The sequence below is a fragment of the Chiloscyllium plagiosum genome, unplaced genomic scaffold, assembly GCF_037043375.1.
Source record: "Chiloscyllium plagiosum isolate Xiang-an unplaced genomic scaffold, Cpla_swu_hap1 HiC_scaffold_4, whole genome shotgun sequence".
Taxonomy (NCBI): Eukaryota; Metazoa; Chordata; class Chondrichthyes; order Orectolobiformes; family Hemiscylliidae; genus Chiloscyllium; species Chiloscyllium plagiosum.
The window spans coordinates 95,674,079-95,818,257 of NW_028270142.1; the positions used below are offsets into that span (position 1 = coordinate 95,674,079).

Sequence of the window (144,179 nt, forward strand, 5' to 3'; positions counted from 1 at the left end):
GGCTGTGTGCATGGGAAATCATGCCTCATAAACTTGATTGAGGTTTTGAAGTAACAAAGAGGATTGATGAGGGCAGAGCAGCAGATGTGATCTATATGGACTTCAGTAAGGTGTTTGACAAGGTTCCCCATGGGAGACTGGTTAGCAAGGTTAGATCTCATGGAAAACAGGGAGAACTAGCCATTTGGATACAGAACTGGCTCAAAGGTAGAAGACAGAGGGTAGTGATGGAGGGTTGTTTCTCAGATTGGAGGCCTGTGACCAGTGGAGTGCCACAAGGATTGGTGCAGAATTCACTACTTTTCGTCTTTATACAATGATTTGGATGAGAGTTTAAGAGGTATAGTTAATAAGTTTGCAGATGACACCAAAATTGGAGGTGTAGTGGACTGCAAAGAAGGTTACCTTGGATTACAACAGGATCTTGATCAGGTGAGCCAATGGACTGAGGACTGGCAGATGCAGTTTAATTTAGATAAATACGAGGTGCTGCATTTTGAGAAAGCAAATCTGAGCAGGATTTACATACTTAGTCGTAAGGTTCTGGGGAGTTTTGCTTAATAAAGAGACCTTGGAGTGCAGGTTCATAGTACCTTGAAAGTAGAGTCGCAGGTAGATAGGATAGTGAAGAAGGCTTTTGGTATGCTTTCCTATATTGGTCAGAGTATTGAGTGCAGGTGTTGGCAGGTCATGTTGCAGCTGTATGGGACATAGGTTAGGCCGCTTTTGGAATATTGCATGCAATTCTGGTCTCCTTCCTATCAGAAGTGTGTTGTGAAACTTGAAAGGGTTCAGGAAAGATTTGCAAGGACATTGACAAAGTTGGAGGATTTGAGCCACAGGGAGAGATTGAATAGGCTGCGGCTGTTTTCCCTGGAGTATCGGAGGCTGAGGGCTGACCTTATAGAGATTTATAAAATCATGAGGAGCATGGATAGGGTAAATAGGCAAAGTCTTTTCTCTGGGGTCAGGGAGTCCAGAACAAGAGGGCATAGGTTTAGGGTGAGAGGCTGAGGGCTGACCTTATAGAGATTTATAAAATCATGAGGGGCAAGGTCAGGGTAAATAGAAAACGTCTTCTCCCTGAGGTGGGGGAGTCCAGAACTAGAGGGAAAAGATCTAAAAGAAACCTAAGGGGCAACTTTTTCATGCAGAGAGTGGTACGTGTATGAGCTGCCAGAGGAAGTGGTGGAGGCTAGTACAGTTGCAACATTTAAAAGGCATCTGGATAGGTATATGAATCGGAAGGGTTTGGAGGGATATGGGCCGGGTGCTGGCAGGTGGGAGTAGATTGGGTTGGGATATCTGGTCGGCATGGACGAGTTGGACTGAAGGGTCCGTTTCCGTGCTGTACATGTCTTTGACTCTATGTATGCCCTATGTCCACTCCATTAACCGTGACACTTCCAAAATACAAGTTGCCAAAATAAAATCTGTTTAAAATATTGAAGCCTAACTCTAATATACTCTGTTTTTAATTTAACATCAGATTAAGATTTTCTCACATTATTCCAAGGGCAGTTATATAATTTTTTACAGTGAAGAAGGGTCGCTAACTTGATTTAAGGTATTAGATTCCAGAGATCAGATAGTGAAGACATAATTTTGGAAAATTATTTTCGACTCTAAATAGGTTAAACATCATCTGCAATTACCCATCAAGCATGTAACAGTAACAGTAGACTGATTTATTCCAAATAAAATGATTTACACTTAAATAAAAGACAATAGTTTGGCAATATAAAAAAGCTGTATAATTTAGTGTTTAAAAGTCATCTCAGATATGATATCAGAACAAACTTTCTTCAGCGTACTTTCCTCTAAATGATTACATTTGTTCATTTTAATAACTGTCATTCCATGTATGAATTTGTGTTTTCTAATTTCATACAATCATTGTCTAAGTATTCAAGGATAATGGTTCCTCCATTGATTAGTGGGCTGTCATTATTTGTTAGCCATAATTCCAAAGTTTGGCCCATAGGCAATGCATTTCCTGATTCACTGTGACACAGCCTCAATTTCTGGGGAATGAAAGAAAGAGAGAATGAGAAAAAAGTTGCAGTGGCAAAAAACTATCTATCCATTAAAACATTTTCCTACGCTGCATTACCTGTCACATAATGGAAGCAATAAAACTTTAATTTTCTTTTTACTTTATTGCTTTGCTTGACGATTTCAAAAGCCATTTGAGTAGAAACGGTTTTCTTGATTGCTGTTATAAATTTATCTTTAACTAATTTCCGTATGTCCTCCAGTCCTATTCTCTTGATATAATTTAAGTACTGTTTATCATTATATGTATTCTTATTTTATGTTTTTGAATGGATATTCTCTTACAAACTTTTTACTAAACTACAGCCCTCATCTCATTAATCTTCCACTTATGTTAACTCTTTCGACTTGGCATTAGTTTTGTTCCTCTATTTAGCATCTTTTCTACTGGAAGCTTTTTTTTGTAAAGCCAGAGGATAACGTCTTTAGACTTTTATTTTCCTGTTTTGTAATACTGTGTTATAATTGCATGAAAAGTAGTGAATCGACTAGTTTCAAATTCTCTCCTTAATTATTTGCTATTCAATCCCTCCATTGCACAGCCATATCTTAGCTTACATTTATCAGTTTTAAGTTTCATTTGCCATTTATCCACCTAATGTCTATATATTTGAAAATCGCTGCAGGATCCTTTTTGTCCACTATTCATCCCATTTTTGGTGTTTTAAAATGAGACTAAAATTATATTGTTTTAGCAAATCATTTAAAACAAAAAAAATTACTTACTGTTGTACCACCCAGCATGAGAAAACAGGATTTCCAGCCAAGTTCTAAGCCACTGCCAGTACTCCTTTTACTTTGTTGTCAGAAGACAACAGAGATTTATTTTTAAAAGAAAACTACACTTCTCAGCAGTATCTCATAGATGGGAGTTCAGACATTAACTATCTAAACAGAACTATTTCAGTGCCCTCCTTAAATCCAGGTTCATTCAAAATTCTGGTGCCTGCGTGCTAATTTGCACAACTTTACATTCATCAATTATCCCTATGCTCTGACTTCCACTATTCCTGGTCTAGCAATGCCTCAAATTAAAAATTCCCATCTTTCTGTTCAAAGCTCTCCTTGGGTACACCTCTGTTTATCTCTACTTTCCTCCAATTACAGTCTATTGACTCCATGACTTCCCAAGCTCTGAAATTCCCTATCCCTCTCTCCTCCTTTCAATGCTTACTTTCTTGGCCAATCTTTAGTCATTTGACCTAATATTTCATTAACCAACGAAATTAAATGATAATTAATGCTCCTATGAAATACCTTGCAACACTTTACTATTTAAAAAGATGTTATATAATTGCTGTCAAGCTCAACATGACAGAAGACTCATTCACATTTTTCATATTGCAATATTGCAAATCTGTGCTCAAGCCACTGCATCACTTTCAATTATTAGTTTTCTATTTGCAAGTTGTTAAACCTTTGAATTATCAATTTTAAACAGATGAAACATCTCATGCTGGCTAAATAATGGACATTAACTAAGAGCGAAGGAAACAATGATACCAAGTAGTCAAAGGATGAATGCAAAATTGTATGATTTTATCAACAATTACCTTAGCTGCCAAAATATTGTTGTCATTCCTAAGGTTCAACAGTGAAGCTGCATTATCCACCATTTTTCCAATACTCCATTTGGAACAAAAGAACATTGATCTGCTTTTCTCTTTGCTTCCTTTTGGCAAAAAAACTTGAAAATATAGCCGCTCACTCTGCAAACAACAAATTAAATTTAATGATTTTTGGCCATTAGTATGTTTGAGAAAAACAGCTTTAACTTCTGTAACTTTGCATCATTATCCAATTTAGATTTTAAACTGGGAACACAAAGATCATTTTTCACTTAATTGCAACTGATTTATAAAGTTAAAACCCCATGACAGTTCCAACTCTGAGAATCAAACTGTCTGTCTCCTTCACTTCTAAAAATTTGAAAACATAGAAAATAGGAAAGTGAATAGGCCTGCTCCACCATTCAATATGACCATGGCTGATCATCCAACTCAGTACCCTGCTCCCTCTTTCTCATAATATTCTTTGATCCCTTTAGCCCTAAGAACTATACCTAACTCCTTGAAAATATTCAACCACTTTCTGCCATAAAGAATTTCACAGGCTCACAACTCTCTGGCAGAAGAAACGGCTTAGCCCAAATCCTTAGATTGTGACCCCTGGTTCTGGACATTCAGTCATCAGGAACATGCTTCCTGTGTTTACCCTGACTAGTCTTGTTAGAATTTTACAGATTTCTAAGAGCAATTGCATATTCATACCAGATGTAGACAGGTTTTTGGTAGAAGTCAATAATACTGTGTACAAAATAGGTAGGTAGGTATTTGTTTAGGTGATTAACCTGTGGTCATTGATGGATTTTTAATTATTTTACATTGCAAAGAATACCAGAGGTGCTGGAAGGCACAGCAGTAATTGTGATGCTTAGTTGCGACATGATTTCTTAAATTAATACATGGGATATGGGTGTTGTTGACAAGGCCACCTCTTTTGTAACCACCCATCTATGAGTAGGTTTAAAGATAAGAGACACCAAGAAAACAGATTTAACCTTCTTCTAATCTTAAAAAGATATGATTAAGCAATTAAAATCACAACACAGGGAAATAAATTTGAAAATTATGTATTTTTGCGTTCCAATTATTTTAAGATTTTAAAACTTTATTCTTCTGGCCATACACATGTTGCTGTCTTCACAAATGGTGCAATTCACCATATGGATTTGGGAAAATGTGTAATTTGGGCAAATCCTTGGCCTTCTTGCTAATTCTGGCAATCCATTAACAAAGTGATGAAATTCTGTACGTAAGCCAAGTTGCTGACTATTTAAATATTATGAAAATCTTATCTGTCCTGTTGCCTTTCCAATCCACAAAAAATATGACCAGTGTACAGAATGGTTAGAGACCTGCTAGAGATAACCACTGCTTATTTTTACACCTTATCTTAACCTACTTGAAGGCAAGATGACATTAAAAATCAGCTCCAAGACATATTTGAAAATTCAGAACCCCATCATATTGTGTACTATCCCCATTAAAAGAACTTCAATGAAAATTTCACCTTAAATAACATTAACCTGTGGTATGGACTTGTCTCCAACAGCATGTAACTTCATCTTCATAAGTGCTACTTTTGCAGCTGTTGCATCATTCTTTGCTCCTTTTCTACCTTTCTTCAGCGAAACAGGGACTGCATCTCGGGCTTTTGATTTTAAAAAAACTTAATTGAAACAACATAAATGCAATACTGATATTGGTTAAGCTAATTATTTTTCCTGTCCTTTCCAATCAATATGATATGTATATTTATATCACCTATCCCTGAAATAGATACATCATAAAGAGACTTGCATTTTTTTTGCATTGCTTTCCCTAACCACAAAATGGCCCAAAGTACTTTTGAGCCAATTAAGTGCTTTTGAAATGCAGTCATTGTTGCATTGCAGGGAAAATGGCAGCCAGTTTACTCAAAGTAAATTGCTACTAACAGCAGTTATATAACCAAGATAATCTTGTGACTTTGATTGAGGGGCAAATATTGGCCAGAACACAAGGGAATAACTCTCTGTCCTTCCTTAAAATAATGCTGTGATATCTTTGACATCCAGCCTTGGTTTAACATCTTATCCAAAACTTGGCATCTCTGATCGTGGAGCACTCCCTCAGTAATTGTTGTGTTTAAGTCTTGGAATGGGATTTGAACTTCCAAACTAGCTCAGTACCAAAAATGCACTCTACTGATCCACAGCAGAAGCTATCCAATACTGTGCAATAATAAAGGCGAAGAAGAGAAGCAAATAGACTATACAATGTTGGTGAGCAGTACATGAAAGATTAGCTTCAGCTATTCAGCAAATAAAGATCTCAGCAAGGAGAGATAATGTATTCCTCCAAAAAAATTGGAAAGTGTTAATCTGCACTACAGACATAAACCCACTAATATCAGATTATAGTTCCTTAAAAAAGGAGTGTCTGGCCTTATCCTTTGATTAAGTATCAGCACATAAGTAAAACAATATCCACAAAATTCTAATACTGTTCTATATAAAGAACATACAATTATATTGTAATTTTAATTTTTACTAAGCTGATTTGGGTTTTATATGCATGTGATTAGACTGTAAAGATGAATTTACTAATAACCAGGTCATAGATAATAGAAAAGATATGTTGTTTCTGAAAAGTAATTCAATACTTGCCAACAGACTCTTTAACTACTTGCCGAGAAACAGCCAAGTGTGATATAGGCAACTCTTGTTTTTCACAGTTGTGGTCTGACTGGTGTCGATGACTGAAACAGAAACATCAACATTATAAAGTATAAATCATAACCAAAACTGTAATAGGAGTTCAGCTTATATAAATACCCACCTCAGACAAAAATGTTTCTCGCAATGTGAACAAATTACTGGCAAGAGTTCTTTTGCCTTACAGCTTTTATATGTACATTTGTAAGAAGAGGTTCCTTCAGATTTCACTGGTAGTCTTAAACAAACCTGAAATTGGAATTTCAGAATATTTAACTCAATTTTTTAGCATTCTAAATTTTACTTTATATTGGATCTCCCTTTCTATTGCTCACAGCAGATAGGTGCATCTACAACATATCAGGTATAGCATTCTGACAACTGATTAAATTAATAATTTAAATTTCTGTTTCAATAAATTTGGTGCAATAATAATTCAACAATTCTTTCATTAGTTAATAAAAGTTGTAACTGGGTTTTAAAAAATGTATTGTGTAACATAATGCAACACAATACAATATTTTGTTGTAAAACAAAAACTGCACAATGCACCAAGCTTGATCAGTTCAACCTAGATAATCAATAATTAATAGTGCTAGGCAGAGGCAGAGAAGTCAGCTACATTAGGGACATCAGCCTTTAGTAGCACAGACAGGATTTGCAGGAACTGGAGGAAGTGTCAAGGACCTTCCAGTAGGTTGCTTGTGCTCATTATATTTTCAAGCCAGTATGGGGAGTGGCTTAGAGAACTTGTGGTGATCCCTCACATCTGCTGCCCTTGTCCTTGTAGATGAAAATGGTCATGCATTTTGAAAGTGCTGTTTAAGAAGCTTTACCTGTATACTAAGAGATGCTTTGAGTTTGCACCACCATGGAGCCAAGGAATTGAGGTTTGCCAGAAAGACAATCCATTATGAGATTTCACTCAGTGGTGGATTCCTGGTAACTATCTATAGTGAGGATAAGAGGTAGGGTATTCCATATTTGCTAACATTGGAGTATTAACTTCCCAAAATATCTAGACATCATCAAACTTGGGGCTTTATGACTGTAAAATTTCATGCAACAGTAATTCTGGAAATAGACAGAGACAATGTCATAGAAATCAAAAATAATATATTTGGTTTATTATTATCACATGTACCAAGATATAGTGAAAAGTATTGTTTTGTGTGCTATCCAAGCAAATTGTACTTTACATAAGTCCATCAGGGTAATAGAACAGAATGCAGAATAAATTGTTCCTGCTAAACAGAAGATGCAGAGAAATATCAACTTCAATATATGAGAAGTCCAATCAAAATTTTGATAACAGTGGGAAAAAAAGCTGTTCTTGAACTGAAGGTACTTGGTTCAAACATTTGTAATCTTTGTCCAATGCAAGAGGGTGGACATTCATATTTTCCTTTTTTTTTATTCATTCATAGGACAAGTATGTAATTGGCTAAGCAGCATTTATTGCCCATCCCTAATTGCCCAGATGGTAGTTAAGAGTCAGCCACATTGCTGTGGGTCTGGAGTCACATGTAGGCCAGACCTGGTAAGGATGGCAGTATCTTTCCCGAAAGGACATTAGTGAACCACATGGGTTTTTTCTGCCAATCGACAATGGATTTATGGTCATCATGAGATTCTTAATTACAGATATTTATCAAATTCAAATTCCACCATCTGCCACGGTGGGATTCAAACCCAGGCCCCCAGAACGTTATCCGTAGCTCTGGATTAACAGTCCAACGATAATTCCATTAAGCCATTGCCTCCCAAACCAATGTGGCTTGGGGAGGTGATGGTGATCCCTTGACATTGCTGTTATTTCTTTCCTGGACAGTTGTAGAGGTCATTGGGAAAATAGGTGTTTTTGAAGTGATACAGTAAGGGCAGAGCATTTTGTACATGACGATAGTTGTCACTATGACGTTTTCAATTCAAATTTTGATGTTTACAAGAGCAATACTTCTGTTTCTGCAACCATTAAATATACTGATTTGTCAAATAGAATTTCATGGGATATACAACACAGGAACAGATATTATCAATTCTGGTGACAGAAATTTTAATTTTCCCTTTCAAAAGATTTCCACTTTATGTTCCTCCTATTATCAGCAAGTAAGAGTAGATAACAGACTCAGATTCCTGACAAATATTTGTTGTAATATCCATTAGGTGGAAAAAGTGTTAGATTTTCTGGAACATTTCCGGGAAAGACTAGGAACACAAGTCTCATCATTATGTGCGATCAATTTAAACAGGGAAAGTGACCCACCTATAAGCCAATATTAACTCAAAAAAGGAATAACGTACTACTTGCACAGGTTTTTTTGTCCGAAAACTCACCCCAGAGCAGCCATGAGCATCTTTACCCCTATGTTCAAGGCTAAAAGAAAAGAAAAGACATACAGCTTGCAGTCATTTTTAAAATAATACAAGGGTAAGAGGACACCTATCCAATCTTATATTTGTAAAGCTTATATTCCTATTTATAAATGTAGCTGTTTATTTTGATGATGAATACTATACCAGTAAATTCCTGAACATCCATCACAAACAAAAGGCAGAAAATCTGAAAGAGGGAACAATTCTTGTTAGTTTAACAAAACTTAGCCATCTTGACAGCATTTTTGTTATTCACTTAAAATTACTTCAGAGCTTACAGGAATGGTTATTGTCAATTATTCTGATGACAGGAGAAAAGTTAGCTCTCTAAGTTCAAAGTGGACCAACAAATATTATCATAAAATGAGGTTAATTATCATTTGATTACATATACGCGTATGATTTGGCTTCAAATTTCTAGTAAATAAGTCAAGTTAACATACTTTATATTTGTCTATTAGACTAGAAATTTATTATTGTTTGGGATCATGTACAAGTGTAGTTGAAATTTAACATTTCACTCTACAATTTCACACTACAATTGTGCTGATATTTAGACAGTAATTTCTCCTCGCTACCTTTTGAATACTTTTCCCTCTTTTTTTACTGCTCATTTTAAAATCAAATGCTATCTAGCTGGTGAAATACCAGGTTAATGGAGAAGCTGGGAGAGAGAGAGTGCTTCCCTTGACTTGGTAACTGTAAGTAAATCAAAGCACAAAAAAAGGATCATATGGCATCCCTGAGGGCTCCCACGAGAAGGTTGAACAGTTCATCAACTTCAATAACACCTTCTACACTGACTACAAGTTGACTGGACCATCTCAGACACCTCCCACCCGTTCCTGGACCTCTCCATCTCCATTTCCGGCAACCAACTTAACATGGAAATCAACTCCAAATCCACTGACTCCCACAGCTACCTGGACTACAATTCCTCCCACCCTACCTCCTTATTCCCAATTCCTCCTCCACCACCGCATCTGCTCTCAGGAGGACCAATTCCATCACAGAACATCACGGATGGCTTCCTTCTTCAAAAACTGCAATTTCCAATCCCATGTGGTCGACAATGCCGTCCAGTGCATCACCCTACTTCCTGCACGACTGCCCTTGAACCTCATACCTCCAATCGCAAAAAGGACAGAACCTCCCTGGTCCTCACCATCCACCCCATCAACCTCTGGATACACTGCATCATACTCTGCAATTTCTGCCACCTACAAACAGACCTCACCACCTGGGACATATTCCCCTCCCCACCCCTATCTGCATTCCGCAGAAACTATTCCCCCCGTGACTCCCTTGTTGGTCGACATGCCCCACAACCCACCCTTCACTCCCAGTACTGGCAAGAAGTGCAAAGCCTGCACACACACCTCCCCTCTCACCTCTGTCCAAGGCCCCAAAGAATGCTTCCGCATCCAACAGATTTACCTATACCACGGCCCATGTCATCTGCTGTGTCCGTTGCTCTCGATGTGGTCTCCTCTACATCGGGGAGACAGGACGCCAACTTGCAGAACATTTCAGAGAACATCTCTGGGACACATGCACTAAACAACCCCACCACCCTGTGGCCGAACACCTTAACTCCCCCTCCAAATCTGCCAAGGACATGCTAGTCCTGGGCCACCTGCACCACCAAACTCTAGCCACTTGACGCCTGCAGGAAGAACGCGTCATTTCTGCCTTGGGATCCTCCAACCGCACGGGAATCAATGTAAATTTCACCAGTTTCCTCATTTCCCCTGCCCCTACCTTTTCCCAGATCTAACTTTCCAACTTGGCACCATCCTCTTGAACTGTCCTATCTGTCCATCTCCTTGCCCACCTATCCGCTCCACCCTCCTCTCCATTACTTTCACCCCCACCTTCATCTACCTATCGCAGTCCCAGCTACCTTCTCCCCAGCCCCGCCTCCCTTCCATTTATCTCTCAGCCCCTTGGGCCAATCCCTCTTTCCTGATGAAGAGCTTATGCTCGAAACATTGACTCTCCTGCTCCTCAGATGCTGCCTGACTGGATGTACTTTTCCAGCACCACACTAATATACAAAGGGTAAGTTTTCTTCAGTAGATACTTAAAAAGAGTTGACAAAGTGAGAAGGTAGGAGACAGAAGATGGTTGGAGAAGGTTGTTTTGTGGACTGGAGGCCACAAGGATTGGTGCTGGGTCCATTGCTTTTCATCATTCATATAAATGATTTGGATGTGAATATAGGAGGAATGGTTAGTAAGTTTGCAGATGACACCAAAATTGGTGATGTAGTGAACAGTGAAGGTTATCTCAGGATACAAAAGGGCTTTGATCAGATGGGCCAATGAGCTGAGGAGTGTCAGATGGAGTATAATTTAGATAAATATGAGGTGTGCATTTTGGTAAGGCAGATCAAGCCAGGACTTATAGTCCAAAGATGTGCAGATTATGTGAATTGGCCATGCTAAATTGCCCAGTGTTAGGTGCATTAGTCAGAGGTGAATGTAGCGGAATGGGTCTGGGTGGGTTGCTCTTCAGAGGGTCGGTGTGGACTTGTTGGGCCGAAGAGCCTGTTTCCACTCTCTAGGGAATCTAATCTAAATGGTAGGGTCCTGGGGAGTGTGGCCGAACAAACGGACTGCTGCGGGAGGATGCACAGCTCTTTGAAAGTGGAGTTGCAAGTAGACAGGGTGATGAAGAAGGCATTAGGTATGCTTGTCTCCATTGGTCAGTGCATTGAGTATAGAAGTTGGAATATCATGTTGTGGCTGTACACGACATTGGTGAGTCCACTTTCAGAATACTGCATTCAATTCTGGTCTCCCTGTTGTAGGAAAGATGTTGTTAAACTTGAAAGAGTTCAGAAAAGATTTAGAAGAATGTTGCTGGGATTGGAGGGTTTGAGCTATAAGGAGAAGTTGAATAGGCTGGGGCTATTTTGCCTGAAGAATGGGAGGCTGAGGGGTGAGAGGTTTATAAAATCATGAGGGGCACAGATACGGTGAATAGCCAAAATCTTTTTTCTAGGTTAGGGGAGTCCAGAATTAGAGGGCATAGGTTTAAGGTGAGAGGGGAGACATTTAAAAAGGACTTAAGGGGCAACATTTTCGTGCAGAGTGTGGTGTGTGTATGGAATGAGCTGCCAAACAAAGTGGTGGAGGTGCATACAATTACAACATTTAAAAGGTATATGAATGGGTACATGAACTGGAAGGGTTTAAGACAGACATGGGTCAAAAGCCGACAAATGGGACGAGACCAGTTTAGGATGTCTGGTTGGCATTGACAAGTTGGACTAAGGGTCAGTTTTTGTGCTATATAACTCTATGACTGTATGCTGGAAGTCTGTAACAACGAATGCTGGTGAAATGCAGCAGGTCTGGCAGCATCGGCGGAGAGAAATAGAGTTAACATCCCAAGTCCAGTGTCTGAGTGGGCTCAAATCTGGCAAACTGGATATTATGCGGGTAAATATGAAGTTGTCCCCTTTGGCGGAATAAAATAAAATGTACACAATCTAATGGAGTGTGTATTCCCAACACAACCAGCCACTTAAGATAATCATTGAGAGCTATTTGCACATGTGCAGTTCAATGCATGTTTGCACATCACCGCATGATGTTGATAAAGATCTGGGTTGTGCTAGTCTGCCTCTGTGCATGCAGAGGAGACTTTGGCATAGGTAAGTGTGAAATTCTGAGTCAGTTGCTGCAGCACTTCCAAACTTGTTTGTACATTTTGAAGTTCCACAGAGACCTTAAAACAGCACAAACAAGCAAAACAAAGTCTCTGAACTCCACACATATACTACACATTAAATTGTGCCAGGCAGGGTCACATCATTCCAACTTTAGGCTTTAGAAGCCAGTGACTCATTCTTACTCCAACGTTAAATTAAGGGCCCTGACAAAGCTTGTTTGAGCGATGGTGTTTCCCACTCCATCACCATCTACCAGTTGATTCTCTGCACTTGTTTCCACCTTGTGATTATAAAGGCAATGGTATCTTTATGAAAGACAATAAGACATAGGAGAATTAGAGTATCCAGCCCATTGAGTTTACTCTCATTCAATGAGATCATGGCTGATCTGAATCTTCCAATTCCATTTTCTTGTCTTTGCCTCATAACCATTATTCTCAGGGAAAGGCGAGGTTGTTTAGGGAATATTTGCTGCAAGTGCTGGATAGATTTGTCCCACTCAGGTAAGGAAGGGACAGTAGGGTGAAGGAACCTTGGATGACAAAAGATGTGAAACATCTAGGAAAGAGGAAGAAGGAAGTTAAAGTTGAGGAAGCTGCTGAAAAATGTATTGCTGGAAAAGCGCAGCAGGTCAGGCAGCATCGAAGGAGCAGGAGAATCGATGTTTCGGGCATAAGCCCTTCTTCCTGAAAAAGGGCTTAAGCCCGAAACATCGATTCTCCTGCTCCTTCGATGCTGCCTGACCTGCTGCGCTTTTCCAGCAACACATTTTTCAGCTCTGATCTCCAGCATCTGCAGTCTTCACTTTCTCCTTAAAGTTGAGGGAGCAAGGATCAGACAGGGCTTTAAAGGGTTACAAGGTAGCCAGGAAGGAATTGAAAAATGGACTTAGGAGAGCTAGAAGGGGGCATGAAAAAGCCCTGGCGGGTAGGATTAAGGAAAACCCCAAGGCATTCTACACTTATGTGAGGAACAAGAGGATGGCCAGAGTGAGGGTTGGGCTGATCAAGGATAGTGGAGGGAATTTGTGCCTAAAGTCAGAGGAGGTAGTGGAGGTTCCTAATGAATACTTTGTTTCAGTATTCACTAGTGAGAGGGATCTTGTAGATTGTGAGGCTAGCATGAAGCAGGCTGATATACTCAAACAGATTGATGCTGAGAAGGAGAATGTGTTAGAAATTTTGAAAGACATGAGGATAGCTACATATGCTGTGCCAGACAGGATATACCCAAGGTTACTATGGGAAGCGATTGCTGCACCTTTGGCGATGATCTTTGCATCCTCACTGTCCACTGAAGTAGTACCAAATGATTAGAGAGTGGCAAATTGTTATTCCCTTGTTCAAGGAAGGGAATAGGGATAGCCCTGGGAATTACACACCAGTCAGTCTTACATCGTGGTGGGCAAATTATTGGAGAGGATTCTAAGAGACAAGATTTATTATTATTTGGAAAAGCATAGTTTGGTTAGAGATGGTCAACATGGCTTTGTGAGGGGCAGGTCATGCCCCACAACCTTATTGAATTCTTTAAGGATGTGAAAAAACATATTGAAGGTTGAGCAGTGGATGTGGTGTACATGGATTTTAGCAAGGTGTTTGATAAGGTTCCCCAAGGTAGGCTCATTCAGAAAGTAAGGAGGCACGGGATACAGGGAAATTTGACTGTGTGGATAAAGACTTAGCTAGCCCATAGAACACAGAGGGAGGTAGTAGATGGAAAGTTTTCAGCCTGGAGCTCGGTGACCAGTGGTGTTCCGCAGGAATCTATTCTGGGACCTCTGCTCTTTGTGATTTTTATAAATGACTTGGATGAGGAAGTAGAAGGGTGGGTTAGTAAATTTGCTGATGACACGAAGGTTGGTAGAGTTGTGGATAGTATGGAGGGCTGTTGTAGGTTGCAATGGGATAGTGACAGGCTGCAGTGCTGGGCTGAGAAGTGGTAGATGGAGTTGAACCTGGAAAAGTGTGAAGCGATCCATTTAAGGTCAAATTTAAATGCAGATTACAGGGTTAAAGGCAGGATTCTTGACTGTGTGGAGGAACAGAAGGATCTTGGGGTCCATGTCCATACATCCCTCAAAGTTGCCACCCAAGTTGATAGGGTTGTTAAGAAAGTGTGTGGCGTATTGGCTTTCATTAGCAGGGGGATTGAGTTTAAGAGCCACGAGGTTATGCTGCAGCTCTATAAAGCCCTGGTTAGACCACACTTGGAATACTGTGTTCAGTTCTGGTCACCTCATTGTAGGAAGGATGTGGAAGCTTTCAAGAGGCTGCAGATGAGATTTACCAGGATGCTGCCTGGACTGGAGGGCATGTCTTATGAAGAAAGGTTGAGAAAGCTAGAGATTTTCTCATTGGAGCGAAGAAGGATGAGAGGTGACTTGATAGAGGTGTACAAGATGATGAGAGGCACAGATAGAGTGAATAGACAGAGACTTTTTTTCCCAGGGTGCAAATGGCTATCATGATGGGGCATAATTTTAAGGTGATTGGAAGAAGGTTTAGATAAGATTTCAGAGGTACGTTCTTTATACAGAAACTGGACTGCCAGCAGTGGTAGTAGAGTCAGATACATTAAGGACATTTAAGTCACTTTTGGATAGGCACATGGATGATAGTAAAATGAAGGGTACATAGGTTAGCTTGATCGGAGAGTAGAATAAAAGGTCAGCACAACATTGAGGACTGAAGGGCCTGTACTGTGCTGTAATGTTCTATTTTCTATTACTGGTTTAAAGTCTGCCTATCTCAGCCTTGCATACACATAATCATCCAGCCTTGATAAATTTCTGTGCTAAACAATTCCATAGATTCACAACCATCAAAATAAATTCCTCCTCAACTCTTAAATCTATAACACCTTTTTCTGTGATTATGCCCAATGGTCCTTGACTTTTCCATAAGAGGAATCAAACTTTCCACATCTTATCAACTATAGTTCAATAAGGTTGCTTCTCATTCTTCTAAATTTCAAGGAGTACAGGCTGAACTGCCTCAATGTCAGTATATCTTCCTTCAGGTATGAGGTCTAAATGGTTCACAGTATTGCAACTGTGTTCCGTCTAGTGCTTTGTACAGTTTGAGTAAAACCTTCCTACTATTAACTCCATTCTCTTTGAAATGAAGGCCAACATTCCATTTGCTTTTCCTATTATGCACTGAACTTGGACGTTGGACTTTTGTGATTCATGAACAAGAACTCTTAAAACTCTGTTGCAAGTTTTTGCAGTCTTTCTCTGTTTAAATATATTCATCTTCAGTATTCTTCCTGCCAAAGAGTAAAACCTCACATTTCCCAATGTTTCCCAACACAGTTATGTTTCAATTCGACAGCTCACTGATGAGATCATATCTGAAATACTGCGTATTGCATTGTTTTCTGTATTCAAGGGAGGGTGTACATTTACTGGAAGGAGTTCAAAAGAGGTTCACCAGACTAAAGCATGGAAAGGGGAGATTGTCTTATGAGGAAAAGTTAGACAAGCTAGGCTTGTATGAATTAATTTGGTGGCACAGTGGTTAGCCTCACAGCGTCAGAGACCTGGGTTCAATTCCCGCCTCAGGCGACTGACTGGAGTTTGCACATTCTCCCCGTGTCTGCGTTGGTTTCCTCTGGGTGCTCCGGTTTCCTCCCACAGTCCAAAAATGTGCAGGTTAGGTGAATTGGCCATGCCCATAGTGTTAGGTGAAGGGGTAAATGTAGGGGAATGAGTCTGGGTGGGTTGCACTTCGGCGGGTCGGTGTGGACTTGTTGGGCTGAAGGGCCTGTTTCCACACTGTATCTAATCTAATCATGGCTGGTCTTGACAGGACGGATGTGGAAAGGATCTTTCCTTGTTCAGGAAAATCGAGAACTAGGCTCACAGTTTAAAAATAATAGTCATAGTGACAAGGAGAACATTTTTCTTAGACATTTGGGAGCCTATGGAACTCAGCCGTCATCTTATTAAATAACAAAACAGCCTTGAGGTACCAAGTAACCTACTCCTTCCCCTAATTTATTAGCATGTTTATAAAATGTTGAAAGTTCATATAAGGTTAAAAAAATGTTTCTAAAAATCTAGCAATATTAAGAAATAAAGATGCTGGTCATACCTTGTAATAGACTAAAGGAATTGGATCAACATGTGTCATTCACAAATTTTACGAGCTTTTATTTTGGTGTTTGCAATCGCATGAGAATTAAGTTCTGGTGCTTTATCAGATCATAGTTCGAATACCACATTTAGTTAGCAGAGACGGTGCAGCAAAATGGACTTTCAGTTAAATAATGCATCTAAGAGTTGATTTTAGAGAAATTTACAAGATTGTAAACAACATGGAATGTACAAAACTGTAAAATTACTTTTAACTGTGGCCTTCTGAACCAACCTTCAAATAAAACATAAAAACCGAAACACTAGTGCTACGTACTAGTGAGGGTAGGAATAGAAAAATAGAGCAGATGAATGTGTGGATGAGAAGCTGGTGCAGGGGAGCAGGGTTCACATTTTTGGATCAATGGAATCTCTTCTGGGGTAGAAGTGACCTGTACAAGAACGATGGATTGCACCTGAATTGGAAGTGGACTAATATACTGGCAGGAAGATTTGCTAGAGCTGCTTGGGAGGATTTAAACTAGTAAGGTGGAGGGATGGGACTCAGGGAAATAGTCAGAAAAGAGATCAAGCTGAGACTGGTACAGTTGGGAAAAGGAGCGAGTCAAACAGTCAAGGTAGGCAGGATCAAAGCAGAGAACAAAGTAGGACTGAAAAAACTTAAACTGCATTTATTTCGATGCAAGAGGTCTAATAGGGTAGGCAGATGAACTCAGCATGGTTAGGAATACGGGACTGGGATATAGTAGCAATTACGGAGACATGGCTCAGGGATGGACAGGACTTGTAATTTAATGTTCCAGGATACAAATGCTATAGGAAGGATAAAAAGAGGGGGGGGGGGGAACAAGAGAAGAGGGGGAGTAGCGTTTTTGATACAGGATAGCATTACAGCTGTACTTAAGGAGGATATTCCTGGGAATACATCCAAAGAAGTTATCTGGGCGTAACTGAGAAATAGGAAAGGAATGATCACCTCATTGGGATTGTATTATAGACCCCCCCCAATAGTCAGCAGGAAATTGAGAAAAAAATTTGTTAAGAAGATCTCAGTTATCTGTAAGAATAATAAGGTGGTTATGGTAGGGGATTTTAACTTTCCAAACATCGACTGGGACTGCCATAGTGTTAAGGGTTTAGATGGAGAGCAATTTATTAAGTAGGTACTAGAAAATGTTCTGATTCAGTATATGGATCTACCAACTAGAGAAGCTGCAAAACTTGACCTACTCTTGGGAAATAAGGCAGGGCAGGTGACTGAGGTGTCAGTGGAGGTACACTTTGGGGCCAGGGACCATAATTCTATTAGTTTTAAAATAGTGATGGAAAAAGATAGACCGGATCTAAAAGTTGAAGTTCTAAATTGGAGGAAGGCCAATTTTGATGGTATTAGGCAAGAACTTTCAAAAATTGATTGGAGGCAGATATTCACAGGTAAAGAGGCAGCTAGAAAATGAGCAGCCTTCAAAAATGAGAGTCCAGAGACTGTATATTGTTGGTGAGGTGAAAGGCAAGGCTGGTAGGTGTAGGGAATGCTGGGAATACTTGACAAATTGAGGTTTTGGATAAGAAAAAGAAGAATGTATATGTCATAGAGAAGTACAGCACGGAAATAGACCCTTCGGTTCAACTCGTCCATACCCACCAGATATCCTAACCTAATATAGTGCCATTTGCCAGCACTTGGCCCATATCCCTCTAAACCCTTCCTATTCATATATCCAGCCTGATGCCTTTTAAATGTTGCAATTCTACCAGTCTCCAGCTCTTCCTCTGGCAGCTCATTCCATACAGGCACCACCCTCTGTGTGAAATGGTCGCCCTTTAGGTCTCTTTTATATATTTCCCCTCTCACTTGAAACCTATGCCCTCTAGTTCTAGACTTCCCCACCCCAGGGAAAAGATTTTACCTATTTACCCTATCCATGCCCCTTATGATTGTATAAACTTCTATAAGGTCACCTCTCAGCCTCCGCGCTCCAAGGAAATGGCTGATTCAGCCTCTCCCTTTGGCTCATATCCTCCAACCCTGGTAACATCCTTCTAAATCTTTTCTGAACCCTTTCAAGTTTCACACATCCTTCCAATAGGAGGGAGATCAGAACTGCAAGCCATATTCCAAAAGTGGCCTAACTAATGTCCTATACAGCCTCATCATGACCTCTCAACTACTATACTTAGTGCTCTGACCAATAAAGGAAAGCATACCAAACCCTTCTTCACTATCCTATCTATCTGTGACTCTACTTTCAAGGAGCTATGAACCTGCACTCCAAAGTCTTTGTTCAGCAACACTACCGAGGACCTTACCATTAAGTGTATATGTCCTGCTCTGATTTGCTTTTCCAAAATACAGCACCTCACATTTATCTAAATTAAACTCTATCTGCCACTCCTCAGCCTCAGGTACAGACAGCAAAATTGAGTCAATCCTTAGAAGATTATAAAGGCAGTAGGAGTATGCTTAAGAGGGAAATCAAGAGGGCAAAAAGGGGACATGAGATAGATTTGGCAAATAGGGTTAAGGAGAATCCAAAGGGATTTTCTAAATATATTAAGCCCAAAGTGGTAGCTAGGGAAAGAATAGGGCCCCTCAAAGATCAGCAAGTCAGCCTCTGTGAGGAACCATGGGAAATGGGAGAGATACTAAACGAATATTTTGCATCAGTGCTTACTGTGGAGAAGGACACGGAAGATATAGAATGTGGGTAAATAGATGGTGACATCTTGAAAAATGTCATTATTAGAGGTTGTGGTGCTGGATGTCTTACAATGCATAAAAGTGGATAAATCCCCAGGGCCTGATCAGGTAAACCCTCAAACTCTGTGGGAAGCTAGGGGAGTGATTGTTGAGCCCCTTGCTGAGATATTTGGATCAACGATAGTCATAGGTGAGGTGCTGGAAGCCTAGAGTTTGGTTGACGTGGTGCCACTATTTAAGAAAGGTGGTAAGGAAAAGCCAGGGAACTATAGACCAGTGAGCCTGGCGTCAATGGTGGGCAAGTTGTTGAAGGAAACCCTGAGGGACAGTATTTATATGCATTTGGAAAGGCAAGGACTGATTCGGGATAGTCAACATACTTTGTGCATGGGGAATCATGTATCATGAACTTGATTGAGTTTTTTGAAGTAATGAAGAAGTTTGATGAGTGCAGAGTGGTAGACATGATCTATATGAACTTCAGTAAGTTGTTGAAGGTAGAAACAGAGGATGGTGGTGGAAGGTTGCCTCTCAGACTGGAGGCCTGTGTCCAGTGGTGTGCCACAACGATAGGTGCTGGGTCCACTTCTTTTTTGTCATTTATATAAATGATTGGGATGTGAACATAGGAGGTATAGTTAGTAAGTTTGCAGATGATACTAAAATTGTAGGTATAGTGGACAGTGAAGAATGTTACCTAAGACTACAACGGGATCTTGATCAGATGGAGTTTAATTTAGATAAATCTGATGTGCTGCATTTTGGAAAGACAAATAGGACCAGGACTTATAAACTTAATGGTAAGGTCCTGGGGAGTGTTGCTGAACAAATTCCATCTTGGAATACATGTTCATAAATTCTTGAAAGTGGAGTCGCAGGTAGATAACATAGTGAAGGCAGCATTTGGAATGCTTTCCTTTATTGGTCAGAGGATTGAGTATAGGTGTTGGGAGGTCATGTTGTGGCTATACAGGACACTGTTCAGGCCACTTTTGGAATACAGCGTGCATCTCAGATGGCGATGTAACAGACTACAGACGGGAGGAGGAAGACCTGAAAAAATGATGCATTGAGAACAACTTAGCTCTCAATGTCATCAAAACCAAGGAACTCATTATTGACTTTCAGCGGGATCTTAGTCATGCCCCCCTACACATTAACAGCACAGAGGTGGAATGAGTGGACAGTGTCAAGCTTCTGAGAGTGGTCATCCACAACAAGCTTTCATGGACTCTTCATGTGGATGCACTGGTTACAAAGGCCCAACAACAACTGAGAAAGTCTCTTCTTCCTCAGGCAGCTGAGGAAATTAGGCATGATGGCGAATACCCTTGCCAACTTTTATAGGTCCGCCATCAAGAGCATTCTGTCTGGATGTATCACCACCTGGTACGGCAACTGTACCATTCAAGATCAGAGACAGTTACAGAGAGTGGTGAACTTGGGCCGGACAATCACAAAGGTTAACTTCCCATCTATTGAATACATCTACCAGGCCCACTGTCAAGGAAAGGCCACCAGCATTCTCAAAGATCCATCCCACCCAGGAAATGTTTTTCTACAACCTCTACCATCGGGGAGAAAGTACAGAAGCCTGAATACATGCACCAGTTGGTTTCAAAATTGCTTCTACCATACTGTTGTTAAAATATTGAATGGACTCACAAACTCTTAACATTCGCCTGTACCTGTGTTTTTGTTTTTGCCCGTTTACCTATTATTTACTTTTCTATGCTACTTAACTATGTGATCTGCCCGTATTGCTCGTAAGACAAAGCTTTTCACTGTGACACGGTACACATGAAAATAAGTTTAATTCAATTCAATGCTGGTCTCCCTTCTATCAGAAGGACGTAGTGAGACTTGAAAGGGTTCAGAAAAGATTTACAAGGATGTTGCCAGGTTTGGAGGATCTGAGCTCTTGGGAGAGGGTGAATCAGCTGGGGGTGTTTTCCATGGAACGCCGGAGGCTGAGGGGTGACCTTACAGAGGTCTATAAAATCATGGGGGGCATGTATAGGATAAATAGACAGGGTCTTTTCCCTGAGGTGGGGGAGTTGACAACTAGAGGGCACAGGTTTAGGGTGACAGTGGAAAGATATAAAAGAGACCTAAAGGGGCAACATTTTCACACAGAGGGTTACGCGTGTATGGAGTGAGCTGCCAGAGAAAGTGGTGGAGGCTGGTACAATAGCAACATTTAAACAGCATCTGGTTGGGTATATGAATAAGAAAGGTTTAAGAGGAATATGGGCCAAGTGATGGCAAATGGGACTGAATTAATTTAAGAAATCTGTTTGGCATGGACGAGTTAGACCAAAGGGCCTGTTTACATGCTCTATGAGCGGAGGATGCTGGAAATCAGAAACAAAAACAGAAATTGCTTGAAAAACTCAGCAGGTCTGGCAGCATCTGTGAAGAAAAATCCAAAGTTAACATTTTAAGACCAGTGACACTTCTTGAGAACTTTACAGATGCTGCCAGACCTGCTGAGTTTTTTAAAATGTTAACTTTGGATTTTTCTTCACAGATGCTGCCAGACCTGAACTTTTCCAAGAATTTGTGTTCAAAAAGATTTACCAGGATTTTGCCAGAGTTGGAAGATTTGAGCTATAGAGAGAGGCTGAATAGTTGGGGCTGTTTTCCTTGGAGCGTCCGAGGCTGAGTGGTGACCTTATTGAGGTTTATAAAATCATGAGGGGCAAGGAAAGGGTAAATAGACAAGGTATTTTCCCTGAGATGGGGGAGTCGACAACTAGAGGGCACAGGTTTAGGGTGATGGGGAAAGATATAAAAGAAGGACCTAAGGGTCAACTTCTTCACGCAAGAGGGTAATGTGTGCATGGAATGAGCTGCCAGCGAAAGTGATGGAGGCTAGTACAATTATAACATTTAAAACACATCTGGATGGGTATAGGAATTGGAAGGATTTAGAGGGATATGGGCCAAGTGCTGACAAATGGGACTAGATTAGGTTAGGATATCTGGTGGGCATGGACGAGTTGGACCGAAGATTATGTACATCTCTATGAGTCTATAAATAAAACATTAGAAATAAATAGAAATCGTTGGAGAAACATAGGAGAAAAAAAAGACATAACGTTTCAAGTCCAGTGACTCTTCCTCAGAAAATAAACTAGTTACTCTGTAATTCCGAAGGGTCACTGGATTCAAGACGATAGATTTGCAGAATTTCTCCAACAATTTCGGTTTTTGTTTACGATCTTCAGCATCCACAGGATCTTTGTTTTATTACAGCTAAAAGCCCTGGAATTATCTCAGGAGGAAAAACCTACGAGAGAGGAGGCACTTCCTGAAGGATGAGTTTTAATCGCCCCTCTCATCTTAAACATTCTTCCCATCGAGCAACATTCATTAGCTTCTCGAAGGAAAGACTTCCACGAAAAGAGTTAAAGAGCCACCCATCACAAACAGGGTTCGGTAGACATGTACTACTTGGCGAAATTCACCACGATTTACACCTACCTAACTGACGGCAATGCTGTACCTCACATTGTTGACCAATCTCCAACTCCGCCATTTTGACACCATGCGAATTCCCCGCCCCTTCATTGATTGACAACAGCATTACCGGAAGTGATGTTCAATGCTGTCCAACCCCCTCGGTGGATTGGCAGTTGCACTACCGGAAGTGACCTCCAGTGGGTCTCGAGCTGTGTTGTTGTGTTGGGCTCGAGGCGCCAGGCTGTCGTTATGAACAAGATTTTCAATTTCTCCAAGAGCGGCTCGAGCTCCGGGTCTGGGTCCAGCTCGTCCCGATCCCATTCGCACTCCAGGAAACAGGGCCCGAGCCCGCAGGAGGCCCTTCACCGGCTCAGGGAGACCGAGGAGATGTTGACCAAGAAACAGGAATTCCTGGAGAACAGGATCCAGAGAGAGCTGGAGACCGCCCGGAGAAGCGGCACCAAGAACAAGAGAGGTAGGAGCTCGTCCAGCTCGGTGTAACCCTGGGGGGCCAGGTGGAATATCCCCCTCGCTCACCACCTACCTCTGTCCTCCCGTAGGGTAGGATATACACCCACCCCACACTCGGGGAATGAACACGTCTACCCAACACCTACGACTAGATACAACTCTGAAGGCAGGGACATACTAACCTACATTCCAGAGCATTCACGATATGGGGTGTAGGAACACATTCACCATGATCCTGTTTGTACACTCCGTGGGGTGCAGGAACACATAATCCCCATGTTCCTGTATGTACACAATATGGGGTGCAGGAACACATAATCCCCACGTTGTACACTCTATGGGGTGCAGGAACACATAATCCCCACGTTGTACACTCTATGGGGTGCAGGAACACATAATCCCCACATTCCTGTATGTACACTCTATGGGGTGCTGGAATACATAATTCCCATGTTCCTGTATGTACACTCTATGGGGTGCAGGAACATGTATCCTCACGTTCCTCTCTGTAGACTTTATGGGTGGCAGGAACACACATCCCACATTCCTGAGTATGGGAATACAACAGGGAAGACCCATCCCCACACTGAATATATACCACAGCGGTGGAAAAAAACACATGTACCCCCCACTTTGGAGTATACTCACACTCCTGAATATACACTCCTGTGGGGTTAAATTGACACACTGCAGAACATACACAGAACTGGAGGCAGGGACATACCAATCCACCTTCAAGAGTATTCACTACACTGGGTGCAGCAACACACACACTCCACACTCCAGAGTATACTCTACAAGGGGGAGAGGCAGGAACGCAGCGACCTTACACTCATGAACACATTGCGTGAAAAGCTTAACAATGTTATTCCAGGAAATAAGCCTTTATACAAAGGACAGGAAAGGGCAGGCATGGAAAATCAGAATAACAGTCCAATGTTAGGAAATCCCTTCAAAACAGTGCAAATAATAAATTAGGTTAGAGACAGCTTCAATACCAACAGGTCAGATCACACTGTAACTATTCCTACCTCCCAAATATCAGGTTTTTCTTTTCCCTGACATGTTCATGCTGCTAAAAAATGACAACAGCAGTATCAAGATTAAAAGTTGAGAGAAATTAGAATAACCCACAGAGCAAAGGAAGTAGGAATATACTGTTAACTATCCTGTTCACTGAACAAGTGTGACAAATCGATTGACAGCAAGATTGAAATGTCAAGGCCAAGGAACATCAAAATTAGTATTGTCAAAAACATAATGATAAAGTATTTAGCAGTGCACTTTCATAAAGAATGACAGTATTGGTAATAACCTGTATTGTACCTTTAACATACCCAATGATAAGAAAAATATACATTAGGAAAAAAATAAGAAAAGCAAGCACTTTTTATTTTGCAGCCTAAGCCAGCATTTATTCTTGATTCTTAATCACCCCGAGGGCATTTTAAGACTCAATCATGTTGCTGTGGATCTGCTACCACATATGGGCCAGATGAGATAAGGATGATAGATTTCCTTCTCTAAATCATTTAAGTACATTTACTAACGGTTGATGATAGTTGACAGGGGTTATATGGTTGTCATTAAGCCAGCTTTTTAGTGAATTCAAATTTTGCCATGATGGGGTTTGAATCATATCTCCAGAACATTAGCCTGGGGCTCGAGATTACTAGTCCAGTGATATTGCCACTGTGCTACCATCTCCACCGACAGTGATAATGAAAAGGTTAGGGCCCTTTTTAACCCCAGATATGTAAATACTGTTTCTAATAGACACAATGACAAGAATAAACTCTGTTGATTAACACTATTTCTCCCTTCATCCTAAAGCCAAATGGCCCTATGCAAACATAAATTTAGCTGCAGATAGCTAATTGAAACAACTGGAAATACCAAGTTTTCTAATCCAGGGATAGTGAACCAAGAACACAACGATTGCTTAGGAAGTTGCAACATATCAGTTGGGCATATTCCAGTGTCTGGATTGACTAGAACTACAGTCTAAAGATTGATTTGAGCTAAGCAAACTTATGATATGTCAAACATACATTAAAGGCAGATTTATATATAAAATGTATTTGTATTACAAAACTGGCAATAAAAAGTGCCAGCAGGCAAAGAATAATGGCACGATAATTGTATAGCCATAAAATTAAAAATTGGTGTGTGTCCACGGAGAAGAGAAAGCTAGAACATAAAAGGGAAATTGATGTAGAATAGTGTTATGGGGCAATTTGGTTACTTCGCTGTGTGAGAAACTTCAGGCTAAATTATTGGGAGCACAAAACTGATGCAACAGTTACAGAGTTAAAAGTTGCATTGTGAAAGACCTGCCTTTACATTCCAAGTATTATGCAACACTAAAATCTGTATGGAAAGTAAAAGAAATACAAGCATTTCCTAAGTTAATGTATGTTATTTTTAATTTTTTGTAAGAGTACGTAATAGAGAATTATAAATGAGTTAATAGTGACCATGCTTTACATTTCCTAGTCATCTTGCATTACTTCTTGTCCATTGCCATTGAATTACTCCTTTTTCTGAGAAGTGAACTATAAGAACGAAATGGTTAGTTATAAAGGTGTGTACATAGTGGTCTTGCTTAAGGCAGTCAGCCACTGTTTACTGTTTCTCAAATTTCACATGGCCAATATTCCAGGGAGGGGTAACAAAGGCACTTTAAAGACAGCCTGTAACTTTCCTTGAACATAATAGCATTCACATTAATGATAGTGGAGCTTCTGCCCATCTTTCAAAATGAGGACAACTTGTCCATCAAATTGAATCATACTTTGAGTTGCAGCATCTCCATAATGAAGTAGAGTGGTGGCAGAGAAGGAAAGAATAGGAAACAAATCCCAAAGACTCACGGCAGAAACCTGCAATCTGAGTACAGGTAATCCTTGAGTCGAAGGACAGCTGACAACTCTCAATAAAGTTTTATATTTAGAATTTTCTGGCACTATTCCATGAACCTATATCTGAAAAGACCATATATTCATCTGTTGTCTCTTTCTACAATTCTAAAAAAATTGTAACTGATGAAATGATTCTCTGAACAATCTGTCCAATTCAATTTTGAAGAGATCTAAACCGAATGTCCTTTCAATCTCAAAATATACCAAAGAATTATTAATGAAAGTAGTGCTCTGTGTTCTGCTTGAACTAGCTTATACTTTTTTCTACATGTAGCAGTTCAGGTTCTCCCAACTATCCTTAATCAAAACAAGTTTTACTAAATTTTGTATTTAAATATGATTATGAAGGTGTTTGGGTGGGTGAGTAAGCTGTGAGGAGGATGCAGGGATGCTTTAAATGTGATTTAGACAAACTGAGTGGGTAACTGCAGGGCAGATGTATTATAGTTTGGATGAGTGTGATATTATCCATTTTGATAGGAAAAATAGGAAAGTAGATTATTAACTGAATGGCTTTAAATTGAAGGAGGGGAATATGTAACAAGGCCTGGGTGTGTTTGTACACCAGTCAATGAAGGTAAGTATGCAGGTACAGCAGACTGTCAAGAAGGCAAAACATATGTTGGCCTTCATAGCGAGAGGATTCATGAAAAGGAGTGAAGATGTCTTGCTGCTATTATACAGTGCAGCAGTGAGACCACATTAGTTTTGGTCTTCTCCTCGAGGAAAATTATTCTTGTTTCAAAGAGAGTGTAGTGAAGGTTTACCAGATTGATTTGTGGGATGAGAGTCAAAAAATGGTGCTGGAAAAGCACAGCCAGTCAGGCAGCATCTGACGGACGGCATGGTAGCTCAGTGGTTAGCATTGCTGCCTCACAGTGCCAGGGACCCAGGTTCGATTCTAGCCTTGAGTAACTGTCTGTGTGGAGTTTGCACATTCTCCCTGTGTCTGTGTGGGTTTGCTCCCACAGTCCAAAGATGTGCATGTCAGGTGAATTGGCCATGGGAAATTGCCCATAGTGCTAGGTGCATTAGTCAAAGGGAAATGGGTCTGCGTGGGTTACTCTTTGGAGGGTCGGTGTGGACGTGTTGGACCGACGTGAAGGACCTCTTTCCACACTGTAGGGAATCTAATCTTAGAAAAAAGCAGGAGAATCAATGTTTCGAGCAGAAACTCTTCATCAGGACTGCATCTGCAGTCCTCACTTTCTCCTGCTTCCTGGGATGACAGAACTGAATGTGTAAGGAAAGGTTGAATCGGTTGGGATTATATTTGCTGGAGGACAGAAGAATGAGGAGGCATCTCATAGAAATCCAAAAATGTTGTAACAAGCTAAGTACAGCAAGTGTGTTCTTAATGCTGCCGGAAATGCAGAGCCAGGGGTCACTGTCTAAGGGTACAAGATAAATCATTTAGGGCCAGTGGATCTGAGGACTGGCAGATGGATTTTAATTTAGATAAATGCAAGATGCTCCATTTTGGAAAAGCAAATCTTAGCAGGACTAATACACTTAATGGTAAGGTCCTGGGGGTGTTGCTGAACAGAGACCTTGGAGAGCAGGTTCATAGCTCTTTGAAAGTAGAGTAGCAGGTAGATAGGATAGTGAAGAAGGCGTTTGGTATGCTTTCCCTTATTGGTCAGAATATTGAGGACAGGAGTTGGGAGGTCAAGTTGCGGCAAGGCCACTGTTGGAATATTGCATGCAATTTTGGTGTCCCTCTTATCGGAAGGATGTTGTGAAACTTGAAAGGGTTCAGAAAAGATTTACAAGGATGTTGCAAGGGTTTGAGGATTTGATCTATAGGGAGAGGTTGAATAGGCTTGGGCTGTTTTCCCTGGAGTGTTGGAGGCTGAGGGGTGACCTTTATAGAGGTTTATAAAATCATGTGGGGTATGGATAGGCTAAATAGACTAGGTCGGGGAGTCCAGAGTTAATGGGCAAAGATTTAGGGTGAGAGGGGAAAGATATAAAAGAGACTTAAGGGGCAACCTTTTTCACGCAGAGGGTGGTGCATGTGTGGAATAGGCTGCCAGAGGAAGTGGTGGAGGCTCATACAATTGCAGCAATTAAAAGGTATATGGATGGGTATATGATTAGGAAGGGTTTAGAGGTGTATGGGCTTAATGTCTGATGAGAATTATTGATCACTGTTGGATTCCTTTCCAGATCCATCCTAATCTTACAATTGTCCTCCTCAGCACTTTATGTAGCTTATCCCCATTTTCCATATACTAAGAAGGAGTTAAAAAGGAACTTCTGTTTATAAGTTGTCTTTCACTTCCTTCGAACTCTCAAAGCATTTCAATTAAGTATTTTTGCATTAAAGTCATTACATTAATGACAAATATGGCAACCAATTTTTGCCCAGCCTAAGGTGATTTAAAAATAACTATATACCTGTTTAAAGAAGGGTGGAAATCACTGAGGGTCTATCCACAGTCTTGCAATATGGGATGTTGCAAGCAAGCTACAAGATTGCAAATCTTACATTGGTTTAAAAAAGGGAGTATGACAAACAAGACAACTGTAATTTAGTCAGCCTAATAACTAAAGCTGGAAAACTGAGGCAAGAATCCAGAGGAAAAGAATTTAGCATTTGAAGAACCATTGGCTAATGCATGGAGATAGATCTGTTATTGGCATATTGTACTGGGCTGATGTGATTTAAGTTGTAAATGATGACGTGGTTAATATTGTCTTTAAATTTCCAATAGGTTTTTGACAAAGTTTCACATAATAGATGCTATGAGAATTAATTTTGAAAATTGAGAAACCACCTGATATTGAAGCACTGGATGTGACATTGACAGTCTCCATCCTGTCAATCTTGCAGTGCCCTCATCAATATCTTGGGGCTAGTGCCAAAATTGGGAGTGCTATCTTACAGACCAATCAAACATCAATCTGACATGGAAACTCAGTGAATCATACTTTACATGCTACATACCAGGCAACACCATCACCCTGGGTATTTACTGACTAATAGTAGGACAAACACAACAGGTGACAGGTCAATGGTAGACAGTTGGGAGGGCATTGGAAGACCTCAATATTGACTGTTGACCCCATGAAGTGTGATGGTGTCAGGCCAAGCATGAATGAGGAAACATGGTTACCAAGTTCCCCCCTCCCAACATCAAACCCATCTTGGATGAGGAATCAGTATTCCTCCATATTGAATATCACTTGAAGGAACAGGATGACTTCAATGTTTATCACCAACAGTGACCCACCCGTACCACTAGTAACTGAGCTAGTTGAGTCATGAAGGACATAGCTGTTGGACTACGTCTGTGGCAGGTGGTGAAGGAGCCAGCAAGAGTGAAAAATATTTAACCTCATGCTCCCCAATCAGCCTACCACAGATGGCTCTACTTGTGACAGTATTGGTAAGAGTGACCTCTGCACAGCCCTTGTGGGTATGATATGCCACCTTTGTGTTAAGAATATCCTCCAATTTGTTAAGTGGCATTGTCATTGATGTGAAATGGGAAAGACTTTAAACTGATCTAGCAATTCAGTTGGGCATCCATTAAGGGTTGTAGGCTTTCAGCTGCAGCAGAATTATGCTTAAGCATAATGTGTAACCTCATGGCTTGTATGCTTCATCACCAGAACTTTCCAACAAACACCAAGACATTGCTTGGCTGGTAGTGAGAAGGGCAGTACCTGTGAGATCCTACATGTACACCGGGTCTGTCTGCACCATTGTACGCTGTCCCAAAGCAGCTGCTGCTGTAGATCTTCTCTACACTCTCCAATTTAATATCCTTACTATAGCAAGGTGACTAGAGCTTTACACAGTACTCCAAAGTGGTCTCACCAACATCCGTACAATTGCAACATGACATCCCAACTATAATGTTCAGTGGTATGAGCAATAAAGACAAGTCTTTACCACCCTGTCTACCTGTTACACAACTTTCAAGAAACTGTGTACCTGAACCCCTAGGTCTCTCTGTTCGACAATATTCCACAAGATCTTACCGTTGACTGTGTAAGTCCTTCCCTTGTTCGTCTTACTACAATTTATCCAAATTAAACTCCATCTGCCACTCCTCGGTCCCTTGTCTCTTTTGATCAAAATCCCTTAGTAATCTTAGATAACTGTCTTCACTGTCCATTATAGCAATTTTTGTGTCATATTCAAACTTACTCACCATGCTTCCTATATTCTTATCCACATAATTTATATAAATGACTAATTATAATGCACCCAACACTAGTCCCTGCGAAACATGCTGGTTGCAACCCTCCACCAATACCCTCTGTCTCCCTCCTTCAAGCCAATTTTCTATGCAATTGGCAAGCTCACCCTGAATACCACGTGATTTACTTACCAGTCTACCACTCAGAACCTTGTCCAAAACCGGACTAAAGTCTGTCTACCAATGTCTACCGATCTGCCCTCCTCTATCTTCTTGGTCATATCCTCAAAAAAAAATCTCCATCAAGTTTGTGAGACACAATGCTATGCTGGCTATTGCTGATCAATCCTTGCCTTTCCAAATGCATGTAAATTTTGCCTGTCAGAACACCACCAGAATCCCATCCAACATCTTACCTACCACTAATGTCAGAGTCACCGGTCTGTAGTTCCCAGGCTTCTCCTTGCAGTCTTTCTTAAATAAAGGTACAACATTTGCCACTCTTCAGTCTTCTGGCACCTCCTGTGGCTACAAAAATCTCTGCCCGCGGCTCCACAATGTCCTTTTGGCTAAGGAGCCCAGTAATGCAGATAAGTCTTCAACCAATTTGAGTGTCCTTATGTTATCAAGAAACCACAATAGGCACTGGGCATTGCAAAGACTGTTGGTCCTGACAGTGTTCATGCAATTGTACTGGGGTTATGTGCTTCAGAATGTCTGGTGCTTTTCCAGTACATCTACAATACTGTCAGCCACTCCTCAATGTGGAAAATTGGAACGTCAATACATGAGAAGCAGGACAAGTCCAACCTGGCCAATTACTGCCTTAACAGTCTACTCCTGATCACCATAAAAGTGATAGAAGTTGTTTTCAACAGTGCTATCAAACAGCGGTTTCTTAGCAATAGCCTGCTTATTGATGCTCATTGGCCATTTTGTTCAAAATGAAGGTCAAATAATTCAGCACTTTTGTTCATTTTGAACCAAGGCTGTAAAAGGGTCGTGAGTGAAGTGACCAGCAAGGTCAAATAAAAGTGACTGCATTTGCCATCAAGGCTGTGTTTCACCATGTATGACATGAGGTACTCCAGCAAAACCAGAGTCAGTAGGAATAAGGGAAAATCTCTGCTCATTGGAGTCTTATTTAGTACAAAGGAAGATAGTAGTGATTGGAGGACAGTCATATCATCTCCAGGACATCTGTAGGAGTTTGTCATGGTAACCTTTTAAAACAATCTATGACAGTTCCATGGTCTCCATTACTAAACCTTATTTTAAGTTGCAGATTTCATTAATTGAATTTAAATTCCACCTATCAATATGACATGACATTGAGCAAGCCCTAATCCTGTCAGAACTTCTAAAAACCCCTTGCTGAAAAAAAGTGCCACCATGATAGGAAACAAGCCAAAGTCAACAGCCTCTATTTGAAAATACAATGTTCCTATTTATGTAAATAACAATTAATTGCCATCAATTATTTTGTCAAATTTGTATGTTGAGATTTGCTGGTGAAATTTGGGTGTCCAATGAATTGCATGAAATTATTCAGTCAAAAATCCTTGGAACATTTCATAGTGTTTTGCAAACACTTACTTGATATAGAAGTGTAGTGAGGAACAAATCTGATTTTTGGACATTGATTGAGGAATAGATATTGACCAATACATCTTCCTGATCTTCTTTCATATCATGCAATGAGGTCTTTTAGTGCAGTAAGGGACTTGGTTTGACATCCAATTGAAAAGGCAACACTTCTTTACTATTGCACTAAAGGATCATCCTTGATTTTGTATTTGTCTGCATTTGGAGTTGACCCCATAACCTTCTGACTCTAAGGCAAGAGTGCTAAGACCTGAGTCACATCTAACACTGTTTTAAGACCTTTCTTCATATCTATTTCTTTTTGTGGCTTGGTGTGAATATTGCTTGATAACATTTACAAGGAAATGCCTTAGGATGTTTTTTATTGTGCTTATTCTGCTAAATAAATACATTAATTTCTGCAGCATGTTGTTACAGTTTTACTAATTTTTGCTAATGTATCAATTAGCAATGATGTATGTGACCACATGAAGTTTCTTATTTTGGAATTGCGAAGTTAGAACAAAGTATTTTCATTTGAAATATCAAAGCCTGAACAACCAAAATGTATAACTAATCTTCAATGCTCTTCTAATGAAAATCCTCATTTTATCTATTCTTTTAGACATAAATGAGTACTTTAGATGCACTTGAAAGTGTATGAATGCTTATGTGTTTTTCATGCTAGATGAGGACACCTATTTTTCAAGGTGCGTCCAGAGTGATTTGATAGTTAAAAATGCTGTGGACCACTTTATCACTTGTATTTTTCTTTATTTTCCTTTCTTGGGTTGTTTGCCCATCGTAGTTATATTAGAGTTAAGTGTATAATAAGTCATATGGATAAGCTTTATGGATACAATTGTTCCATATTCAAATAGTGACAATTAATAGTAGTCATCTAATCAGCTTCCATTATGGGAAATGCATCGAAACAAGTTTTAAAAATTTTAAAGGTTTTTGGTAAGATGACAGATTCTGTTTCCTACAAAAAATAACTTTTCAGCATGAAAAGTCATTTCTAAGGATTTTCTAAACCATTGTTCAAGAAAATTCTACAGGTACTTTTGGTTGTGACGTCACCTGCTGCAGAAATCTGTAGAGGCCAAATCATTCGGTGACAGGCTAGGAAAGTGGGCAAAGAACTAGCAATTGGAACACAGTGTGGGAAAGTAAGAGTTTATGTACTATGGTAGGAATAATAGACACACAGACTATTTTCTTAAAGTGAATGACTTCGGAAATCTGAAGCACAAAAGGATTCTCCTAGCGTTCATGTGCAGGTTACATGGCAGTTTGGAAGGCAAATTTAATGTTATAATTCATTTTGAGGGGGCTGGAATAGAAGAGGAGGGATGTACTGCTGAGGCTGTTTAAGGCTCTAGTCAAACCACATTTGGAACATTGTGTACAGTTTTGGGGCCCTGTTTCCAAGGAAGAAAGTGCTAGCCTTGAAGGGGATGCAGAGGAGGTTCACAAGAGTCATCCCAGGAATTAAGAGCTTGTCATATGAGGACTCTGGGTCTATACTCAATAGAGTTTTGAAGTATTAGAGCGGAGGCCTCATTGAAACTTATAGAAAATTGAGAGCTTTGGATGTCTATACTAGTATGAGACACCAGGAACTGAGGGCACAGCCTTGGAGTGAAGGGATGACCTTTTAGAACTGGGATGAAGAGGAATTCTTTCAACTGGGTGATGAATTTGCCTTAGAAGGCCGTGGAGGCAAAGTAATTGAGTATTTTTAGGGCAGAGATAGATAATTTCTTGATTAGTAAGGGGGGATCAAGGGTTACGATGGAGAGAAGGTGAGAGAATGGGGCTGAGAAACACATCAGCTATGATTGAATTGTGGAACAGACTAAATGGGCCAAATGGCCTAATTATGCTCCTATATCTTATGATCTTATGGGTAAATGCAAAAGGCTCAGGATTTTCTGATATTTGCCCTTGATGCCCACTTGCTTTAGAAGGGAGAAGTATACTTTTTCATTTGGCTGATTGCAGCAATCCTGCTTGTGGTACACTCAGGATTTCAGATCGTATCTAAATGAAGTATTTAGAGTATTAGCGCCTGATTTAGGAACTCCACAGATTTGCTTTGGTGAATGGGTAGCTGACATTCTAGTCCTGTGAACAGCCCAAAACGAACAAGTAACTCAAGAAGGAAGAGGAATTGGCGCCACTAACACCCATCATCAATGTTGGAACAGCTCAACATGAAAGTGCGAAGACAAATCTGAATGATTTGCAACTATCAGCCAGAGTGCCCAGTAAATGATCCATTTGTCACTCCTCCTGAGGTGCCTAGCACCACAAATGACAGTCTTTAATCAATTAACTTCATTGCCTGTGATGTCCAAAAATCACTGAAAGCACTTCGAGGTTCTGACTGAAAATTAGTGCTGCATCTTTGGAATGTCACTGATGGGAGGGCTGCTGATCAGTTGTTAAAAGCAAATCTTTTTGTGGCCAGATCAATGGTGTCAATAAAAACTTAATTTTAAACCATCTTGTGGAGCCCTGGAAAATCAGACCTTCATTAAGAACCCTTGTAGAACAGCTATCGCATTTAGTATTTTACAGGTAAGCTAGTATAATTGTAGAAAGGAGTGAACTTGGAATGGGTGTGGTAATTATGGTAGGTTGAAATTTCTTCAGTTGTCTGATTTATATTAAAATATGCTAAGCAGGCTCCATATTTTAAGAGTGGATCTCAGGATCAGTAGCATTGCTTTAATGTTAAGTACAGTACTTGTTTATCAATAAAAATTATTAAAAACCAATAGTAAGATTGAAATGAAACGGAACAAAATTATACATTACATTATTTTAATTCTTTCGTTTGAATAGTATTTTTTTGTTTAGGCTGTATTGAGTACATTTTCCTCCACATTATGAAAGTATAAAATTTGTACTAATTACATTCCAGAAAGCAAGCCTGTTGTGTAATGCTATATACTTGGAGAGTTAATGTTATATGTTGAGGAATATTCTAATTTGGAAACACTTTCACGCACGTGTATACACATACACACACACCACTACTTGTCCAGGGTTAATAGTTATTTGTTAATAAACTAGATTTTATAAATTAATTTGTTCATTGTTAAATATGTGAAAGAAAGGAAAGTGTGCACTTAGATGTTTTTATTTTAATGCATGAATTTCCTGATTTTATTTTGCATGTCTTAATTGGGTACCTGTGTTTCTCTTGACAGATCACTTCAAGTTAATTCACTTCCTTCATACTTGCAGAAAGAACATCTTCAAATCTTTTGTCTTCTTTGGCCTGCTCTGTGATAAAATGCTACGTAAACCTGTAATCCTCCTTTCTGTTAGATCATCTTGGCACCTGTAAGTCACATTTGACCAATGGTTTAATTTCTGGGACTATTCTTTTCTCTTTCCTAGAAGCTTCCTTTCTGTCCCTAAATATGAATTTACTGCAGAGTAACAAGTCAGCATTTTGCTTATACAGAATCTGATGCTATAATATTTTAAAGATTTTTTTTTAGAAATGATGGGTAACATTTGAATGTGATGTCAAATATAAACAAAAGTTATTGAAATCACGCATTATGAATCATTAAAGCCGTATATATTTTTGACAACATTCAAAACATTTTTCTCTGTCTTCCTAAATCATTCATCAACTGTACGTCAGGCATTCTAAGAGGTACTGCTTTTGCAGATGATATTTGACATTGGAGCAAATTACTGCACATGCTGGAATCTGTACTGAAACAAAAAAATGCTGGAGATCACAGCAGGTCAGGCAGCATCCATGGAGAGCTTTGAAGAGTCACCTAGACTTGAAATGTTAGCTTGCTTTCTGTATGGATGCTACCTGATCCACTGTGATCTCCAGCATTGTTTTGTTATTTAATATTGTTGTTGTTGTGCTAGAGGTTCAGAACAGATATACTGATGCCCAGTTTCTTGTTCTTTTAGTACCTCCACAGAAGTTAGGAGGTTTTAGATTTAAACCTTTAAGTTATAAACTTATTTTTCTGGATTGATGGGTAATAATTTACCATGTTGCAACTGTAGCAAAATTCCTAATGATTCTGCATAAAGGTATCTGGCACAGTGTTCTGAAATTAGCCAAGTAATAACTACATGTGACAAGCTACCAATTTTAGAGAAAAGGATTTCTGAAGTAATTAGTATGTCACTGTGTTGTTAGTATGTAATTAATATGTCTGCAATTAAATTAGCTATTGTTTCATCACTCTACTGCATTGGTTGGATTATCAGAATATTCAAAATTATTTCCTAATGTTTGTCAATATTGTTTCCTAACGCTCAAATTGTTCTAGTAAACCTACACTACACCTTGATTTTGATGTGTACACGAAACGCTTCATTAGAATCCACTTTTATAAGTACTAACAAGGATCCTATAATTTGCATCAGAATAGGCTGGATATGACAATAGACAATAGGTGCAGGAGTAGGCCATTCAGCCCTTTGAGCCTGCACCGCCATTCAACATGATCATGGCTGATCATTCCTAATCAGTATCCTGTTCCTGCCTTATCTCCATAACCCTTGATTCCACTATCTTTGAGAGCTCTATCCAACTCTTTCTTAAATGAATCCAGAGACTGGGGACTCCACTGTCCTCTGGGGCAGAGCATTCCACACAGCCACCACTCTCTGGGTGAAGAAGTTTCTCCTCATCTCTGTCCTAAATGGTCTACCCCGTATTTTTAAGCTGTGTCCTCTGGTTCGGCACTCACCCATCAGCGGAAACATGTTGCCAGAGTGTCCAGTCCTTTCATAATCTTATACGTCTCAATCAGATCCCCTCTCAGTCTTCTAAACTCAAGGGTATACAAGCCCAGTCGCTTCAATCTTTCAGTGTAAGGTAATCCCGCCATTCCAGGAATTGACCTCGTGAACCTATGCTGCACTCCCTCAATAGCCAGAATGTCTTTCCTCAAGTTTGGAGACCAGAACTGCACACAGTACTCCAGGTGTGGTCTCACCAGGGCCCTGTACAGCTGCAGAAGCACTTCTTTGCTTCTATACTCAATTCCTCTTGTTATGAAGGCCAGCATACTATTAGCCTTCTTCAGTACCTGCTGTACCTGCATGCTTGCCTTCATTGACTGGTGTACAAGAACACCCAGATCTCTCTGTACTGCCCCTTTACCTAAATTGATTCCATTGAGGTAGTAATCTGCCTTCCTGTTCTTGCCACCAAAGTGGATAACCATATATTTATCCACATTAAACTGCATCTGCCCACTCACCTAACTTGTCCAGGTCACCCTGTAATCTCCTAACATCCTCATCACATTTCACCCTGCCACCCAGCTTTGTATCATCAGCAAATTTGCTAATGTTATTGCTGATACCATCTTGTAAAAAGCTGCGGTCCCAGCACGGATCCCTGCGGTACCCCGCTGGTCACTGCCTGCCATTCCGAAATGGAGCCATTTATCACTACACTTTGTTTCCTATCAGCCAACCAATTTTCAATCCAATCTAGTATTTTGCCCCCAATACCATGCGCCCTAATTTTACTCACTAACTTCCTGTGTGGGACTTTATCAAAAGTTTTCTGAAAGTCCAGGTACACTACATCCACTGGATCTCCCTCGTACATCTTCAGAGTTACATCCTCAAAAAATTCCAGAAGATTAGTCAAGCATGATTTCCCCTTCATAAATCCATGCTGACTCTGTCCTATCCTATTACTATTATCCAGATGTGCCGTAATTTCATCCTTTACAATAGACTCCAGCACCTTTCCCACCACTGAGGTCAGACTAACTGGTGTATAATTTCCTGCTTTCTCTCTCCCACCTTTCTTAAAAAGTGGTATAACATTAGCCACCCTCCAATCCTCAGGAACCGACCCCGAATCTATCGAACTCTGGAAAATAATCACCAACGCATCCACGATTTCCCGAGCCACCTCCTTCAGTACCCTGGGATGCAGACCATCAGGCCCCGGAGACTTATCAACCTTCAGACCTAACAGTCTCTCCAACACCAAATCCTGACAAATATAAATTCCCTTAAGTTCAGGTCCTTCAGCCACTGTTACCTCAGGGAGATTGCTTGTGTCTTCCCCAGTGAACACAGATCTGAAGTACCCATTTAATTCCTCTGCCATTTCTTTGTTCCCCGTAATATATTCTCCTGTTTCTGTCTTCAAGGGCCAATTTTAGTCCTAACCATTTTTTTGCCTTGCACATACCTAAAAAAGCTTTTACTATCCTCCTTTATATTATTGGCCAATTTACCTTCGTACCTCATTTTTCCTCTGCGTATTTCCTTCTTAGTAATCCTCTGTTGCTCTTTAAAAGCTTCCCAGTCCTCAGTTTTCCCACTTATCTTTGCTATGTTATACTTTTTCCTCGTCAGCTACGGCTGCCCATGCCTCCTCCTGGGATCTTTCTTCCTTTTAGGAATGAACTGATCCTGCAACTTCTGCATTATACATAGAAATATCCGCCATTGTTCCTCTACGGTCATCCCTGCTAAGGTATTGCACCATTGAACTTTGGCCAGCTCCTCCCTCATAGCTCCTTAGTTCCCTTTATTCAACAGAAGTACTGTCACTTCCAACTGTACCCTCTCCCTCTCAAATTGCAGATTGAAGCTTAATGTATTATGGTCACTACTTCCCAATGGCTACTTCACTTCGAGGTCTCTGACCAATTCTGGTTCGTTACACAATACCAGATCCAGAATTGCCTTCTCCCTGGTCGGCTCCAGCACTAGCTGCTCTAAGAATCCATCTCTGAGGCACTCCACAAAGTCTCTTTCTTGAGGTCCAATACTATCCTGATTCTCCCAGTCTACCTGCATGTTAAAATCCCCCATAACAACTGTAGTGACATCTTTGCGACAGGCCAATTTCAGCTCCTGATTCAACTTACATCCGACATCCAGACTACTGTTTGGGGGCCTGTAGATGACTCCCAAGAGGGTCTTTTTACCCTTAGTATTTCGCAGCTCTATCCACACTGACTCTACATCCCCTGACCCGCGCAAGGGACTGAGTGCTCCCTTACCAACAAGGCCACCCCACCCCCTCTGCCCATCAGTCTGTCCTTACAATAGCATGTGTAGCCTTGAATATTCATTTCCCAGGTCCTTTCCACTTGAAGCCACGTCTCAGTTATCTCCACAATATCATATCTGCCAATTTCCAAAAGAGCCTCAAGCTCATCCATCTTTTGTCTAATGTTTCATGCATTCATGTGTAGTATTTTTAATTTGTTACTGCTCTCACCCTTCCCATCAACCCCTATTTCACTCAACCTTACAACATGATCCCTTTCCGAGTTTTCTGCTTCGTTGATACAGTTGTCTTTTTTGACTTCTCTTGTCTAACTTTCCCTTCAATTTCCTTTTTAAACATCCAGCTTGTCCCCTTCCCCCCGCTACTTAGTTTAAATGTAGTGGTGCTGCAGTAGAAAACTTGCCTGCCAGAATGCTGGTCCCTAACCTATTAAGGTGCAAACCGTCTCTCTTATATAATTTATGCTTACCACAAAACATACCCCAGTGATCCAAGAATTTAAATCCTTGCTTCCTGCACCAGTTCCCCAACCACACGTTCAAGTCCATTATCTCCCTGTTTCTGGCCACACCAGCATGAGGAACTGCTGGTGATAACCAACTTGGATGTCCTGCTTTTCAGCCTTCTTCCGAGTTCTCCGAAGTCCCGCTGTAGTATGTTCCTCCTCTTCTTCCCGACATCATTTGTGCCGACATGTACCACCACCTCTGGCTCTTCACCCTCGTCCTTGAGGATTTCCTGCACTCTGTCCGCGATGTCTTTCACCTTGGCACCAGGAAGGCAACACACCATCCTTAAATCCCGTCTGCTGCCACAAAAACCCTGGTCAGTTCCTCTCACGATGGAGTCCCCTATTACCACGGCTCTGTGCGATGTCCGACTCTTCCGCTCTGCATCTGCGCCAACTTTTGATTGACAGACCTGGCCGCCTTGCGAACTGGCAGTGTCATCAGTCTCTACTGTTTCCAAAAGCTTCAACTTGTTCCTGACAGGTACTTCTCCCGGGGTCTCTTGCACCTGTCTCCTCTCTGCCTTCCTCATCGTCTGCTCTCTTCTGCTCTCTTCTGGCATGATTGGTGTAATAACCTCGCTGAAGGTCTTGTCCAGAAAGATCTCGTTCTCTCGAATGAGCCTACGGTCCTCGAGTTCTTTCATCAGTGCTGCAATATGCTTGGTCAATAGCTGAATCCGCACACACTTTCCACACATTTAGATTTAGATTACATTACAGTGTGGAAACAGGCCCTTCGGCCCAACAAGTCCACACTGACCCGCCGAAGCGAAACTCACCCCTACCCCTACATTTACCCCTTACCTAACACTACAGGCAATTTAGTATGGCCAATTCACCTGACCCTGCACATCTTTGGATGGTGGGAGGAAACCGGAGCACCCGGAGGAAACCCACGCAGACACGGGGAGAACGTGCAAACTCCACACAGTCAGTCGCCTGAGGCGGGAATTGAACCCGGGTCTCTGGCGCTGTGAGGCAGCAGTGCTAACCACTGTGCCACCGTGCCGCCCACATATAGGAGCCAGACACACCAAAGTCGTTGACCTCCCACATCAAGCACGTAGCGCACTGAACCAGCTGGGCAGTCATGTCTTCACCCTCTTCAACTGTGGCGTAATCACTTCACTCAACCTCCTTGTCAAAGATTCCTGAGCTGAAGCCTCACTCTTCGATCCAAACTTCCTTAAGACCCTCTTTTTGTGGCAAGTCTGTGGACTCTTAATTTAGGTTAGAGGAGGAGGGAGGGAAGGATACCCTACTTTGTAGGACCTGGGGTTTAGAACTCACCCTCTCTAATAGCAATCACTTACCTTCCCGACCGACTTTGCGCTCCGCCTGAACTTCCGCCCAGCTCCCGCCGCTCTCTGCTGCGAAAAGACCGTTGGCATCGAGGTAAGTTCTTTATATAGCAATCACTTACCTTCCCGACCGGCTTTGTGCTCCGCCTGAACTTCCGCCCAGCTCCCGCCGCTCTCTGCTGCGAAAAAAGCTGTAGATTGGCTTAGATTGTGGAATCATTTGACCATCATTTATTTTAGGAACAAAGTCTTCATTAAAATGTATGTTAGTAATTTCTTTTACCCCAGGAAGAAATGTTTATCTTTGCATCACATATGTAAATTTGTTTCCTTTGCTGCTTTGGTGTTTTTATTTTTAGGTTGAGTTTCCTTTTCCCTGGAGATGAACAACTATTTGAGATTCTGTAGTCCTGAGTGCCCTGTTCCAATTTCTATTGGACGCTTCTGTTTTGCATCAGGACTTGATTTTTTGCTTTGCTACAAGCGTATATTTTTGTCAGTGTCTGCATCTGGAATGAGTAAATGTGTACATAAGGAATCAAGACCTGTGGCCGTGTGCAAAGCAGGGAGACACCCAAGTGGGCAAAGTGGTCTAGGATATGGAGTAACATTTTGCTATTCAGTCACAAGTAAATTGTGTTCGCAGGAGAAGTAAGGTATTGGAAAACTTAGATTACAAAATAAAAGAATAAAAATTGTCACCGATTTTTTTTTTTCTCTCAACTGATAGTTGGAAGGTTATCCACATCAGAAAAGGTTAACTGTAAGTTTTCTTTTGAATTTATTGTTTTATAGACATAAATTTTAAAATTATTATAAACATGCATGTATATCTGTATGAACATGTATTTTATGATCCCAGCTGATGGCACTACTAGTCAAATCAGATTGCAGAATTAAATTTGGTTTTGAGAGATTTTTGAAAATTATTTGTTAATGTGATGGATTTTAACTGCAATAATCACAGACGGCTGCAAAGTTTTAACTAACAATTGAAATTTTCTGCACCAAAGAAAGAAAAGTGCACAAAGCTACCTAAATGTAGAAGACAGTGTTAAAGATCTTGCAATATAGAGCAAAGCAAAGTCTAATCCCACGTTTTGGCACTCCATTTAGAGACTCATCCAAAGAAGTTAACTTTCTATACCAAATCTTTAAGTTTGACTTAACTGATTCTCTCCAGACCTTTCCTGTGAACTATAGAACCTTGTTACACGAATACTCACAAAACTGAGAACTTTGTCTTTGTTTTATAATAACCTGCTGATTTCTAACCAAACATTCTTAGTTTCAAAGTTTAACAAGCTAAACTTTTCAAATGTGGTAACTGTGCTTTCCCTGAACTGTCCTATACTTATTTCCAAGACAGATATACTATTTGCTTCAAACTCCAGTTATGTCTTCTCTGATCCGCCTGACCACTTTCACTCTGTTTGCTGAGATAACATTGATTTTGATTATTTTAATCAAAAGAAACTTATAGCCTTCAATGTTTACACTCCCTGCCATATACCAACAGAGTAAGAACAAGTTTCCATTAAACTGTAAGGGGTCTCTACTCTGACATATATGCTGGTCTCTGTTCAGGAAGGAGAAAGTGAGGTCTGCAGATGCTGGAGATCAAAGTTGAAACTTTATTGCTGGAACAGCACAGCAGGTCAGGCAGCATCCAGGGAACAGGAGATTCGACGTTTCGGGCACAGGCCCTTCTTCAGGGCCTGTGCCCGAAACGTCGAATCTCCTGTTCCCTGGATGCTGCCTGACCTGCTGTGCTGTTCCAGCAATAAAGTTTCAACTCTGTTCAGGAAGGATAGACTGGCCTTTACTATTTTTAAAAGAAAACCGTTACAAATTAACCAATCCCATGTACCACTATTTTAAAATTCAAACCAACAATGATATTATTAGATGCTCAGACACCATTCATCATTCTGGATGTAAGTTTGCTCGCTGAGCTGGAAAGTTCATTTTCAGATGTTTTGTCACCATACTAGATAGCATAATCAGTGAGCCTCCGGTGAAGCATAGGTGTTAGTGACCTGCTTTCTATTTTGATTACATTAGATTACATTACAGTGTGGAAACAGGCCCTTCGGCCCAACAAGTCCACAACGACCCACCGAAGCGCAACCCACCCATACCCCTACATTTACCCCTTACCTAACACTACGGACAATTTAGCATGGCCAATTCACCTGGCCTGCACATCTTTGGACTGTGGGAGGAAACCGGAGCACCCGGAGGAAACCCACGCAGATACGGGGAGAACATGCAAACTCCACACAGTCAGTCGCCTGAGGCGGGAATTTAGGTTTCCTTGGGTTGGGAATGTCATTTCCTGTGGTGATGTCAGTTCCTGCTCTTTCTCAGAGGGTGGTAAATGGGACCCAAGTCAATGTGTTTGTTGATAGAGTTCTTGTTGGAATGCCAAGCTTCTAGGAATTCTCACGCGTGAACAAGCCAAACAGAGACACGCACGAGAATTCCTAGAAGCACGGCACTCCAACAGGAACTCTATCAACAAACACATCAACTTGGATCCCATTTACCACCCTCTGAGAAAAAGAGCAGGAAATGACATAATCAATCTAAGGAAACCTAAACACATAAATAGAAAGCGGATCACTAATACCAGTGCTTCACCGGAGGCTCACTGATGTTACCTAGTAGGGTGATGAAACGTCTGAAAATGTACCTTCCAGCTCAGTGAGCAAACTTACATCCAGAAACTCAGCCTGAGCTACAGATCTTCTCAAAACTCGTTAATCTTTCATAATTATATATTACTGTCCATAATATGCCCTCTTAGAAAGACATACTAACACAAAGTTATAGTGGCTTCTTTCTTCAAAAAAAAACCTTGGTTGTGATATTGCCCATATTTCAAGGATTAGTATAAATCTCCAACTCCTCCCCATGACTGTGTCTGCTTGTGTCTTTCTTTCTGACTACTTTATGCATGCCACGTGATTATCATTTAAAAAAAAAAGACCTACTTCAGTGTAAGGATTTTTGAGGCCCACTCTGCAAGATATAACTTACCAGTAAGTTTACATTCTGTCATGTAAATTAGGTGTATTAATTCCTTCTAATTGAATTAGTAGCTATTTTATATTTGGACTGTGGATCAGAGTATAAATGCTTTTATAACTGTAATTTGATTCTGCCTCCACTTCACTCTGGGGCAGTGAGTTCCACAGATTCACAACCCTCTGAGAGTAGTTTCCTCTCATTTCAGTTTTGAATCTACCTCCTCTCACTCAATATCTGTGACTTGTTGTTTGAGACTGCCCCACAAGGGGGATCATCTGTTCAACATTCACTTTATCAAACCCCTTTAACACTTTATATCCCTCAGTCAGTTCCCCCTATTCTCAAATCCTGTTACCATCCATTCAGCATTTACTTCTCTCCAGGCTTCCGGTCTCCATCTCTTTTCTGTCTCTGCACTGTCTGTACTCAATTCATCCTTTTCTTCTCTGCCCGCCCTCCACCCACACTCATGTCGTCTGCGTAAATACCACCATTTCCCAGCTGCTTTCAGTTCTGATGTAGGTCACTGGACATGAAATTTTAATTATATTTTGCTCTCCACAGATGCTACCAGACTTGCTGAGTTTCTGCAGCACTCTTTTTGTTTCACTATATTCATTTCTTGTTTTTTCTATTCCCAGTTGCTCTACAAGCACTCAAACGAAAGAAGCGCCTTGAAAAGCAGTTGGCACAGATTGATGGTACACTCTCTACAATTGAATTCCAGCGAGAAGCATTAGAAAATGCAAACACAAATACAGAAGTTTTGAAATCTATGGGCTATGCTGCAAAGGCCATCAAAGCTGTTCATGAGCACATGTAAGTGTTTTATTTTTTATCAGGTACTGGGGAATTTATTTCCAAATCAATGGTCATTGCACTGGATTTTTCAGAAAATTAAGTTTTGAAGCATGCACACCATTATCAATGTGTAATAGGCCAGCAATGTCATAAAGGAGAAATAAGCCAAGAATTGGGGATGGCACAGTGGCACATTGGTGAGCACTGCTGCCTCACAGCGCCAGGGACCTGGGTTCAATTCCACCCTCGGGCGACTGTCTGTGTGGAGTTTGCACATTTTGCCTGTGTATGCATGGGTTATTGCCCACAATCCAAAGATGTGTAGGGTTAAGTGAATTGACTATGCTAAATTTCCCATAGTGTTCAGGGATGTGTAGATTTGGTGCATTAATCAGGGGTAAATATAGGACAATAGAGTAGGGGAATGGTTCTGGGTGGGTTACTCTTCAGAAGGTTGGTATGGACTTGTTGGGCTGACGGGCCTGTTTCCACACTGGAGGGATTCTCTGATTCTATTGTATTGTGATTTGCTGTAAGTCACTTGCATGTTAATTTGCCAATCAACGTTTTGGTTAGGGAGTAGAGTGGAGCCTCATTCTTTCATAATTGTGAATTGATTAAAAAAAATTGCTGGAGAAACTAAGTAGATCTGGTAGCATTTATGGAGACATAAACAAAATTAATGTTTCAAGTTTAAAGTTTACTTCCGAAGAAGAGTCACAGCGGATTCAAAAATTAACTTTGTTTCTCTGGTGTTGCCAGCCCTGCTGAGTTTCTCTAGCACTGTGTTTGTATTTTCTCTAGCTCCGCAGTACTTTGCTTTTATCTCTGAATTGTTTTAGTTGGTTTAAAATGTCTAATTTTAACTGTTTTTGTATCTTTCCCAATGCCTCTCAATCCAGTTTTTCTTTTTATTTCACGTATATAACTAATTTGACAGTGAAATTTAACCCCCTTTACAGATGAACTCTGCATTCTTTAATCACATTAGTTAATAAGATATAATGTTTATCCTGTTGGTAAGCAGGATTCCTTTGCTATGATATTATCAGCTTGCAGATTCAGTGATTTTGTGATTAAAGAATTTTAAGATTTAGAAATACCTAATCTAACTAACAGGGTTCACCACTGGATAATCCATCCCAGCAAAATCTGGTTTATTATGTTTAATATTTTGATTCCACATTATTTTCAATTTATTCTTGGTACCATTTGTGAATTGCTGTGTGGATGTACTTAAATCCTGAATTTATAATCAAGTAACACATTGAGGATAGTCTTGCTACAAATCACCTTAGGGTTGATAATTCCTTTCGAATACTTCATTGTGATATAACATTTGTTTGAAACAATGTAGTTGATGAGTGCCATGGCATTGAAACCAGCCTGTTAACTGTGAATGTTGAAGGCCAAGGATTAAACTTTAATCAACCTTAAACCTACATTAGACTAGTGAGCTACGGGCACCTGCTTGCATTGCCAGCTGTTTCATTTTTGAAGGTTTTTTTAATGCTAAATTGATTGTCATGATGCCATTGGGAAAGGAGGATGAATGAACTGGAATGTGTTGCTAGTTGAGATTTTGGGCAAGTGATATGTGGAGTGGTGATGGACCATGATTTTAGTACAGGATGTGTTTCTTTCATCTCTACATTCAGGTAAGTACCTTTCACAAACTTACCTTTTAGATGCTAACCTTCCTTTAAGGACTACTTTCAGTTCTGTAAACCTAGTGTTCTTGGTGCCAGATATGTTGAGGGGAACCTAGTTTTGTACAGGGATCTTAGTTTTGAACAGAGATCATTTTTTCCATTTTGGATGGAAACCTGGAAACCTTTTTTGCCAAGGCAAACTTTTTAGGATAAAAATGAGAAATCACACAACACCAGGATATAGTCCAACAGGTTTATTTGGTAACACTAGCTTTCAGAGCGCTGCTCCTTCATCACAACCACTTGATGAAGGAACAGCACTCCGAAAGCAAGTGGTTCCAAATAAACCTGTTGGACTAGAACTCTGGTGTTGTGTGATTTTTTTTAACATTGTGCACCCCAGTCCAACACTGGCACTTCCAAATCATTTAGGATCAACAATGCTTTATGAAATTGTGCTATCCTTTCATCCAAATATGTCATGCAACAATCACTGTCTACGTACCAAATGTGTCAGGTAACACCATCATCAGTGCCTATGTATGAACTCTCAATAGCCCTGAGGACACAAAAGAACAATTCTATAAGGATCTGGATTACTTTATTAAGTCCACGTGTCAATAATAAATCATGATCGTGGGATACTTCAGTGGCCATGTGGAGAAAGCAGGAGATGAGTTCTAGGTAAATGTGGAGTTGTAAAACTTAACAGAAATGCCAAGTTAGTCTTGAGCAAATATGGTGAGTGCAATCTTTGCATTATCAACACATTGCTCAAATAGGCCGATAAGTGCAAGACTTCTTGGATGCATACCAAACAGCAGCACATGATCAACCTCATTGTGTTAGATGGATCTTCAGGATGTACAAATCCTCCATGCAATGTAAGGTGCAGAATGTTTGTTGGTTCACAGATTAATGAGACGATGTGGAGAAGTGGAACAAATCTAAAGATATTGTCATTGAGATAGCAAAGATTGTTCCTGGACAAGTGCGCCAGGATTATTTTGATGAAAATGACAAAAACATCTCTCAAATCTTGCATATAATTAAACTATTTATGAATGGCAAATGATCTAACCTCTATTTCCAAAAGATCCAAGTTGTGAACTGAAGGACAATGTTCAGAGAGATCTGTGTGATTTAAGATGGTGTGAGGAAAGCTAAAGAAATATCTACCCTTGCACAAGTCAACAAGTTAAATGTATATGTACTGCTATGCACTGCTCTTGGCTGATGGGTCATCCTTGATTAAAGATCAGACAGAAATAAGAAACATGGGCAGGATAGTTCAGTTTGCTGAAAAGACTGACCATTGTCAACATCGCAGCCCTCAGTGATCAGTCCTTGATGAGCTTGACGTGCCTGCTTCTGTTGATGATGTCAGAAAAGCCATTTAATACATAAACTTGGGTAAAGCTTCAAAGAAAGATAAACATCTCATTAGAATCTTTTCAAGTGACCCAAGGTCTTCCATGATACCCTCTTGTGCATTTCGAATGGAAAAGAAGGTACCAAGTTACTGTTGTGATGCTATGATTCTTGGTGTCTAAAAATACAAAGGCACCAAATCAGAGTGTGGCAGTTACAGCAGTATCTCACTTCTGTCCATAGGAGGAAAGGCCTTCACTTACATCATCCTGAAGAGATTTCTCAACATTGCAGAAACAAATCCACTTGAGCTTAGTGTAGCTTTCAAAGAGGTCACAGCAATATGGACATGATGTTTAAGAGAGATGCCTCATGCAAAATATGGCTCTTTAGTTTATTTGACTTCGCAAGGTTTTGACGTAGTCAATTCTCTCTACATACGTTCGAGACACCACCCACGCCCTCCACTTCCTCCAACACTTCCATTTTTCCGGCCCCCAATGCCTCATCTTCACCATGAACATCCAATCCCTCTACACCTCCATCCGCCATGACCAGGGCCTCCAAGCCCTCCGTTTCTTCTTCTCCCGACGTCCCCAACAATACCCCTCCACTGACACACTCATTCGTTTGGCTGAACTGGTCTTCACCCTTAACAATTTCTCCTTCGAATCCTCCCACTCCCTCCAGACAAAAGGGGTAGCCATGGGCACGCCCATGGGCCCCAGCTATGCCTGTCTCTTTGTCGGCCATGTAGAACAGTCGATCTTCCGTAATTACACCGGCACTACTCCCCACCTCTTCCTCCACTACATTGATGACTGCATCGCCGCCACCTCGTGCTCCCGTGAGGTGGTCGAGCAGTTCATCAACTTCACCAACACATTTCACCCCGACCTTAAATTCACCTGGACCATCTCTGACACCTCCCTCCCCTTCCTGGACCTCACCATCTCCATCAATGACGACCAACTTGACACCAACATTTTTTACAAACCCACCAACTCCCACAGCTACCTGGATTACACCTCTTCCCACCCTACCTCCTGCAAAAATGCTATCCCGTATTCCCAATTCCTCAGCCTCCGCCATATCTGCTCCCAGGAGGACCAGTTCCACCACAGAACACACCAGATGGCCTCCTTTTAAGACTATAATTTCCCTTCCCACGTGGTTGAAGATCCCTCCAACGCATCTCATCCACGTCCCGCACCTCTGTCCTCAGACCCCACCCCTCCAACTGTAACAAGGACAGAACCCTTCTGGTCTTCACCTTCCACCCCACCAACCTCCGCATAAATCGAATCATCTGCCAACATTTCCGCCACCTACAAACGGACCCCACCACCAAGGATATATTTCCCTCCCCACCTCTTTCCGCAAAGACCATTCCCTCTGTGGCTACCTGGTCAGATCCACGTCCTCCCCAACAACCCACCCTCCCCTCCTAGCATCTTCCCCTGCCACCGCAGGAATTACAAAACCTGCACTCACACCTTCCCCCTCGCCTCCATCCAAGGGGCCCCAAAGGAGCCTTCCACATCCATCAAAGTTTCACCTGTACATCCACCAATGTCATTTATTGTATCCGTTGCTCCTGATGCGGTCTCCTTTACATTGGGGAGACTGGACGCTTTCTCGCAGAGCGCTTTAGGGAACATCTCCAAGACACCCGCACTAATCAACCCCATCACCCTGTGGCCCAACATTTCAACTCCCCCTCCCACTCTGCTGAGGACGTGCAGGTCCTGGGCCTCCTTCACCACCACTCCCTCACCACCCGACGCCTGGTGGAAGAATGCCTCATCTTCCACTTCAGAACATTTCAACCCCAGGGCATCAATATGGACTTCACCAGTTTCATCATTTTCCCCTCCCTCCACCTTACCCTAGCTTCAGCTCAGCACTGTCCTCATGACCTGTCCTACCTGCCAATCTTCTTTTCCACCTATCCACTCCACCCTCCTCTCTGACCTATCACCTTCATCCCCATCCCCAGCCACCTGTTGTACTCTTGGCTACCTTCTCCCCAGCCCCATCCCCCCTTTCAGTTATCTCTCCACCCCGGAGGCTCCCTGCCTTCATTCCTGATGAAGGGCTTTTGCCCGAAACGTCGATTTTCCTGCTCCTCGGATGCTGCCTGACCTGCTGTCCTTTTCTAGCACCACTCTAATCTAGACTCTGATCTCCAGCATCTGCAGTCCTTACGTATGCATAGTCAATTGGGTAGCCCACTGGACAATCTTAGAACAGTGTGTTTATCAAAAAAAAGATTGACATGCTAATACAGCTTTTCCATGATGAAATGACAAACAAGGTCCCTTTAAAGATGAATCATCAGTTCTCTTTGTTATCACACAGTTAAGCAGGGTTGCATTATAGCATCAGTGCTCTGTATCCTGTTCTTAACCTGATACCTTGGTCATGCTGTCAAGGATCTTGAAGAGGAAATGATCTTCAGTATCATCTTGGTCATTCAGTCTTTGACCTGTGATGTTTCTGTGCAAAAGAACATCCATTAATTCATTTTTGTCAGTTTGTTGTTGTATTTGTCCAACGAATAAAGTTATCACTGGCTAGGATAGCATTTATTACCGATCCCTGATTGCTGAGAGGACACTTGAGTGTCAACTGCATTTATCAGAAGTTACATGTAGACCGCTCCAGGTAAGGATAACAGTTTTCTTACCTGAAGGACACTAGTTAACCAGATGGGCTTTATGGCAATTGACAGTGATTCGATCATTGCCACTGAGCCAGCTTCTTATTTCATTGGATTTAAACTTCACCACCTGCCATGGAGAGATTTGGAAGTAATAAACTGTTTCAGTTAGAAGTATCCTTTAGTGAAATAAATATATAAGCAGTGGGAGAGCTAAACAGATGATTAGCAGACAAATAAAAGCAAAATACTGTGGATGCTGGAGATCAGAAACAAACACAGAGAATGCTGGAGAAATTCCAGTCTGGTAACGTGTGGAGCGAGAAATAGAGTTAACATTTTGAGACTGGTATTACTCTTTAGGACTGAATGGGTGCCGATGGCCATGTTTGACAGGGAGAAAATGAGGTGAGTTCAAGGAAACGTTGTTCAAAGTGAGAACAAACTCGAGGTGAAGGATGGAGATTCTGCAGATCTTGTTTCAAGGAAGAAGTCCCAAAAACTACACAGACTAAAATAAGTACAACCAACAACTCTACAAAACTTACAAAGACTATATACAGCAAAAACAGAAAAAAAAAAATCGGCAAAGGCACTGATTGGAGGAATTTACTTCCCATTCAAAGGGGTACTTACACATCCTACAATCCTACTAACTATCCTAACCAGCTTCTCAACCCCTGCCAGCTAGGGTCGCGCCACATATACTGACCACCCGATAAAGAAAATAAAAAGCCAAGAGCAAGGGTAGTACTATAGATAAGTAAACTAAAAATAAATATGTCACCCATCCCTTAACATAACTTAGAAATTAAAGACAAATACTCCATCCATCCTGGATACCATTTCACGCAATTTATTACCAGAAAGGAGACTCCACCAGGTCCTTTTTAAAGAAGAACAAAACTGAACAGCTCTGTCCCCTACGCCTATTCGGCCATTCAAGTTAAGTCAACATGTCCTCAAATTTCTTTGCTTTCTGCGGCGAGTCAAAGAAATGTATGGATCGATGATGATTGATCTGAAGCACCGCTGGATATCTTAAAGAATACTGGATCCCAAGCTCTCTCAATCTCCTCTTGACGCCATTGTACGACTTCCTTTTCTGGACCACTGCTGCCAAGAAATAAAAATGACCCTGGAGCCACAACATACCAATGCCCTCGGGTCCTTCGGAGGCATGGATAGAGCAGGGACAGGAATAGTTGTTGCAGGTTCCAGGATTTAGATGTTTCAGTAAGAACAGAGAAGATGGTAAAAGAGGGGGAGATGTGGCATTGTTGGTCAAGGACAGTATTACAGTTGCAGAAAGAATGTTTGGGGACTCGTCAACTGATGTAGTATGGGCTGAGGTTAGAAACAGGAAAGGAGAGGTCACCCTGTTGGGAGTTTTCTATAGGCCTCCGAATAGTTCCAGAGATGTAGAGAAAAGGATAGCAAAAATGATTCTCGATAGGAGTGAGAGAGACAGGGTAGTTGTCATGGGGGACTTCACTTTCTAAATATTGACTGGGAACACTATAGTACGAGTACTATAGATGGGTCAGGTTTTGTCCAGTGTGTGCAGGAGGGTTTCCTGACATAGTATGTAGACAGGCCAACAAGGGGCGAAACCACATTAGATTTGGTACTGGGTAATGAGCCCGGCCAGGTTTTAGACTTGGAAGTAGGTGAGCACTTTGATGATAGCGATCACAATTCTGTTATGTCTACTTTAGTGATAGAAAGGGATAGGTGTATACCACTGGGCAAGAGTTACAGCTGGGGGAAAGGCAATTACGATGCGATTAGGAAGCATAGGATGGAGAAGGAAACTGCACGGGATGGGCACATTAGAAATGGGGAGCTTGTTCAAGGAAAAGCTCCTGTGTGTCCTAGATAAGTATGTACCTGTCAGGCAGGGAGGAAGCTGTAGAGCGTGGAAGCCGTGGTTTACGAAGAAAGTGGAATCTCTGGTCAAGAAGAAGAAGGCGGCTTCTATTAGGATGAGATGTGAAGGCTCATTTAGGGCACTTGAGGGTTACAAGATAGCCAAGAAAGACCTAAAGAGAGAGCTCAGAAGAGCCAGGAGGAGACATGAGAAGTTGTTGGCAGATAGGATCAGGGTAAACCCTAAGGCTTTATATAGGTATTTAAGGAATAAAAGAATGACAAGAGTAAGATTAGGGCCAATCAAGGATAGTAGTGGGAAGTTGTGTGTGGAGACAGAGGAGATAGGGGAAGTACGTATGAATATTTTTCGACAGTATTCACTCTAGAAAACAGCAATGTTGTCAAGGAGAGTACTGAGATACAGGCTACTAAAGTGATTGAGGTTCACAAGGAAGAAATATTAGAAATCCTGCAGAGTGTGAAAATAGATAAGTCCCCTGGGCCGGATGGGATTTATCCTAGAAATCTCTGGAAAGCCAGGGAGGAGATTGCCGAGTCTTTGGCATTGATCTTTAAATCGTTATTGTCTACAGGAATAGTGCCAGAAGACTGGAGGATAGCAAATGTGGTTCCCCTGTTCAAGAAGGGGAGTAGAGACAACCCAGGTTATTATAGACCAGTGAGCCTTACTTCAGTTGTTGGTAAAGTGTTGGAAAAGATTATAAGAGATGGGATTTATAATTATCTAGAAGAGAATAATTTGATTAGGGATAGTCAGCACGGTTTTGTGAAGGGTAGGTCGTGCCTCACAAACCTTTTATTGAGTTCTTTGAGAAGGTGACCAAACAGGTAAATGAGAGTAAACCAGTTGATGTGGTGTACATGGATTTCAGCAAAGCATTCAATAAGGTTCCCCACAGTAGGCTATTGTACAAAATGCAGAAGAATGGGATTGTGGGCGATATAGGAGTTTGGATCAGTAATTGGCTCGCTGAAAGAAGACAGAGGGTGATGGTTGATGGGAAATGTTCAACCTGGAGTCCAGTTACTAGTGGTGTACCGCAAGGGTTGGTGTTGGGTCCACTGCTGTTCGTCATTTTTAATAAACGACGGGGATGAGTGCGTAGAAGGGTGGGTCAGTAAATTTGCAGACAACACTAAGGTTGGTGGAGTTGTGGATAGTGATGAAGGATGTTGTAGGTTACAGAGAGACATAGATAAGCTGCAGAGCGGGGCTGAGAGGTGGCAAATGGCGTTTAATGCAGACAAGTGTGAGGTGATTCACTTTGGTTGGAGTAACCGGAATGCAAAGTACTGGGCTAATGTTAAGATTCTTGGTAGTGTAGATGAGCAGAGAAATCTCGGAGTCCAGGTACACAGATCCTTGAAAGTTGCCATCCAGGTTGACAGGGTTGTTAAGAAGGCATACATTGTTTTAGCTTTTATTAATGGAGGGATCAAGTTCCGGAACCATGAGGTTATGCTACAGCTGTACAATACTCTGCACTTGGAGTATTGTGTCTAGTTCTGGTCACTGCATTATAAGAAGGATGTGGAAGCTTTGGAAAGGGTGCAGAAGAGATTTACTAGGATGTTACCTGGTATGGAGGGAAGGTCTTACGAGGAAAAGCTGAGGGACTTGAGGCTGTTTTTGTTAGAGAGAAGAAGGTTGAGAGGTGACTTAATAGAGACATTTAAGCTAATCAGAGGGTTAGATAGTGTGGACAGGGAGAGCCTTTTTCCAAGTATGGTGACGGTGAGCACGAAGGGACATAGCTTTAAATTGAGGGGTGATAGATATAGGACAGATGTCGAGGTAGTTTCTTTACTCAGAGAGTAGTAAGGGTATGGGATGCTTTGCCTGCAACGATAGTAGATTCGCCAACTTTAAGTACATTTAAGTCATCATTGGACAAGCATATGGACATACATGGAATAGTGTAGGTTAGATGGGCTTCAGATTGTTATGACAGGTCGGCGCAACATTGAGGGCCGAAGGGCCTGTACTGCACTGTAATGTTCTATGTTCTATAAGTGGAGACTCGTCAGATCATTCTGATGCAGAATCAACATGTAAAGGGATTGCACATTCGTGAATATGCAGCAACTGGGGCCAGAAAACTGGATATTGTGGAAGCAACATAAAGTTCCGAAGAACAATCCTCATTCACCCATGACTTCTATCCATCCAATGCTTGTTCATTCATCTCCTCTCTTCTGTGTCCAAGACCCCAAACACACCTTTCAGGTGAAGCAGAATGTTCTTTTCTATTGCATTCACTGCTAATATTGGCGAGACCTAAGTGCAGGCTGGGTAACTGCTTTGCAGAACATCTTTGCTCTCTCCGTAGGTATGACCCTAATCTTGCAGTTGCTTGCCTTTTCAATGAACTACCTTGCTCACGTGCTAACATTCTATCCTTGGCCTGCTTCAATAATCCAGCAAAGCACAACTCAAACTTATTGGACAGCACTTCATTTTCCATTTGGCACTTTACACCCTCATGGTCTCACTGTTGAATTTTATAACTTCAAATATACTGCCATTTTTCTCAACTATAGTCTGATCTTGTTTGCATCTTGTTTACTTTACTCTTAATAGAGAGAGCCCATTCTTTCCCTTTCAAACTTTAATTTCACCCATTTGGCATCTCTTTTTCTCTTTCACCAGAGTGGACCTTTGTTTTTCGCACTGGACCGCTACACCATCTATCCCCTTGCACTTCTTCTGCTTGTGTTGAAAGTATTAAAAAAGAAAGTAATTTTTAAACAGTTTTCAATTCTGAAGAAGAGTCAGGTTGGACTTGAAATGTAAACTCTTTCTCCTGTCACAGGTATTGTCCGATCTGGTGTGTTTCTCCAGTATTCTCTGTTTAAGATGATTAACAGATGTACTGGAGACAGGACAAGGAATGAGACTAGGGCAAAGGGGCAGACCTGGAATAGGTAATGGAAACAAGAGGCAACCCAGACTGCGCTATCAGCAAGATATAGGAAGTGTTGGATGGATAAGAATAAAAGGAGAAAGTGAGGACTGCAGATGCTGGAGATCAGAGCTGAAAATATGTTGCTGGAAAAGCGCAGCAGGTCAGGCAGCATCCAAGGAGCAGGAGAATCAACGTTTCGGGCATGAGCCCTTCTTCAGGAATCTAAGAATAATGCCTGATGTATGTATCGTAGGAATTGGGTAAATTGACACCAGGACATCCGTTTCGCATATGATTGAAATTTGACAGGATTACAATCGAATAATTGTAAATGTGTGTGAATTAAAGTTTGTAAAAAGAAGAATGACTTGTGGCTTTTCTGAGTACTGTCTTAAATTGCTTAAGGCTGATTTTCTCTGTATATCCTTGAACAATCAAACTTGACTTTCCTTGCTGTTTGTCAAGTAGCACTTCAAGATGATTTGAACCTAAGTCCCTAAAACATTAGCCTGAAATTCTCTATTACTGATCTAGTAACATACCACTTTGCCACCATCTCCAATCCTAGTGGTTCTGAAAATAAGAGATTTTAAAAGGTTTTAAAGCTGTTTGGATTGACCATCAGTACTATGCCAAATTCCTGCCTGCTCAACCAGACATTTCCACTTAGAATATGCATAACAAAATAAAGTTATGGAATACTAGTTATGAACAGAATTTCTGGCATCCTTTCAGGTATCCTTTCTTAACAAGCAGTTGTTTAAAACAGCTTTGTCTCACTAGCCAATATTGTTTTAATCAGTACAAAATAGAACAAAGAACAACACAGCACAGGAAGGGGCCCTCCAAGCCTGTGCTACCACATTTTGCCTTTCCATGCTAAAACTGTCTTAAAGGATCCGTGTCGCTTTATTCGCTTCTTATTCATGTATTCGTTCATGTGTTTCTTGAATGTTGCTACTGGGTCTTCTTCCACCACTTCCTCTGGCAACGTATTCCAGGCACTCACCTCTCTTTGTGTGAAAAACTTGGCTCACCCATCTCTTTTAAACTTCCCTCCTCGCACCTTGAACCTGTTTCCCTTAGTAAATGACCACTCTATCCTTATGCTTTCCACTCTATGCATGTCATTCGCAATCTTATAAATTTCTAATAGGTCACCCCTCAAACTTCTTAGTTCCAGTAAAAATAAACCCAGTCTATCCAACCTTTCTTCATAGCTAAAATCCTCCATACAGGCAACATCTTGGTGTAAATCTTTTGTGTACTCTCTCCAAAGCATCCACATGTTTCTGGTAGTGTGGTGACCGGAACTGCCTGCAATATTCCAAGAGTGGCCTAACTGAAGTTCTAATAAGCTGCAGCATCACTTGTCTATCCTTATACTCCCTGTCCCTTACAATGAAGACAAACATGCCCTCAGCCTTTTTTACTACCTTATCTACCTGCGCTCCCACCTTCAATGATCTGTGTACCTGCACATTATATTTCAAGCTACTACCCATCTCCTGTTTCTTTGATTTAATGTATTATTCACAAAACTTTAATGTAATTGTGATTCTTTGTAGTCAAATTGAAATGTTTATAGAGTCTAGAAATTGAATCAATCTGACTGATATTTCCTGGATTTAAAACAACCGTGTACCAGGTTCACAGTTCAAAATTACATGGAGAAAATTAGCATTACTATTCTGGAAATAAATAAGAATTATTAGTTTGTAAATAAACAAACTGCCTAAAAACCTTCTGTTATGGCATTCAGTATTGGAAATGGTTGGAAAGAAATTGAGTTTGTAAAAGTGAGTTGAAAGTTTAGAGATGTGAATTGAAGGTTTAGAGACATTAATTTATTTTTTTTTCAGAGATTTAGATAAAATTGATATGATGATGCAAGACATCACAGAGCAGCAAGAAATAGCACAAGAAATCTCTGATGCAATTTCCCATCCAGCAGCATTTGGCTCAGAATTTGATGAGGTATGTAAAATATTTAATAAATCTTGATGACATACCTGGAGCTAAGCTGGGAAGGGTTTTTTTAAAAATTGATGGAATCATTCATCTTATATGTCTCTGATTAGCAGCAGTCAAGAAAAGAATTTTATTAAGCTTGTTGATTTGTTGTCTGAGGCTAGCTGTGATAAATAAATTTGATGTCTTTTTATTACTGTTTACTTTTAGATATCAGCTCTCTGGTCTGCAACTTCTTTCTATTCTTAAGCTACACAATTCCTCATTGGAGAATCTGTGTGCTGTTTCTGAAAAGTGACAGACTGGTAATAATTTGGGGAATCTACTTCAGACAGCTTAGGCTGTGTTCCCTAATTCTCTTGTCCTTTTTGTACTTTGTGTCATTTTTTCCCTTCCGCCACCTCCCACCCAGGTAAAAGGTGTAGATTTGATATTGATAAGTTCACTTGAGCTTATGAGCTTTGGTCTACTTCAATTGAGTCAGTCTTTTAAATTAGTTGATGCAGTGTCCTATTAGTGGAAAATATCAATCATGTCATTTCTGTATTGGAGCAATGTGAAACTGCTTATCAAGTGTGAAATTGGAGATCTTGGGCCCACTTGTAACTATATGCTATAGACAGTGAGTAGTGGTCTGACTGGAATAGCTGTTTCTCCCACAGGATAGCTTTGTGCCCTATTTCGGCATCAAGCCTGTACAGCGAGCAAGTGGCTCCTGCTCTGTTTGAGAGATTGCAAAAAAATGAATTGTTGGAAACTACAAGACATGGTTGATATTTGACAAATTTGAGAGGATGAATAATCAGTCTATGGGAGAATATATTGTGGAGATTGAGAGGCTATATAACAGACTAAATAAATTCCATTTAGAAATTCATGGTTTTATGCTTGCATTCGGACTATTAGATTGTGTACACATGGATAACTGTTAGTTCTGAAAGATTTCAATTTTGTGGTAATAACTCTCTTTTTGAACAAATGACTGCTGCTCTAAAACATGTTTGAGGAGACCATTCACCTGCCTTCACAGGATATGTTGGGAGTAATGCATACAGAGAATGGAAGACTCCATCTGTACCAATTCAGAAAGTCAAGGGTGACCGAGTTGCAGGCACTTGTGTAAGGACAGAATAAATTGGTGAAAGAAGTGTTAAGAGGGCATCATATATTTAATAGAGTTTTGAATCAAAAGAGAAAACACGAATCAGGTGCTAGCCGACAAATCCACAGACAATATTTAATAATGGTTTCAATGTGGCATTAAATTTTATTGTCAGAATTGTCTGAAAATTTTATTGTCTGAAAATCAAGAGTTTAATGTTTGAGGTGCTCCTGAAACAGGCGATTCTGATGTTGAATATGATAAGGATGAACAGCAAAGAAACATCATATTAATAGCCAATGATTTAAGTCGTCCCCTAAGTATCGCATTCAATGGTGTTGTACTAGATAATGGCTAGTACAACATCTTTCCTGATGAAGGGCTTATGCCTTAAACATCGATTCTCCTGCTCCTCGGATGCTGCCTGACCGGCTGTGCTTTTCCAGCACCATGTTCTTCGACTGTATCTCATCAGTATGGGGTTGATTGGCTGAACTGTTCTTTGGAAAGTAGGGACAAAGCATATTCAAATAGAATTAATAAATATGATAACACAGGAATGATTGCCCGCTATCTTCTTTAAAGAGCCTGGTTTTCCAGTGTGAAACTGTAGAACTGTGCCATTCCAATAGCGCACTCATCATTCTGAATGAGGCACAAGTATTGCTGAATAGGTTTTCGATTTTAAAAAGAAGTGAAAGTACATAAGAAGTGATAAAGCAGTTGTGTGTAGTAAAGTGGCAAACCTGCAATTAGAGTCGAAGAGTCATAGAGATGTACAGCGCGGAAACAGACCCTTTGGTTCAACATGCCAACCAGATATCTGGTTGGCCAACATGCCAACCCAACCTAGTCCCACCTGCCAGCACCCAGCCCATATCCCTCCGAACCCTTCCTATTCATCCAAATGCCTTTTAAATGTTGCAATCGTAGTGCCTCCACCACTTCCTCTGGCAGCTCATTCCATACATGCACCATCCTCTGCGTGAAAACGTTGCCCCTTGGGTTTCTTTTATATCTTTCCCCTCTCAACCTAAACCTATGTCCTCTAGTTCTGGATTCCCGCACCCCAGAGAAAAGACTTCTTCTATTTATCCTATCTATGCCCTTCATGATTTTATAAACCTCTATAAGGTCACCCCTTAACCTCTGATGCTCCAGGGAAAACAGCCCTAGCCTATTCAACCTCTCCCAATAGCTCAAATCCTCCAACCCTGGCAACATTCTTGTAAATCTTTTCTGAACCCTTTCAAGTTTCACAACATCTTTCCAATTGGAAGGAGACCAGAATTGCACGCAATATTCCTAACCAATGTCCTGTACAGCCACAACATAACCTCCCAATTCCTGTACTCAAATACTTTGATCAATAAAGGAAAGCATACCAAATACCTTCTTCACTATCCTATCTACCTGTGACTCCACTTTCAAGGAGCTATGAACCTGCACTCCAGGGTCTCTTTGTTCAGCAATACTCCCTAGGACCTTACCATTAAGTGTATAAGTCCTGCTAAGATTTGTTTTCCCAAAATGCAGCACCTCACATTTATCTAAATTAAACTCCATTTGCCACTTCTCAACCCATTTGATCAAGATCCCGTTGTAACCTGAGGCAACCTTCTTCACTGTCCACTACACCTCCAATTTTGGTGTCATCTGCAAACTTACTAACTATACCTCTTATGTTGACATCCAAATCATTTATATAAATGATGAAAAGTAGTGGACCCAGCACCAATCCTTGCGGCACTCCACTGGTCACAAGGCCTCCAATCTGAAAAACAACCCTCCACCACCACCCTCTGTCTTCTACCTTTGAGCAAGTTCAGTATCCAAATGGCGAGTTCTCCCTGTATTCCATGAGGTCTAACCTTGCTCACCAGTCTCCCATGGGGAATCTTGTCCACATAGACAACATCTACCGCTCTGCCCTCATCAATCCTCTTTGTTACTTCTTCAAAAAACTCAATCAAGTTTGTGAGACATGATTTCCCACACATAAAGCTATGTTGACTATCACTAGTCAGTCCTTGCCTTTCCAAATACATGTACATCCTGTCCCTCAGGATTCCCTTCAACAACTGCCCACCACTGATGTCAGGCTCACTGGTCTATAATTCCCTAGCTTGTCCTTACCACATTTCTTAAACAGTGGCACTACCTTAGCCAACCTCCAGTCTTCTGGCACCCCACCTGTGACTATCGATGATACAAATATCTCAGCAAGAGGCCCAGCAATTACTTCCCTAGCTTCCACAGAGTTCCAGGATACTCCTGATCAGGTCCTGGGGATTTATCTACTTTTTTGTGTTTCAAGACATCCAGCACTACTTCCTCTGTAATATGGACATTTTTCAAGAAGTCACCATCTACTTCCCTACATTCAGTATCTTCCATGTGCTTTTCCACAGTAAATACTGAATCCTCGTTTAGTATCTTCCCCCATCTCCTGCGGCTCCACACAAAGGTCACCTTGCTGATCTTTGAAGGACCCTATTCTCTCCCTAGTTATCCTTTTGTCCTTAATGTATTTGTAAAAATCCTTTTGATTCTCCTTAATTCTATTTGCCAAAGCTATGTCATATCCCCTTTTTGCCCTCCTGATTTCCCTCTTAAGTATACTACTTCCTTTATACTCTTCTAAGGATTCACTTGATCTATCCTGTCTATACCTGACATATGTTTTCTTCTTTTTCTTAACCAAACCCTCAATTTCTTTAGTCATCCAGCATTCCCTATACCTTTCAGCCTAACAGGAATATACTTTCTCTGGACTCGTTATCTCATTTCTGAAGGCTTCCCATTTTCCAGCCGTCCCTTTCCCTGTGAACATCTGCCCTCAATCAATTTTTGAAAGTTCTTGCCTAATACCGTCCAGATTGGCTTTTCTCCAATTTAGAACTTCAACTTTTAGATCTGGTCTATCCTTTTCCATCACTATTTTAAAACTAATAGAGTTATGGTCACTCCCCCATTGACACCTCAGTCACCTGCCCTGCCTTTTTTCACAAGAGTAGGTCAAGTCTTTGCACCTTTTCCAGGAGGCACATCCATAAACTGAATCAGAAAGTTTTCTTGTACACACTTAACAAGTTCCTCTCCATCTAAACCCTTAACATTATGGAATTAATGGGGTGTTGACATTATCATATTCAGTTAAGGAAAGTGAAGGTTTCCGTGTGCATAAATTTACTAAGGCTTGAGACAGCAGTTTCCAAACCCACTACCACTATCTTCCAGAAGGACATGTGCATCAAATAGATGGGAAAATCACCACCTGCAAGTTCCCCTCCGAACCACTCACAGTCCGAACTTGGAAATGTATTGCTATTCCTATTGCTATCCCAGAGCTTCCGTTACAGTAGTATTGAAGGTATACTTACTTCAAATGGATTGCAGCAGTTCAAGAAGGCAACTCACCACCACCTTCTGGACATCCACTTGGAATGGGCAATAGTCATGCCCATGTTCCATGAGTGAATGAAAAGATTGCTGAGACCTTATATCTGAAAGGGGATAAAGGAATATAGCCATCTATTGTGTCTCTTTTGATTTTGAAAAACAAACTGTTTTTGGAAAAACAAACAATTTTCTTTTGTATCATCCATGGCAAATCACCAATCTTTTCTTATTCAGTGGAAGTTATTGCTCTTCTTTGAGGTTTGGTATTCTTGTATCTGTTCCAATAAATGCAAGACAAAAAAACTCTGATAGAATGCCTTTTTTAAAAATTGTAATAATCATATGAGTTAATGTTGTTGACATGTGAAAGCTGTTCAGGTCAGCCACTCATGGGAATGGATTTTGCCCCATTCTGCCTCTCAGCAATAGCTCTGATGGGTTAGTCATGTAGAGATTTGTCACATAGAAATCATACAGCATGGAAACAGACCCTTTGCTCCAACCAGTCCATGCCAAACATTAATCTAAACTAAACTAGTCTCACTTGCCTGCTCCTGGCCCATATCCCTCCAAACTTTTCCTATCCATGTCTCCATCCAAACGTCTTTTAAATGTTGTTAAGATATTTGCTTCAGTATTCTTTATTTGATTGTTTGGCTCCATAGGCATTGAGCATCATTTAGGAGAAAGTGAGGTCTGCAGATGCTGGAATTCCTGATGATGGGCTTTTGCCTGAAATTCAATTCTCCTGCTCCTTGGATGCTGCCTGACCTGCTGTGCTTTTCCAGCACCACACTTTCGACATTGAGCATCATTTATCTAGTGTTTTTCAAACTTTAGTGTTCCCCATGTTCTTCATAGTCAATGAGATACTATTGATATGCAATCACTGTTTTTAAATGAATATACATTGAATGCATTAATTATTTCATTCCGAATTGCTTTTAATTCCTTAAACGGCACTCTTCACAACACCCTTAACTCTCATTATTGCGAACATGCTGGAGGACGCTGAATTAGATTTGATTCAGGATTATTCCCTTTCCTTTTAAGTTATAGAGAGTAAATAATCAATGAAAAGAAACAAGTTTGCGTAGTAGGGTATAGAAATCAAAGCAGATTAAATCTCAAAGCCAGGCAACATGAAATATTAAACAAATAAAAATGACAAAACTACTTAAAGCAGGAAAGCTGTGTCTAAATCAATGTGGATAGTGATTGACCGCGAAATGTTCACTCTGTTTCTGTCTACATATGCTGCCTGACTTGCTGAGCATTTGTAGCATTTTCTGTTTAGAACAATCCATGTTTGTTTTACTAAGATATGTAATTCTGTTTGACCAGATAGAAGGTTCTGCATCTGATTATGATGTTATAAATTATTTAAATTTCTTCCTTGAGATTTTTCCAATTATTAATTTTTTTTTCTTTAATCAGATGGTATTTGTTAGTTGCTGTGGGTAAATATTTGAAGCTGTTCCTTGCTACCATGAGTTAATTGAATAATTTGTTTCCAGGATGAATTGCTGGCAGAATTAGAAGAACTGGAAGAAGAAGAATTAAGTAAGAAGATGACTAAAGTAATGCCGAAAGTTCCAACTACTTCTCTCCCATCCAGACAAGGTGAGCTAACGGAACCTGGTGTTGGAATTATTTGAAATACATGGGATATTCTTGTTTATACTGATATACTGTAGAATTAGTGAACATTTGAAGGAGGATGGAGGTGAATTATACAAGTATTCTTATATACTTACGTAAATTTACTTTTCTTAAAATCAATAAAGCTAGTGTTCACCTTGGCCATTGAAAGTGAGCAGCTATAAGTGTTTTTCCTGTTTGGGTATCTGTCAATGATATAGCTCAATAAGTCAAGGGCAGATTTCAATTGAACCTAGTGCATAGCATATGGCCCAATGAAGAACTGGTTAGTTTTTGTTAAAAAGGTAGATCTGGATCTGGAAATTTTTAAAGGAAACTTTTAGGGCAAATTTACACTGTGTTTAGCAATGTTGTTGATGGTTTTAGAATGTTATAGATTGTCTCTGTCTCTGCTGCTGTGGTGCTATTTATCACATATGTCAAAATGTGAGCAGTGTCCAGAGAAGATTTTTAGATGTAGAATTACACTCACTCCATCCTGACTGAGATGGAAGCTCTTAAAAGATTTTTTTTTTCCGTTCTGTAGTTACTTAGAATAAACCAAACAGGAATATCCCAAGGAAATTCTACATAATTGTAATTATATTTCTGCAGCATTGAGGAGTATGCACTTTAGGAGTGCCCTGCTCTTCTATTAAGTAACAAATTCATGAATCATGCTAATCACAATGGTTTATCCATATTGTTTAACAATTAAGTATTGTTGTATACTTCAAAATTAAGGAGAGTTTAATTTTATCTTTGAGTCGTCATCTCTGGAGAAGGGAAAATTAGATTGCAGTGTAAGCTGCATTTCATGATTGCATTTCATAGTTAAGCATGAGATCTGAGTGCCAGTCCACTCCCATGAGTAGATTAGTGTGGATGGGAAAGTTAAAAGGAAAGATGAACATATATCAAATATTTGGATGTTCTTTGGAGGTTGGTAATATACTGGGAATTAATTCTCGTATCAGTGCTAGTTGAAATTGCCAGGGCAATTTGTTGTTCACAGAAGCTCTGTGATAATCCACAAAAGTATGTTTCCAGTGTCACTAATATGTTTTGACTGGTGGTATTTCATATATTTTTCTTTGCAATACTAGGGAATCATTTCAAAAATATCAACTTCCCATCTTCAGCAATATGGGTAATTGGAGTCAAGGAAATATCCTTTTTTACCATTTTCTGAAGTATTAGGTGTGGTTTGGTCTTCTCCAATAGTCATCCTTCTGGTTCTGCCAAGGAAGGTTGCCAGTTTAATGTCAATTTCTGTTTTAATTTTCCTTTCGTTTTATATTTAGAATTATCTTTCAGTGGGATCTGGACTGTGACTATTCCATTCATGTGGATCCTTAGTGATGGTAGAATGTAAGGAAGTTGTCATCGTATAGTTGTCATGATTTGGAGATGCTGGTGTTGGACTGGGGTGTACAAAGTTAAAGATCACACAACACCGGGTTGAGCACAACCACCTGATCAAGGAGCAGCGCTCCGAAAGCTAGTGTGCTTCCCTTAAAACTGTTGGACTTATAACCTGGTGTTGTGTGATTTTTAACATCGTATAGTTGGCTCACCTTCGAGCTTGGAGCTGGTAGAAGTTTTTACTTTCCAGCATCAATCCATTTTCAAGTTGGTAATGGGTTCATGAATTATTTATACTCACAAATGTGCTTGAACATTGGATGTTTTATTTTGTTCATTATCTTGTTCCATGTCACCGTGATCATTAAAATTACAAAACTTTCGCATTGTATGACTGTTGAACTTTGTAGGCTGGTCATCATATCTGATTATATCTGTTTCTTCATTTCATCCAGAATCATAGGAATTGTGTTTATAAATTACCATTGTTGACTGGTGTATTTGGCTTGTTTTTGTGAAAAGTATGTAGTCAATTATTTATAGAAGGACACTCATTTAATTAAATCTATGTTGTGGTTCTGTTCGCCGAGCTGGGAATTTGTGTTGCTGGGAATTCCTAGAGGCATAGCACTCATCCACAGATTCAATCAATAAGCACACCGACCTGGACCCAATATACCGACCATTGCAGCAGACAGATGGAACTGACAACCGGAAACGGCAGATTCAAACTACCAAAAATGCCGGAGGAAAGATCACAGAAGCGCTTCACAGGAGGCTCCCAAACATTGAGGATGTCACCCAGACAGGGGACGAAACGTCTGCAACACAAATTCCCAGCTCGGCGAACAGAACCACAACAACGAGCAATTTCTCAAATATACTGAAAGATTTATTTCTTCCTCCATTCTAGTTAAATCTAAGAAGACGACCAGGGAAGAAGATGCTGGTATGAAGCATTTAAAAGCGTGGGCATTGTAGAATCATCCAAAAGAACCAGGAATGATTATTCTGGGGACATGAAGATGTTCTGCAATTATCTGAAGTTCACTTCTGCAGTGGTAAACTCTGATATTTGTATGGAATATTTTTTAAAATAAATATTGGTACATCGTCCACTTTTCATGTATTAGCAAAACCAAAATCTCTATGCAGTTTGGATCAGATCAAATTTGGAAAATGCCTACATTCAAATGTCATACTTTGGGGCTGAAATATGCAGAACACATTGAGCAAAGAGCTGATGAAAGCCTGCTATTTTCAAGTGATTGTCTCGTAGTACATAGACATTTTTAAAAAACATACAATTAAGATTTGATCTGATTCAAGATAAGTACTTCTGACCTTATATTTTTTGCCATCTGTTTTGTTGTCGATCAAAAGTGTGTATATTAGTCAAATCGGATTCCTCGAGTAATTTTTGTAACTAAGCAGATGTTTTATAATTAGAAATCTATGTACCATGCACACATTTGCTTCTAACTCTAAATTTAAAACTTCAGCTATTGAAGCTTACAGCTGAAATATTAACCACAATAACCAATAAAATACTCCAAAAGTGGAGTCAGACAGCCATATTCAATCAGAAGAAAATTGAAGGTGTAAAGTGAAGTAGCCTGGAAGCAAATAGTACTGTACAATATTTGCAGTATATTCAGTCAGCACTAAACACTTCCAATAGTTTTGCATTAAATATTGATTTTCTGCTGAATAGATTTTGCACCATTTAGACCAAGATGAGAGGTTCAAAATGAAACCAAAAGATTAATGATGACCCAGCTAGCTTTGGCTCAAAAACTAGTAAACACACTTGTTAAGGGAAATAACATTGAGTTAACAAACAATAAACCTAAATAGGTGAATATGACAGCAATGTTTCTGTTTCCAGAAATTGGTTTTAGATCTGTCCACTTCAATGGCCTAGTAAATGTGTTCTGCCATGTCTTTGTTTCTGCTTGAACTTCTCCACTTAGTCATTACTCCCTCAGCTTTAAATGGAATAGGTCAACAATAGTGGTAGATCTTACCAAACCTCTACATAAATGTTCACGAATTTATTCCTAGGATTGAAATGTTTCCTAGGAAGAAAAATTGAGTAGGATGTGTCTGTACACTCTCGCGATTTTAGAATGAGGTGATCTCATTGAAATATTTAATGTTCTGAAAAAACTGAACCAGGTAGATGCTGAGAGATTGTTTCCTCTGGTTGAAGAGTCTGGAATAGTCTCAGGATAAGGGATTGGATATCTAGGACTGAGATACATAATTTCTTTTATTTAAGAGTTGATGTTATTAAGTTGCAGCAGGTTCAGAAAGGATTTACCAGGATTTTGCTGGGAATGGAGTTATAAAAATGGGCTGGGTAGGCTGGGACATTTGTTTTTTTTACTGGAGTGTAGGAAGTTGGGAGGGTGACCTTTATCAAGGTTTGTAATATTATGAGGGGCATCGATAAGGTGATTAGCCACGGTCTTTTCCCTAAGATGGGGGAGATCAAAACTAGGGGGTGTATATTTGTAAGGTGAGAAGAGAAAGATTTTAAAAAAACATGGGCAATTTCTTTCACATTGAATGTTTTGTGTGTGGAATGAACTGCCAGAGGAAATCGTGGATGCAGGTCCGGTTACAATATTTAGAAGACATTTGGATAAGTTCATGAACTGGAAAGGTTTGGGAGGACATAAAGCATGGGCAAGTGGGACTAATTTAGTTTGAGAACACTGTCAGCATGAACTAGTTGGACCAAAGGACTGTTTGTATGCTGTACGACTATGGTTTTATCTTTGGACACTACTTTGCTATATTCACGTCTGAGATCATACATTTTAATTAGCTTCAACTCCTAAAAATCTATGGGGTAAGGTGGGAAAATGGAGTTGAGGTCAAAGATCATTACATTAGGTATGCAACACAAACAGGCTACTTGACCCAACCAGTCTCTTCGCTTTACTTTAGCCGTAAGGTATAGACAGAGCAGAAAGAAGCCATTCTATTAGACCATAAGATACAGAAGCAGAAGTAGGCTATTCAGCCATTCAAGTCTACTCTGCCATTCAATAAATTGATTAAATCTGATCAGCTTCAACCCTATTTTCCTCATAACCCTAGATTCCCTCATTGATTAAAATTCTGTCCATCTCAGCCTTGAATATTCTTGACAACCTAGCCTTGACAGCTCTCTGTTGTAAGGAATTTTACATATTCATTATCTTCTGAGAAGAAATTCTTCTTCATCTCGGTCTTAAATGTGTGATGTCTTATTTTGAGATTTTTCCCTCTGGTCACAGATTCTCCCACAAGGGGGAAAAAATCTTTCAGCATCCACCTGACCAGCCCCCTAAGAAGCTAAAATGTCAAATTTATGTTTCTACAACTAAGTTCTGACTTGTTTTTTTCTTACCTACCGTACTTGTATTTCTAGGATGTGAATTAAGATGCTTTTTTCAATTTTAACGGTGCTGCAGAAATGCAAAATAATGTTGATTTGAGCATATAGTACCATGATACATTAGTGACTGTCATTCAAATGAGATGTGACAGAAACATAGTTGGAGCAATGCAAACGCAAAACCATATAAAACAGAAGTCTTGTCAAAAAAAGCCATCCAACTATCTACACCACAATTAAAAAAAAACTTGTCTGTACACCTTTTCTGCTAACTTGTATTGTGAAAGTTCATAAGTCCACATTCTTAATATAGATTTCTTCTCTAAGATAAAAACATTTGAGTTTCCACAGAAAGACTTCTCATCCATCAAAACCTCAGGAAAGAACCACAGCAATCCTGGGTGGCAGAACCCCTGCAGCTCTTGGGAGATATTACCCATAATACAAGGGTAACATGCAAGAGAAACTAAACATGTCCACACTACAAATCATGCAGCTTTCTAAATTCATCGAGTGTGCCTTTTGGAGATTTACCAAATGAACTGCCTCACTTCATGTACCATAACAATTTACTGGTTTTGGCCGGTTTGTAATATGGAAATTACTTAACTTCTAGGCTAGTACACTACCGTATTTTTAAAATGCAATTAAAGTAGACACTAGCTTGTTGGCATACCAAGAAACGTTAAATGAAGCCTTTCCTTGCACTTTTATTTCTTCTTGCACTGCAAGCATTCGAATGACCATAACTTTGAGAAGATGATGAAGTCGACAAGTGACTTGATTTACTGTATTTAGATTTTTTGTTAAGCGACTTGATTTTCCTGTTGGGCAAAATAACATGTGATTTAAAATGGGGGACAAAATAAAATTTACATAGATCTAAAATTTTGCTTTCATTGGAAAATCTGATTAAACACAGTTTCATGTTATGGTTGAGATGTATTCAAGCAATTAAGTCTTATTTAAAAAATCCAATATTATTTTATCTGATGACATATTTAAGTTTATTAGTACAATTGACACTAAGTAACCATAAAGGTTAATTTTTAATGAAACCTGTGGGGATTTTATATATTTTGGTTTGCTTCATTATTGTTCATTGAAGATAAATGCACCTATTCAAGATCAACCAATAGAAAGTGATGTACAAAACATTTTGTAAATAAAAGTACATAACTTCTGTATCATCTAATGTCTTTGTGTTTTATGTTACAAAAACAAAAGTTTGGAATGAAAGTTTTCACATAGTGATGTTTTGAGTTCTGTTGATTGTCTCTTCCAGCAATTTTCTGTGTCTTTGGTTTTGAAATGTCCATGCATTTTCAATGTGTAGGATTTAAATGTCTAACTGGCTTACTTTCCATTTTCTACGGCGTTACTGGCAGTCAGTATCTGCTGATATAGTACGGATCCGGGTCCATGTGGCATATTTGTAGCCTATGTAGTTGAGGTAATTTTGTGGTTTCTTTTGTTCCTGGTATGTGGGCATAGCTGATGAGGCTAACATTTATTGATCATCCCTAATACAGTCAGTTCTTCTGTAAAGCAATGGTTGTGTTCTTTTGCAATCCTGTGTTATAGAAAAATCGCACTTCAGAAACAGTGCTTAAAGTGTTGGTGCTGTAATCGCAATACACGTTTTAAAAGTTTGTGCTGTAGAAACTGCGTCCCCAATTTATCAATTGCATTACAGTGAATTCATGTTGATAAGACACTTTATAACAGAATGGAACTGTACTGCAATTAGTGTTCTGATCGTTTACTATTTTCCCCTAAAAACATTTATAATTTAAAAATACCAGCACAAAAAATCTTGAAGGAATTTGTAAATTAAAGAGTGATACCAGAATATAGAAAGTAGTGGAAAAACATTTATAATTTAAATGTTTTTTCCACTACTTTCTATATTCTGGTATCACTCTTTAATTTACAATTTCCTTCAAGATTTTTTGTGCTGGTAAAAATTATTTTTCTTTCAAGAATTATATGATATGAAATTCTCACATTGAACTAACAACCTTCAACTAGTTAAAATTGTTTTGTTAAATAGGGGCTGCTTCATGATGGCAGTTTTCTGTCAATATTTTAATAAGAACTGATGAATCAACAATGATGTTGATTCCCTGGTGTCTCAGTCAAGGGTATCACTGAGGGGCTGAAGAGCACCCTAAGATTTGCGGGTTTCAGGGTTGTGAGGGAGGGAGAGGACAACTTTTAGCTGTAGTCTACATTAGAACCAACAAAAGCAGTAACAGGTCTGATCCTGCAGTCAGCATGTGTGAAGCTAGGTAGAAAATCAAGCAGGATTTCAAAGCTGTTCTCTCCACATTATTCCCAATACCACACATAAGCAAGCATGGATATATAACAGTAAGGGAGTCGAATGCATAGCTGGAAATTTGGTGTGGGAGGTAGGACTTTAGATTCTTGTGACATTGTGATTGGCTTTGGGCAAGAAGGGACCTGTATATGCTGGATGGTTTGCACCTGAACAGAGTTGCAGAATTGGGAAGGTTTAAACTAATTCAGCAGGTGCATGGGAGCCGAAGAAAGAAAGAATCTCCGAGGGGAATAACCAAGTGCACCAAAAACTGGGAGGAATAGAGAATTGTAAGTGAATGAGTGGGGCTACAGAAAAGAAGGGGTGAAGACCATGTCAGGGTTATCATGCAAAATTTACTTGCACAGTATTTGTATGAGCAGTTGAAGAGAGACCACATCCTGAGTGATGCACAGCCAGAGTTTGTGTTTCTGGAAATTTAGAGCACAGTGGGAATTAAAGCAGTAATTTATTTTGAAGTTCAATAATCTAGTTAAAAGATTGTTTACGTCGCTGACTCTGCTATCTGGGGGATATTTAACTGTTAATCATCTAAAGCTGAAATAGGACCAATAGTTGATTACTATTGAAGCCTAACAATTTACCTCAGCTTTGTTGAAGAAAGGAACTGTTGAAAGCACATTTTCATTATGGGCAATTAGGACTCGGATTTCACCAGTTTCCTCATTTCCCCTCCCCCCACCCTGTCTCAGTCAAATCCATCAAATTCAGCACCGCCTTCCTAACCTGAGATCTTCTTCCCGACCTCTCCGCCCCCACCCCAGTCTGACCTATCACCCTCACCTTGACCTCTTTCCACCCATCACATTTCCGACGCCCCTCCCCCAAGTCCCTCCTCCCTACCTTTTATCTTAGCCTGCTGGACAAACTTTCCCCATTCCTGAAGAAGGGCTTATGCCCGAAACGTCGATTCTCCTGTTCCCTGGATGCTGCCTGACCTGCTGCGCTTTTCCAGCAACACATTTCCAGCTCTGATCTCCAGCATCTGCAGACCTCACTTTCTCCTCCAATTAGGACAGAACACATCCTGAGCGAGGTTTCTGGGGATTTGGAGCTCATTGGGAATTTGTTGGAGAGGTGTTTTTTGCTTTGTCAATACGGATATCCTCATAACAAAAGGGGTCAAAATTATGATAAAGGTATGCCTATAAATAGATGCAACGTAGAAAAATCAATCAAGACACAAACTAAATATAGAGGGTTGAGGAGAAGTCGTGAAAACACATAAGAACAACAAACAGTAGAATTGTTTGTTACTGTTCTTAACATGAAGCCTGACAAAATGGAGTTTTTGAGATCTTCTTTAGGCAGACTTGTAAGCACAGCTAAAGCTCAGAATTAAAAAAAAAAGTAGGAACGTGGATACGAAATTGGCCAAGTGATAAAAAACAGAAAATGCTGGAGATTGTCAAGTCTGGCAGCATCTGTGGCGAGACAAGCTGAAATAACATTAGGTCCAGAATGATTTGTCTCACTGATTTCTGCTGAGTTTTTCCAGCATTTTGTTTCAGATTTCCAAACTCTGCAGTATTTTGCTTTTATTTGATCAAATTCAGTCATGTTTCATGGATATTTTTCAGGCTGGGTAAAGGTTTGTAGTAGAGCTCCCCCTGGGGATAGTGTTGGGACCCTTGATTTTCATGATGCATATTGATGATTTAGACTTTGGGTAGGGGACACAATTTCAAAATCTAGGTGACATTTGGAAGCATTTTAAACTAGGAAAAGGACAGTATAGAATGTGAAGGAATACAGACTTGGAGACACAACATAAGAGAGACAGATCTAAAGGGTGTGCAAGAGCAGAGAAACCTGGGTGTGCAGTGGCACAATCAATAACAGTGGCAGGGTGGGTTAAGAGTAGTTAATAAATCATACAGTATTTTGCACTTTATTCATAGTAGCATATAGTTTAAAAGCAAAGAGATTTTGTTAAACTAGAAGGCATTTGATACTTTAGCTGGATCATTGCATTTCATTCTGGTCATATTGCACTTTAAGACTGACATGAGACATTGGAAAGATTGCAGGAGAGTTTATGAGAATGGTTCCAAAGTTGAGGAATTTTGGTTATGGAGATGGCTGTGAGAACTTTGATTCAAGTTTTCAAAATCATGATAAGCCTAGACAGTAAATCTGCTCACAATTACAGTCCATTTCCTTAATTAATAATCTAAGCAGCTCAAAGTTGTCACTGTAAATGTATACAATGTCCCAATGGAAGATGGAAAAATCCAGGTTGTCATTGGAAAGGAATCAATTCCCTTGTGCTCTCATTTTGGCCATGTTTCAAACATTTTCTTATTGGTTGGATCTCAGAATATTAAGCTATAGCAATGGCTCTTAGCAACAGCCAACCTCTTGACCTTCCAATCTCACCATTATCAGATCTTCACCTACTGCATAAGCACAGCTTCAAATGCAGGGCAGAGATTGGTACTCTGGAGGAGGATTCATCACAGTCTCAGTCTCACTGTACTGCCGCTTGGATATTTCTCAGCAAACATCTTGTCATTTACTCAGTTTTGTGTCTGCCTCTAAAATGGAGATCTGCAAAGGAAGTATGCTGTTAAATTATTAGAGAGTTGATATGGCTGCTTTGCACTTAAAAATATTTCACTGCAGCTTTTGGTAATTGCATGATTTGAATAAGGACCGAGTATGCCAGTTCATTTTACTTTCAGTTTCTAACCAAACAACTCCATCATTAAAGAACCAGAAACTTGATGCATGTGAGGAAAATTGAATTGTCATAATACAAAGGACAGCAAAAGGATTTTAAATTGGTCATTTGACTAGTTAATGGTAGGTTTTAAGATTTTTACAATTTTGGACAGTTGAGCTCACTGATCTTTAAATCACAAATGACATCCTTGGACTTGGAACTGCAGGTTACACCAAAATTCAGGCTCAAAAACATTGGCTGTTGCAGCATGGAATAGACTGTTCCGAACCAGGACTTTATTTTGGTGGTTTGCCGTTTTTGTTTTATTCCTCGTTTTGCTTTTCTAGAATGAGTGTTTTGAACTTGGTTACAAACAGTAAATGTCCAAAAAAAGTTTAATGATTCCTGAAAATGAGTTGTAAAATTTCTTTGAAAATATTCTCCTTGTTTGCATAGGTACTAAATCCAACAGGACACAACATAATAAAAAGTATACTGATCAATACAATGTTTCACAAAATAGAAAAGAACTGACTCCATCACAATTACTAATGTCAAGTAATATTAAGTGGCAATTACAAAACAAACTCCTCCAAACTACACTTGGGGTAAATTGTTGAATGGTAGCAAAAATAGCTGTGGTGAATGATTTCTTTTAAAAACTTCATTAAGCACTGCTTTTGTTGCCCTATTAAAGACAAACATGTATAATTTAATTTTGAAAAATGCATATGAACCAGAACTTGTAGAGATCGACTCCAAAAGGACATAGGCTAGTAAAATTGGGTGATATGATATTGAATTTACAAACTGTAAATTCAAAGCCTGTACAGAATGTACAGTGATACTTTTTGCTAGAAGAATGACTAACAATACAAACTAAACAATCCAATTTTAAAGGGAGATGACGGAAGTGCACAAATTATTTAAAGTGGTTAATAAGGCACTTGCAATACTGGACTTTAGGAAGAGCCACAGTCTAAGAAGATTATGGTGAACCTTTTACATTCTACTGGTTTGGTATCAACTGGAGTATTGTATACAATTCTGGCCACCACACTGAGAACATTGAGGGCATTGGAAAAAGTGCTAAAAACCTATGCAATAGCTTCAGGAATAAGGAACTTCAATTCACAGATCGATTGGAAAGGCCGGGGCTTTCTCTTTAGAGAAATTAAAAGAGGATTCAATACAAGTGTTTAAAATCATAAGGGGTTGAGATGAAACAGATTACAAGTAATGGTTTTCACTGGCAGAAGAATCTAAATGAGTAAAGGTTTAAAAATGCACAGCAAAATTGTGATTGAAGGCCAGGCATTTCCACTTAGAGTTAATTTACTAAACCTCCGCATGTTAGAGATTAGGCTCCTTTCAAGTTTGACTAGCTAAAGTCTTACTTGAAGTCTTCAGTTAACCGCAGCTCTACAAACTACATTTTGATCAGTAGTTTGCAGCTCTACATTTGGGATTTACGTAGTTCCTGCCAGATGCTTGAAATTTCTGTGCAGCCTAGCTTAAACATTAATAGCTGAGTTACAAGCACAGTTCACAATAGCAGAAGAGTCTATTTAGGTTAAGTGATTTTCTATAAATGGCAACTGGTTGGAGCGCTGTCACCTGAATAATCAATTCAAGAAGAAAATACAGGTTACACTAATCAATCACATACTAAGGTGTATAAAAATAAAAGATGTCAAACTGTTCAGAGTACTGAATGACAAATGGAAAAAACTTTTTAAAAAAACAAGTTTATTTAAAAACCATTTATCCACCAAATCACCCATGCAAATTAAAACCAATTAAATTTTTTCCCATTTCAGAATGTTTTTATGCAAACGTACTTAGTGTGATGGGTCATCTCATGGTAATAAGCTATATTTTATATCATGCATAAAACCTCCAGAAACATGGCACATCATACAGAAAAATGTATACCCAGACCTGACAAAACAAACTTCCAGTGAAAGATTAGAGCATCCAATCTGTTAAAAGTTCATCTTTAGGGTCTACAAAACACAATGTAAGTTACTAGCATAAATTAAAATATTCTTGATAGGAAATCAGGCAGTTCCAGTATAAATTCTCAAAAAATGTATCATACAAACTTCATGTCTCTCACTTGTCACACAAGCTCATAACAAATATGTGAATTAAAAATCATTGCATATTTTTTAAGTTCTAGAAAAACAAGGCACTTGAAGCAACTAAGACATGCAAGATTGAGAAACCAACATTAATCAAAGTCAATTTGATTGTAACAATAAAAAGCAATTCAAACTAAAACAACTTTTGCCAATGAAACTTGACAAATTTAAATACACAGTCTGCACCATTAGTCAGTGTGTTTTGTCTAGTCACAACTTGGTAATAAATTGTAAATTACTGCAGAACAGCTATTAAAAAAAATCAATTTAAAGAACAACCCACTAAGATCATGACTTTAGCTTGTTTGTAAAACTGACAAAATTAACAGGTTTATTTTGTTTTTGATCTAAACAAAATCTGTTTAACAGACAAATTTGAGGAACAAAACCAAATGAGATCAAGAGCTGATTTGTGCCCAGATAAAACAATTTATCCTGCTTAAACAAAGCTCAATCACACTAAGTGGAAGTGTGCTGATGCCCATTCAAACCACAGTTTCTCCAAAACAAAGTATACTTTCAATGTAATATTTAAATGGTACAGTTAGCTCAAACAAAGATAGTTACATTTGATTAATGAAATGGCTACATCATGTTTGAATTTAGCTGTAAAACATTTTAGCCAAACTATTCGTGTATATATTTCAATTTAGAAGTTGAAAGCAGCTTGCAAAAAAATTGTACAATCAAAATTGAATGGCTCTGAAGAATTAATAGCCCAACTTATCTAATATTTTTGACCTCTACTTAAGCACAAAATTCAGAGCCTAGTAAAGCTGATTTGCTAATAAAATCTACTTTATTGCATCAAGCAAAAATATATTGAAATATTTATTCATAGAAAGGGCAATTTCCTTGGCTACTTCACATACTAATTTTAGAAACCATATTGATTCATAGCTTTGAGCTGTATTCCAGCTACAGCTATTGTTGCGATATATTGCCAAGAATTATATATCAACATTAACAAATGCTAATACTAAATGTTCTATCAGTTTTCTTCCGCAGCTTCTGCTTCTTCTACTGGTGAAGACGTTTCATTTACAGGGCTATTCCAAGAGGCTCCAGAGTGTTCTTTATCAGACTCCATTCCGGAGCTTGAAAATATTAAAATTAAATAAAATTGAAAGGGTTGCATTTATATTTTGTCTTCATTAAAATAAAATTGAAATCAAAAGCAACACAATTAAGCAAGAGAATTCTTTAAAAATTGGGGAAACCTGGTGAATTGAAAGTGTCGATAATAGGAGTTAGAGCACTTAAATTCAATACAACTGTTTCTCATATATACAGCCCTTACATCTGCAGCTGTATCTTTTCATTGATTTGCTTCAGGTTATATGTCAAGAACTTAAATGAGACTTGAATTAGTCCTAGTCTTAATACTTTTTAGAAATTAAGTCAAAGAAGAAAAACTGTTTATGACAGGTGTCAAATCGTAAGACAACTTTAGAGCAAAGAAGAAAAGCGAGGTATCAAAGGGAAGGTGAAGAAGCATATTAGAGGAACAATGAGGATTACGACAAAAAACTGGCACCTGCAAAAAGGGAAATCCCAAAGCCTTCGACAGACACTAAAAGAAGTAGAGGTACCAAAAAGAGGGAAATTACACATGGAGGTAAATGGCATGGCTGAGGCATTAGGAGAAAGTGAGGACTAGAGATGCTGGAGATCAGAGTTGATAAGTGTAGTGCTGGAAAAGCACAGCCAGTCAGGCTGCAGCGGAGGAGCAGGAGAGTTGATATTTCGAGCAATAGGTAAACGAAGATGGAGGGTAATGATGCTAGGTCGGAGAGGAGGGTGAAATGGATAGATGGGAAGGGAAATGGACAGATAGGACAGTTCAAGAAAGCGGTACTGAGTTAGATGTTTGGATCTTGGATAAGGTGGGGCAAGGGAAATGAGGAAACTGGTGAAATCAACATTGATCTTGTGTGGTTAGAGGGTCCCAAGGCGGAAGATGAAGTGTTCTTCCTCCAGGCGTCGGGTGGGTGGAGTCTGGCAGTGGAGGCAGCCCAGGACTTGCATGTCCTTGGAGCAGTGGAAGGAGGAGTTGAAGTGGTTGGCCACAGGGCAGTGGGGTTGATTGGTGCGTGTCGCAGAGATGTTCTCTGAAACGTTCCACAAGTTGGTGTTCTGTCTCCCCATTGTAGAGGAGACCACATCGAGATCCAATGGACACAGTAGATGACGTGTTTGGAAGTACAGGTAAATCTCTGATGTGGAAAATTCCTTTGGGGCCTTGGACGGAGGTGAGGGGAAATGTGTGGGTGCAGGTTTTGCACTTCTTGGGGTGGCAAGGTAAGGTGCCAGCAGTGGAGGGTAGGTTGGTGAGGTGTTTGGATCTAACAAGGTGTTCGCGGAGGAAATTTTCTCTGCAGAACGCAGATAGGGTGGGGAGAGAAATATATCTCCAGTAGTGGGGTCAATTTATATGTGGCGGAGGATAATGCGCTGTATCTGGATGCTGGAGGGGTGGAAGATGAGGATCAGGGACATTCTGTCCTTGTTGTGATTGGAGGAATAGGGTTCAAGGGCGGAGCTGCAGAAGTGGAGGAGATGCGCTGGAGGGCATCACTGACCACTGGGAGGGGAAATTGCAGTCCCTGCAGGAGGCCATCTGGATGGAACCCCTCCAATCGCAGCAAGGACAGAACCCTTAACATTCAAAGACATTACCACTGTTGAAACCCCCTAAAATCTTTGAGGTTACCATTGACTGGAAGCTAGATTGGACTAGCCCCACATAAATTGTGGCAACAAGAGCAGGTCAAGATTTGGAAACAGAGATTGAGTAATTCATCTTTCATCACCCCGGAGTCTGTATGAGTGCAGTCCCAGCAACTCAAGAAGCTTGACACAAACCTGAACAAAGAAACTCACTTGATTGATAGGATGTCCACAAACATTCACTCCCTCCACCACCAATTAACTATAGTAGCAGTGGGTAGCATTCATGAGGAACATTGTCCTTAGCACTTTTCAAACCTGTGGCCACTGCCATCTAACAGGACAGGACAGCAGGTGCAGGGAAACATCAACACCTGCTAGCTCCTTTCCAAGCCACTCACTGTCCTGACTTGGAAATATATTGTAGTTCTTTTCACACTAATGGATGAAAATGCTTCAACTCTCTCTCTAACAGTTTTAGAAGTGTACCTAGACCAGGTAGAACACAGCAGTTCCAGAAAGCAGCTCATCACTACCTTCTCAAGGGCAAGTAGTAATAGGCAATAAATGCTGACCCAGCCAACAAAACCCATATGCCTGAATGAACCGACGAAACACAAAGTTTCAACCCACAAAAAGGGGGCGAAAATACTTTTAGTCTTAGGATAAGAAGCAAGAAATAAAACGGGCACAGTATGTTAAAATAAAGTTAAGCTTGAAGTGGTAAAAACTTAAAGCCAACATTGTAGGTTTAAAAAGCCTAACATCTAAATGATGGGGATGCCTGGAAATTAACATCTGAGAACTCAGTTGGTAAACAACAATCTATTCAAATATTCAAGTCAAAGAGGGTACTTCCATCTTGATATACAATGGCCTACAAAAGCAACTGGAACCATTATTAAACCCAGGAAGAGTACAAATAAAAGGGAGAAGTGAAGGAAGCAGGACTGGCGAGATTAGAAAAGCATACAAAAGGCACCAAGAAAAAGACAAACAGCAAATAGGGAGCATTATTAAAAGTTGAAACAAAGTAAAAGAGAGAGATGGGCAAAGAAAGTGAAGTGCTTTAAAAAAAACTGATAAGCAGATGATAACGTATTAAAAAATTAAATTAAAAATTAAGTGAAAAATGTACATTGCTACAAGTGCATAAAATTAGAAATTACTGAAAGAAGAAACAACTTATCGGCATTTGATCAGCAGTAAGCCATTTAACATCTCAAGCCTTTCTTCTATTCAGATACATGTACAAAAAGCAAATGTATAAAGTAACTGATACTGAACAGATCCAGTTTCTAGAATATATAAAAAAAAGTGAAGAAACTGGAGATGCACTTATTATAACCTTTAAAAACGGAGCTTTCTTTTCCATGGTTTGATCTACATGGCTTCAAATCTACCTGTTATCCTCTATTACAGCTTGATCAGCTTCTACTGCAGAGGACTCAACTTCACCACTACATTCACTCTCCTGCCCAGAGGGTCTGCGTGTTTTCTCTTGTTCCAAGGACATTTCCCTACAAGATAATCAAGAATACAAAACAACATTTTAATAATCATGAGACAGGGGAAAAATTAGAATACATAATCAGGTTTGAAATGTCCTGCCATTACTTATTACAACCTTCAAACTCATAATAAAAGCTGACATAATGGTCTTAAAAATTCTATCATAGCAGTTTTCTCTGATATGACCAGACTGGACAAGGGCAGATTCAGCAGTGGTGAGATTTATGGTTGAACGACCTACCTAACATTCAACAACCAGACCAGAAAAGTTGCAGTTAGGCAGTTTAGGGCATCAATAATCCTTAAACATTACATATGTGAGTTTGAAATAAAGCTCTCAATATGCAATGCCAGAAAAACATTTTTGCTGGACTACTGGAATATAAAATTCTACAATTCCTCACCGACCAGTATAATTCATATTTCACGAATGAACAATCTGAGACTTCAGTGCACAAATCTATATTGTAATGTCCAAGGCAATGCTCATGAAATAACTCCAGGATGTTGGTAAACTATGTCCACACATCACCTATTGTTAGCTTTGTTAATGTCTGAATTGCAGCATTTAAAAGTACCCCAGGTTCTATTTTGTAAAATTATTTTAAAAAAAACCATTTTGTTTAATGTTTTCTTCCAACAGCCCAAGTGAATCATGTTCTAAAACTACCACCAAAGCTCCTTCTAAAACATTGCTGGAAAATATCAAGAACCACAAAACTATTTTCCACTAAGTTTCCTTCCAACCTTGCCGGACAGACTTCTACCCATTGACTAACGGAACATGCATTAAATATCACATCCCCGCTGCAATTATGAAACTGCACAGACATCTAAGAATTTCAAATAAAGGACAACATTTGCATATTTAATTGCATAGGTAAAAGTAACCACCAATTTTAGGTAAAAATAACTGACTTGATAAATCAGTCACCAAGTAGAGAGAAGTATTTAGATATTGACTTTAGATGTTGAAATAATTTTCACAAGTAGATCTCATTAAATACCTTATTCTACTTTCTAAAACTTCTATATGAAGACATTTTTCTTCCAGTAATTTCTTCAAAGCCTCAACTTCCTTTTGTTTTTCAGCAAGTTCCTTTTGTAGTCTGTAATTAGTTTCTTCCAATGTTTCACAGAAAGCCTGTGGTGGAAAACCATTAATATATTTAACACACTTGTCTTTCATTGAGCTAAACTGTTCCATAGTACATCTATAAGACTATGCCTTAAAGATTTATAAATTGTGAAACAAAACGTATTATAATTTCCATTGCACAACAAGGCAATATTATACATGAAAATACAACATGTTGGAAATACGCAACTGATCAACCAGCTTTCAAACTTACAGCACTGAGGAACTTCATTATACCATTACTGGTTAAACAATGTGATGATATCAAGGCTTTAAGAGGTATATTTTGGGTTTTTTTTTGATGAAGAAGGGTTGAGACAGAGATGCTGAGCCTGCACAAAGCCTTGGGGCTTTTTATTTTAAAAACAAAGGTTGGAACAGTAGAAGCAGCCTGAATGGGTGAGGTCAAGCTCCCACAGGACCCAGGATTTTTGGTTTTAGCATTCTGCAGTTGCTGAGGTCTTGAAATGGATATGGAAACTCTTATTCCTCTCTCTCTGTTACAGCTAAAAGCTGGAATTTTCTTCCTGCTGCTAGATTTGCATGTGAGGCAATCTATTTAATGAATATGTCTTTGCTAAGGGTATGTTTATGGGAGGTTACTATATTGGAACAGTTGTGGTTAATATATATCTTATTTTGTTAAGAATTTCAATAGAGTTACAGTTAAGCCAATTTTTTTTATTTTGCCTGTATCTTAATTATAGTGTATGAATAAAATGTGCTTTGTTTCAAGCTAGTAGTTTGACCTTGTTCATAACAATAAAAATTAAATAGAAGGAATAAAAATTATAATTTGAGGTTAAATTAATCTAAATTAGCCAATCAGTGTAGGAGAACAGCCTTACCTTGTAGCTTCTAAGTGTACTTATTGTTTATTCATACATTTATTCATGGGATGTGAATGTTACTGGCTGGGCCAGTATTTATTGCTTATTTCTAGTTGCCCTTGAAAAAGGTGATGGTGATTCTGCCTCTTGAACTCCTGTAATCTATCTGGTGTAAGTACTCCCACAATATGGTTAAGGAGGGAAAGAGTTCCAGGATTTTGACTCTGACATCAAAGAAAAAGTGATACATTTCTAAGTCAGGATAGTGAGTGGCTTGGAAATGGTGATTGCTCACATGTATCTGCTGTTCTTGTCCTTCTAGATGATAGTGGTCATGGGATTAGAAGGTGATGAATTTCTGCAGTACATATTGTTTGTAGTAAATATTGCAGCTACAGAGCATCTTTGACCTGAATGGTGTCAAGCTTCATGTTATGAGGGCTGCAAGTAGGGAGTATTCCATCACACACTTGGGCTTATGTCTTCCAGATTGTGGAAAGGCCTTGGAGATTGAGGAGTCAAATTACTACTCCAAGATTCTGAGCCTCTGACTTGCTTTAGTCAGAGTATTTATGTGATTAGTTCTGGTTCAGCTTCTGGTCAACAGTAATCTCCAGGATGTTAATAATGGGAGATGCGGTGATGGTGATATCATTGAATATCAAGGAGTGATGATTAGATTTGTTTTTATTGGAAATGGTCATTACCTGGCATTTGTGTGGTGTGAATATTACTTGTTATTTGTCATTCTAAGCCTGGATATTGTCCAGCTCTTGTTGCATCTGGGCACAGATTGCTTCAGTGTGAAAATAATCAAAATATTGTTGTGATTTTGCAATTAGATATTGCGCATCATTTCTTACTCCCCCACTGTATAAAAACTCAAGAAACTGCAACAGTTTGTTTTGAGTTGAACCTATAATTGAGTAGTCGCTTGATAGGAACTGGATAATCTTAAAACAACATTATCTTGCAAAAGTAGAACCAAAATGTATGCAGAGTACATATCAATAGCTGAGGGAAACTCTACGAGTAACTTAACCTATTTTATTCCCTATTCTTTGATATAGAGATTTGTTGAAACAAAATTGGAAGGGAAGGGGAGCTCCTTGCATTACAGTCCTAACACCAAGCTCAATGCAAGTCAATTAAATTCAGAATGAACAGTGACATTTAGCAAAAGTGGATCTACCTAAGAAGACAATTTATACATTAAACGGTACAGAATATGTAACCTGTAGCAATCACCAATTATAAATAAAAGTGGAATCATTGAATTGTTCAAATCTGGCATCAATTGGAGAACAGTACTTAGGATACTTAGGTTACAAGACAAAAAAAATGCACAAGCAAATCTCATTAAATGCCTTCCTCTTACTTACAAAAGTTTCTAAATTAAGACATTTTTCTTAATCCATTTTAAAAGGTAAACCTTCCATCTTAAGGAGGTTCCAAAGGAGGGTTACTGGACCTGAAACATTAACTCGGATTTCTCTCTACAGAAGCTGCCAGACCTGCTGAGCTTTTCCAGCAATTTCTGTTTTGGTTTCAGATTTCCAGCATCTGCATTTCTTCCAGTTTTTTAGACCTTCTATCCTAAAAGGCAGACCTTATTCTTAAACTAGGAGACAGAGATTAAAAATAGGGTCCTCCCATAAGACCAAGATAAAAAGCATTTTCTTCCTCCAAGGGTCGTGTCTTTCAAATTGTCTTCTGTATGTAGTGGTGGAAGCAGAGTAATTGACTATTAATGAGAAGGTAGACTAATTCTTGACTAACAAGGGAGTCAAAAAGGGTATAATGCGTGGGCAGGAATATGGAATTGAGATCAATCACATTAGCCATGATCTGATAGTGCAGAACTGAGGCTTTAAATGCCCGCTCCTCTTAATTCATATGTTCGTGGACCCCATTGGAGGGACCATCCTCCAGGCAATCACCCAATTAATTCCTCTCAGGATTTTATCTTTTTGAGATCGAGTATCATTCTTCTAAACTTCAAGGTTTATATGCTCAAAGTGTTCAACACTTCTTGAGAAAAGCATTCACATTTATTTATAAATAAGGGGACAGTATTCCCCACGAAGTCCCACTAATTTTATATTGTGTTCACATTGCAATGAACCCTAACATTTCATGTACTTTCCGAATAGCTTGTTGTTCCTACATACCAACCTTGTCACTCATACCATGATACCCAGATTTCCTCATCCCATTGAATATTGCAATCGGACACCAAATTTGGTGGTCCAATGGACAGTGAAGGTTATCTAAGAGTACATTGGAATCTTGATCAACTCGGTGGCTGAGGAATGGCAGATGGAATTTAATTGAGATAAATGAGAGGTGTTTCGTTTTGGTAAGACAAACCAGGGCAGGACTTACACAGTTAGCATAGGGCCCGATGGAATATTGTTGAACAAAGAGACCTCAGGATGCAGGTACACAGTTCCTTGAAAGCAGCTTCACAGGTAGACAGTGTCATGAAGGTGGCGTTTGGCATGCTTACCTTCATTGGTCAGTACATTGAGTATAGGAGTTGGGACGTCATCCTCTTAAGGCTGTACAAAGCATTGGTAAGACCACATTTGGAGTACTGTTTACAATTCTGGTCGCCCTACTATAGGGAGGATATTATAAAACTGGAAAGGGTCAAAAATGATTTGCAAGTATGTTACTGGGACTGGAGGGCTTGAGTTACATGGAGGTGCTGGGTAGGCTTGGACTTTTCCCCCCGGAACATAGGAAGCTGAGGGGGGTGACCTTATAGAGGTTTATAAAATCTTAAATAAGGGACATAAATAAAGTGAATAGCCAAGATCTTTCCCCCCAAGGTAGCAGAGTCCAAAACCAGGAGGGCATAGGTTTAAAATGAGAAGGGAAAGATTTAAAAGGGACCTGAGGGACAACTTTTCAGAGGGTGGCATGGATACGGAACGAGCTGCCAGAGGAAGACGTAGGGATGAATACAATTACAACATTTAAAAGACGTTTGGACAGGTACATAGAAAGGAAAGGTTTAGAGGGATATTATCCAAATGCAGGCAAATGGGACTAGTTCATTTTAGAAAACCAGGTCAGTATGGACAAGTTGGGTTGAAGGGGCTGCTTCCAGGCTCTATCACTCTACTTCCATTAAATATCATACAGTTATGCTACGTTTATGCACTTGTATCAAAGTGGACAAGTTCAAATTTTCCTACATTATACCCCAGCTACCAAAATTTTTGATTACTCATTTAAGCTGTTTACATCCTTTTGCAGACTCTCTACCTCCCTTGCTCTCATTGGAAAATTTAGCCATTCTACATTTGATACCTTCATCCAAGTTATTGGATTAATTTGTAAATAGTTGAGAGTCCAGCAATGATATCTACGGCATTCCATTAGTTACAACTTATCCAAAATAAACCCATTTTCTGTTTCCTGTTAGTCAACAAATCTTTTATTATGCTGATGCATTAACCCCTACACCATGTGCTTTATTTTTGTATCACAATCTCATTTGAGGCACTTTATCAAACTGGAATTAATGTACTTCCACAATTGCAAGTACACTACTATATTGACTAATTCCCCCTTTATACACCTCACTAGTTACTTCCTTAAAGAACAATAGAATAAGTTAGAAACACAATTCCCTTTCAAAAAACCTTATTGACCTGCTAGATTGCATCAAGATATTCCAAGTATCCTGCTACAACCGCTTAATAATGGATCATCCCAAATGGCCTGGAGAAGTTGGTGGTGAGCTGCTTTCTTGGAACCATTGTAGTCTTTGGAGTATAGGGACATCCACAGTATTATCAGGAACGAAAGAAGGAAGACAGTTCCAACACTTTGACATAGCAACAGTGAATGAATGTCAAGATAATTCCAAGTAAAAATGGTGAGAGACTTGGAAGGAAAGTTGCAGACTGAACAGTTTGTCTAGGTGGTGGAGGCCACAGATTTTAAAGATGCTGTTGAAGAAGTCTTTGTGAATTGCTGCAGTGTATCTTATAGATGGCCCATAATGCCATCATTGTACATCTTTGGTGAAAGGAATGAAAGTTGAACATGGCAGATGGGATACAAACGAGCATACTGTTTTGCTTTTGATGGTATCAGGTTTCTTCAATGTTGCTGGAGCTGCACATGCCAGGCAAAAGAACAGTATTCCATCACCCTCCTGAACTTTGCTCTTCCATCACTTTGCTGACGATTGAGAATAGACTGATAGGATAGTAAGTGGATGGGATGGTCATGGATTAATTGGACTTCGCCTGCTACTTGTGAGGGGCACAGTGCCTTGATGGTTAGCACTGTTGCCTCATAGTGCCAAGGTCCTGGGTTCAATTCCACATCAGAGGAGGGGTTTGGGCACTAGTAGTGCACTAAATGGGACAGACCGAGAACAGATCGAGCAACTCAAAAGAGCAACTCAGAATTGGGCATTATTGAGACCTGTGAGCAATTCTTTTCAACAGAATTGTATTCAATCACAATTTGTAACCAGAGGGTCGGAAAACACTAGGTAGGCCAAATAGCCGCTTTCCACATTGTAGGGATTCTATGATTCTTTGACAAAAAAATTTACAAAGATGTTGTCAGGGTTGGAGGATTTGAGCTATAGTGAGAGGCTGAACAGGCTGGGGCTGTTTTCCCTGGAGCATCCGAGGTTGAGGGGTGACCTTATAGAGGTATACAAAGTCATGAGGGGCATGGATAGGGTAAATAGACAACGTCTTTTTCCTGGGGTGGGGGAGTCCAGAACTAGAGGGCATAGGTTTAGGGTGAAAGGGGAAAGATATAAAAGAGACCTAAGGGGCAACTTTTTTCACACAGAGGGTGGTAAGTGTATGGAATGAGCTGCCACAGGAAGTGGTGGAAGCTGGTACAATTGCGACATTTAAAAGACATTTGGATGGGTATATGAATAGGAAGGGTTTGGCGGGATATGGGCCGGGTGCTGGCAGGTGGGACTAGATTGGGTTGGGATATCTGGTCGGCATGGACGGGTTGGACCGAAGGGTCTGTTTCCATGCTGTACATCTCTGACTACAACAAGGCAATTTTCCATTGTTGGGTAGATGTTAGTATTCTAACTGCACTGGAAGAGCTTGATTAGGGGCGTGGTTGGTCTGAAGCACAAGCTGTCAGGGCAGTATCTACTTTTGTCAGCTGTTGTTTCTACGTGGAGTGAATCAAATTATTTGCAGACTGACATCAGTGATGGTGGTGACTTCAGAAGGCTTAGATAGAAAATCCACTTAGCACTTCTGGTTGCAAACAGATGAAAATGTTTCAGTCTTCACTTTTGCTCTTATGTCCTGGGCTCCCCAGCATAAAGAACAGGGATACCCTGTGGAGCTTCCAATTCTTTATTTGTTTAGTTGTCCACTAATATTCATGATTATATGTTTCAGAACTTCAAACTGATCAGTTGGAAGTGGAAATTGCTTTGTCTTGCATATTGCATGCTGATATGTAAATAGTTCTGTGTTGTAGTTTTACCAGGTTGACACCTTGTTTTTATATATGCCCGGTGCTGCTTCTGGCAGGCCCCTCTCACTGAACCAAGACTGATCACCCAGCTTGATGGCAATGCTAGTGGGGGATATGCCAGGCCATTGGTTAAAAATTGTGATTGAATATAATTCTGCTGAAAAGAATTGCTCACATAATGGCCAATTTTGAGTTGTCCTTTTGAGTTGCTAGATCTGTTCTCAGTCTGTCCTATTTAGTGCAGTACTAGTGCCACACAACATGATACAGTGTTTCCTCAATGTAAAGATGGGACTTTGTCTCCTACCCTATTTCTCATATTTCCTACCCTGGCTTCCTGTACCTCAATATCATGTCAGTTCACTCATCCACCATGCAGCTCCCAATCCATATGAGCTCAAAAGAACTCAAACTGCAATGACTGAGGCTCTTGAACACCTGCTTTCTTGATTTTATTACATGTCTGACTTCTAGTCACAACCTCCTGACTCAACCAGTGGGCAAATCAGCAGGCCTAATTTAACAAGGGACTGTCTTCGGAAACAAAACATCCAGATAGCTTCAATGTATATGGCTTCACCTTCAGCACACTTTTTTCTTGTTTAGTCTGTTATCATGTTATAAAATTATTAAAAAAATGTTTTTAAGTCAATGTGTTCCGACATGTTAAAACACACCTCTGGAACAGTTGGGACTTGAATCCAGGTCCCCCGACACTACTACTACTACAAGATACAGGACCCTTGCATCCAGCTCACAGCTTTGATGTTGTTTCAGACACAAACTAGACATATTTACTGTGGATCTTACTGATCCACAAGCAGTCACATACTACAGGTGCAACACATCATCTGTCGTCCCACTCTTGCGTTTTAATGAAGCAATTATTTTCCTAAATTTGAAATAGTTTAAGCCTTTTTTCATTTCCATTTACTGTGCTAATTAAACCTTAGTAATGCCCTTTCCATTTAAAGTAGAACAGTAGATTCATAAGTAAATTACTTTCTTTCTATTCTCTCAAATTAATTATAAAAAGACAACTATTTAAGTATTACTTTTAAATTCTAATTTTGCTCATTTCCAGCTATTTACAAAACTGCTGAAGTGCAATTCTGCACAAACCAATCAGGCATATCAGCAAGAGCAATTTTGTCTCAGAGCTAGAAGGCTGCGTGCATTCAAGTTTCATGCCAGGGAACCAAGCATGTAATTCAGGCTGACCTTTCAATATACAATATTGTGGAATGAGTGCAACAACAATTAGCACTTACACAGCAAAATGTTCCAAGCAATTTTACACAAATATTATTGAACAAAGCTTGCCAGTGTCACACAGGAATCAATAGAACAGGATGTAGGTAGGATTTAAGAAGCATCTTATTGGAAAAGCAGTTAAGGGAAGGAATATCAGAGTTTAGAGTCTAAGTAACTAAGGGACAGCTGCTCATGGTGAAACAATGAAGGAAAATTATTTATTTTTTTAAACCCATGATTTGGACATCACTGGCCCATTCTTAGTTGTTCTTGAGTTGGTGGTGAGCTGCTTTCTTGAACCACTGCAGTCCATTTTGTGTGCCTCCACCTACAATTTTATTAGGGAACTAGTGGCAAGATTTTAAATGAGCAGTACTGAAGGAACAGTGATATATTTCTCAGTCAGGATGGTGAGGGGAACATACAAGTAGTATGCTTTGTATCTGCCACCCAGATCAGTTTAGATTGTAGTAGTTGGGGGATTGGAAGATTCTAAGGAGTTTCGATGAATTTGTGCAGTGTGTCTCCATTGATGGTACACACTGCTGCTCTTGTGTAATGGTGGAGGAAGCAAATGTGCACATGATGCCAATGAAACAGACTGCTCTATTCTGGATGGTATTGAACTTCTTAGGTGTTACTGGAGCTACACCCATCCAGTCCAGTGGGGAATGTTCCATCACACTCCTGACTTGCGCCTGTAGACAGGCTTTGCAGAGTCAGGATTTGAGTTATTCATTACGGGACTCATAACTTTGATCTGCTCATAAAGCCACAATATCGATATGACTATAAAAGTTGTTCCTGTTCAATAGTAACCCCAGGATTCAGCAATGGCAATGCCACTGAATATCAATTAGTGATGATTAGATTTGTTTTTGTTGGGAGACTGTTATTGCCTGACAATTGTGTGGCACAAATGATACTTTCTGATCGTCAGCTTAAGCCTGGATATAGGCCCAATCTTGTGGCATTTGGACATGGACTGTTTCAGTGTCTGAGGAGTCACAAATGTTGCTGAACATTGTGGAATCATCAGTGGACATCCCCAGCTCTGACATCATGATCTAAATCCAACAGCCACAACTATCTACCTACATGCCAGGTAAGAATCCAGCCAGTGGAGAGTTCTCCCCAATTCCCATGGGCTCTAGTTTTGCTAAGGCCCTTAATGCCAAACAATCAAATACAATATTGACATCACGGGTTGTGACTCTCACCACACCTCTGGAATTCAGTTCTTCAATTTTTGAACCAAGGTTGTGATGAGGTCAGTATGTATATAACATCAGAATTAGAGAAAATCAGAAAATAAAGTGGAGCTGCTGGAGGAAGTTAGGCATAGGGAGAGACTAAACCTTGCAGGATTTGAAAACCAGGTCTCAAATTTTACATTCACGGTGTCTCAGGATTGCAAAACATTATAGGTTAATAAGAATGTCATGCTTCTAGTACAATAATAACTAGACTTCAAAGTAGTTCATTGTCTGAACATTTTGGGATGCCCAGATATCATGAAAAGAAACTATTTAAATGGATGTCTTTCACATTTCGCCCATCTATTCTTCCCACTGCCTATTGCTAAGACAGAACTAAACCTTGTGAACAGATTTCTTCAATTCCAGTGTAACTCTGGTTGAAAAATACAAATGGAATTTAAGTCTTATTCATGTAGCAAAGACATAGAAGCCATTGTTCACATACTCCTTCATTAGCACAAAGGCAACAGGAAAGATTGATTTGGCGAAAGTGAGGACTGCAGATGCTGGAGATCAGAGTCAAGATCAGTGGTGCTGGAAAAGTACAGCAGATCAGGCAGCATCCAAGGAGCAGGAAAATCGACGTTTCGGGCAAAAGCCCTTCATCAGGGAAGCTCATTCTTAATTGCAACATTATGAAATCCTCATGTTTGTTCAGTATATAGATTTTATCAGTCTGAACTATGCTACAACAAAAGAGGGTGTGGAATCAAGAATCCTTTAGTTCTAAGAAACATGTTGTTAATTCTGTAATTTTTTTATTTCCTATCACATTAGCAGTCACATGGAAACCAATAAAGAATTCTTCAAATTATTGGCCAAATTAGTTTTACTTGCTTTCATAATGAAGGTAAGTTTAGGAATTCCAACTGAAGTCTGATTTTGCATAACCGTTTATAATAAAGGTCAATAACCCATCTAGATTTAAGTACAAAAACGTGATCAATACCAATATAATCAGTATCACAAAGGCACAAAGGCAAAGAAAAAGACAAAACAATCAGCTTTAACAACAGGAGCTAGTTCTTAATCTTTTATTTAAAGAAATGTGCATGGAAGGTTGTTTTTCCAATGTGATGTGCCACAAGGATTGGTGCAGGGTCCACTGCTTTTCATCATTTGTATAAATGATTTGGATGTAAATATAGGAGGTACGGTTAGCAAGTTTGCAGATGACACCAAAATTGGTGGTGTATGGACAGCAGTGAATGTTAACACAGAATACAACGGGACCCTGGTCAGACAAGCTGAGGAGTGGCAAATAGAGTTTAATTCAGATAAATGTGAAGTGTTGCATTTTGGTAAGGTAAATCAGGGCAGGACTTATACACTTAATGGTACAGCCCTGAGTAGAGTTACTAATCAAAGAGACCAAGGGGTGCAGTTGCCCAGTTCTTTGAAGTTGCAGATGGGCAGTGTGGTGAAGGCAGTGTTTGGCTGCCTTGCCTTTGTTAGTCAGTGCGTGGAGTATAGGAGCTGGGATATCATGTTGCAGTTTTACAGGATATTGGTTGGGCCACTTTTGGAGTACTGCATTCATTTCTTGTCTCCCTGCTACAGCAAGGGTGTTGTTAAATTTGAAAGGGTTCAGAAAAGATTTACAAGGATGTTGCCAGGAGTGGACGGTTTGAACTACAGGGAAAGGCTGAATAGGCTGAGGCTTTTTTCCCCTGGAGTGTTGAAGGCTGAGAGATGACCTTATAAAATCTGGGTAGGGTGAATAACCAAGGTCTTTTTCCCAGGGTAGAGGAGTCCAAACCTTGACGGCATGTGTTAAAGGTGAGAGGGTAAAGTTTTAAAAGGGACCTGAGGGGAAAGTTTTTCACACAGAGGGTAGTGCATGTACGGAATGAGCTGTGGGAGGAAGTGGTTGAGGCAGGTAAAATTACAACATTTAATAGCCATCTGGATGGGTACATGAATAGGCTGAGTTTTGAGGGATATGGGCCAAATGTTGGTAAATTAATTTAGAATAGCTGTTTGGCAAAGATCAATTGGACTGAAGGATCTGTTTCCATGCTGTATAACTCTGACTGTATATTTGTAAAAACAAAGATTATTCCTCCAAAATATAATTACAGTTTTTATTCAGCTTTCACAGAATCTACAAAATGTTATGGGTGAAATTATACAAGACTGAATACTAGTACCGGTTCAATAACATTCCTAACAATATCGCAAATATTATTCTGACACTATATTTGGGCAAGGTAAACATAGGGCAACATAAAGGTCATCTTGAGTAGATGAATTCAACATTAAATTGTATGTAACCCTATGGTATTAACTTCAACCATGCCCAGCATTCCTACTTTCTTCTGCAAATGTTTCAATTTGTATAAAACAATGATACGACTGTGCACAGAAACCATTTGTTCTTTTGCTGTGTTCAATTTATTCACAAGAAAATTAAACTGAAGACTTACCCTACTCTCTTCTAGGCTATCAAAGGGGCCTGGTGGATCATCCAAACATAAAAACTCTCTCACTGAAGTGCTGAAACAACAAGGTTATTTTAGTAGACAAGATTGATTTTGTTGCAAGTCAATTTAACAAGTTCCATAAACATTAAGTTCATGCAATGACCATGTGCATGAGCAAAAGTGAAAAAAAAACCATGGTAGTCAACATTTCTTTAAGAGGAATGGTAACCTCAAATGAATACCGTGGGCTCAGGTTTTCTTATGGATTTATCTTAAATGTTGTTTTGTCACCATTAATATTCTTTTTTTTTTCTCTCTACTCTGCCTTTCAAATCTCCCATTTCCACCCTCACACATCCTCTATTTCAATTAAACTGACTTTTTCTACAATGATGCTTTCAGCACCAATTCTCATTCCCAAGTTCACCTGTATCCCCATTTTATGTCTCGCTATTAAAATCTGAGAAATACAATTTAAAGCTTAAATTTGCTTAGAATGTCACATAGATAAAAAGTTAAAAAGTCTCATGTATATAGATCTATTTAAAAATGGTTTTAATAGCTTAGTGCAAGCTAATTTACTATTTGAAATCTTTCCACATCCATAACCTCATCAATATATCTGCTCCCTACTCATTTTCTTGGAAGCAAACAATGGCAGTTTCTAATGATGCCTCATGTTCAGGCCGTGATCCACACGAAAATTAGAATGTAGCAAGCAAAGGACAATCTAAAAAAAAAAAACTGATTCAGAGTAGTGAAAGATTCAAATGACCCATAGAATCTGAAAAAGGCAAAGAAATTCTCACTTGTTTCTACCTGTGTTGCACTCTGATCTGGGGATGAATGCAAATAGATGAGAAAAGCAATAAAGAGTGTGTTGAAGATTATGCCGGAGGCAAGGGGTGGAAGATTTCTCCATTACTTCTAGGACAAAAGTTTATTCTTCTGTCAACGCTAGTATCACGTTAATACTCACTGCAACACGAGCTTGCTGGAGGGAGCAAGTAGGTACATCACAGGGAACCTATGATTAAGATCTGTACGATCATGGGCAACAGAATAAACTGCCAAAGCAGAAGCAATAGGAAAATTGCATGGTACTCTGATATGCAAAGCTATTTGAAAAACAACTTCCTTTTGTCAGTATTCGCTATAATTAATAAAGGGACCTCGGTATTTCTTTTTGAAAGACTAAAAATCATGGCACATTAACTGTAGGTGAGATTTTTGTTTGAATTGGCATTCACTGTGATCTTAGAGTTTTGAACATTTCATTCGGGAGGTGGAGGGGGTTATTGAGAAGAGTTACAGGGAGGTTGTCTCACCTCAGGTAAAAGAAGAAGGCAGATGGGTTATCGTCAAGGAATGGAAAAGGGAACCAGCAGGCAGTGCAGAGATCCCCTGTGGTCATTCCCCTCAACAACAAGTATACTGTTTTGGACACTGTTGGGAGGGATGACTTACCAGGGGTAAGCAATAGAGCACAGGTCTCTGGCACAGAGTCTGTCCCTGTTGCCCGGCAGAGAAGGGGGGAACAGGAGCAGAACATTAGTCACTGGGGACTCCATAGTTAGGGGGACAGAGGAGGAGAATGAAAGAGACTCACAGTTGGTGTGGAAGGGTTCCCTCCCAGGTACCAGGGTTCATGATGTCTCTGATTGTGTTTTTGGGATCTTTGGTGGGGATGGGGTAGGGTGGGGTGGAGCAGCCTCAAGTCATGGTCCACATAGGCACCAACAACACAGGTAGGAAGAGAGGTGAGGATTCAAGGCAGAAATTCAGGGAGCCAAGGTGGAAGCTTACAGCTAGAACAAACAGAGTTGTTGTTTCTGGTTTGTTGCCTGTGCCACATGCTGGTAAGGTGAGGAATAGGGAGAGAGAGCAGTTGAACATATGGCTACAAGAATAGTGCAGGAGGGAGGAATTCAGATACCTGGATAATTGGGGGAGGTAGGACCTCTATAAACAGGATGGTCTTCACCTGAAGCAGAGGGGTACCAATATCCTGGGGGGAGGGGGCGTTGTTTGTTAATGCTCTTCAGGTGGATTTAAACTAATTCAGCAATTCAGGGAGGTAGGGACCAAAATTGTAGTTCGAGTATATGGGAGGTTGAGAGTAGTGAAGTCAGAACTAAGATTTCAAGATCGCAAGAAGGCACCGGCAAGCAAGAAGCTGGTTTGAAGTTTGTCTACTTCAACACCAGGAACATCCAGAATAGGATAGGTGAACTTGCAGCATGGAATTTTGATGTTGTGACCATTTCAGAGACATGGATAGAGCAGGGACATGAATGGTTTTTGCAGATTCTGGGATTTAGATATTTCAGTAAGAACAGAGAAAATGGTAAAAGGAGGGGGTGATGTGGGTTGTCTCACCTCAGGTAAAAGAAGAAGGTAGATGGGTTACCGTCAAGGAATGGAAAAGGGAACAAGCAGGAAGTGCAGAGATCAAGGAGAATGAAAGAGATCAAGGACAGTATTACAGTTGCAGAAAGAACGTTTGAGGACTTGTCTACTGAGGTAGTACGGGCTGAGATTAGAAACAGAAAAGGAGGTTACCCTGTTGGGAGTTTTCTATAGACCTCCAAACAGTTCCAGAGATGTAGAGGATAGGATAGCAAAGACGATCCTCAATAGGAGCGAGAGTGGCAGGGTAGTTGTTATGGGGGGATGGGGTAGGTGTTAGATTTGGAGGTAGGTATATACTGCAGGGCAAGAGCTATAGCTGGGGGAAAGGCAAGATTTAGAATGCATAGGATGGGGAAGGAAACTGCAGGGGATGGGCACAACTGAAGTGTGGAACTACTGCGGGTCCTTGGTAAGTATGTATCGGTCAGGCAGGGAAGAAGTTATCAAGTGCGAGAGCTGTGGTTTAATCAGGAAGTTGAATCTCTTGTCAAGAGGAAGAAGGCGGCGGCTTATGTTAGGATGAGATGTGATGGCTCAGTTAGGGCATTTGAGAGTTACAACTTAGCTAGGAAAGATTGAAAGAGAAAGTTGAGAAGAGCCTGGAGGGGACGTGTGATATCGTTGGCAGATAGGATCAAGGAAAATCCTAAGGCTTTCTATAGGTATATCATGAATAAAAGAATGACGCGAGTAAGATTAGGGCCAATCAAGGACAGTAGTGGGAAGTTGTGAATGGTGTCACAGGAGACAGGGAAATACAAAATGAATACTTTTCATCAGTATCCACACTAGAAAAAGACAATGTGGTCGAGGAGAATACCGAGATACAGGCTACTAGACTAGATTGTATTGAGGTGTATAAGGACGAGGTGTTAAAATAGATAAGTCCCATGGGCCGGATGAGATTTATTCTAGGATTCTCTGGGAAGCCAGGGAGGAGATTGCCAAGCATTTGGTTTTGATCTTTATGTCGTCATTTTCTACAGGAATATTGCCAGAATACGGAGGACAGTAAATGTTGTTCCCTTGTTCAAGGCGGGGAGTAGAGACAACCCCATGAGCCTTACTTCGGTTGTGGGTAAAGTGTTGGAAAGGGTTATAAGAGATAGGATTTATAATCATCTAGAAAGGAATATGTTGATTAGGGATAGTCAACACTGTTTTGTGAAGGGTAGGTCGGGTCTCTCAAACCTTAATGGGTTCTTTGAGAAGGTGGATGAGGATAAAGCGGTTGATGTGGTGTATATGGATTTCAGTAAGGCATTTGACAAGGTTCCCACTGTAGGCTATTGCACAAAATACAGAGATTTGGAATTGAGGGTGATTTAGCTGTTTGGATCAGAAATTGGCTCGCTGAAAGAAGACAGAGGGTGGTGATTGATGGGAAATATTCATCCTGGAGTTCAGTTAATAGCGGGGCACCGAAAGGATCTATTTTGGGTCCACTGTTGTTTGTCACTTTTATAAATGACCTGGATGAGGGCATAGAAGGGTGGGTTAGTAAATTTTTGGATGACACTAAGGTCGGTAGAGGTGTGGATAGTGCTGAAGGATGTTGCAGATTACACAGGGACATAGATAAGCTGCAGAGCTGGGCTGAGAGGTGGCAAATGGAGTATAAATGTGGAGAAGTGTGAGGTGATTCACTTTGGAAGGAGTACCAGGAATGCAGAGTACTGGACTAATGGTAAGGTTCTTAACAATGTAGATGAGCAGAGATATCTCCATGTACAGGTACACAGATCCCTAAAAGTTGCCACTCGGATTGATAGGGCTGTTAAGAAGGCATATGGTGTGTTAACCTTTATTGGTCGAGGGATTGCAAAACTCTGGTGCAACCACATTTGGAGTACTGCTTACAGTTCTGGTCACTGCATTATACGAAAGATGTGGAAGGTTTGGAAAGTGTTCAGAGGAGATTTACTAGGTATGGGTGGAAGGTCTTGTGAGGAAAGGCTGAGTGACTTGAGGCTGTTTTCATTAGGGAGACGAAGGTTGAGAGGTGGCTTAGTTGAGACATATAAAAGGGTTAGAACCTTTTTCCTTGGACGGCGATAGCTCGCATGAGGGGACATAGCTTTAAATTGATGGGTGATAGATATAGGACAGATGTCAGAGGTAGTTTCTTTACACAGTGAGTAGTAGGGGCATGGAACACATTGCCTGCAACAGTCGTAGTCTCGCCAACTTAAAGGGCATTTAAATGGTCATTGGTATGCATGTGGACAAGAATGGAATAGCGTAGGTTAGATGGGCTTCAGATTGGTTCCACGGGTCGATGCAAAATCAAGGGCAGAAGGGCCGGTACTGTGCTGTAATGTTCTATGTACTGAAGAGGCTTCTTCAACAAATTCTTTTGCAGAGTGCAAGGCTTTTGTTTTCAGCCTCAAAGGATGATTCTGATGCTGACTGCTCATAGCTGGACTTTAGTTCATTCGTCTTAGAGGTGATTTGAATGTGCCAGCTTGTTTTCTGAGCTTTCATTATTCCTATATTTATTTTCATCCAACCTTTCTCTCCAGGGGCTCAACTACCTGATCTTGTACAGTTTGGCTCTTTCTTGCCTGTCTGATTGATTTTTCTTGCAGCCTTTTTGTGAAGAGCAAATACATGAATAAATATTAATATGAATCACTATGATCTCTATCATTCTGGATAATTCATTCATTACTTGAATTTATTGTACTCCTTAGTGGCCTTTGTTGTGGATTGAAATTTTTCAATAGACAGGATATGCTCATGCTGTTGATTTTCTCTGTGCATAATTTCAAAGATTTTTAGAAGTTTCTGAAACTTTATTTGCTTTTGTTCCTGATTAAATAAATGCAAGTTTATCTTCTTGCTTCTGAGCAGTGATCTAGCTGTCTGTTCTGGGAGTTTCACCTCTGCCTGCAGTTGCTGCACCTGGGTAGGTTCTTTTCAGTAATTAAGTAACTTTATTTCTTAACATGCTTCACAAAAAGACTGATATCCTTTGCACAAAACAGAAAACTGGGTTTTTGGCAACAATGTCCCTGAATTCCATGGAAATTTCAAATTTGAGTAGATGCATGACTTGAGTGCATGTTCCCTCCACTATAGCAATATTCTGAAAAAGCAAACTATAACTGAAATGCTGTGATAGCTGGCATCACCTTATTACTGCTTCTTCCAGTTTGTTGTGAAAATCTCTGTTCTGGCTGTTGCAATACTAGTACTGAAGTGACTTCAGTGTCTGCGAACCAAAGAATTTCTAAAGCTATGCAAGCTCCTCTACATCATGAAAAAGCATAATTAGTAGGAATTACTTACAAAGTCTCTATATCTCTTACCTATTGTACTGAAGTGCAGTGTGCATTTCGCCTCTTACTCCAGTTCAAGTACTTCCCAAGCGCCAAAATGTAATGGAATACGGATGGAGGATTCCTGATTACTACCATCCTCCATCACCCAAATGGATTGATGCATATATTACAAAATCCAACTTAAAGCTAGTTTCTCTGCAATTTTTTTTCATCTCTGTATAGCAAATATTACTATGCAGGCTTGTCATAAAAATAATTCAACTTTATTGATGTGACCCGACACTTGCCACAGAAAAAGAGTTTACCCTGCCACTCTACATCCCCTATGGCTTGGATGCCTGCAGACTGCTGTGGTTTGTTTATTTTTTGGTGCTTTTGCTAAAACCTCAGCTTGTGTCTCTCTTTGTACTGGTGACTCTCCATGAAACTGACAGAATGGGTTCCTCCTAGTAGAACTCTTTTGTGACTTGAACTATATCTTATCAGCATATTTTCAGAGTGTCTGTTTTTCTTTCAACTCAAAGTAATTTTGTTTCTGTAATACTTTACTCAGTGTGGCAAACTGATTTCTTCTTATGGCTAATCAGGTACTCTGCATGGGACTTCTCCTGTACTTTCAGTTTCTGTGCAGGCTTTCCTATTCTACAGGCCTAGTGTGCCTTGAAATCTGTCAACCCCCATCTCTGCTAAGCTTCACTAAGTATTTTCCCCACGCCTCTGTTTAGACTACTGGCTTGGTCTTGTGGTTTATTGTCATTAGTCTTCACTTCAGGCTCATCCTACCTGCCATTTGTTCCATGGGTCTGGTTTCCGTTGACACTACATACCAATGTGAGATCTACAGTCTTAAGTGAACAGCAACAGGCTTTATTGAACATTGCCCTCTAAACAGAATTGCTAGAGAGGCCACTTTACTTGGATTTCTATTGACCCAGTCTCCAACTGCATATGATCAAGAGTCTCTATAACATAGCTCCTTCTACTGTGTACTGAGCATATGCAAAGATTTAATTCCCTTTTACTCTAAACTCAGGGCTGAAAGAAAAGGTCTCAATTTTGTTAAAACAAATAAAAATGCTAGAGCTCAACAAAAGCAACTGAATTAGAGTTATAGAGTCATAGAGATGTACAGCACGGAAACAGACCCTTCGGTCCAACTCCTCCATGCCGACCAGATATCCCAACCCAATCTAGTCCCACCTGCCAGCACCTAGCACATATCCCTCCAAACCATTTCTATTCAAACACCCATCCAGATGCCTTTTCGTTGTTGCAATTATACGAACATCCACCACATCCTCTGACAGCTCATTCCATACACATACCACCCTCTGCATGAAAAAGTTGCCCCTTAGGTCTCTTTTATATCTTTCCCCTCTCACCCTAAACCTATGCCCTCTAGTTCTGGACTTCCCCACCCCAGGGAAAAGACTTTGTCCTTACCGCCCTTCTTAAATAGTGGCACCAGGTTAGCCAACCTCCAGTCTTCCGGCACCTCACCTGTGACCTCAATTTACAAATACCTCAGCAAGGGGCCCAGCAATCACTTCCCTAGCTACCCACAGAGTTCTCAGGTACACCTGATCAGGTCCTGGGGATTTATCCACCTTTGTGATTCAAGACATCCAGCACTGTCTCCTCTGTAATATGCTCATTTTGCAAGACATCCGCACCTATTTCCCTACATTCTATATCTTCCATGTCTTTCTCTACAGTAAACACTGATGCAAAATACTCGTTTAGTATCTTCCCCCATTTGTGTATTTGTAAAAACCTTTGGATTCTCCTTAATCCTATTTGCCAAAGCTATCTCATGTTCCTTTTTTTCCCTCCTGATTTCCTTAAGTATACTCCTACAGCCTTTATACTCATCTAAGGATTCACTCGATCTCTGCTGTCTACACCTGACATATGCTTCCTTCTTTTTCTTAACCAAATCCTCAATTTCTCTCGTCATCCAGCATTACCTACACCCACCAGCCTTTCCTTTCACCCTGACAGGAATATACTGTCTCTGGACTCTTGTTATCTCATATCTGAAGGTTTCCCATTTTCCAGCCATCCCTTTACCTGCGAACATCTGCCTCCAATCAGCTTTTGAAAGTCCTTGCCTAATTCATCAAAATTAGACTTCCTCCAATTTGGAACTTCATCTTTTAGACCTGGTCTATCTTTTCCAATCACTATTTTAAAACTAACAGAATTATGGTCACTGGCCCCAAAGTGCTCCCCACTGATACGTCAGTCATCTGTTCTGTCTTATTCACAAGAGTAGGTCACGTTTTGCACCTTCTCTTGTAGGTACATCCACATACTGAATCAGAAAATTGTCTTGTACACACTTAACAAATTCCTCTCCATCTAAACTCTTAACACTATGGCAGTCCCAGTCTATGTTTAGAAAGTTAAAATCCCCTACCATAGCCACCCTATTATTCTTACAGATGACTGAGATCTCCTTACAAATTTGTTTCTCAATTTCCCACTGACTATTAGGGGGTTTATGATACAATCCCAATAAGGTGATCATCCCTTTCTTATTTCTCAATTTCATTCTTATTTAGTTCTGTATAATAAATGGTGAGCCTGTAGCTCCAATCAGGCTTTATTAGTGGCCACGTTGGGGAATTCGTTGTACTTGTGGTTTCTTTCAGGATTCCCTGTTTCACTAGTCCTTTCACTGTCTCCAAAACTGCTTTTTCTGCTTTGGGTTTTATTGGGTATTGCCGGTGGGGCTTATGCTCCGGTCCGGGAACACTTAACGAGTCTATGTTAACTAGATCTGTATCTAACTTTGTTTCTGCCCAGGCTCTGGGGATGGAGGTGCAGATGGCTCCGAATCCTCCCTTTTCAAGGCTCTAGTCCCCACTGGTGACTGTAGCCACTTTAATAGTTTCAAGGTGACTCGTAAGTTTCCCAATCTCAGTTTTCCAACCATCCTGTCTGGGCCAAATCAATTTCCCTTTTGCACAATCGATTAGAACATTATATTCTCTTATGAGATCATTGCCCATTATGGTGCCCTCATTATTTTGGCATACAGAGTTTAATGGGGATATTATAGTTTATTTCTACAAAGGTAGTTTTGCTGTTTTATTCCCTCCTACCCCAGTTAAGTGAATCATTTTAGTTTGCGGGGTAAAGGTAAGTTTGTGATGGATACAGCCACTCCTGTGTCGACTAGCATTTCACATTTCCTGCCTCCTATTACTGCGGGTATTTTAATTCTGCCCCCTCCCTTACCCTCATGGATGGGGGCAGCATGTTGTTAGCTCTGCTGACCTCAGGGTTCCTGTGGTTCTGCAGTGTTCTGGGCGGTGTTTGGGGGTGCCCCATGCTTTTCCCAGCACATTGCTTCTGTGTCCTATTCTGTTGCAGTATTTTACATTGTTCCCTGCTTGTGGGACCCAATATTCTCGAGCAAAGTGTCCCTGTTGGCCATAGTTATGGCAGGATGATTTTATTCTGCTCTTGCCTCCATTCCGGAAGGCTGCTTTTGTCAGTTCAGCCTCCTGCGCCCTGCTAGCCCACTCAATTAGGTCATCATAATCCTGGGACATTATTCCTCCCATTTTCAGGATGGCTTGGTGGGCACTGGAGAGCCCATCTTTAAAAGCTTGGATGAATGCCCTGCTCCACCCCCCCCACCTCAATCTGGGTTTGCTTGCCATGAGCATTCCCGATATACCCGAAATAATTATTCCCCATATTCAAAGGCTCCTTCCCCTTGAAGTTGCTTAGTGGTCATGATCTTGCTCCAGCATTTCCTAGCACCTTCTGGATTCCTTCTTTAAGATCAGTGAAGGGGGTCTGTTGAGCATTTACCTCTGCTATAAGGGCGACGGCATGTGTCCACCGTCCTCCCCTAAAGTCTTGGGCTGCTGTGGCATCGGGTCCGCCAGCTACCGGTCTCCACTTGTCCGCTGGGCAAGCTGCCCGGACCAGCTGGTGTTATGTCTCTCAGGTGTAATTGGTGCCCTATCCATAGATTATCCGACTCTTCTCAAAACTGAATTAAAATGTGAATTAAATACTTTGGGATGCAAGCAGCACTGATACTAAACTTAGAACATGCCTGTATGTTTAATCTTGGCTCCAATATGAAAAGAAGAACTAATTCTTATCTTTAATCACTGCTGTTTTCAAGGGGCTAACTATTCATCTGGCTAACTATTCATCTTAGTTAGTATTCTGACTTAAAGTGAATGGTGCTTTCTTCAAAAACCCAGATGAGTCTGTAGAATATTCTTGCAACACAGTTATAAAAGAATGGCCCGAAAGGAAACCAATTTAGTTCTTTAATTGAAATGGGGTTTGAAACTATTAAAGACAAAGTGGAAGAATTTAATCTAACTACTCAATTAAGGACTTTTTTTAAAAAAGGCCAAAACTAAATACATCAATCATACTGGAATTAGAAACAAAATGCATCACTGTTGAAAATTTATTCTGTAAATAAATGTAGTGCTAAATTAGCCTTAAATTTACACCTGAATTCATGCAGTGTTATTGTTCAAGCAGCTTATTTTAACATTAGAAGAGTGGGGTAGGAGTGGAAATACCAACAAAATCAAAAAACTACCATGTTTGATTATTCCAGTTTAACAGATTGGGTGGAAAAAAAACGCGAGTTTCATCTATGTAGGAACATAAATAGACTAGATATTGCACAATATTTCTGCTAGAAATTAAGCTCTGAGAATGTTTTTCTGGCTTAATTTTTAAAAAAAAATTCATTTGTGGGATGTGGGCCTCACTGGCTGGACAGCATTTATTGCCTGTCCCTAGTTGCCCTTGAGGTGATGGTGAGCTGTATTCTTGAAGCGCTGCTGTCCACCTGTTGGGGGATGACCCATAACACCATTAAAGGAGGGAATTCCAGGCTTTTGACCCAGTAAGACTGAAGGAACAGCGTTTTATTTTTAAGTCAGGATGTTGAGTGGCTCGGAGGGGAATGTGCAGATGGTGGTGCTCCCATGTATTTGCTGCCCTTGTCCTTGATGGAAGTGTTCATAGATGTGGAAGGTGCTCTTATGAGAATCTTTGGTGAATTCCTGCAGTATGTAGATAGCACACAGTGCTGCTATTAAGTTATGGTGATGGAGGGAATGGAAGCTTGTGGATGTAGTGTCAATTAAGCACGGCTGCTTTGTCCTGCATGGTGTCAAGCTTCTGGAGTGTTGAGCTTCACCCATTCAGGCAAGTAGGGAGTATTCCATCAGACTGCTCACTTGTATCTTCCAGATAATAGATTTTGGAAAGTAAGGAGGGGAGTTATTTGCTGAAGTATTCCTAGTCTCTGACTTGCTCTTGTAGCCACTTTATTTATGTGGCACATTCAGTTGAGTTTTTGGTGAATGCTAACCGCCACGATGATGAGCGTGGGGGAATTCAGTAACGGTATCACCCATTGAATATCAAGGGACCGTGGCTTGAATGTTACTTGCCATTATTAGCCTAAGCCAGGATATTGTCCAGACCTTGATACATTTGAATATGCACTGTTTCATTATCTGAGGAGTCACCAATTGTGTTAAACATTGTGCAATTATCGGCTAACATCCCACTGAGTGGGCAGATGCATGGCAGATGCAGTTTAATGTGGATAAATGTATGGTTATCCACTTTGGTGGCAAGATCAGGAAGGCAGATTACTACCTCAATGGAATCAATTTAGGTAAAGGGGCAGTACAGAGAGATCTAGGTGTTCTTGTACACCAGTCAATGAAGGCAAGCATGCAAGTACAGCAGGTAGTGAAGGAGGCTAATAGCATGCTGGCCTTCATAACAAGAGGAATTGAGTATAGAAGCAAAGAGGTGCTTCTGCAGCTGTACAGGGCCCTGGTGAGGCCACACCTGGAGTGCTATGTGCAGTTCTGGTCTCCAAATTTGAGGCAAGACATTCTGGCTATTGAGGGAGTGCAGCATAGGTTCACGAGGTCAATTCCTGGAATGGCGGGATTACCTTATACTGAAAGACTGAAGCGACTGGGCTTGTATACCCTTGAGTTTAGAAGCCTGAGAGGGGATCTGATTGAGACATACAAGATTATGAAAGGATTGGACACTCTGGCAGCAGGAAACATGTTTCCGCTGATGGGTGAGTGACGAACCAGAGGACACAGCTTAAAAATACAGGGTAGACCATTTAGGACAGAGATGAGGAGAAACTTCTTCACCCCGAGAGTGGTGGCTGTGTGGAATGCTCTGCCCCAGAGGGCAGTGGTGGCCCAGTCTCTGTATTCATTTAAGAAAGAGTTGGATAGAGCTCTCAAGGATTGTGGAATCAAGGGTTATGGAGATAAGGCAGGAAGAGGATACTGATTAGGAATGATCAGCCATGATCATATTGAATGGCAGTGCAGGCTCGAAGGGCTGAATGGCCTACTCCTGCACCTATTGTCTAACTTCTGACCTTATGATGGAAGAAAGATCATTGATGAAGCTGCTGAAGATAGCTAGGCGAAGGACACTAATGTGGAACTTCAGTAGAGATGTCCTGGTGCTGCGATGACACGACCATCTTCCTCTGTGCCAGATCTGACTCTAACTTAGTGGAGAGTTTGCTCCCAGATAATCACAGATTCTAGTTTTGCCAGGGTTCCTTGATACCACACTTGGTTGAATGCAGCCTTGTTGTCAAGGGCTGTCACTCTCTAATCACTTCTGGAATTTAGCTCTTTTGTCCATGCTTGAACTAAGGCTGCAATGAAGTCAGCAGCTGAATGGCCCTGGTTGAACCCAATTTGGGGGTCTGTGAACAGGCTGCTTGCACTATTGATGACACCTTCCATCAGTTTACTGACGATTGAGAATAGACTGACTGCAGTATTTGGCTGGGTTGGATTTTTCCTGCTTTTTATGTTCAGGTTACAACTGGGAAACTTTCCATATTGTTGCGTAGATGCCAGTGTTGTAAGTGTACTGAAACAGCTTGGCTAGGGGAGCAACAAGTTCTGGAGAATAAATCTTCAGTGCCATTGCTGGAATGTTTTCAGGGTCCATAGTATGCGGTGCCTCCAACTATTTCTTGATATTACTGAAATCTGTCTTGAAGTCATGCAGAGGTTATGTTATATAGAAGGCAAGTAAGTGTCTTTTGTTCTTTACTATCTACTGGGTTTGATCAGCTGAAGGAATCAGAGAAATAGTTTGGGATTTTTTTCTCCTATTCCTGTTTTGAATGCTCTAAGCATAATACAGCTGCAGGAATGAGAAGAGTTTAGCCACGATGGTCCAGCTAATGTAGTATGGTGCAAGCTGGTCTTTCCTCGCCTGTCACATGCACTTCTTCGTGTGTTTGCATTTCTAAGTGTCTAAGTGTCTCTGGGCTATAGCTTTGAAAAGATGGAATTAGTTAAATATTGTAGGAGTACCTACTAAAGCTGGGTCTCTCTGCTCTTTTGTTTTACTGCTTTCAATTGTCACGTCTTTCATGATTTTTTTTTTGCAACTATTTAATATTAAATGTAGAAATGGCAAGACAACAGATTAGGTTTTAGAAAATGGATATGAATCTGCAATTAGGACAATGCGACAAATGTTTTCTGAGAATGCAAAGAATTAACCTGACAGGCTCAGTCAAGCTCACAAAGTGGTGCACCTGCATGTACTGAAAGCTATTTGCAGACAGGAAGAGCATATATACACACACAGCATCTATTTCAACTCAACAAAACAGGCCATTCACTTAAACTATTTATTGGTTCATTTATCAGAGCAATGCCTTGTCCAAATCAAGCCAATTTACATGGTTTCAAATTTAAACAAAACTCAGCTGTTAACTATCAATAACTAATTGGTACATCCTCCATGGTGATGCCTCTAACGTAGTCTACTTGCAAACCAATTAGTACTTTCCTCTCATACAGTGTAAAATGTTGGTATTCTCATTAAATCGATATTCTTGCAAATTGTCCTTGTGAGTGCAAAATCAAAAACTTAAACAAAAATGTCTTTTTTTCAAGTTCTAGATGATTAAATAACTAAAGAATATTAAGTTGAACCACTAACAAGCTGAAGTACTCCTTTTGCCCAAATCACTGCTCTATGAAGAATGGGAGCATTTGCTTTAATAGAGCTGTGTAGTCAGACAATGAATCAGATAGTTGCTATAAAAATAGATTTGCAATTCCTTGGTGCCTTTTTACAAACTCTGGTTGCTCAGCTCTTTACTATCACTGCTTTTATGGTGTAATCACAGCTGCAATGTCAGAAAAGCTATGCAAGTTAGGCATGATGTATGGAAAGATTACATTACCTGTTAGCAATATCTTTGTGCGCTACAAGATTTTGCAAAAACGCTTGCAGTCCTAGTTGTCTGTCTTCTAGAAAGTTAGGATCATAATTATTCTTGAACCAACGCTTGGGTGGAAGTGCAAGACGAAAACCAGGAAACATCTCCTTCAGCTGGAAGAAAATTGAAGAGTTTTTTGTTTGTTTTCTTGAGTAAAAGAAATTTCTTGCTGGCAACATGTCCTTAGAATGGCCTGAACAAATTTCTTAATCATATTAGATCTTCAATGGAGTCTAAAATATCATTCATTCATGCAAAAATTGCAAGTCTAAAAATAAAGACAACTTGAGAATATTAAAATCTGGACACCTTGCAATGTACCTGAAGTATAAACCCTGTAGTTTCCCTTTACACAAGATGAAATACTGATTTATAGCATTAGATTGTCTACTTATAAACAGAATCTCTTGAGAAGGGATAATTTTATTTTAATGAGTGAAACTAATTGCAAATAATTTCCATCACATTGATATGGTCAAATTGTAGATTTTGACTTAAAGTAATGAAACCTTGGAATACAGGTCATTCTTCTAGAATGCGTGTTTCGTTAACACAAATTTACTGTAAAGTGATTGATGATTCGAGGACACTTTCTAAAGTGTGAACTTTTAAAACACGTGTTGGCTGTAACACAATTACATTGCCAACACCTTAAGCACCGTGTCTAAAGATTTTTCTGTAATGAGGGGCTGCACAACAACACAACCATTGTATTATATAAGAACTACCTGTAATACTATTATACTTAAATTATATAAAGATTGAAATGTAATGCTAAGTTTTTTAACTATTAAAAATTTAAACTAACTGCCAAATTAGAGCCCTAATCAGGTCATATCACTTAATACAAACAAAATCATAAAAAAAAAAGTTAGAACACAGCCATTTGCAAGAAAAAAAATTTATTTCATATACTCTATAGAAACAGAGCACCAAAAAAAAAATGTAACAGCACCTTTTAAAATATTAGCTGATTGTTAAAAACATTTGTTTGCACAATACAGACAGTGCTGGCAAGGCCACACATATTGACCATCTCAATTACCATAGCTCAGGGGATAAATATACAGCCTTTTTTGATGCTATGCACTTAGACAACCCCCGCACTACGAACTTTCTGGTTCAACTGCACGTTAAAGGCTTGCCTTGCACTGTTTCCCCATCTCTGGGGCTTTTAAATGTTAATTCATTCAATAGAGTATTAAGTGTGTGAAGTTATGTTCAATGGAAAACAAACCTTGGCAAAATAATTTTACATGAAACTATCTCACAATTCTAAGACTAGCAATTCAAGGTCTCAATATATATATATATATATATATATATATACACCTTGCAATTTTTTTCCTAAATAGTTGTAAAATAATTTCTCTATAAAAAAACACAACTTTCTGAAAGCAATGTCACTCCAAATCACAAAACTGACTGCATGAAGACTGGCACAACAAGAATCAGTTAAGTTAAAGAATGTGTTGGCTGCAAGACAATCCTGGATTACAGAGACACTTCTGCATTCATGGCATACCCTCAAGTCACTTGTAAATGCTTTGGTGTACAGTCACCCACTGAACAGTTCACAGGGACAAATTGCAACCCCAATTGAGAATGGTAGTGCTGAAAGAGACTAATTGCACATTCCACGTTCCATACAGCTCTTGCAGTAACAGAGGTCCTACAACGCGTTAGATAGGAAAGTTCAGGATTCTAAACTACTAATTATATAGCAACATCTATGTCAGAACTTGGTGCAACTCGAAGGTGGCTGTGATCAAATGACATTACTGCTCTACTCGTTGATGATAGAAGGTACAGGAAAGGGAAGTAAATATCTTTTACTGCAATGCACTGTGTAGACTGAACATAGCCAATGTGCAGTCACACCAATCAAATAAACAGTAAATTTTGAATAATACTCAAGTTTATTAGACATTATAGACAAGCACGTACAATTTATAAGCAATTAAGTCATTATTCATGACCTGAATATTTTAGATGTTCAACGTGCTTTGAAGTAGCAATTGCTAAGCCAATTATCAGAGTAAACCAACACTGCTACAGTACGAAGTTGTGAATGAGGCTGAACTTAACAGAATCAACAAATAGCCACACTTTATATTAATTTTCAGCACAAAGATGATTTTGTGCTAAGAATGCAGAAGTCCCTTTTAAAAGCAATGATGACCTGAGCTGTAATAGTCCTCAAAACCACAACCATCTTCTTTTGGAGTGGTATGGTTCTAGTTATTGTATTCCTTTTTTATAATATCCACTGACCTAACTTTTACTAAGAATCCGAAATTATACATTCTGTTGAAAGTTGATCGGATGTCAAAAACACCAATTCTTCTTTCCCTTCTCCTCTGAGCTTCCGTTGTGAGGCAACAATACTTTCTACCTGACCATATGCAACAAAGACAATGTAGCTGCATTATAAGCATAGATTAGAAGTATATTTCTCCTTTCCTATCTTGAGGAGTGACTTGCTTCAATGCAAATCTTAATTCTCACACCACCAAACTCAGCACAGCAGGGACCAGATGTCGGGTAAGATGTATCAAGGTAGCACCTTGGTATCTGTATGGCTCAGTCATTTACTAGACAGTGCATTTACCTAATGAGTTAACAATATTAGAATCCTTAACTATGTTGGTGCAGCAACTTTAGGATTTATAGCACCACAGATTTAATGTGTTATCTTTCAGTTAGATAGAATAAACCTTTGTAAATGAGAAATACAGACAAACATATGGGTTAAGAGCAGGAATTCACTTGGTCCCTTAAGCTTGCCCTGACTTTCACTATGATCATGGGTGATGATTATTCCACATTCCAGCCACTTCCAATAACTTTTTGTCCCCACCGCCCCAAAGAATCTTGCTAATCAAGAATCCACCTAACACTGCCTTAAAAGTATTCATTGTTTATTAAGAATAGGGTTGCAAAGACCGCTGCAAAAAAAAAAATTGAGAATTAGTACTTTCTCTCTTTTTACATTAAATCTGAAATCAGAATATTATGTATATTTATAGTACAACTTCAAAATAATTTTTTCTATTATTCTCACTACATGAGTATGAAATTGACAAACCTTGTCATTGAGTCGTGAGAAATCTGTATACCTCCTAAACACCACCCAGTTCTCGTCAAGGTGATTTTTCACAAGTATCTTGTAAACCTATGATTAACAAAATAACATAATAGTATTAAAACAAAATTGTAACTACACTAGATTTTTAAAAATTAACGATTAATTATACATATAATTAAAACAAACAATGTTTGAGTTGAAAGTAGAAATAGAACTTCACTTCCAAAGAAAATACTTTTTCACTCTTGAATGCCTTGTTAAAATGAAGAATACATCTTCCATTTCACTATTTACTCACTGCCTCAGGTGGAATGTAATTTCAACGCAGATCACAAATGTAGAGCTATATCTCGGAGGTTTAGACACAGAGAAGAAACAAAACTAAAATGGAGAAATAGCTCATGTTGAAAGATTTGATTTGATTTATTGCCGTCACATGTACCAAGGTACAGTGACAAGTTTTGTTTTGCGTGCAGTAAAGGCAGACATAACATACAAGGACATACAGATCATAGTGTTTAGATGAGCGAGGCATACAAGGTTACAACTACACAGGAGGTGCACGAAAGCAAGATCAATATTAGATTTGAAATTAGAGAGGTCCATTCAGCAGTCAAATAACACCTGGGAAGAAGCTGTTCTTTAATCTGTCCTCAGGCACTTCAAATGCATTTCTAAAATGGCCAAATAAATAAAAACCTTGATTATATTAAATACCATCACATATCATTTTTTTGTTTGATAAAATTAGAGCATCATTTTGATGTTACTTGAAAGTTATGTTACATGCTCAGATTGGTTTACTATTTTTACATGCAGTATTTCTAAGTCAAAACAACTCATTCTTTCCCATCCAAACATGATGCATTGCTTACACTAGGTAATACTAATATGCTACTTATAAATAAAAGAAAAACATTGATGGGACCATTATATTGTCTAAATATCAAAAAAAAGATAATGTAGATTGTCATTTGACTCATCATTCTATATTTCTGATGACTTTTGCTTCACAATCCTTTGAAATATTTTCCTTCCAAGAATTTATGCAACTTCCCCTTGAACGTTAGCACTGTATCTATTTTCACCACGCTTTCAGAAAATGCATTTACAATCTCAAATCGTGCAGTTTAAAATTATATTTCTTTATACTTTACAAAGCAAAATACTGTGTATGTTGTAAATCTGAATTGAGAATAGAAATACTGGAGTAACTGAGCAGGTCAGGCAGCATTTGTGCAGAAAAACCAAATATATTCTCCTGGCGATGACCTTTCACTGGAACAATGCCTCATTTTCTCTTTATTTTTCTGGTCAAATCAGTATTCACCCGTGCGCTTCTGCCACTGACAGCAACATTTCATTTACTCTAAGTTGTATTCAATTTTGCACACCTCTAAAAAAGAGCCTTCTCCCTTCCCTATGCATTTTTATCCGCATCCAGGATAAAATATAGGTTGCATATAGAAAAACAAAAAATGTAATCAGGAAACTTGGTCAACTGCACAATTCCACTGAAAATAGAAATTTCAAATAAATGGTGTACAACTTGCAGAGAAATCTGAAACATCTCTGGTACTTGGGATCAGTCCACTCCGGCTCCTAATTTTACGTTCTTATTCTTAAAATTATTTCTGCAGTGATGGATTACGTTTTTGACCTGAACATCACAAACGTTGAGCAATGAAATGAGCAATTCCAAATAGAAGGATATCTAGGGAAAGTTAATCAGAATTGAGCACGTGAAACCATTCCAATTTGTTGCCACACAAGGTTACTTCAATATGATTCTTCTCCCAATGGACCAGAACTCATGTTCATGCAGTTGTCTGCAGAGGTTAAGAGATATATTTTAATGCCTAACAGTTCAATGTCCTTATAAATAAATGGATCCACTATGTTCCTTTTACTTTCAGGAAACTAAGCACAATATTGTACGTAGTTCTGTGTCCCGAATATTTACTAGTAATCTTCACCTATCCACATTTGTAGATGTCTGTTTCTAAGAGTTCCAGCATTCTGCAGTAATTGGTTCATATTTATTTTTAAGCCAATAAGTGTCAGCTGGTGACGTGACTGTGTGACAACAAAGGCAAGTCCAATCCTGTCCTCAGCAGAGATCTCAGCAATCAAATTCCAGAAGGGATTGATGGATCAGTGATATGAAACAGCAAATGTGGCCACTACAAAAAAAAACAAGTTCTACTGCAACCTTATATAGTTCAGAAAACAGATTAGGCCACGCGATTTAACCCATTAAAAGTTTCTGGTCTGTATGCCTCATTGCGGTTATCAACTAAACCTCAGTCAGTAAGTTTGTTAATATTTGTTCTGAATTAGAGCAATATTTTGGACTCTGACCTAAAGCTGAAAACTCTTGCTAGAGGATGGACAGTAATTCATCCAAATAGCTTCCCTAAATGTGAATTAAAACCAGAACAATGAGATCCATTGGATTCAATGAGAACAACTACAATTGCATACAAATTTCAACCATACCAAAAGCAGGGCTTATGCTTGATTTCTCTCTCTTCACCTTAGAGTGGAAAGATCTAATCACTTAAGGTTTTTCAAAACTTTTCCAACATCCAAAAACTGCAAAGAAGGTTTATTGCATATGAGGGGTAAGAGGCCTGCAGAAGCTGGAGATCAGAGTAGACAGCATGGTGCTGGAAAAGCACAGCAGGTCAGGCAGCATCCAAGGAGCAGGAGAATTGATGTTTTAGGCATAAGCCCTTCATCAGGAATGAGGCTTGTGGGCCAAGGGGGCTGAGAGATAAATTGGGTTGGGGGGGGGGAAAAAAAAGAGTAGCTGAGAATGCAATAGGTAGATGAAGGTGGAGGAGAAGGTGATAGATCAGAGAAGAGGGTGGAGTGGATAAATGGGAAGGACGATGGCCAGGTTAAGAGGGTGGTGCTGAGTTGGAAGGTTGGGACTGGGAAAAGGTGAGAGGAAGGGAAGTGGGGAAACTAATGAAATCCACATTAATCCTGTGTGGTTGCAGTGTCCTAAGTCAAAAGATGAGGCGTTCTTCCTCCAGGCTTCAGGTGGTTAGGGTTTGGCAATGAAGGAGGCCCAGGACCTGCATGTACTTGGTGGAGTGGGAGGGGAAGTTAAAGTGTTCAACTACAGGGCGGTGAGGTTGGTTGGTGGGGGCGTCCCAGAAATGTTCCCTGAAACAATCTGCAAGTTGTGTCCTGTCTCCCCGACATAGAGGAGACCACATCGGGTGCAACGGACACAGTACATGACATTTGTGGAAGTACAGGTAAATTTCTGTTGGATGTGGAAGGATCATTTGAGGCCTTGGATGGAGGTGAAGATAGAGGTTTTGCATTTCTTGCAGAGGCAGGGGAAGGTGCCTGGAGTTGGGTCTGTTACCTGCCCTTGACCTCTTCATTTCTAACTGCTGCCATGACATAGAGAGCCTCAACCTGTCCACGCCCCTCACCCTCTCCAACCTCCTGCCTTCACAACGCACAGCCATTCCATTCCAACTCCAACATCACCATCAAACCACTCGACAAAGGGGGGGGGGGGGGTGCGCTGTAGTAGTTTGACACTCTAGTTCGACACCACTGAAACCAGGCGCCAACTCAGACAACTCCTCCTATTGTCCCCTCGACCACGACCTCACATGCCATCACCAAACCATCATTGCCCAGACCATCCACATCATCATCATCTCTGGGGATCTTTCATCTACAGCCACCAACCACACAGTCCAAGAAGGCTGCACCACCCCATCTACCTCCTACTGAAGATTCACAAACCTGACTGCCCTCAACCCATCGTTTCAGCCTGCTCTTGCCCCAACAAACTCATCTCTGCATACCTTGACACTGCCCTGCTCCCTTAGTCCAGGAAATCCCCACCTACGTTCAGGACACCATCTAAGCCCTTCAACTCCTCCAAATCTTTTGTTTCCCCGGCCCCCTACACCTTATCTTCACCATGGACATCCAGTCCCTTTACACATCTATCCACCATGATGACAGCCTCAAAACCCTCTGTTTCTTCCTCTCACGCCATCCCAACCAGTACCCTTGCAGTGACCCCCTCGTCTGCCTGGCAGAACTGGTCCTCATACTCAACAACTTCTCCTTTCAATCCTCCCACTTCCTCCAAACCAAAGGGGTAGCCACGGGCACCTGAATGGGCCCCAGCTATGCTTGCCTCTTTTTCGGGTACGTGGAACAGTCCATCTTCCGCAGCTACACCAGCACCATTGCATCCCCCACTTTTTCCTGCGCTACATCGATGACTGTATCAGCATGAAGGGGCTGAACAATTCATCAACTTTACTAACACCTTTCACCCAGACCTCAAATTCACCTGGACCGTCTTAGACACCTCCCTCCCCTTCCTGGACGTCTCCATCTCCATCTCCGGTGACGGACTAACTACGGACATCTACTAGAAACCAACCGACTCCCACAGCTACATGGACTACAGTTCCTCCCACCCCACCTCCTGCAAACACGTCATCCCTTATTACCAATTCCTCCACCGTATCTGTTCCCAGAATGACCAATTCCACTACAGAACATCCCAGATGGCCTCCTTCTTCAAAGACCACAATTTCCCCTCCCACGTGGTCGATGATGCCCCCCAGCTCATCTCCTCCATTTCCCACATCTCCGCCCTGAAACCCCACCCAACACAACAAGGACAGAAACCCACTGATCCTCACCTTCCAGCCCACTAACCTCCACATACATCGCATCATCCTCCACCACTTCCACCACTGACAAACAGACCCCACCACTCAGGATATATTTCCCTCCCCACTCCTATCATCTCTCTGTGACTCACTGGTCAGATCCGTATCCCCCCACCAGCCCACACCCCACTCCTGGCATCTTCCCTTGCCACTGCAAGAAGTGCAAAACTTGCACCCACACCACCCCGCCGGCCCACAAGCCTCATTCCTGATGAAGGGCTTATGTCTGAAGCATTGATTCTCTTGCTCCTCGGATATTGCCCAACCTGCTGTGCTTTTCCAGCACCACACTCTCGACTTGTTACATATTATATTTGGGAGTTTAGGTATAAATTGGAGGAAAAATGATTTTACCTTTCACTGCTGTTAAGGGTGACTTGTTTGTTTTTGAATAAAGGTTAAAAACTCATTTCTGAAAATCTAGTTTAAAAGCAGCATTTCAAAGAAATAATGCAACATTAGCTAAATATTTAGCCTCTTTTCTATATAACTTCATGCGGAGTCCTTTGCTAGCAGAAAAATAACATGACAAAATAATGTCAAATAAATAAAAGCATGGGGAAAGCCATTCACTCATTCATTATTGACAATTTCTTGGCCAGAGTCAGCTTCCTTGTCTTGAAATTACACAAAAGAGTGATAAATTAACTGTTTGCAGTTAGACCTGTTGCCATAGAGAATGCACTATCGATCAAAATCCATTCATCAATGAATCTGCAACTTCTCATGCACTATAAATTGTTGTTCACTTTGTGATTTGGTATTCTTATGATTCTGTCCTGATGAATGCAACACACCGCTTGTATATTTTAAAAAAAAAACTCTTCATTTATCCATTAATATCTTGAGACTTCTTTTACATTTTCAAGTTATAGAATAAAATGGTTATTGTTAAAACCATAAATTCATACAATTAGCGAGATGACAACAGTACAAACTGATTAACTACAATTCAAATAAATGTTACACACTTTAAACCATTTACAAAGTGATTTTCCCTCTACATATCACAAAACAGTAATTTGATATGCTTATTCACTGGTATTTGAAAACATGCACAATATCTAATAATTGTGTTACAAGCCTACAAGGCTGTGGCTGATGGGGCAATAAGATTTTTAAAAAGTCATTCAAGTTAAACCCTATATTAGTAACTGAGACTAAAAGATTTGCATAACAGGATACAGCACTTCTGTACATAGACATTGCTATGTAGTTTGTTACAGTCTTACAAGATGGCAAACCTCAACCCAATTTATTTTTAAAGATTCAATCTGAATACTAGAGTAGAAAGGAAAACCATAAACTTTAACTGGATCATTCAATAAGAGTTTTAGAAATCAGAACATTAAATTCCATCACAGAAACTGCTCACTGGTGATATCTGCACAAATTTAGTCTAATTCCAGCCTTCTGTTCATCCCCTGTAACTTGCAGCTCTTGCCCTACCCATGTACTTTTTAAAAAAAATCTTTTAATGTAATTTCCCTTTGAGTGCATTGTCTCCTTTAAAACTGAAGGAGACTGGGAGCAGTCTTAAAAGATTTCCAAATATGACATCGTCAGGATGAAGAAATGCCCATGGAACCTGAAGTTGCCATCAAGATGAACAATGAAAATAAAGAGTTAACTGCAGATGTATTGGCTTTTACAGTTGGTCTTTACACCATATAATCCAGAACACAATTTTTTTTTCTATAAAGAGGAAACAAGCAAGATTTTCCCTGAATGGAATAGGTCCTGGTGTTGAAGAAGGTCTATTTGAAATGGTTTTGTATTACCATGTGTGGTAAACATTACAGCTAAAGCCAGGAGACTGTGAATTCAACAAGACTAATTGTTGCTGTTTCACTGTTGCCAGAGCCATGAGACCTTTTTTTTTTGAGGTCACAGAAGGGAGACTCTGGAGGTTCAAGGACATTTGGAATAGCCTCATTAGAGAGAATGAGTTTGTACTTGTGTACCTTGTCGGTGTTTACTATACCTAGGACTTTAACTGTGGTGAATACAACTCAAAAGGGGATGGAAGTGAAAGAACCTCCAAAACAGTTAATAAGATTTCTTAAGGTGTCATGTGTGTGGAAAGTGCATATCTTTGTTGTATGGACTATTTAAAATTGCATTTACATTTTTATTTTAAATATCCTTCATCTTACCTTAATGAAAAAAATGTGCCAAGCAATTGCTACAGTAATTGTGCCACAGGCAACTTTATAGTTTAAAGTGGTCTATAGTTATAATCATTCCTCACAAATAGAAAAAATATGAATTAAACTATGTTTTTACAGAACCTTTCAATCCTCTGGATCTCCCAAAATCTTTCTTTTGAATGTAACATCACCATTACATATGTAAATGAAACCTTTTAAACACCAAAATGTCAAACAAAGCCAAACTCCTCTCAACCATTAGTTGAAAGCTTGAAACAATTTAAAAAAACTTTCTACTCTATAATTAATGCTGGAGGTGGTGCAGACACAAGCATTAGACATGAAAAAAACTGGCAACACACTTTTTTTAAAAAATGGCTGCATACAATGACGCAAACAGGAAAATAAACGGAATGAGATACAAAAATTTGTTCCGCCTGTGTAAGCCCTACTTTCAGTTCTTTTCTTTGATCTGAGGAGGTCAAAGTAGGTGGGGAGCCCTAGGGAACTGCTGTGTCTGATGAATTACAAAAACACAGGAAGCCAGAGAAATTGCAATTATTTTGAAAGATGTCTGAGCAAAAACAAGCAGGTTTTGCGAGTTAGCATGCAAAGGAACAGTAGTGAAACAGTGAACGCCCAAAACTAGATTAATTAATTAATTAATTATGTGTGGAAAGCTAAGCTTCAGATGAACTGAGCAAATTGTTTCATCAATTTGAGGTCAGAGAAGGGAGACTTGAAAGTTCCATATTATCTGGACTGCTGTAGCTAGAGTAAGAGTGAGTTTGCGACGGTGTCCATTATCAGTATTAACAGAGTCTGGCAAGAAACAAGAATATTCGTTAAAAGCATTGACAAAAGTACTACTTACTGTGAATTTTGCCCTTTCTTCCATTACTTCATATCCCAACATAGTAGGTGTAGCAGGTCTCTCTTCCCAGTTTCCTATTTCAGTTTCTTTTTCAGTTTCCGCAGTTTTGGAAGAATATTCAATAGACGTGTTTGCACCATTGAGCTTAGTTCGTAGCAAAGGACTATTATTTGTTGAGTTTGTGGAAGCTAGGTGCTCAGAGGTAACTGTCTTTCTAAATCCACCAGAATGCACATCACCAACTTGATCTTTTGAAGAATTTGAACTGGTGGATACACTGTCCAAAGACTGAAGTGAAGAACTCCTCCGACTTCTACTTGTAGTTGTTCCAGAAGTCCCAACCGGCATGGGGACAGGGACAAATGAAGTAGTCATCTTTCTACTAGTACACTTGCTGGAATCAGTTTCTTCCTGCCAGGCATAAGAGGAGGCAAATGAACTTGACCTTTCAACCTACAAAATGGAGAAGAAAAATATTAAAGCATTATTTATTTTTGATATATGAAACATTATACCGAACCATCCAAACATACCGGAATCGTACTAATTTCACAGAGGCCCAAAACAACTCATAACAAAACTAGCAGAACCCACCCACCCACATAAAACCATTTTCAATAATCCATAATCCTTTGGATTAGCAGGGTGACAGTGGTAGAATGGTGAGCGTAGCTGCCTTCCAAGCAGTTGACCCAGGTTTGATTCCTAGCCATCTCAGTTCCTAAACTGACTTGGGGTGGCATGGTGACACAGTGGTTCACTGCTACCTTACAGCACCAGGGACCCAGGTTCAATTTCAGCCTCGGGTGACTGTCTGTGTCGAGTTTGCACATTCACCGAGTTTCCTCCGGGTGCTCCGGTTTCCTCTCACAATCCAAAGATGTACAGGTTAGGTGAATTGGCCATGCTAAATTGCCCATAGTGTTGGGTGCATTAGTCAGAGGGAAAATGGGTCTGGGTGGGTTACTCTTCGGAGGGTTGGTGTGGACTTGTTGGGCCGAAGGGCCTGTTTCCATACTGTAGGGAATCTAATCTAAAAAAATGTTATTTTAGCATTTTACATATAGTTACAAGACTAAACTTTCCATTCTGTAACTAATGCTAGAGGTGGACGAGACTGATCACTAGCAATGGACAGTGAGATCGTAGGAATATAGGAATTTTTGGTCTCAAAAAGTGACATCTTAGATGCTACACAAGTATACGATACTTAGAGTTGGAAAGCTAAATCCGAAACTATACACTTTGCTACACCCAAACAATTTAAATAGATAATTAAGAAGAACAAATACCACAAAGTATTACGTATGTAACAGTACAATGCCGATAGCAACTACTGAAATTAGTGATTTAAGTCACAGCATCAGATACATTTTGCTATCTATTTCTTCAATGTAAGAGTGTGGTTGGTTAAAAACCTTGTGATACTACACGAACAGAAACACAAGTATTGTGGTTCATAAAAGTGGCCTCTGAATTAATGCAACTGTACTAATAATAAACTTTTGTACAAACAGCAGGAAAAGAGTGAACAAATCTGATTCCAAGTCACTTTCCCCAACTCCTTTGCTAAAGGCCATTTCAACCAAGTTTCACAGGCAGTTTTGTAGTAACTTGTCAGTCATTTTTCATAAATAATCTCTGCTTGTTGCAGAAATGTATCTAACAATGTACTCCATCACAGTGAGGCAAGATGATGACAAATCCAACAATTACACTTTCAAGAAGTAACAGTTTAGGATAGTTTACTTCCTCATAGTGAGAAGACTTGTGATAAACCAAACCCACAACTAAAGTGGCAAATTGGGTAACGTGCCAATCTTACTTTTTTCAGTTTTGAAAGCATTCTCACTTATATCATGACTTTTGCCACTCAATATATCCCAAAGTACTTCACAGTCTATGAAGCTGTTTTAACATGTTGTAATTTAGGAAACGGGGTAATATCCTGTACACAGCAAGCTCCAATGAGCTATTTTAGTTATGTCACCTGAGGAATACCTATCAAGGAGAACTGAACAGTTACTCTTGCCAATGGTGGAATGGTATAGACTGGAGCCTTACCTGCAGGAGCAGATAGCTCTGCAATATGTTTGTAGATTTATGAAAAGGGTAAGCCATGCCCAGTTTTAGCCAAGTCAGGTGGACTGGTTGAAATGCCTCAACAGAAAGATGGAGACCTCTGGCACAATTGAATTGAAGTGTCGGTTTGAACTTGGTACTCGTGTCTTAAAGGGGACATGAATCAACAACCTTTCAATTCAATATGGGAGTGCAACTACTGAGCAAAAACTGACAGCTTCAATATATGGCTGAGCACCAAACTGTATCTTATCAGCAAGTTGTTCAGGAGTGAAGTCCTCAGTACCTAATTATGGAACATCAGCTCGACCACCTGCATTAAACTCTTACACCACAGAATAAAAACCAAAAGAAATGTGGAAGCTGGAAATCAGAAACAAAGATCCTGAGGAAGGGTCACTGGTCCTGAATGTTAACTCTGCCCACTCTGTGGGGAGAAATCAAAGAGTAGAACTGGAAAAAGTATGGGTCAAGCGGCAGAGGAGGAGAGGCGACGTTTGAGGTAGGAGCCCTTCTTCAGGACTTTCTCTGCACATATGCTGCCTGACCTGCTGAGCTTTTCCAGCAATTTGTTTCTTACACGACAGAGCCGTGTAAATATTTTCATCCACGCTAAACAAAACTATGGAGAGTTCAATTTATTGACGGCATGGGGTAAACAGACACCTTATTTTTATTCTCTTATTAGTAAAAGGCCGCCTAAATACAGGCCAATTAGCCGTGAAAGAGCTGCGCATGCCTGTGAAAGCAGAGGCGTTAACGTATATGTTGATATGGGATTTAAGGTGACAGTCAGTGTGGTATATTGGCGGACCGTGTGTTTAATGTACACTACTATACCGTATTGCTCAGTGTGATATCTTCACTCTCGGATACGATGCTGTAAGTCATGAAGCTGTGATCCTGGGCGGACAGATATTAAACTCCATCATCCAGCCCCTGAAACAAACCAGGTTTACCCCCTCCCCTCAGCTCTGAGGAGTTTACAAACCTCCCCACCCCCGCCTCACGGCTGCAGCTCACCGAGAGGCCGCGAACATCACTCCCCAAGCCCGCCGCCGCGTCAACCGGCTCCAGGTCACAACGCTCCTGACTGAGTGGCGCGCGCCCCCGCCTCCCCGTACTCGCCAGGCGCCGCGCGCCCCCCCCCGCCTCTCCGTACTCGCCAGGCGCCGCGCGCGCCCCTCCGCCTCTCCGTACTCGCCAGGCGCCGCGCGCGCCCCCCGCCTCTCCGTACTCGCCAGGCGCCGCGCGCGCCCCTCCGCCTCTCCGTACTCGCCAGGCGCCGCGCGCGCCCCCCGCCTCTCCGTACTCGCCAGGCGCCGCGCGCGCCCCCCCGCCTCTCCGTACTCGCCAGGCGCCGCGCGCGCCCCCCCCGCCTCTCCGTACTCGCCAGGCGCCGCGCGCGCCCCCCCGCCTCTCCGTACTCGCCAGGCGCCGCGCGCGCCCCCCGCCTTTCTTGATTCGCTTGGCGCCGCGCGCGCCCCCGCCTGCTTATACCCGCGGCGCACGCCCCCGCCTTCCCCCACTCACTGGGCGACGCTCGCTTAGCGGCGCGCGCCCCCGCCCCCCTCCAACGGCAGATGCAAACAGTGTCACGCGACCAGGCTGCAGCCACAGCGGCGGGTTTTATTACTACAACAACAACCCGCAGGCACACAGAGAAAAACACAATCCCTACAACAGGAGCAAGGAGGGCAATCTCCAGGCACACTGCACTTACCCCCACAGACAGATCAGCTCCTCAAATCACAACAAGGCAGCTCCACTAACAGAACATCGGGAAGCGGGCGGCTCCGTTCACCATGTGACCTGCAGCTTCAGACAGCGCAGGAGATTAACTGCTGATTGCTCATGAAGTAAAACTCCAACTCGAAAGTACAGATATAGGGGTGGGCGAAAGGTATTGACACGGCTGTCAATCTTCCAGAAGCTACCCTGGCGTCTCCAAGACTTAAAAGGTTAATCTGAACACTGCGGAGAGCAGGCTATAGAAACAATATCACGGGGCATGAAAAAAAACAATTGCGCAAGAAAAATGAATTGATAGGGGTGGCTGGAGTTGGAACTCTCCCTGTTAGCAATACGTCCAACCAGGTGTCTGCCATAATAAATAGTGCTTAAATTCCTGGAGCATTGACCCATATGATACACACCTGTGCTGCTAAGCAACTGTACAAATAATTGACAAAGAATTGTGGATGCTGAAAATCTGAAATAGCTGGAGAAACTCAACAGCATCTGAAGAGAACACAGTCAATGTTTCAGGATCAGTAGCCCTTCTTCAGAACACCTCAAGTTTGGAGTAAAGTTGGATTACAATATGTTAATATCGTTGAAGGCTTACACCCTAATTCACATATTTGAATGTCAGCCTGATGATCCATTCTTGATTATTATATTCCTTTAGATACCCACCTGCTATCAACCATTGAAATTTTTGGTGAAGCTTTCTCCAGTGCATCTGGATGGAACCTTATAGCAGTCCGAGCAACATGAGCTCTGATGAGATTTGTGGCAGAATCAGAGAAGAAGTCTGATGAGGCCTATCTTGACAGTGAAAGAATTTCACTCTTTTTATGTTTTTGTTGTGTGGTGGGGCAAGTTTCTCAAAGGCAGTGGCGTGATGGCAGTTAACAGAATTATTCCATTTGAAACATTTTTGTAACATCACAATTCATAAAAATTTAGCTTCCTTTCTTGCCAAATGCCCCAAACAAACTTGATGTCAAAAAATCTCGACATGGAAATCTGAGTGAGTAACCAGCAAGTTCTGGTTGCTTGAACTTTCTATGTTCTCAGCACAGCACCTCAGGGCATAATCTACAGACATTAGCCATATGCATCCTACATTGGCATCTGACATTTGGAAACTTCCCTTGACCATCATGGCAATTCTCAGATCAATTTGCAGGGTGCTTAATGTGAGAAACAGAACTCACTCATAAATCAGCCTGAGACAAAGCCTTGGAAACAAGAACAATTTATTACAGCCTTGCAAGTACCGGACGCTTCTGCAATCAAGCAGAAATGCATGCAAAACAGAGCCTGTTAGCATTCTTATTCAGTTTACAAGTTGCGGAATCACGCCTCCCTTTTCCCATCCTATCATAAGCTGATTACCTCACTTTTTTTTTCTCTAGTTATTTTCTTATCTGGCCATCCTGCTGTCCTTGTCTGCATTCTTTGTTCCTTGTTTGTTACAGCTTGTTCTTTTATCCAGTTTCTCTTATCATACTATAAGCTTTATTGTGAAATGCCCCTGCTGCTTCTTTTTGTGGTCAACTACAACACTTTAAAGTTATTTCCTAGCTTAAAAATATTTTCTTTAAAAGACCCTCTATATTCGTTAAAGTCTTAGCCTTAAGTATGCTACATGCTACAAGAATTCCGTGACCGTTTGTATAATATCCTCTTCCCCTCCCCCCACAACACCCCCTCACCCATCTGCAAAAACAACATTTCTAATCTCCCACATTAGGAAATGCAGACTTTCATTGTATAGCACACTGACAACGTGCATTGAAATTCAGCTGCAGGGACATTTTATGCGCAGGCACAGGCACCTAGCTTACAAATTGGACCAAGTAGAGTCTAGATTAGAGTGGTACTGGAAAAGCACAGCAGTTCAGGCAGCATCCGAGGAGCAGTAAAATCGACGTTTCGGGCAAAAGCCCTTCATCAGGAATCCTTTTCCAGCACCACTCTAATCTAGACTCTGGTTTCCAGCATCTGCAGTCATTGATTTTACCAAATTGGACCAAGTATAATGGCAGTGACCACCATTGTGGCCTCCACAAGGCATACACAATCACGGTGGGTATCATTAAGGGCTAGTGTTGGGGCAGAGAGCACAATTGGAAATTAAGTTCAATTTGATGGGTCTTCTCATTGGGGAGATAGTGAAGACTGTACATGCTGGAGAGTCAAAGTCGATAAAGTATGGTCCTGGAAACAACAGAGCAGGTCAGGCAGCCTCTGAGGAGAAAGAGAGTCGATGTTCTGAGCATAACCCTTCATCAGGTCTAATGATAAAGTCCTGATGAAAGGTTATGCATGAAACGTTGACTTTCTTGCTCCTGAGATGCTTCCTAACCTGCTGTTCTCATGGGGGAGATGAGTAGAATGTGATGTTGAAATACTTCAAGGTATAGGAAAGTGCCTGCTGTTGACAGTATCCACCATGAGCTGTGTTCCCTGCTGTCACTTATTGTTCTCTGGATGTGCAATGCAACTGTCTAATAGCTATGTCAACATCAAGGGGAAGCAGAGTCAGTGCTGAAAATTGTTGCTGGAAAAGTGCAGCAGGTCAGGCAGCATCCAAGGAGCAGGAGAATCGACATTTCGGGCATGAGCTCTTCTTCAGGAATGAGGAAAGTGTGTCCAGCAGGCTAAGTTAAAAGGTAGGGAGGAGGGACTTGGAGGAGGGGCGTTGGAAATGCGATAGGTGGAAGGAGGTGAAGGTGAGGGTGATAGGCTGGAGTGGGGGTGGGGGCGGAGAGGTCAAGAAGAAGATTGCAGGTTAGGAAGGTGGTGCTGAGTTCGAGGGTTGGGACTGAGACAAGGTGGGGGGAGGGGAAATGAGGAAACTGGAGAAATCTGAGTTCATCCCTTGTGGTTGGAGGGTTCCTGAAAAGCGCAGCAGGTCAGGCAGCATCCAAGGAGCAGGAGAATCGACGTTTCGGGCATGAGCCCTTCTTCAGAAGAAAAGCGCAATACATTTTCCAGCAACACATTTTCAGCTCTGATCTCCAGCATCTGCAGTCCTCACTTTCTCCTCGAAGCAGAGTCAGTGTCTGTTTAATGGGTGAAAGCTTGTGATCCATGTCTGCAAGATATAAGGAGATTGAAGAAGCAAGTACATGAACATAGAACAGTACAGCACAGTACAGGCCCTTCAGATCACGATGTTGTGCCGAGCATTTATCTTAATTCTAAGATCAACCGAACCTACACCCCCTCTCAATTTACTACCATCCATGTGCTCGTCCAGCAGTTGCTTAAATGTCCCCAATGTCTCTACAACCTCTGGCAGTGCATTCCATGCACCCACCACTCTCTGTGTAAAGAACCTACCTCTGATAGCTCCCCTATACCTTCCTCCGATCACCTTAAAATTATGACCCATCATGACAGCCATTTCTGCCCTGGGGAAAAGTCTCTGGCTATCTACTCTATGCCTCTCATTACCTTGTACACGTCTATCAAGTCACGTCTCTTCCTTCGTCTCTCTGGTGTGAAAAGCCCTTGCTCACTCAACCACTCTTCATAAGACAATCCCTCTAATCCAGGCAGCATTCTGGTAAATCTCCTCTGCACCCCCTCTAAAGCATTGACTTCCTTCCTATAATGAAGCAACCAGAACTGGACACAATATTCATAGTGTGGTCTAACTAGCCTTTTATAGAGCTGCAGCAAAACCTTGTGGCTATTAAACTCAGTCCCCCTGTTAATGAAAGCCAAAACATCATATACCTTCTTAACAACCTTATCAACTTGGGTGGCAACTTTGAGGGATCTATGTACGTGGATCCAAGATCCCGCTGTTCGTCCACACTGCCACACTACCTCCACTACTTCACACCTGTCTTTAACCCTGTATTTAGCATTCAAATTCAACCTTCCAAAATGAATCACTTTGCATTTATCCAGGTTGAACTCCGTCTGCCACTTCTCAGCCCAGCTCTGAATCCTGTCAATGTCTTGTTGTAGCTTGCAACAGCCCTCGACACTATCTACACCACTAACCTTTGTGTCATCGACAAACCTACTAACACACCCTTCCACTTCTTCATCCAAGTCATTTATAAAAGCTACAAAGAGGCCCAAGAACAGATCCCTGCGGGGCGCCACTGATCACAAACCTCCAGGCGAATACTTTACATCCATTACCACACGCTGTCTTCTTTCAGCCAGAAAATCCTGTATCCAGTCAGCCAAATTTCCCTGTAACCTATACTCCTAACTTTCTGAATGAGCCTACATGGGGAACCTTATGAAATGCCTTACTGAAATCCATATACACTACATCCACTGCTCAACCTTTGCCAACTTGTCTCATCACATCCTCAAAGAACTCGATAAGGCTTGTGAGGCATGACTTGCTCCTTACAAAGCTATGCTGACTATATTTAATCAAACTATGGTTTTCAAAATAGTCATAAATCCTATCTCTCAGAATCCTTTGCAGTATCTTGCTTACCACAGACGTAAGACTGACAGATTTACAGGTTTGGCGCATCGATCTTTACTCCAATGAAGCTAGATGCCAACTCGCGGACACCTCCTCCTACTGCCCCCTTGACCATGACCCCACCAAACCATCACCAGACCATCCATAACCTCATCACCTCAGGAGATCTCCCATCGACCGCCTCCAACCTCATCGTCCCACAAACTGCACCGCCCGTTTCCACCTCCTGCCCAAAATCCACAAACCTGACTGCCCCGGCTGACCCATTGTCTCAGCCTGCTCCTGCCCCACTGAACTCATCTCTGCATACCTCGACACTGTCCTGTCCCCCTTAGTCCAAGAACTCCCCACCTACGTTCGGAACACCACCCACTCCCTCCACCTCCTCCATGATTTTCGCTTCCCCGGCCCCCAACACCTTATCTTCACGATGGACATCCAGTCCCTATACACTTCCATCCACCATCACGAAGGCCTCCAAGTCCTCTGCTTCTTCCTCTCCTGCCGACCGAACCAGTACCCTTCCACTGACACCCTCCTTCGACTGACTGAACTGGTCCTCACTTTTAACAACTTCTCCTTCCAATCCTCCCACTTCCTCCAAACCAAAGGAGTAGCCATGGGCACCCGCATGGGCCCCAGCTATGCCTGCCTCTTCGTCGGATATGTGGAACAGTCCATCTTCCGCAGCTACACTGGCACCACCCCCCACCTTTTCCTCCGCTACATCGATGATTGTATTGGCACTACCTCGTGCTCCCACGAGGAGGTTGAACAGTTCATCCACTTTACTAACATCTTCCACCACAACCTCAAATTTACCTGGACTGTCTCAGACTCCTCCCTCCCCTTCCTAGACCTCTCCATTTCTAAATCGGGCGACCGACTCAACACGGACATTTACTATAAACCGACCGACTCCCACAGCTACCTAGATTACACCTCCTCCCACCCTGCCCCCTGTAAAAATGCCATTCCATATTCCCAATTCCTTCACCTCCGCCGCATCTGCTCCCAAGAGGACCAATTCCACAACCGAACAACCCAAATGGCCTCCTTCTTTAAAGACCGCAATTTCCCCTCTGACGTGGTCAATGATGCTCTCCACCGCCTCTCCACCACTTCATGCACCTCTGCCCTTGAACCCCGCCCCTCCAATCGCCACCAGGACAGAACCCCACTGGTCCTCACCTTCCACCCCACCAACCTCCATATATAGCGTATCATCGTCCGTCATTTCCGCCACCTCCAAACAGATCCCACCACCAGGGATATATTTCCCTCCCCACCCCTATCAACATTCCAGAGAGACCACTCCCTCCGCGACTCCCTCGTCAGGTCCACACTCCCCACCAACCCAATCTCCACTCCCGGCACCTTCCCCTGCAACTGCAAGAAATGCAAAACTTGCGCCTCACCTCCCTCCAAGGCCCCAATGGATCCTTCCATATCCGTCGCGAATTCACCTGCACCTCCACACAGATCATTTACTGTATCCGCTGTACTTGATGTGGTCTCCTCTACATTGGGGAGACAGGCCGCCTACTTGCGGAACGTTTCAGGGAACACCTCTGGGACACCCACACCAACCAACCCAACCGCCCCGTGGCTGGACACTTTAACTCCCCCTCTCACTCCGCCAAGGACATGCAGGTCCTTGGCCTCCTCCATCGCCAGACCCTGATCACACGACGCCTGGAGGAAGAGCGCCTCATCTTCCGCCTAGGTCCCCTGCAACCACACGGGATGAATGTAGATTTCTCCAGCTTCCTCATTTCCCCTCCCCCCACCTTATCTCAGTCCCAACCCCCGGATTCAGCACCGCCCTCCTGACCTGCAATCTTCTTCCTGACCTCTCCGACCCCACCCCCTCTCCGGCCTATCACCCTCACCCTCACCCTCACTCCTTCCACCTATCATATTCCCAGTGCCCCTCCCCCAAATTTCCTCACCCCTACGTTTTATCTCACCCCGCTTGACACACCAGCCACATTCCTGAAGAAGGGCTTATGCCCAAAACGTCGATTCTCCTGCTCCTCAGATGCTGCCTGGCCTGCTGTGTTTTTCCAGCACCATACGTTTCAACTCTGGTCTCCAGCATCTGCAGTCCTAACTTTCTCCTAGGTCTATAATCCCCAGGGATTTCCCTATTCTCGTTTTTGAACAGATGAACAACGCTTGCTTCCCTCCAATCATCTAGGACTACTCCATGGAGAGTGAGAATGCAAAGATCATCACCAGAAGCACAGCAATCTCATTCCTCACTTCCCGTAGTAACCTTGGATATATCTGGTCTGGCTCTGGGGACTTATATAACTTGATGCTTCTCAGAATTTCCAGCACATGCACTTTCTTAATAAAATCTGGTCAAGCCTATTAACCACGGTGTTCAACAAGGTTCCTCGCTCTAGTGAACACTGAAGCAAAAAACTCATTTAAGGCCTCCCCTATCTCTTCAGACTCCAGGCACAAGTTCCGTCCGCTATTCCTGATTGGCCCTACCCTCTCTCTGATCATTCTCTTATTCCTCACATGAGTGTAGAACACCTTTGGGTTTTCCTTAATCCTTCCTGCCAAGGTCTTCTTCTGCCTGCTCCTGGCTCTCCTCAGTCCATTTTTGAGTTTTTCCAACCTAACCTGTAATCCTCGAAAGCTGTGCCAGATAATTGCTTTCTCAACCTAAAGTAAGCTTCCTTCTTTTTCTTGATGAGAAGCACCTCTTCACTTGTCATCCAAGGCTCCTTCATCTTACCATTCTTGTCTGTCTCAGTTGGACAAAGTATTTCAATACTTGCAACAAGTGCTCCTTAAACAGCCTCCACATTTCTGTTGTGCATTTCCCATAGAACAATTCTTCCTAATTTATACTCCACAGCTTCTGTCTAATAGCAGTATAATTTCCCCTCACCCAATTAAATACCTTCCTATACTGTCTGTTCCTATCCCTCTCCTTGGCTATGGTAAAGGTGAGACAGTTGTGGTCACTGTCACTAAAATGCTCTCCCATCTAGAGATCTGACACCTGACCTAGCTCGTTGCCTAGCACCAAATACAATATGCTCCCCATCCAGTCAACCTATTTACATATTGAGTCAGGAATCCTTTCTGGACACACCTGACAAAATCGACTCCATCCAGACCATCTGCAGTAAGGAGGTTCCAATCATTATTGAGGAAATTGAAGTCACCCATAACAACAACTCTGTTAAGTCTGCACCCTTCCAAGATTTGCTGTCCAATATGTTCTTCCATCCTCTGCTGCTATTGGGGGTCTATTGGAAACACCTAATAAAGTGACTGCTCCTTTCCTGTTCCTGAATTCCACCCAAACTGACTCAGTAGGCAAACCCTCCTCAACAACTTCCTTTTCTGCAGCTGTGATGCATTCTCTAATTAACAATGCTCCCCCCTCTCCTCTTTTATCACCCTGTTCTTTTTACAAGATCTAAATCCTGGAACATCCTGCCCCTGTGAAATCCATGTCTCCATTATGGCCACAACATTGTAATTCCAAGTACTGATTCATGCTCTAAGCTCATCACTCTTATTCCTGATACTCCTTGCATTGAAACAGACACCCTTTAACCCATCCCTTTGCCCTATTAACTGTGTATCCTTCCTGACAGACTCTCTGCATTCTACTTCTGTCCGTTCTACAACTACCCTCTCCTCTGATCTGTAGATCTGGTTCCCATCCCCCTGCCAAGCTAGTTTAAACCCTCCCAAAGTGCTCTAGCAAATCTCCAGCCCAGGACATTGATGCCCCTCCACTTTAAGTGCAATCCCATCCTTGATGTGCAGGTCTCACCTTCCCCAGGAGGTATCCCAATGATCTATGTATTTGAATCCCTCCCTCCTACACTAGCCCTGTAGCCATGTGTTTAGCTACACTGGCTCCCTGTTCCTTACTTCACTGGCGCATGTCACCGGTAGTAATCTGAAATTACTACTCTGCTCGTCCTGCTTTTTTTTTGTAAATATATTTATTAGCAAATTTTTTTAACTTTACAAACATATAAAATTATTGAAAAAACAATCAATAATAAATATCAAAATAATAAAAAGAAAAAAAAATTAAAATACAACTACTATCTACTAACCTACCCTGTAATACAAAGCAAACCCTAACACTGTGCAAAGCAGCACCAAAAAAAGAAAGAAAATCAAAAAAAAACAAAAAAAACTCCACAAAATACAGAACAGTTATGCTCAGTGCAAAGCTCCCAAACAAAGGAACGGGAGCATTGCATATATACCCGTATTAACTCAGGAGACTCCCTCAAGGGCCCAGTGCTTGACAAACCTAATCATCCTGGTTAAACAAATGCCCTAGTTAAGATAACTGATAAATCTATATCCAAATAACTCAAGTAGGGCTGCCATGTCTTATAAAAATGGTCTGTTGTGCGGTGCACCATGTTTGTAAAAACATCCAAGGGAATGAGCTCCATTATTAATTTCTGCCATCCCAGCAAGCCCGGCAGGTTCTCAGACACTCAGTTCATCACAATATTCTTCCGTGCACAGTATGCAAGAATATTAAATAGTTTCTTCCCATGCCCGTCTAAAGATGGTAAATTCGATAGACCTAAGAGGAGAGATATCGGGTCTACTTTGACTTCAGTTCTCAATACCCTCCCTATCTCTCCCGCCACTGCGCTCCAATAAACACGGACCCTGTGGCATGTCCAGAAGCAATGGGTAAGAGTACCTACACTTATTTTACATTTGGGGCACACTGAAGATGCCCCTTTTTGAAACTTCGCCATACGGTCTGGTGCCAGATGAGCCCTGTGCAGAACTTTTAACCGCGTAGCGCATGTCCTATTACAGATTGAGATCTTTCGAGTATTCTCCCATACGTTCTCCCATATTTCAGAAGAGATCTCCGCTCCCAGACCTCACATAACCGGTTAATATCCTGCCAGGCCCTGCCACCCAGCAGGCGATAGAGGGCACTAACTGAAATGGTGCTTGTGGAACATAGCAACAACCTCTCTGTATCGAGCTTATAGAGCTTAGTGAGAAGCATAGTCTTCTTCTGGATGAAATCCCTAACCTGAGAAAAACGGAAAAGATCTCTGCTGGGCAACCCATATTTGCGGCTCAGTTGCTCAAAACACATCATAACCTCCCCCTCAAACAGGTCTCCCAAACTAGAAATTCCTCTCGCTGCCCATAGTTTGAACCCTGAGTCATCATCCCTGGTCGGAACCCTGGCATGCCAAATATAGGTGTAAGTGGCGAAGTCTTGGATAAACAACCCTCACTCTGACGCATTGCCCTCCATGCCTTGACTGTACTAATGACAATGGGGTTCCGGCAATGGTCCATAACTGTCCTCATCTCATCCATGAACAACAGGTTAATAAGAGGGCACTTTGCCTGGGAGGCCTCGATATCCAGCCATATTGAGTTTGGATCGTTACCTACCCAATCACAGATAAAGGACAGCAGGGAACTCAATTGATGCCTTCTGATGTCTGGGAAATCAATGTCTCCCCCTCCATGAGGCAAACTTAGTAAGTTTGATGAGGGGCCGCCCACAATGCCAGACAAAGGAACCAAACCACCCCATCAGCTTCCGCAGCGTTGACCTGGGAAACATTATAGGGAGAAAGTGAGGACTGCAGATGCTGGAGATCAGAGCTGAAAATGTGTTGCTGGAAAAGCGCAGCAGGTCAGGCAGCATCCAAGGAACAGGAGAATCGACGTTTTGGGCATAAGCCCTTCTTCAGGAAGAAGGGCTTATGCCCGAAACGTCGATTCTCCTGTTCCTTGGATGCTGCCTGACCTGCTGCGCTTTTCCAGCAACACATTTTCAGCAAACATTATAGGGAGCATACGCATGAGATAAAGCAAACGAGGAAGAACATTCATCTTAATGTTAGATATTTGGCCCAGCCATGAAATTGGAAGAGCCTCCCATCTCTGGAGATCTTGCATAATACTGTCGAGCAAGTGAGCAAAGTTAGTCCGAAATAACAGATCAAACTTGGGGGTAATAAAAATGCCTAGATATCGGAACCCTGCCTTTGACCACTTATCGTCCTGCTTTTTGGCTTCCAACCTAGCTCGCTGAATTCACCTTTTAGATCCTCATCCCTTTTCTTAGCCATGTTATGGTGCCAATGTGCGCCACGACTTCGAGCTGCTCACCCTCTCCCTTCAGAACCTTGTAGACTTGATCAGAGACATCCCGGACCCTGGCACATAGGTGGTAACATACCTTCCAGGAATCTCATTCACGATGAGAAGTATGGGTTTGCAAACTCCAGCTACATTTAATTTAGAAGCATATCTTTGCATAATTTACGTGCATTCAGTGAATGTGCTTAGGCTTCAAATATTACTCAAAAGCAGATTATGCCATGCTGTTGATGCTGATTAAATTGGCATTGTCATTTCAGTAATGCAGAAGTTAGTGGTAAGAATTTAAAAAAATACAAGGAGAATGTTAGTCAAAAGCAATTTATTACTTGTCGGTGCTATGGATTGAGGAAACATTGCTACATCGTATGTTATGAATGCAATAAAGCTCTACTGAAACAATGTTGCAAGCAGTTTTGGGCTCCATATCTAAGGAAGGATCTACTGGCTTTGGAAGAGGTCCAGAGGAGGTTTACAAGAATGATCCTGGGGAAGAAGGGCTTGTCATATGAGGAGTGGTTGAGGACTCTGGGTCTGTACTCAATAGAATTTAAAATTTAGGGGAATTTCATTGAAATTTACAGATTACTGAGAGATCTTGATAGAGTGAATATGGAGAAGATGCTTCCATCTAGTTGGAGAGACTAGGCACGATGGCACAGCCTCAGAATGAAGGGTTGACCCTTTAGAACTGAGATCAGAAGGCATTTCTTCAGAGGGTGATTAATCTGTGGAACACATTGCCACAGAAGGCTGTAGAGGCCAAATCATTAAGTGTATTTAAGACAGAGATAGATAGGTTCTAGATTAGTAAAGGGGATCAAGGGTTACAGGGAGAAGCCAGGACAAAGAATTGAGAAACATATCAGCCAAGATTCAATGGCAGAATAGCCTCGATGGACTGAATGGCCTAATCTCTGATGGAAACTGGCTGGACAGATAACAATTTTTTAGCATAAATTCTGCTACCTAAGTGACTTTTTACTAAACCATAAACATACAATGTTTTATCAATTAAACAAAACAGAAGTTTATTAAGAACAGAAATAAAAAGAAACAGATAAATACAATCATGCTATATTCTCTTGTAACACAGAGCCAAAGATATTTAAATGCACAGTAGAAATAACCAAAATACTATATAAATTGCATAGAATCATCAGCTTTGTATCAGAATTAGCATACCCTAGTACAGCTTACAAACACAATTGTAATTTAAGAACATTTAGCACTGTATCTCTAGCAAGACCAAGTCCAGATATTTCCATGTTTGAGAAGCAAAAACCTAAAGTACTGTGGATGTTGAAAATCTGAAACAAAAACAAGTTGCTGGAGAAACTCAGCAAGTCTGGTAGCATCTGTGGAGAGAAAGCAGAGTCAGAGTCAATGTTTCTGAAGAAGGATCACTGGACCTGAAACAGTAACTTTGCTTTCTCTCCACATGCTGCCAGACCTTTTGAGTTTCTCCAGCAATGCCTGTTTCTGTTGTAGAGACTCTTGTCTTAATCCAGGAGCTTGAAATAATTAAAATTTCAATTCATTTGCTATAACTTTACATAACTCTTTCTTATTATGCTCCTGATTTACCTTCTGTACAGTTTTATACTATCACTGAAGTAACTTCAATTCCATTTAAAATTTCAAGAACTTCACATCTATTCCACTGTGTCCCAAAACTTCTTATTCTAAGATAATTTCATTACTTTAACTCCTCTTCTTAGGATCGCTGCTTAGCACAAGTAATCAATTTTAAAAAATTCTCACGCTTCAGAGCTGAATTACTTGCTTCTCTCCCAAATGTGTTCACAACAAAGGCTAAAAATGAATGAAAGCCTGGAAAGTTGTCTCCCAAGCCTTCTTGGTAGTTCATTAGGAATTCAGGATAATTTCCTGTCACTTGCGATTGTGGGTATTGTAGTTTTTAAAAACTAATAGTTAACTCCAATAACATAGACAAACCCATAAGTTTAACTAAGAATTCCAAAAGCCCAAGCTTACTGTAAACGATCCTAAAATATATATAAATCAATTTCACAGTTTCATTCAATGGTAGGTAATAGCTCCACAGCAGCTTAGGTTCAAAGTATATGAGCTGGAGGCTAACTACAGACATTGTGACACATATGAAAGTAGATACGTTACCTTGGTATTTTCCACCAGGAGGTAGTTACAATGGATAGAGCCTTCTGATTTGGTCAGTGGCCAGAGAAAGTAGGATCAGTGAGTGAGGCAAGTAAGGTGACTCAAAGAGCAGGAATCCAGGAGGTTTATCCTTTGCAAGTTTTTTTGAGGTAATTCCTACTCATTGATAGAACTGACATGGAACACAAAAAGCCATTTAAATGAGGAAGCAAAATGGAATTGTGAGGGGAATTTGCACTGTGCACTGCAGCAAAGAATGTGGGTTCAAAAAGCTGTGAATCTTCTCTGGTATCAGATTTTGAGACATCTGTCAGGTCATGGGTGCTAAAGGATCCAGGACTGAAGGTCCATGCAGGTAATAACAACAAAGGCAAGACAAGGAATGTATTACTTGTATAGTCAGTATGAGAAGCTAAGAACCAGATTGAGAAGCAGAACCTCAAAGTTAATAATCTTTTGATCATTCAAAATGGAATAGAACAAATGGATTAGAAAATTAAGTGCATGACTCAAAAACTGGTGTGATACTTGTACTGAGGAAAATGGGAGCTGCACCATTGAGATGATTTATATATAAACTATGTTGGGATTAGGTTCTAGTGAGCTGCATTATGGGGAAGTACAGAGGGTTTTAAACTAAATACTCTGCCAACATACCAAATTTTTGAAGAAATGGTGAATCAAAGAACAGAAAGAAACCAATAGATAAAGAAAGAAGAGATAGAGTGTATCAATAGATCGAGCGAGACCTTAAAAGAAACAAAAGGACAGAACTGAAGGTTCTGAATCTGATATACATATATATCTAATAGTGTAAATAAAACAGGTGAATAAATGGAGTAAATAGAAATAAATAAGTACAATCTGATAACTATTACCAAAACATGGTGGCAGGATGACATAGATTGGATGTAAATGTTAAAGGTCTGGACATTTAAGAAGGACAGAAAGCTGGGAAAAAGGCTGTCTCTGTTAACCAATTATGGTATTAGCAAAATAAAAAAGGGAGCCAAGTTCAGGAAACTAAATTTTAGAACAGTTTGGGAATAGATGAGAAATGGTAGTCAAGAAAACTTGTGGGAGTAGTTTTGTATGGAGTCCCCCCCATAAGTAACCGCATGGTTCCATATGATTCCCTCTGTGATTCCCTCATTAGGTGCTTGCCTCCCACCAACTCACCCTCCACACCAGGCAGCTTCCCTTGCCGTAGCAAGATGTGTAAAACCTGCACCCACACCTCCCCCCTCACCTCTGTCTATGGCTCCAAAGAATCTTTTCACATGCAGCAGAAATTTTCCTGCACATCCACCCACCTCATCTACGGTGTCCTTTGCTCTCAATGTGGTCTCTTCTACATTGGGGAGACACCAACCTGAGGAGGGTTTCAGGTAACATCTCTTGGGACACATGCACCAAACAACCCCACCACCCTGTGGTTGACCAATTCAACTCCCCCTCTCACTCCACCAAGGACATGCAAGTCCTGGGCCTCCTCCACTGCCAAATTCAAGCCACCTGATGACTGGAGGAAGAGTGCCTCATTTTCCACCTTGGCACCCTTCAACCACACGGCATCAACATCAACTTCATTAGTTTCCAAATCTCCCCTCCCCTACAGCTCATCCCAGATCCAGCCCTCCAACTCGACACTGCCTTCTTGACCTATCCTACTTGTCCATCTTCCTTCCCAATTATTTGCTCTATCCTCTCTACTGACCTATCATAATCATACCCCACCTGCATCCGTTTATCATCTTCCCAGCTATCTTCCCCCTATCCCCACTCTCACCCTCCTATTTATCACTCAGCCCCCTCCCACCCCCACGTTCCTAATGAAAGGCTTATGCCCGAAATGTTGGCTCTCCTGTTCCTCAGATGCTGTCTGACCTGCTGTGCTTTTCCAGCGCCACACTTGATGGTATACACAATCAAGTATAGAGCATGAAATATTGGAAGCTTGTCAGAAAGATAATTATAGTGGCTTTCAATCCTCATACAAACTGGAAAAATCAGCCAAGTAAAGGTAGCCTACATGAAGGATTTATAGAAGGTTTTCGGGATAGTTCTTAGAACAGCATATTCTGGAGCTGATCAGACAGTAGTGATACTAAGAATTAGAATCCCCACAGGGTGGAAACAGGCCCTTCGGCCCAACAAGTCCACACCGACCTTCCGAAGAGTAACTAACCCAGACCCATTCCCCTATTCTATATTTACCCCTGACTAATAACCTACACTATGGGCAATTTAGCAGACACGGGAGAATATGCAAACTCCACACAGACAGTCGCTCAAGGCTGGAATCGAACCCAGGTCCTTGGTGCTGTGAGACAGCAGTGCTAACCACTGAGCCACCGTGCTGCCCAAACTTGGTATTGTGCAACAAAACAGGATTAATTAATCATATAATAGTAAAGGTGCCACTAGATAGCAGTGTCCATTATATGATTGAATGTTAGCTTGAATATTGAAGAGAGGAGTGCACCCAAGACTTGTGTTTTAAATTTAAATACTGGCAATAATGAGGGTGTGAAATCAGAGCTAGTTGAAGTGAACTGGCAGGTTAGATTAACTATAATTCCAGGGAAATATTATTGAGCAATGCACTGGTGTTGTGGTCTATACAGATGTGTAGATAGGCATTGACCAGCCAGAAGAGAGAACTACTTGTTTTCTGATTATAGATGACTTACCTGTGTGCATAAATTGGTTGATTTGATTGAGTTTCCCTTCCCAATCAGTAGAGGCAAGCCCTTATTATATCATTATTTCTTATTTCGCACAGCCACCATTTAGAGGCTGAAGTCTGTAATTTTTAAACTGCAAGGCTGTAGTTCTTCAAAATGACACTTCCAAGAAAAAAAGGATAGTAAAGGGGCAGCAACAAAAAACTGAAGTGAAATAGAAACAAAAAAAGAGAAAATAACAGCAGAAGAAAAGCAAAACCAATGAAGACATAAACAAACACTGCACTCCATTTCTTTAAGAAAAGCACCTTTAACAACAAGTGGAAATCAAATACACAAATATGGATTGGGCAGTGATTAAACCTTTATTATCTTACAATTTATTAATATAGTATATGCAATTTTATTTTACAGTTTAAGCGATAGATGATTGTGAGTACAGAGCTCTGAAAATCTTGCGTGCAAGGAGAAACTTCACAGAATTATCACATTGGGATTTTTCATAAATGATCAGTTGGATCCAGAAAAGATCTGAAAGGTTCTCAAAGACTAGGTCAATGTAAGAATTAATTTCAGGGTTACCAAACTTCAACTCCTGTTAAAGACAACAACCCCAAGTGTTGATTGACGAGTTTGTTGGAAGATGCTGCACCAAAAAAACATGAGTGTGACTCTTGCAATGAGAAACTCTCAGCAATGCTCATCGAATTAGTAATTGTCTCTGTACTAAGTAACTTCTATGATATACAAATACGAAACTACAGTGGCAGGCCAAAAGCGATTACATCCCTTACGATTAGCAAACATAATTGCTCTGGTCAACTAAGTGCATCATTTGTCATATCTGTCCCAAGTATCTATCCTTCCTGAATACCTATAAAATATGTGGCACTAAAGGACATTGGACACGCATGTGCAGGAAACCTGATACTGAAGGTCAAACCAGTTCCTATGCAGGTGACCAATAAGATGGTTCAATACCACAACTCTGGCAGAAAAGAAATTGTTATGAAAGAAAATTCCCTTTAAGTTGCATGGAGGTTCTGTATGTGCCCATTGGCATACCAATGCACTGACTTCTAGTTTCGAATTCTGCTGCCATATATGAACTTCAGAGGTCCATCTCATGAAGTATAGCAAATCGTGAATTCTGTGTATTGATAGGATCACACTACAGTGCCAATATATAAGCTGATTTTGGCTTCCTGAAATCTTTTACCTGCTTGTTACCAATGGTCCAACAGTGGCAGGACTACTTGTATGCACAGAGCTGGGTATAGTCACAAATCGTGAGATTCAAACCACATCATGTGGGATGTTTTATAGCACAGACTCAGAGCACTAGTCATTACCATTTGTGGAACAAATTTCACAATAGTATTCTGGTGGTATTTGGTTCTTCACAGACATTTGCAACTATAAAATGCCCCACACGAACAATGCAGATAGTAATGCAATGAACGTGGGGTCATTACTAAGCTTATGAAATGAGGTTTCTGTTGTTATGAGCAATGTTGGGTTGAATCTGAGAAGCATTTCAATAAATATATCGTGCTTTGCGTTAACACAAATCAGTTGTTTTGGGACTCTAATTCATAATCCATGTGTTTTAGGATATAATTTCTAGTTTAGGAAATACAAGTTATATTTTGGAGTTAAAGTTTTAAATGTACAGTAATTGGAAACACTTGGGTCTGAATTTTCATTGTGTCGGGACCATGGAACGGAATGGGATGATTGGGCGCAGCTGTTTGGGCGCCGATGTTTTGGCGCTAGGAAAAAAATGTTGATTGATTCATCATCATTCAAAGGTAGAATTTTAAAAAGTTTTAAAACTGTAGCTTTATTGAAAAATAAAAGCATTAAATCTGTTAATCACTAAAAACATTAAATCTGTTAATCACTAAAAACTGTAACGTTGCTTTATTTAGTTCATTTAGTAATTATGAGCAACGCTCCTCAAGTACTTGATAACATCCATGTTTTCAAATCTAAGAACAGTTTCCATACAGAAAAATAAAGGAATGTTCTTAGTCTGTCGCCAAATGGGCTGGCACCAAATAGGTTTGGCGCCCAAATGGCCGTGCCAAAATGCCGGCACCCAAACGGCTGCGCCAAAACGTACCAAATCCCCATGGAATCTGACTCAGGGGGTGCCTGGAGGTCAAATTTTTAGACCAGTAGTAGGGTGCTGACAGGAATCAGATCCATTGCCTCAGGAAAAGTGCGGAACAAGGATGCATGATAGGCCTGTCTCAGTGCTTTGAAACAATGCAAAAAATAATCAAAAACCATCCCTCTAACACTCACTCAGTAAATTCCATCCCTTCAACCCAATCATTCCTCATGTCCACTCCATACCAGTCTATATCACTGAAGGAACATATCTTCAAGTCAGGAAGGTGAATATCTTGGAGGGGAGCTTTCAGGTGATGGTGTTCCCGTATATTGGATGCCCTTGTCCTTTTAGGTTGTAGTATTTGCGGGTCTCGAGTGTGCTGTCTCAGGAGTTCTAATAAGTTGTTGAAGTGCATCTTATAGATGTTACCCACTGCTGTTACTGTGTGTCAGTGATAATGGAAATGATGGTGAAGGTTATGTTGAGATGTGTTGTTTTTAAGTACTTTGCTTTGTTTTGGATGGTGTTGAACTTCTTGAGTGCTAATGGAGCTGGACCTATCCAGGATAACGGACAGAATTCCATTACACTTCTAATTTGTACCTTGTAGATGGTAGATGAGCAGTGGGGAGACAGAAGGTGAGTTATTCACTTCGATATTCCTACCACTGAAATACTCTTGTAGGCTCAATACTATTATGGCTGGTCCAGTTTAGTTTCTGATGAAGGGCTTTTGCCTGAAACGTCGATTCTCTTGCTCCATGGATGCTGCCTGACCTGCCGTGCTTTTCCAATACCACACTCTTGACCTATCTCCAGCATCTGCAGTCCTCACTTTCGGCCAGTTCAGTTTCTGGTCAATGGTTGTTGATATTGAGCAATTCAGTGATGGAAATGACAATAAACATCAAAGGGCAATGTTGAGATTCTCTTTTGTTGGTGATAGTTGTTACTGACACTTGTGTAATGCGAATGTTACTTGCGATTTACCAGCCCAGTGCATGTTGTCAAAATTTGGTTAATAATGGAGACAGATGAATTCAGCATCTGAAGAGTTGTGAACAGTGTTGAACATTGTGCAACATCAATTAATCTTTTTTATTCATAGGTGGGATGTGACTGTCATTGGCTGGCCAAAATGTATTGCCTTCTTAGTTGCCCTTGCGAAGGTGGTGGTGAGCTGCCTCTTTGAACTGCTGCAGTCCATGTGCAGTGGGTTGACCCACAATTTTATTAGGGAGGGAATTCCAAGATTTTGAAACAACAACAGTGAAAGAATAACATATATGTTCAAATCAGGATGGTAGTGGCTTGAAGGTGGTGGTGTTCCCATGTATCTGCTTCCCTTGTCCTTCTAGATGGAAGTGCTTATGGGTTTGGAAGGTGCTGTTTGAGGATCTTGGTGAACTTTTGCAGTGTGTCTTATAGATCGTGCACACTGCTGCCACTGAGCTTTGGTCATGGAGGAAATGAATGCTTGAGGATGTAGCACCAATCATGTGGGCTGCTTTGTTCTGGATGGTGTCAAGCTTCCTGAGTATTGTTGAATTGCACCCACCTAGACTAGTGGGGAGTATTCCATTTCACTCCTCACTTGGTCTTCTAGATTATGGACTGGCTTTAGGGAGTCGGGAGGTGGGTTACTTACTGCACTATTCCTAGCTACTGTGTTTATGTGGCAAGTTCAGTTGAGGTTCACTATTGAATGTCAAGGGGTGGTGGTTCTATTGTTTCTTATTGGTGATGGTCATAGCCTGGCATTTGTGTGGCACAAATGGTACTTGCCACTTGTCAGCCCAAGCCTGGATATTGTCCAGATCTTGTTGCATTTGGATACAGACTGCTTCATTATCTGAGGCATTGTGAATGGTGCTGAACATGGTGTAGTCCCACTTCTAACTTTATGATGGAGGGAAGGTCATTGATGAAGCAGCTGAAGATGATTGGATTTAAGACACTATTCTGATGAACTCCTACGATGATGACCTGGAGCTGAGATGGCTGACCTTCAACAACCATGACCGTTCTTCCTATGTATCAGGTATGACTCCAACCAGCGGAGAGTTTGCCCCCTGCTACCCACTGATTCCAGTTTTGCTGGGGCTCCTTGATGCCATACTCAATGAAATGCAGCCTTGATGTCAACGGTTGTCATCTTTGAAGGGTTGACCTTCAACAACCACAGCCATCTTTCTCTGTGTCAAGTATGATTCCAAACAGTGAAGTGTTTTCCTCTGGTTCTCATTAATTCTATTTTGCTTGAATTCTATGGAGTTTTGGTGAAAGGTCACAGAGCTGTAACCATAACTCTTCTTGTCTCCAAATGCTGCCAGACATGTTGACTATTTCCAGCATTTTATGTTGTTTATAAAAATACATGAGCTACTTCACAGAGGGCTATTTGTTTTTGTCTGATGCAATGGCAGTATCCTACAAATAACATTCCAGCAGTTGTTTTTGTACCTTATTTAGTAGGTAATTGTTATTTTTCTTGTTCCGTAAACCAGTTTTGACATTTTTTAATGAAAAAAAGAACACCAAGAAGTATTGGGAAGCAGTAATCTGGGGTGTAAATACTATTACAAATTGTAAGAATAAATTGCAAATATCTTACAAACACCATCGGACCCATTTTTCAAGTTTAGTTTGTGTAATCTATCCTGTTTAATCTCATATTTTGGTTTTCAATTTAGTGTTTGATATTTTGTGATTTCTTTGTGTTTATCAGTTCAGATAATATGTGCTCCTTGTCATTAATAAATATTCTATTCAAAGATTTTGGTGAAACATTGGGCATATAAGTTTATTCAGAAATAACTTTATTTGATTGACTGTCTCTGTCCCTATTTATCCTATTTCTATCAAAATCCTCATCCCTGCTTTCCTCACTTACAGGCTTAAGTTTTTCAATGCTGTCTTTGCTGACCTCCAAATTGCCATTTTGCCTAAATTCCAATTTATCCCAAACATACCCTTACTCCTCTGTTCCACTGGAATAATTAGACATTTTACCTCACACTGTGGAAATATCTTCCTAGGCTGCTCTGTTATACCATATCTATTTATGTCTTCAATAGTGTCCTTGTTGCCTATTTCTACTTTAGCCTTACCAACCTCATCCAAATGTTCAATCTCCTTTGTGTTCAGCAGATGTCATTTCTGAAGAACCTGTCCTATTTTAAAGGTACAATCAAAGTGCAAATTGTAGATTATTATTGGCATTTTATATGACCAACTTACTCAATTTAAATTTCACAACAGTAATGTTTCTGCGCAAAAAAAACCTGATTCCTAGAATCCCGACAGTGTGGAAGCAGGCCATTCAGCCCATTGAGTCCACACTGACCTTCCGAAGGAGATCCCACCCAGACGCACCCCCATACCCTCTCCCTGTAACTCTGCATTTCTCATAGCTAATCCACCTAGCCGGCACATCCTGGAACACCATGGGCAATTTAGCACGGTTGGTCCACCTAACCTGCATATCTTTGGACTGTGGGAGGAAATCCACGCAGACACGGGGAGAATGTGCAAACTCCACACAGATAGTCACCCAAGGCTGAAATCAAACCAGGGTCCCTGGTGCTGTGAGGCTTCCTGATGAAGGGCTTTTGCCCGAAATGTCATTTTCCTGCTCCTCAGATGCTGCCTGACCTGCTGTGCTTTTCCGGCACCACTCAAATCTTGACTCTAATCTCCAGCATCTGCAGTACCCACTTCCACCTAGCAGTGCTAACCACTGAGCCACCATGCTGTCCTTGTGAGACAGTATCAAACCTGCAGAAAGAGAGAAAAACACAACTCCCTAAGAGAGGGAGAGAAGTTCAGTGAAAAAGGCTGATATTTAATTCAATGAAATGATGGCTGGGATTTTCTATACCTATGCACCCAGCAATGATATTCTGACCTTTGAAATAGGTCTGTAAAAAAACGATAGGCTGGAGAAGTGCCGAAGCAGAAAATCCTGGTCACCCGATTACAAATAATTTTCCTGTCTAATTTCAGTATAAAATTATTATCATTCATTGGCTTTTTGATACAATATATATCAATTTCCCTCAAATTCAAGCAACTTATATAATTGTCTTTTTTGATAAATATATATTTACTGCACATTGTTCTGCATTTTGCTGAGTTTCAAGTTGCCCTTTAGTTTACAATTTGTGGTTGCTGCTTCTGGCTTACTCTATGATCCTAGCTGATGTCGTTACTGGATCAGTCAGATCCTAGAGTGAAGTCTAGCTTGAAAGATTTTTTTTTGTTATTTAACAAGGTAGTGTTTCACTGAAACACAAACAGACAATGCGGCAGATTTGTTGTTAAAAAAGAAAGCAAGTTTATTAAGCAAATAAATGAAAATAAATGGAATAAACCAAGCTACTTACATATAACACAATTTGAAAGATTTTGAATCATACAGCAAAAATACAATCCCATCTTTCCTAATACCATTATGTTACAGAATGCAAGCACCATACTTTGCTTCTGGATCATAGCTACCATTTGTATTTAATTGTTTCTTTCAAGTTTCAGTTTTTAGAGTTTGGTAATTCCTTCCTTGATCAGTTACTCAACTCAGTTTTGACTTTCCTAACTTTGAATAACACCTTTCAGGTTCTAAACAAACAATTCTGATCTGCAATTTTAAATTAAAACCCATAAGCTGAGGTAACCTTTTTCTTAACTTTTCTGAATTAATGAATTTCTCAAGGAGGTACTGTTTTATCCATTTAACTTTAACTAGGATTTCTGTAAACTGAAAACAAAAGCTTTCTTAGTTATGGATTTTAAAAAAAAGTATAGAAATAAAAGAAAGGAACAGAAGTAAGCTATTTAAGCCTGCTCTGCCATTCAATATGATCATACTCACTACCCTGTGCCCACCCCTTACCCTTTAATTCCTTTAGTCCTATGAATTAAGTCCACGTCCTTTTTGAAAGCATTCAATGTTTTGGTCTCAACTGCTTCCTGTGACAGAGAATTCCCCATGCCCACCACTTTCTGCGCGAAGAAATTCTTCCTCTTAGTTCTAAATGCCCTACTGCATCCTTAGACTGTAGATGCCACCAGTCAATGGGAACATCCTTCCTACATTTACCCTGTCTAGTCCTGTTTGAATTTTAGAGGTTTCTATGAGATCACCCCTCATTTTTCTAAACTCCTGTGAATATAGACCTAACCAATCCAGTCTCTTCTTATAAATCAGTCCTACCGTCCCAGGGATCAGTCTATAGCTGGAACATCCTTCCTCAGATAAGGAGACCAAAACTGCGTACAATATTCCAGGTGTGGTCTCACCGACGTCCTGTATAACTGCAGCAAGATATCCCTGCTCCTGTACTTGAATCCCCTCCCTATGAAGGCCAATGTGTTATTTGCATTCTTCATTGTCTGCTGCATCTGAGTATTTATTTTCAGTGACTGCTGTACAAGGACAGCCAGATCGCATTCCAACTCCTGTTTCCCACCTATTGCCATTCAGATAATAATCTACCTCCTTGTTTTTGCTACTAAAATGGAAAACCTTATATTTATCCAAATTAGACTTCATCTGCCATGCCCTCTCAGTCAACTTGCCCACATCATACTGAAGCATCATTGCATCCTCATCATACTTCACCCTACCACAGTTTTGTGTCATCTGAAAACTTGGAAATATTGTTAAGTTCCCTCATCTAAATTATTAATAACTTGTAACCATTACATTTAATGCCCAACACCCATATCATTGATATAGATTGTGAATATCGAGAGTCCTAGCACTGATCCTGTGGCTGCCATTTATCCTGTCATTTTGTTTCTTGTCTACCAATTCTTTATCCATTTCAGTAACTATCCCCAGTCCCATGCGCTTTAATTTTACATGGTAATCTTTTATGGGGGACCTTATTGAAAGCCTTCTGAAAGTCCAAGTCAACCACATCCACTGGCTCCTGTCATCAGCTGTTAAGCCTATTATTACTGAGTATTTTTATCTCCTTCCTTTTTTGAATGAAGTTTTCACATTGGCAGCTTTCTAATCCTCCTGCAGTTTTCCATAATCTAAGAATGGTTTGAAGTCCAACGATGCCAGGTTATAGTCTAACAGGTTTATTTAAAATCACAAACTTTTGGAGCGCTGCTGTTCGTCAGGTGAAGTCTGACACTTAAACTGACAAAGGACCAGCACTCCGAAAGCTTGTGATTTCAAATAAGCCTGTTGGACGATAAGCTGGTGTCCACTCCAATCCAACACCGGCATCTCCACATGAAGAACTTTTTGGAAGACTGCTATAAGTGCATCCACTATCTCTGAAGCTACATCCTTCAATATTCTATGATTTATCCCATTAGTTTCCCTAGTACATTTACTCTAGTGATTGTTATTGTATTCATTTCCTCTTTACCTTTTGCCCTTTGATTAGTTCATGTTTTTAGAAAGCTATTAGTGTTTTCCAATGTGAAGAAA

General features: G+C 40.5%; 3 protein-coding genes across 5 annotated transcripts; 1 reads left to right on the forward strand and 2 right to left on the reverse strand.

The window, feature by feature from the left end:
- Positions 1-1,667: 1,667 nt before the first annotated feature.
- On the reverse strand, positions 1,668-22,709 carry zfand1 (zinc finger, AN1-type domain 1). The gene is made up of 8 exons (XM_043688172.2): positions 22,655-22,709; positions 8,834-8,876; positions 8,651-8,690; positions 6,438-6,562; positions 6,266-6,357; positions 5,144-5,268; positions 3,609-3,764; positions 1,668-2,024 (listed from the first exon to the last, which is right to left on the reverse strand). Exons 1-8 carry the CDS (start codon positions 22,707-22,709, stop codon positions 1,854-1,856), a joined length of 807 nt encoding a protein of 268 aa, XP_043544107.1. The 3' UTR covers positions 1,668-1,853.
- A 117-nt stretch (positions 22,710-22,826) lies between these two features.
- Positions 22,827-68,994, forward strand: LOC122549032 (charged multivesicular body protein 4b-like). The gene is made up of 5 exons (XM_043688173.2): positions 22,827-23,108; positions 44,292-44,469; positions 56,798-56,912; positions 62,928-63,033; positions 65,330-68,994. The coding sequence occupies exons 1-5, from the start codon at positions 22,883-22,885 to the stop codon at positions 65,395-65,397; spliced, it is 693 nt and encodes a 230-aa protein (XP_043544108.1). The 5' UTR covers positions 22,827-22,882; the 3' UTR covers positions 65,398-68,994.
- A 5,548-nt stretch (positions 68,995-74,542) lies between these two features.
- On the reverse strand, positions 74,543-120,383 carry snx16 (sorting nexin 16). Of its 3 annotated transcripts, none has more exons than XM_043688169.2 (8): positions 120,164-120,383; positions 116,359-116,811; positions 108,611-108,697; positions 105,487-105,635; positions 91,534-91,603; positions 80,147-80,283; positions 79,031-79,147; positions 74,543-76,054 (listed from the first exon to the last, which is right to left on the reverse strand). In XM_043688169.2, exons 2-8 carry the CDS (start codon positions 116,731-116,733, stop codon positions 75,949-75,951), a joined length of 1,041 nt encoding a protein of 346 aa, XP_043544104.1. In that variant the 5' UTR covers positions 116,734-116,811; positions 120,164-120,383; the 3' UTR covers positions 74,543-75,948. The 3 variants fall into 3 exon arrangements, with proteins under 3 accessions (XP_043544104.1, XP_043544106.1, XP_043544102.1); XM_043688171.2 differs by lacking the exon at positions 120,164-120,383 and adding an exon at positions 119,464-119,571; XM_043688167.2 differs by lacking the exon at positions 120,164-120,383 and adding an exon at positions 119,281-119,402.
- Between the last annotated feature and the right edge of the window lie 23,796 nt (positions 120,384-144,179).

What these genes read in the sequence shown, in the direction of transcription:
- zfand1 (XM_043688172.2), bottom strand. Translation starts at nt 22,709, where the DNA reads ATGGCGGAGTTGGAGATTGGTCAACAATGTGAGGTACAGCATTGCCGT. An exon ending in ATGCTCATGGCTGCTCTGGG is followed by an intron (nt 6,563 to 8,650) that starts GTGAGTTTTCGG and finishes TTCCAATTTCAG; the next exon opens with GTTTGTTTAAGACTACCAGT. An exon ending in GAGACAAGTCCATACCACAG is followed by an intron (nt 3,765 to 5,143) that starts GTTAATGTTATT and finishes TGTTGTTTGCAG; the next exon opens with AGTGAGCGGCTATATTTTCA.
- LOC122549032 (XM_043688173.2), top strand. Translation starts at nt 22,883, where the DNA reads ATGAACAAGATTTTCAATTTCTCCAAGAGCGGCTCGAGCTCCGGGTCT. An exon ending in AAAGCTGTTCATGAGCACAT is followed by an intron (nt 44,470 to 56,797) that starts GTAAGTGTTTTA and finishes TTTTTTTTTCAG; the next exon opens with AGATTTAGATAAAATTGATA. An exon ending in TTGGCTCAGAATTTGATGAG is followed by an intron (nt 56,913 to 62,927) that starts GTATGTAAAATA and finishes ATTTGTTTCCAG; the next exon opens with GATGAATTGCTGGCAGAATT.
- snx16 (XM_043688167.2), bottom strand. Translation starts at nt 119,331, where the DNA reads ATGACTTACAGCATCGTATCCGAGAGTGAAGATATCACACTGAGCAAT. An exon ending in AAGAAAGGGCAAAATTCACA is followed by an intron (nt 108,698 to 116,358) that starts GTAAGTAGTACT and finishes TGTTAATCATAG; the next exon opens with GTTTACAAGATACTTGTGAA. An exon ending in GTTTTAGAAAGTAGAATAAG is followed by an intron (nt 79,148 to 80,146) that starts GTATTTAATGAG and finishes ATTATCTTGTAG; the next exon opens with GGAAATGTCCTTGGAACAAG.